The sequence below is a fragment of the Lepisma saccharinum genome, chromosome 8 (assembly GCF_977018435.1).
Source record: "Lepisma saccharinum chromosome 8, izLepSacc3.1, whole genome shotgun sequence".
Lineage (NCBI taxonomy): Eukaryota > Metazoa > Arthropoda > Insecta > Zygentoma > Lepismatidae > Lepisma > Lepisma saccharinum.
The window spans coordinates 31,059,437-31,203,615 of record NC_139236.1 but is presented as its reverse complement, the minus strand read 5'-3'; the positions used below and the strand labels follow the sequence as shown (position 1 = coordinate 31,203,615).

General features: G+C 39.0%; 2 protein-coding genes across 6 annotated transcripts in view; one reads left to right on the top strand and one right to left on the bottom strand.

Annotated features, from left to right (window-relative positions):
- The first annotated feature begins 40,790 nt into the window (after positions 1–40,790).
- LOC145991401 (uncharacterized) lies at positions 40,791–100,786 on the top strand. The gene is made up of 5 exons (XM_083127389.1): positions 40,791–40,834; positions 78,191–78,787; positions 94,135–94,360; positions 94,676–94,733; positions 100,386–100,786. Exons 2-5 carry the CDS (start codon positions 78,195–78,197, stop codon positions 100,397–100,399), a joined length of 891 nt encoding a protein of 296 aa, XP_082983515.1. The 5' UTR covers positions 40,791–40,834; positions 78,191–78,194; the 3' UTR covers positions 100,400–100,786.
- Positions 100,787–109,672: 8,886 nt separating this feature from the next.
- Positions 109,673–144,179, bottom strand: part of Klp67A (Kinesin-like protein at 67A) — a 92,840-nt gene continuing 58,333 nt past the window's right edge. For 4 of the 5 annotated variants that reach the window (XM_083126398.1, XM_083126396.1, XM_083126397.1 and 1 more), the window contains 5 exons: positions 142,896–143,805; positions 136,860–137,039; positions 121,727–121,862; positions 113,950–114,092; positions 109,673–110,516 (listed from right to left, as the gene is read on the bottom strand). In XM_083126398.1, coding sequence (XP_082982524.1) covers positions 110,506–110,516; positions 113,950–114,092; positions 121,727–121,862; positions 136,860–137,039; positions 142,896–143,805 — 1,380 coding nt within the window. In that variant the 3' untranslated portion in view covers positions 109,673–110,505. The remainder of the gene's footprint in view (positions 110,517–113,949; positions 114,093–121,726; positions 121,863–136,859; positions 137,040–142,895; positions 143,806–144,179) is intronic. The other variant, XM_083126402.1, reaches the window with a different exon arrangement.

Below are 144,179 nucleotides of genomic sequence, written 5' to 3'. Positions count from 1 at the left end.
ATGCTCCTGACGCTGAACAAACACCAGGTAAGCCTATTGACATATCAGTAGATCCTTGTGACCCTGTGAATGCAATATCACATAACAGAACAGAATGTGATGTAAGGGTGAAATTAGGACTGTATCAACCAAACCTGGTGGTTTTCCCTAGAAGTAGAATAGGTGGGAAAGAAAGGGCTTTTCAATCTAGCTGGTTTCACAGTTACTAATGGTTGGAATATAGTATAGCTGTTGACTCTGCATTTTGTTTTTACTGCAGAGTTTTTCCTTCAAACAATGCATCAGTGAGAGGGCACCTTGATCAAGCATTCATTATACGAGGTTTTAAAAACTGGCATAGAGCAAACGAATGTTTTCGAAGTCTTGAAAAATCTAAAGGACACCAGCAAAGCTTAAGTTCCTGGTCAAATTACAATAAAAATAAACCAATTGACGTTCAATTAGATGAGTGTAAGAAGGCTTTCTTTCAAAGGAAGAACAAAGAAGACTGCAAAATCGACAAACCATGGAGAGGCTAATAAACATAATTCTTTGTCTTACAAAAGGAGGCCGCCCATTGAGAGGTCATACAGAGAATAAAGAAGCATATGACAGGGGGTTATTTCTAGATGTAGTTGATTTAATTTCCAAATATGACCCCATTTTGAAAGAACACTTAGTGAACGGGCCAAAAAATTGCACTTACTTAAGTCCACAAATTCAGAATGATCTAATCCGCAGTTTGAAAAATGTTCTTATAAGGAAGTTGAAAATGTCATTACTTGGTACAAACGTGTGCATTATCGCCGATGAAATGAGTGATTGTGGTCATCATGAACAGATGTCTATAGTTTTTCGTTTTTTTAATGTCATTAAACAGTTAACTGTTGAGCATTTAGTGGCTCTTCGTAAGTTATCTTCTGTAGATGCACAGACAATTTATAATACGTTAGCACTAGAAGTGTCCGAGTTTGGTGTTGATTGGCAAAATGTACTTTCAGTTTGCTTCGATGGAGCCTCAACAATGTCTGGGACACTATCTGCGGTGCAAATGAAGTGCAAATAAAAGAACAGTTCAATAATGTATGTTCACTGCTATGCTCATTGTTTGAATCTTGTACTTGTGGACTCACGTAACTCGCGACCCGAAAATAGACTAGTTTCAGATTTTTTCGGAACAATTCAATTCCTTCACTCTTTCGTTGAAGGTAGTTCGTCAAGGCATGCAGTTTTTGAAAGTGTATTCCAGGAAATTGGTCTAAGTTTAAGAGCACTGAAGTCTTTGTCAACAACAAGATGGGCGTGCCGTGCTGAAGCTGTTTCTGCAGTGAAAAGGAACTACTCTGCAATTATTTTGGCTTTGGAAGAAATTACTCAAAACAGTCATCAGGGTGATGTGAGAGCTAAAGGGAATGGACTAAAACAACAAGTCAGATCGTTTCAGTTCGTCCTTTGTCTCATAATGCTGCATCCAGTCCTACAAATGATCGTGAAGGTTAGTTAGCAAGTTACTCCAAAGTCCAGATGTAAATCTACTTTCGGCTGTATCTAATGTCAGATTGCTTCGCAATGCTGTGCAATCCATCTCAATTCATGGAACTCTTCAACGAAGCTATTAAGGTCTGTGATAGTCTGGAGATTTCAATTCCTCCAGTGAAGAGGCGCGAAATTGCAAAGACTCTTGATGAATCAGTCAGCTCGCAGTATTTGTACGAAACAAAGGAAGAGGAGAATCTGGTTGACTTGAATGTAAAGGATGAAGAAATAGTCGTCTTACCTAGAACATTCAAATTGTCAGGCGACGAGTTGGCAGCAGAAGTAAGACTTCTGAAAGGAAAATCATCTGTACCTAAGGGAAGTTCTTCTGTTACGCTACAGGAGTGGTTTGAGTGGTTGGAGAAAGAAGAGAGAAATAATATATTTACTGCATTCTACTCTGTACTACAGCGCTTTTCTTCTATACCTGTCACAAGCTGCACGTGTGAGAGAGCTTTCTCCAAGCTTACCCAAGTTAAAACTAAATTAAGAGCAACTCAGAAGCAGGATAGATTGGAAGCTCTGTTCTTGCTATTTGTGGAACAGGAAAAAGCTTAGTCTATTGATGTAAATGAAGTTATTGATGAGTTTAAGAACATTGTACATTTTGACAGACATCTCTTGTTATAGATGATGTGTATTTTGATGTATTTTTTGTAACATTTATGAACATTTTGTGTGTGTGTAATTTCTATGCAATTTGATTTTTTCTACTACATATATTCAGAAATTTTCAACACTGTCATTTAGTGAATTTATATTCCTTTACAAACATCAGTGCAGTTAAAGAGCCATGTGATTGTATTGCAAAATATGCTATTAAAAAGGTACAAGACCTCATTTTTTTCTTTGTGCACACCCAAATGTAAAGTTCTAGCTACGCCTAGCCTATGCTTAAACCAATTGAATCTCAAACTCAAAATCTTTACTGAAGTTACTTATAATGGAGTACTGTATTGTGTACAAATTTCAGATTTTTAAACAACTGCCCACGAGAGATATATAACCCTGAACTTGGAATTTTTTAACAAAAAGTACATGTTTATGACCCTGTAGAAAAAAATATTAAATTCTCAAGCTTCAAATAAGTTTGACATACTCTATTGGTACACAGGTACTTGCACAAAAAAATTCAAGTGTCAAACAAACTGCCTTCCCGTCCAAAAAAAATGTTCCAAAATGTAATTTTGACCTTAAAAATTATTATGAAGGAATAAAATTTAGAAAATTACACAGAAATATAATTGTAGCCTATAATGTGCTTAACATCACAGATTTTGTCTCATTGTCGTAGGACTTACCAGAGCTGAGATAAAAAGGTTGCCGCTGATGCTTATGAATGGAGAAAATGACGCGCGCCATGATAAAAAATGCCGGCCATCTTGAAATCGGTGATAGTAAAAATAAAATAACAGTGGTTCTGAACTGCGAACATATGAGGCTCACACCACACAATTTTTTTTTTTAAAAAAAAATGGTCAAGCAACCATGTTGTATGACTTCATATGGATTGACCCATAAGTGTGTAATTGGTTTGGTAATGTTTTGTTAGGATAGGTTATATTGTGTGTCGTGTGCGTTAATGTTAGTGTTAGTGTCAGAAGGAAGTCATGAGCTAAAAAGGCGTCCGTTAAAAGTGTAAAGTTAGAGAGGCCCTATCACGGGTAAATATATGTTGTTTAGTTATTTTTCCCACTTATTACTCCTTGATTCAACCTCGATAGCGAGAAAAGATTAAGATTCAGTTGAAGTGAATAAACTTCTTTTGGTACTTAATTACTGCGATGTGTATGGAGTAAAACCACAGACTAAAAAACGAGGGAAGATCAACGTTAATACCTATTTTGCTCTTTGTCTCTTGACTGTAAACTTACTGCTCTCTAGGACACAGCCTATATACTATGCAAGTTCTGTCCCAAAAGTAATTAGACAAATTCTGAAAAAATCGTTTTGTTGAAGGTACTGGTGTGTTTAAGGGAGCTTTCGAATTTGAAACTTCTCAGAACATTCTCTGCACATAAATACTATCAATTAAATTCAATACCAATTTATGTGATGTAAAAATGTGAATAGAATTTATATTTTTTCACATATGCCTTTTTGAATGTAACAATGCCATGGTACGTTTAATATTGTTGCCAAGTTGCTCGATGACTTAGAGACAGTCAAAGACGACAGTTGCTACCACTAAGTTATCCAGATACCTGTACCCTACACCGTCCCGTTTCAATTTATTCATCATTGTTGCGGCCTACCATGAAGGAATCCTTGATTCTTCAAACTGTTATGGGTTTTCAGCGACGCATTTATGCGTAGTAACCATAGGCGTAACTTAGCAGGGGCAAAGGAGACACTTGCTCCCAATTGTTTTAGGTTTATGGAGATTCACGAGATAATGGTACTTTTGTTAACCTCCTGAAACCCGAGGCCTAAAGTAGTCAGTAATTTTATGATTTTGCAAATGTAACACCTATTTATCAAAATAGTCCTGGATGATATTTCTATGAGTTACAAAAAAGAAAATATTCTGCTCCCTCCCCCATGAGTTAAGCTCCAAGTTTTTATAATATATTCTGAGCATACGAAACAAACGTCGAATATTTCATTCTGTAAAATAACGTAAAGTTTTATGGTTGACGTATAAGTGTGGAACAAATCAAAGGAAAATTAAATTTAGATAAATAACATCATAAAATCGGATCGTCTTAATGTGAACGAAAGTAAATAACGTCTATTTCTGCCATGAATTCAACGGCACTTCCAGAAAATTAGTAAGAAGCTTAATGCTGCTTTTTCACACTTGCAGATGTATTGTCTCAGTATTTCATATTATTTTTGACCGAATCCAGCGGAAGTTTACGTCCACCTTATTAACAATTCAAAGTGCGACAAGGACAACTTGAAACGTGATCCCATAAGAAATCAAATCTTGGACCCTATATTTACAAGATCAACGTGCTATCGGCGAAGACCCTACGTAAATTCCTCAGTGTATGTGTAAATAAAATAGAGTTAGTTAGTTAGTTAGTTAGTTAGTAAGTTAGTTAGCATATATTTTTAACCGTGTTTGGAATTACAGTTTAATGTGGAATCGGTCCCGGGAACCCTTGATTGCAGCTTCAACCACTCGCTATCAGTTGTATTAAGTTTTTCATTTTTCTCGGTAAAGGATATACTTATATTTATATTTGGGTGGTTACTGCTTCACATCTCACGACAGCCTAAAGAGTTCTCGTTGTCTTGTTGAGCCTATTCAGGCGACTGCCGAGATAGTGCCACTTACGCTTTATTCCCTGCCCTTCATTTTCACTTTTTATACACCGTTATCCTCTCGTCGCTGTTCAGTTAATTGTGAGGCCTCCTCGATGGCGAACTGGCAGAGTCGTCGCCTTGTCATCAAGGGGTCCCGGGTTCGATACCCGGTGGTGGCGCATAGTGGTTCGGATTCCACTTTAAACTGTAGATCCAGTCACAATTAGCCTTACTGTACATAAAGTGGACTTAAATAAAACACCAGCTCAATCAATCAATCAATGCTCTGGCGTCTGGACCCATGGGACTTGAGTTGTGTGCTGCCCATTTGTGTTTGTGACTGTCCTTTCATCTATTTCATCTTATAAGTCATTCTCATCTTTGAAATTAGCCAAAAGTAGCAGAAACGAGAAGTAAAATAAATCAATTCATTCTTTCATTCTGTCACCTTGTTCATCGAATCCAGGAGAACCAAGATTTGCAAGATATTCAAGCACATCATCTTCTGCGCCATCAAATGCGTTCAACAACCACTTTTTTGCCTTCGTTGCAAGTACAAACACAAACTGGGATACCATTGATAGATAGTGTGAACGCTGCCGCCAAAGTGACCCTCGCACCTTTCACCAGGAGGAGTTACTTCCAAGTATTGGAGTGAAATAAGCAGAAAAGAAACATCCAAATCTACCCAGCAAAATAGGCTGTTCAATGGAGAACGAAGAAAATGAGGATGACAAAAAGATCATTCTTGTCATATTCACACTACCTAGAGCTTCAGAGAAGATTGCACCTGACATGTGGTTGCGGAAAGAGGAAATGTTCATGCATATGCCGGGATCAGTCCCTGCGAGATACTGAACTGTGTCTTTGCAGTGCAGATTAAGATAAGTGTGAAAACAATGACTTACAGGACAGAGACTCAGATCAGAGTGACGGGGAATTTGAATAAAGTGACTATATTGATGACATGATATTTCCCAAATGATTACAACCACTCTCAATCTTTATGACAGGTGAGCTGCTTAAATTTCAAAAGACAATGCGGAATTCACAGACGATGTTATTACTCCGTTACTGTAATATTTATAATAATAGTAATTATAATTATAATAATAATAATTAATATTTTTCACTTGTTATTTACGTATTAACAGAAAGTGCCTCTGTAAATATCTGATAAACGAACTCTAAATCATGTTATGGACAGTATTTCATGTGCAGAACCTCCAAGGCGGCCATCTTGGATTTGGGAAGTCATGCATGGTCTCTGATTATTATCCAGAAAAAAAACACCTGTAGTAATACATGATTGCATGCCTCCAAATGATAGCATCCTCTATACACATGTCTTCCCTTCGTGTAAAAACCCAACAATCTTACAAACGGTCAAAATGACTCCTGAAGGAGTTAAGGAGATATGGTCGGCTTTGTTTGTTAATGTCTGCAGAGGCAGCCATCTTGGATGTATGATGTCACACAGACAATACGCCACAATAGTAGGCATCAACAAAATATCGCAGGCAGTAATTTCCCCCCTTTATATGCCAGAATGTCAAGTAAAATGTAAAATATACATAGAATCTTTGCAGAAAAGGGCACGAAATAGTTTCACTAGATATATCTCAATAACAGTGCGAGATATGAAAATAACTGTAAGAATCAATGTTGTTCTTCCTTTTTCAATTCTAAACAAAACACGTATCTATAAAAAAAATTCCAAAACCACTATTAAAGGAGTTAGGATGGATTTTCTTAGTTAGTGCATGAAGCGGTAGCCATCTTGGATTTATGACTTCACACAGGCCTTCTGCCACAATTGCGGGCAAAACACCTGGTAGTACGTTATTTTGTACCACACTAGCAACGTATTACCGGTAGTCATATATTCCCTTCATTCAAAAACCCACGGGATTACAAATGCCCCTGGACTACTACGTCAGGCACCTTCATCCTTGTCCACTCTTGAGAGGCTTTAGCTCTTACACGTCTGCTGGACGGTTGTTGATTTGCTTCAAGTGAAAAACTGCTAACACCCTGTAATGACATCTATACTTTTGGTACAGGTAGATGCTGGTGGAAAGCCTCACAACTGCGTCAAAGTCTCTACCATCTGTGAGGGCCTCTTTTTTTCAGTTGGAAGAGGGACGCAAGGCCGATTGTACCTTACAGCCCTGCGCCGGAGAACCAACTGCAACCGACTCACAACAGTCGATTGCATCATTGTAGTACAAGATCCATGCTTTCTTTTCACAGCAACGGATCTTGTATATAACATGAATCAATTATTCGTTTTGAGTCTGCAAAGACTAAAATATATTGCTCTAGGTCATATGTACTACAGAAAGTACTTGGAATAACACTTGGTTTGCCTCGTAGACCCAAAAGGAAGAATTGTGCGTGCACTTACATTACATACCAGTATTTGCGTGAAGTGAGAAGGTACAACCTCAGCGAAGTCGACTGCAACATTGAAAGCATTTTTTTCCATTAACAGTTAAGAAAGAATGAAAACTGTTTGAAACGTTTAGCCTTTATGTTTCACTAATAATATCAAATGCACGTTCTGAATTTTAATTTTAGAGAGCAAACTGACTGCAATGAAACTGCGGCAATTTCGTCAGCATAACAAGAGTGGATGCTGAGTAAAATGCAAAACCTTCCCGATTGGGGAGGATTCCCGAGCCGATGGACTCATACCAGTTCGGAGCACCTTCGCGTACTATCACACCACGGGGCACGGGGAGCCTCTCGATGGTGGAACTTCCGACAAGGCCTCCGATCCAAGCAGGAAGGGTCAAGTGGTCGAGTCCCCCATCTCGCCTGAACGGGGGAGTGCTCCTCTCCCATCCCGTTTGCACTGGCAAGAGCCCCATAGCTCCTGGACAGACGGCGATTGAAGAGGGCGAAAGTATATGCCGTGAAAGTTTGTCCACTTTCACTGACATATGCTTTTCGGGAAAGGTCCTACAGTTTTACTTGCATATGAGACAAGGGGACTATGGGAAATCCTGTCCGTAACCTCTAGGCTATCGTGAAATCACCGTCAACTAAACGGTAATACCATATGGAGTGATGTGTTGTCAGGCCAAGAAATGTATTTTCCAAATAACTTCAGGCAAATTCTGGATGCAAAATGCACTTATATTCTACTACTGCGTGGGTTTCCTTTCTATCTGCACTGCACAGCTCCCTGTCAAGAATGAAAATTGCGAGTAAATTAATTAACTATTCTTTAACCTGGAATGTTCTGTTGACGCACATATATTATCCTGTATAAAAACCATTAAAAAATGGGACTCTGTGCGTTGACTAGGCGTCATCCAGCCTAAAGCTGCTTGGCTTCCTCAGTGCCTGTTGTCTAAACGGTTTGACTGCTTTTGAGATATGTTATGTTTACCATTAACACTTCGTATGTGGCCTATATATCCTACATGTCGAGCGTCGACACTTATTACACCTAATTCTGAATAGACGTTAAAAATCGAGCTAATATATGAACAGGAAAACACGTTAACTCTAAAGTTATTTCACTCTTAAAAACAATTTTTAGTGCAAGGAAATCTAAGTTATTACGAGTGTCGATAGAAATATCAACTTTCATCAAAAATAAAAACACGATGTTAAGTACTATCCTGTAGATTCCAGCCTTCCCATTTTATCCCTGTCGTTCTTGGAGACCAGCTATTTCCCTGGAATTAAAGCTTCTACATCAGTAACTAAGTACATAAGTATGGTTACCTTAAATAAAGTAGAAATGAGATCCTCTGTGTTCTGTGAACTCGCTAGTTTTGGATGTCGTTTCATGGCTACCGTAATAAGCTTCAACAATGCACGATTACTATTGAATGCTTGCATGAAACAATAAATGGATTCGGAAAAAATGTAATGAACTATCTGTCTACTACCAGAATGTTAGAGGGTTAAATACAAAATTACACAAACTATACTCTAGTATATCACTCGAAAATTATGATGTAATCATACTAACGGAAACTTGGTTAAATGTAGGTGCATATGATGGAGAGTTCATAGATAAACGGTACAATGTTTATCGTCAAGATTAGGGATGGCCAAACGGATCCGGATCCGAAAAATCCGGATCCATTCGGATCCGGATCCGGATCCAAAAGTAACGGATCTGGATCCGGATCCGAAAGTTCCGGATCTGGATCCGGATAAGAGAGTTCCTGATCTGAAAATTTCGGATCTGGATCCGGATCCGAAAGTTCCGGATCCGGGTCCGAAAATTCCGGATCCGGGTCCGAAAATTCCGGATCCGGGTCCGAATGTTTCGGATCTGGATCCGGATCAGAGAGTTTCGTATGTCAATCCCATTATAATATTACCACATCTTAAAAGGTATTATCATCGTCGATTACAAAGAAATTTTTTATTAGTTAGTCCTACAAGAATTTTTTTCAAGTGTTGTTCCTAAAATACTTTGCTGCGCATCGGCTAACACATTCGTGCAGAAAAATAATCTTGCTTGTTTAACATAAAATGTCAGAGGTGATTTTGTAAATGCCATTGAAACGAATATGTATTCATTCGAATGTATTGGAAATGAAAACACACATAAATGTGAGACTTTCCATTCCAGGATGAAACCTTTAACACATATAACAAGATAGAAATGTTATACAAAAATTATACAATTGTTCTACAGTTACAGTTTTACAAATTAAAATAAAACATTATAATATATGCAGTTATATAATTACAAAGTGTAAGACTAACAAGGGAGGTTATCTAAGTGTCCCCCTCCGATTTCCATGAAATTTGGCAGGCGTATAGTGGGGCCCAAAGGAAGAAATACGTGTTTTATGTTTCAGCTAAAAAACGGTTTTATGGGGCAAACCCCCTCAAATGTCAAGATGAGAACAAATTGAAGTGAGGAGCTGACCCTGTGTCCCCCTCCGATTTCCATGAAACTTGGCAGGTACACGGGCCCAAATGAAGAAATACGTGTTTTTTTTGTTTCGGCTAAAAATCTGTTCTAGTGGGCAACCCTCCCTCAAATGTCAAGATGAGGACAAATTGAAGTGGGGTCTGACCCCTGTGTTCCCCTCCGATTTCCATGAAACGTGGTAGGTGTATATAGGAGCCCAAATGAAGAAATACGTGTTTTTTTTTTGTTTAAGCTAAAAACTGTTTTAGGGGGCAAAATCCCCTCAAATGTCAAGATGAGGACAAATTGAAGTAAGGATCTGACCCCTGTGTCACCCTCCGATTTTCATGCAACTTCGCAGGTGTAGGAGCCCAAAGGAAGAAATGCGTGTTTTTTTGTTTCGGCTAAAAAACTGTTTTAGGGGGCAAAACCCGTCTCAAATGTCAAGATGAGGACAAATTGACGAGGGGATCATCTGACCCCTGTGTCCCCCTCCGATTTACATGAAATTTGACAGGTGTATAGAGAGGCCCTATGCCTCCTGCTTCTTCCTATGCCATATTTACGTGGTTTCGGGGTCAGATCCCCACTTCAATTTCTCCTCATCTTGACATTTGAGGGGGGGGCTCTATACATCTGCCAAGTTTCATGGAAATCGGAGGGGGAGACTTAGACCTCCCTTGTAAGTGTATTAATTAATTACAAATCGCCAACGCGCACACACACACTATATATATGTATGTATGTATTGGTATATATATATATATATATATATATATATGTATATTAGCAGGTAACAATATGTTTGTTATAAGCACATTCTTACTTTCCAAAGAAGCGCATGTGGGATGGCAAAACGGATCCGGATCCGAAAATTCTGGATCCGGATCCGAAAGTTCTGGATCCGGATCCGAAAAGTTCTGGATCCGGATCCGAAAGTACCGGATCCGGATCCGAAAACTTTTAGGATCCGGATCCTTAGGATCCGGAACCAACCGGATCCGGATTTCGGATCCGCCAGGATCCGGATCTGGCCATCCCTAGTCAAGATCGGGTCCAAAAGGGAAGGGGAGGTGTCTTGGTTGCTGTAGCAAACAAATATTCTGTTGAGGAATTTAAAATCACTATAGAACATGTAGAAATAGTATGTATCAAATTTATATTTGAATATACAAGTTATTTTTTTTATATCAGTATATTTTCCACCAAAATCACCAATTAAGAAGTATCAGGATTTTTTTGAATTTGGTGAGGAGATTGCTAACCGGCATAGCTTTAAAGTGATTATTGTTGGTGATTTCAATATTACAACAATAATAGATGATCAATTTAATTTATTGGAAGGTGGACCTATTAGTACCTCTCTTGCTAATTTTCTATCAATGGGAAATCTTAAATCTGTCAATCATGTTAAAAATAAAAATGGGAAAACCCTTGATTTATTATTGACAAATATAAGTGATAGCATGACTCTTATTAGAAATTTACACCCGTTGCTTGAGGAAGACCACCACCACCCGTCACTACATATTCAGGTCTTTGTAAACAAAAAGATTACTTGTGTTAAATCAAATCCAGTTACTGTATACAATTATGCAAGGGCAGACTTCTACAATATGTACAGTACAAACACTTGGAAAATGAAAAATGGGACAATTTAGCTACTTTCAAGAATCCCAATGAAGCCTTGAACTATTTTTACAAGGTAATTAATGGTGTGATAGACATATATGTGTCGAAAAGATCAATATGTAAAAAAAACGTTCTTATCCATGTTGGTTTACATCAGATATAATAAGAAACTTAAAAGAAAAAGAAACATACAGAAGAAAGTTGAAATATTCAGATTATTATCAAACTATATTTGTTGAAAACTAAAAAGAATGATAAATATAGCATATAAAACATATGTATCAGAAATAGAGAACAATTTAATAAGCAACATCAAACCATTTTGGAATTTTATAAGAAACAAGAAAAAAACAAATAGGACACTAGCTCATATGATGTATAAGGGTAATAGATTGGAAACGAACATATTAATTACTAATGGTTTTGCTGAATATTTTCAAACAGTGTATGCTTCAAATCCTTCAACGTATAACATCATTGAATCCTCTGACATGATAGTATCTCAGTCGTTGGTGGTAGATTCTATCACCAACGCAGAATGCAATGAAGCCATAAAAAAACTGAAATCAACCAAATCAAGTGGTCCCGACCAATTGCCAACATACATATTCAAAGGTTGTGCCGAATTATTATGCACCTCTCTGTGTTACAACCTTAGTGACAATGAAGTTCGACCAGTCACAAATATAGGAGTGCGTTGTGAAAGAAGGAGAACACATGCATATGCTGAACATATTTTATTCAGCAGACTACATGGAACAAAGGAAAACATAAATTTCCGCTACAACGCAGCAGTGTATGGTGTCCACACAAAATAAAACATTTTCGTCCATCTACACGTGACATTGAAGTTCGACCACTGTTAGAGGGGATCCTCTTTACCATGGTGTGACGCCGCCCCGTCGGCGAATAACTGTGGCAATGCGTCGGGGCATGCTGCGGACGAGTCGTTCAAGGTATTCCACATCGATGCGGTGCCATTCCTCCTGCAGGCAGGCGATAAGAGCAGCCACTGTCGTTGGTCCCCTCTGTTGCACACGTCGCTTAAGAACACGCCACACATTCTCAATGGGCGAGAGGTCGGGACTCGATGGTGGCCATGGCAGAGTTCGCACGTGATGGCGAGTCAACCATTCTCTTGTCAGCCGCGCTGTATGAGGCCTGGCATTGTCGTGTTGAAAGATGAGACGCCGCCTGTGGAACAGGTGCCTTCGCACTGTGGGAAGATGCCGCTCCAGTATACGTGTATAGGCGTGTGCATTCACAATGTCCTCACAGACGTGTAGTGCGCCAACCCCAGATGCCGTCATGCATCCCCCTACCATCACTGACGCAGGTTTCTGTACCCGACGTGCATAACATTTTGCTTCATTCTGTTCCTCCTTCCGACAAATGACTGTTTTCCGTATTTTCCCGTACACAACATTGAAAATGGATTCGTCCGTCCACAAAACCCTGTTCCACTGCAGAAATGTCCATCCCCGGTACATTCGTGCCCACCGTAGTCGATTGCCTTTGTTCAACATGGAAAGGAAGGGTTTACGTTTCGCCTTGTACACTCGGTAACCGCATCGCTGTAGGTAATGGCGAATGGTTCTGGTTGACACTTCACTGTGAAAGCGTTCTCGAGTCCACAGTCGTAATTCGGCCACAGAAACATGATTGTTGGTCTGGATATAGCGCCTAAATATCCGTAGGTCACGCACGCTCAGCAGGCGTTTTCGACAGGGGGCCTTACCTGGCTCTGTAGTACCCGTATTTTGGTGGTGTTTGATGATGCAGTGGACGGTTGACTTGGGTAAGTTCAGTTGGCGCCCTATTTCCCGTTCACTGAGTCCATCCCGTTGCAACTCCACCACTCTTCTCCTCACGGTGTTGTCAATAGGTTTGCCCCTGGCCATGGTGATGATGCACTGCGGTTCCTCGGTGCACAGCACGCGCTTATATACGGCGGACTCCCTTATCGTGTCCGTGACGTCATGGTTCCGTCGAATGCGCCACTATCTGGAATTTCCGTATGAGTCTGGTGCCTGGTCGAAGTTCAATGTCACGCGTATAGTTTCCCGTTTTCGTTCTTTACGTGACCTTGGGTGCAACATGCTGGGATCACGATTATTGCCTGCTCACACGCCTCCTCTTACACACATGCGTCACTTCTGCGGGTCACCCATTCCACCGCCCATGGGCGTCCGGAAGGGGGGGGGGGGCAAGGGGGGGCCACGGCCCCCCCCCCCTGGAAAATGAATGTGTATCTAAAAATTATATAATTCACACATAATTTCATTTCAATCACAGTAATTTATGTTAATTCTTATAAATTCGTTGAAGGAACATGATAATTTCAGACTGAAACAGTGTTTTTTGAGGGGGCATCACTATTTTGGAGGAATATATATGTCCTTTGCCCCCCCTGGAAAAAAATTACCTTGCTCGCCCCTCCCTGGAAAAAATCCTGCGGACCTCCATGCCACCGCCTATGCCTCTGTGCATTTAATCACGTATTCCTTTCTGGTCGAACTTCATTGTCACCTGTTGAGTTTCGGGTTCTTTCAGTTCTTCGATTACACAAGAAATGGAGTCAGGAATAAAACAGTATTAGCAACACGAACGTAAATGTATAATTCAGGAACACAGTAACATAATCAGCACAATAACTTACATTGTGGTATGAAGATACAAAGTTGCGTCGCACAGGACGGCTATATCATATTGGACATGTTTGACAAGGAGAACGCACAGACTAAACACCAACAACATTTAATAATCAGGTCTGGCCTTCGAGTTCAATCAGCATACGACACTCTCCCTCCCCCCCTTAGGTTGAAGAGACTCCCGTTTCATGTAGTTTGCCCATATCGGTCAGGCGGTCGTCTTGGTCTTTGTGATCTCCTAACCGGTTGATTGTCGCAGGCCGCATTCGGAGGTACCACTGGATCCTGATAAGCAGGCACTGGGAGATAATCTTCCTCTCCAACAAGCACTGGGTTTTTTCGGACAAGGATGTCTTTTCCGACCTTGTCGGGATACTTCTTGATCTTCGAGAGATGAACAACAATCGTGTCATTGTCCACAATCACCTTCGCCATCTTTCGGCCCATCAATTTAACAATTTCTCCGATTTTTGTATTTGGATCCATGGCTGAATTGTTTCTTGCGTTGTTCAACAAGCACCTTTCCCCCCGACATAAACCGAACGGGACTAATAGGCTGATTGTCGAAACCATTTGGTGCGTCAAAAGCGGAAATGTCCGTTCTTGGCCGAAACTTGAGCAAACGTTCTGCTGGACTACATCCGTGCACTGGAGTATTCCTTAATCTGCCTAAAAGCTCAAGAACGAACTTGTCCATCTCTCTCAACGTGATGTATGAACGATTCGAAAAGTTCTTTTGTAGTAAGTTCTTCACCACCCCAACATTCCTTTCAGCTAGACCATTTGATTGAGGGGTGTACGGAGCTGAGTGAAGAAGCTTGATGTTCTTCTTTGAGCAATAGGAATTGAACTCTGAAGATGCAAATGGTTGGCCATTGTCTGTAACATAGGTTTTCGGATATCCAAAGCATGAGGAAAATTCCTCTAAGTAACCAATCATGGTGTCAAATTGCATATTCTTCACTCTCCATACCGATATCCAATGAGAATAAGCGTCAACCAGCAACAGGAAATTCATGTCTGAATAATGGAAGAAATCAAGATGAACACGCTCAAAAGGCTGCGATGCAATAGGCCACGTTTCGAATGCGGTACCTGGTACATTGGGCCTGTTATTGTATCGCAAACATGAGTCACACGAAGATGTAACCCTTTCATTATCTTCATTCATCGTGTTCCAGAAGAACGATGAACGAGCTATTTCCTTCATTTTGCATGTTCCCTGGTGGAATTTGTGTAACAGAGACAGGACACTTTGTATACAAGATTCAGGCACAACTAGTCTTTCGCCCACGAAAATACATCCCTTCTGTATGTGGACATCATATCGCCTGTCGAATATTTTCCTGATAGGATGACTTTTTGTTCTCCCTATGGATTGTGGCCATCTCCTTTGAACATATTCGAAGACTTTAGAAAGCTCAGGATCACGTTGTGATTCCAGCGAAATGCGCGCCAACACCGAAGATTCAATAAGATTAAGGACAACTGGCTCAGCTGTCAACTGACACGCGAAATCATCATGATAATCATGAACTGGATCATCTGCAACACAAATTCTAGATAGAGCATCAGCCAACTCAACATGCGGCGTGTAAACAGTTCTGAAGTCATATTCTTCCAATACTAACTTCCATCTGTTGATTCTGCTGATGGCTAAAGCAGGCAAGTTACTTCTAGGATCCAACAGGTGAGATAAAGGTTTCGAGTCGGTGAACGCGACAAAATGTCGTCCAATAAGATACTTGTGAAAGTATTTGACTCCACGGACTAATGCAAGTGATTCCCTTTCCAATTGAGTGTAGTTCCTTTCCGCAGCGGATAAAGTACCGGCCATACACATGATAGGCTTTAGGACTCCGTTTATCTTGTGCATTATGGCTGCTCCCGTAGCGGTAGGAGATGCATCCGACATGAGGTATGAGTCTTTATCAGGATCATATACTGTGCGTACTAAGTCCTTAGATAGCAGATCCTTGACATCCTGGAATTCCTTCTGATGAACATCTGTCCATGACCAGCGCACCCCATTCTTCAACAAATCATATAAACTGGCAACACAGTCAGCTACGTTTGGCAGGTACGAAGCGTAATACGTGACCATACCGAGAAATGACTTCAATTCGCCGACATTAGTGGGTGGCTTACATTGAATTATTTTATCAATGTTTTCTTTCAGAGGACGAATTCCCTCCTGTGAAATAGAATGTCCCAGATACTTCACATTTTGTACAAAGAACACAGACTTTTGTTCATTTATGCGGACGCCATAATCGGAGAAAAGATTTAGCACCTTTCGTGCGTTATCATAGCACTCCTCAAGAGTAACTCCTCCCACTAAAATGTCGTCTTGGAAAATGGAAACCTTGTCCACACCCATCAATATCTGCTCCATCGTGGCTTGAAAAATTGCACTGGCAGAGTTTACTCCGAAGGGAAGCTTCAACTGTCTGAATAACCCGAATTCCGTGTTGAAGACAAGAACCTTCTGAGCCTGAAGAGATAGGCGTAACTGAAGGTAAGCCCTTCGAAGGTCAAATGAAACGAACCAACAGCAACCAACCATCTTGTTGAAAAGATCCTCTATTCTAGGTAACGGATGTCCCATCATCCTGAGTTGCGGATTAACAGTGTTCTTGTAGGATACACATAATCTTAATTCACCGTTTTTCTTACGAACAACAACAAGAGGAGAAGCCCACGATGATGATTTGATCGGTTCAATGACTCCGTCACTAACCAACTTCTGTAATTCATCCTTGACTGGCTCCTTAAGTGAGTACGGGACGTCGTAATATCTCTTGAACACTGGTGTAGCATCGTCTTTCAATGGCAAATCTATCTCGAAGCGCTTGATCGACTTGGACATGTCACCATCAAAAGGTATAGGAAAATCTTTCCTTAGATTCGGAACCAGTTCCTTTATTGCTGATGATTCAACAGTAGTTGCAACCATCTGAGGAACATGTGAAACAAAAATGTTTCGCCATTCAGGCATGAAAATATCAATCCAAGATAAACCCATAATCGAACGATTCAATTTAGTCTTTACAACAATCATATCTAAGTTATGTTTCATTCCTTGAAATACAACTTCAACGTTAACTTTTCCTAAAACACCAAGATTATTACCATTTGCTGCTTTCAAGATGATAGGAAAATTGTGTATAGTGCAACCTCGCAATGAAGACTCAAATTGTCTGCTATCAATTAAAGTATAAACAGAACCTGTATCCACTAGGAATGGAATCTTAGAATTGTTGACTTGTAAGTCGACAAACAACGATCCCTGTGTTTGCCAAACAGATTCACTCTCTTTAGTAATGAAGGTAGTGAAAATTTTTGGACACAGAGCATTACATTGGACACTAGCGGCGCTGTAATCAACAAATTCGCTCTTAGATTTTTCTTCTTGATCATCTGCAAATTTGTGATCTATGGGAATGCACGGCACATTAAAATCTGAAAAATCAATGGATGATTCTCGGACCATATGTTTGAAATTGCTGTGATTGTTAGGTACAATGGAAGGTTTCGAATTATCTTGCATATCAATAGATCTTTCATTGATACCCGTGTTAAGCACAATGTTAGTGCCAGAAACCAATTTGCTTTTACTAGAATTGTTAAATTCTCTCTTCTTGCAGGCAGTCAAGAAATGATTTTTCTTTTTACAATATCTGCAAGTAGCCCCAAAAGCTGGGCATTTTCCGTTAGGATGAAAAGAATTACAATTACCACACGGTTTACCAGAATCATTGTTTGATTTGTTACCAATATCCCTTGAATCAGTTCTATTTTGTCTGATGTTCATTCGGAATTTGTCCTTGTACCTGTTTTGTATTTGCGAAGTGACTTCAGTTGGAGTTTCAGAATATTCCACAGCATTCTTTGAGCGACTTTGATTAATAATTCCCTCATTTAATTCTAGCTCATCGAGATACATGGCCGTATCTATTGCTTTTTTCAAGGTCAAATCAGGATCTGATAACAGTCTGTTTCTAACGCGCACACTTCTCATACCAAGAATAAATACGTCGCGACACATTGAGTCGATGAGATCACCAAAATCACATTTTGAAGCTTGTTCTTTGATTTGCACAATGAAATCCGGAATGTTCTGATTTTCTTTCTGTTTAATAAGAAAGAACTTATGCCTTTCAAGCACGAGATTTTTCTTGGGCTCATAATGGCGGATCAACATTTGTTGAATTTGGGCAAGACTGAGTTCTGATATAGATTTTGGTTGTATGAGATTATATAAATCAGCATACGTTCTGTGCCCTATTGCTGCTAATAGAATATGCTTAGCCTTTTTATCTGGAATGTCTGAACCTTTGCAGAAATGCTCGAATCTATCAAAATATTGCTTAATACTTTCCTGCTCCCTGCAGAATTCGGAAAATTGAGACAACCTCTGCATTGTATATAGAGATTCTTACCTCCAACAGACAACTTGAAGAACAATAACGAGAAATGTGTAGAATTACGAGAAGTAAGTATGTTCCAAGATCCTCGTCGCCATTGTTGAGTTTCGGGTTCTTTCAGTTCTTCAATTACACAAGAAATGGAGTCAGGAATAAAACAGTATTAGCAACACGAACGTAAATGAATAATTCAGGAACACAGTAACATAATCAGCACAATAACTTACATTGTGGTATGAAGATACAAAGTTGCGTCGCACAGGACGGCTATATCATATTGGACATGTTTGACAAGGAGAACGCACAGACTAAACACCAACAACATTTAATAATCAGGTCTGGCCTTCGAGTTCAATCACCTGCTCACACGCCTCCTCTTACACACATGCGTCACTTCTGCGGGTCACCCATTCCTCCGCCTATGCCTCTGTGCATTTAATCACGTATTCCTTTCTGGTCGAACTTCATTGTCACCAAGGTTGTATATTTACAATATTATTCTAAAAACGCAAATTTTTCCTGATCTTTGGAAAATCAGTAAAATTTGTCCTGCGAAATTACAAATTACCGACCCATTTCACTAATCTCAGCTCCTTCAAAAATATTTGAATATATATTATATAACAGGATATACAACCATATTAAACCTTATATATCAATAGATCAACATGGTTTTTGTCCTGGAAAGTCTACTTCAACTAATCTGGTCAATTTCACACAGAGTATATCCGATTCCCTCGATGATAGGAATTCTGTTGATGCAATATATATGGACTTCGCCAAAGCCTTTGATACTCTTGATCACGATGTATTCTTGAGTAAATGGTCTAAGTTTTAGTCTCTCTCATAACTTTCTTACGTTAATATCCTCTTACCTATGCAATCGAATGCAATTTGTAACATACAATCAAGTTAAGTCATACACTTACAAAGTCTGTTCCGGTGAACCACAAGGCTCCAATCTTGAACCATTATTCTTTCTATTATACATCCATCAATGATCTACCCACAATTTTTAAATACTCAAAATGCTTATTTTTGCTGATGACTTAAAATTGTATAAAGTAATGAAAGATCCAAACGATGCACATAAGTTGCAAAAAGACTTGGAAAATGCACAAAGATGGAGCATCGAAAATAAATTAAACTCTAATGTCACAAAATGTTTTGCAATAACGTTTTCCAGGCAAATCAAACCCAATATTTATCAGTATACAATGAATAATCGTGCATTACAAAGAGTAAATCAGATAAACGACTTAGGAGTTATATTAAATAATAAATTATCTTTGGAACACATATTGATCAGATTTGTAATGATGCTTACAGAACGTTGGGGTTCCTAATTAGAAGTTCACAAGTCATGCATAATCAGTGGCGCAGGAACGTTTTTCATTTGGGGGGGTACAAATTCAGCCTCCCATATATATACTACTACTATACCTAGCAGGCACGTATGTAGAAATGCATTTCGGGACGCCCAACAAAGTGTCGCAATAATAATAATAATACATAATTATAATTAGAATAATTATATTTAATTAAATTAAAATATTAATTAAATATGTAAATTAATTAATGTTGCATTTTTATTATTACACAAATAGGTAAAAGATAGTAAAAGAATTGATATACAGAACAGCACGTACTCATTATCTAGCTTTCGTGTAGTTAAGATCGCCATAAAAACAACTGCCCTGGCAAGGATTTAATGTCAAATTTTAGGCTTATTTGGATTTAACGGAACGGAAAATCAGGAGTTTGAAATGTGAAAATTACGAACAAAGATACATCTATTCATTTTAATGCAGGTTGAGATTAAAGAGGGTGAGGAGGATCTTGAACCACCCCCAACCAGGAATAATCATCTCCCACCCACTGAATATAGAAACCACATTATTGAATATACGAGTATCATACTTATGGAGTTTCACTTCAGTTCTTTTCATTCTAATTTTAAAGTCTCATAGCTACGCATAAAAATATCTTTAAACAATTTATGGCAGATGTGTACCACATCCAATGCCTTTTAGAAGCCATGTATTTGGTATTTTCTCAGACATCTATAGGGCGTTGTATTAAAAAAGAAAAAAATGAGTTGAGATGGTTCTCGATCAACTCGTAAGAAGTCTAACTTTAAAATATTTGTGAAAAATTTGCCAAAGCATTTATTTGTTATATCGTAGCGTTCCTCTGAACGCGGGGATCTCAAATAGGGATGTACTATTAGAACTAGTTGATGGTAGAGACAGCCCTGAACGGGCAGGTACAAATATCTAACTATTCATTAAAATAGACTCATGATTCGTTTCTAGACTGAAGTGAGCAATGCAAATGGCAGAATGGGTGTAGACTAGCTTACCCTGTTCGGTTTAGAAATAAGACCAGTAGCTCCTGCTTCTCCGATGATTCCAGATTAAAAGACCTCGTGTCGCTCTCATGCGCACGTATATAAACCCTCCCTTGGCCTCTCGTCACCTCTTGCCAAAGGCCAGTGTTCTTACCATTTCCTGTAGAAAGCTTATTCTACACATTCTGAGCAGGAGCTGACAAGGCCTGCCAGGGTCAATATTTCTTAACCGAACGGGGTATGGTACGACACCCCCTCTTGCGAAACAATTTCCAAAATTGAAATTGTAATAATGAAAGGTTTAAATTGAACCTTCTGCCATTCACCAAAATTTAAAAGGTTTTTGTTTATTACATGAAAAAAAAAAAAAAGGTTACATAAAATAAAATAATAAAAAAAATGTCGGATACCCTTCACCGAAAATTAACAGAATTAAGCTCAAGCTTGAAAGCTGAAAGAAAGTCTTTTGTTTTCATTAGCCACACGCTGGAAGAGTCTTTCGTAATCAACAATGCTGACGGTGGTCAACATGCGATATAAAGTGTTGTTCGCAGGTCCGTGGAGTCAGCGGAAAGTTCAACACACTGCAGCGTAATGCGATACATGCGACTGGCCCCTAAACAAATGCTAACCAAGCACCACACGTAATCCATGAGAACTTTAATGCCGCATGCTCGCAATCTTCCGCCTCATCAGGATGACAGTTCGAGGCGAGAGCAAAAGACCGTGGTAAACACCAAACTCCACTGGACTGCGCACAACCACACGAAGATTAAAAAATAGATGAAGGTTATGTTTGCACTTGCCACTGACGTTCTTAGCACACTATGTGTGCACACTATGACCTGAGAAATGAGACGGCAGAGCAATCCAAATACATTCCAACCCCGGAGTCCTGGGGTACGAAGCACTGTTCTGTGACATACACGGTCCTTGACCGATCATTTTCACTGGGGGACCGGAGTCGAATCCCGGTGTGGAAAGTTCCGGAATACTGGGCAGCAAAGGTCAGATGAAAAGACGTGGCCGTGGGGCGGGCGAACACAGGGTAGTCCATTGGAAGCCACTCCAAGTAGCGGTTCCAAGCCCCAAAAATATGCCTTGTCCAATGGCGAACACTGGGAGGATGTGAGGATAGGCCCCCGAAAGTTCACAGCAGACGCCATTGCATACAGTAATTATGGCCACTGGTAGGATGAAACGTCACAGGTGTCCTGGCAGGTTGCTGATCCACAGGGCTGGGTCCCAACACATTTGGGTCGTTGATTGTACCCGGAAAGTTCCAATATGTGGTGAAGGACATTGCCTGGCCTTACAGAGCAAAAGGGGACGATGTACATGAAAGATGTTCATGCTTCTTCTTAAGGGGGTTAGATTCGTGGGGGGGGTTTGCTCTGTAAGATGACATTTCTTCTGATGTTTCTGACGCTGTTCCAGTCCTGGGATGTCACTTGGAATAGGATTTTGGGTGCTGCTACGTGACATACACCGCTGAAAACCAAAGGAGGCTGGTGAGCTCCAAAGCCTTCAGTAATGCGTTCTTCTTCCGGCCTCAAAAAATCACTGGACTTTTCGAAATTCCTTGAACTCTTGGAATTCCCGAACAGGGGAGGAAACAGGTTGGACATAGGAATAAACTACATTGCTCACAGTCATTCAATATTGAAAATATATAAAAAATGTGTAAAGGAATCGTCTTCTATAGGCAAGTGAAAATCATGAGTAAAGATAGGTAAACTAAAATAAAATAAACTGTCCAATAAGTGATATAGATTATAAAACAAAGTTTGAATGAAGGCTAAATAAAATAAAAGGCGGAAAATGTCATTTGACGCCTTAACACTGGAACCCCATTAAAATGAAAATCTGACTGCATCAAAAGTAATATATGTATATATTGACTAAATTATATATAGCCCCTGGCTTCTCCCAAATATAAAATAATGTGCAATATAAAACTAAAGTTATGACATGGCACTATAAAATAAACGAAAATATGTAGGATTAAATATTGATAAATATATAAAAGTAATATGTAGATGGTATCAAATATATCCCCTGGTATCAGAAAAATAACCCGACGAAATCCATTAATATCATGTCAGAAGTGTCAAAGCATTGTAAAAATGAGGAACTGACGGAAAAAAAATAATTAACCCAAAATTTAGTAACGTCACAGCTGTTAAAACGGACCTAGCCACAAGTAAAATAAAAGAGTAAATAACATGGCTCCAATGACGTTAAAATCATTAAATACGAAAGATACATAAAAAATGGATGAATATATCAAGGCGACATAGTGACGCATTGTTAACGGTCACTAGTCGAGGTTGGTTTACGCTTGCATACGCCTGACGTATAGCATAAATAAACAGTTAAAATGAAGTTCCAAATTAGTAATAGGATAATAGTAACGGGAAAATGGGACAAAAATATTTCATGAAATTTGGGTTCGTTCGCGATTGACTGATTTAATTTCTCCATGGCCAGTCGAAAGTCAGTCCAATCAGGAAGAATTACATTTGAAAAATTTACAGAGGTATTAAAAAGTGGAGAAATTGCTCGAATAGCTATTTCTGTATCTAAAACTCTACGAGTGTGGATGATTTCATCATCAAAAATCAATTGATCAAAATTCTTATAATTACAGAAAAAGGATGTTCCTTCAGACACTGTTATTGTTTTGTGTGTATTTAAATTGCCGTTTAAAGTTTGTGATTGGAGGAATTTGCCTGTGCCGGAAACTATCACTCCTGTTCGAGTGCGAACTTTCGTGAGGTGGCCCCCGACGTTAGATTTTATTTCCGTGGAGCAGGAAATAGTGGAATTATGAAATAGAATATTTGTTAAACATTTTATATTATCGTGAATTGAAAGTTCCGTATGAATACAAACGTAAATGAAGGAATTAAATTTACAATGACTATCAAGAATTTCCACGATTTGGGTTTGACCATTATGTTCCATTTTATATGATAATTGGGGAACCTTAACCCGGAACCATTTATTATCAACAAAAGTGCCAACATTTATAGTCCGATAAACGGGAGAAATGGCGTTACGTAGTAAATTGGGAGTTTCTAACAAAATATGAAAAGAATGAGTGGATAAGTCATAATTGACAAGGTAAACATTGGTTAAAGCGTAAAAGAGACCAAGATCCGTCATATACAGGGTATCCTTAAAGTCAGAATGAAGACTGAGAAAAACACGGAGCCAATCGGGAGAAATCATATGATAAGACAGTTTATTCATCGATAGATCGGTTACCATAAAATCAATACGGGTAAATAATTCTGAAGCGTGCAAAAGTGCCATTAGGTGCCTTTCTTCCGTATAGATGTCACAAAATTTCGAAACTAAATCCGCTTTAAGAGCAATAAGAGAACGTTTGAAGATTACCAAGATGTTATTAACAACTCGGAAAGTCTGGATTTCGTCTTTCTTCATTTCCTGTAATTCTGCCTGAATCTGATCTTGATTATGTTTTAGAGCTTGAACAGAAGAGCTAAGGTGATGAATTGAAAAGGAGTTATAAATTGAAAGACCCGCCGAAAATAAATTCATTAAATTAAAGAAAATCGATCTTTTCCCTCGAGTGCTCCCAGATACATTTTTCCACACCCCATGGCAATTCGGCCGGCTATCGCTGGTTTTAAAACGACAAGGGAGGTAAAGTGAAATTTCGCGTAAGTATTGTTAAATACGATCATGGGTATCATTTTGAATAGCTGACCACTTAACACAGCCTGAGTGGTTATCAGTCCGAATGTTAATATCAATGTGAATATTGGCAGTTGTATATATGTAATCGGAACTGTGAACCATAAGACCTTGTTGTTCGTAAAATAAGCCCAACCCACTTACAAAAATATCCTCATTTTCATTTGCAACTGTATATTGAAAAGTGGGAAGGGTTGTCAGGAATAGAAAAAGACACTTCCAATAAAATTGCGCGATGTCAGCCATGCTTGGTATCTGGAAGGGAGAGAAAAAAAAATGTTTGTGACGTGAACAAAGTGATCTAAATAAACTAAAAAAAATGGAAAAAAAACGGTATAGAATACTAACAAAAAAATCAAATTAAAATTGCTCAAAGCAAACCATAAACATCCCGGGTGTGATCCTAGGAGGTTGCCTGGGTTGGTCTTAAAACCGTTGGCAAAATAGGGGGGGGCATTTGTCTCTCTGAGGTAAAAAATGTAAATTTAAAACTGAAACTAATCTGGGTTATTGATTTAGAAAACATTTCTTGGCTATCTGTGAAGTAAATTTACGGTTCTGAGAATAAAGGAAAAAATATATAAGGCATTGCGTTAAACAGAAAAGAGGAAAAACTACTCTACGTCATGCTATAGCCCGCCGTGTATTTTCTTGTCACTTAGCATAAATGCTCGCCGCGTAAGAGATTACACTTGACCCATGACAACTGTAAGCGTCTAAATCCACTCTTTTGAGGTTTTAGCCTAATAAGGTAAACAAAAACTACTTTTTATGGTCGCCTTAGGAAAAAAATTGAAACGGAACCGTAAATGAACATCATGACGCCGGGCCGGGAGAAAATTATAGGATTTCGTATGATATTACTTCAACTAAAGTCTATGACGTGTGGGAAATTAAAATATAAGCACAATTACTCGCTATTACCTACTTTACGAAGATTAACATGAAATTAATCTGTAAGAGGTAATTAAAGTTCATTTGGGAAACTTTTGAAAATTCTGAAGGGACGAGAAAAAATCGCATAAATAAGCGCCCTTGAAGAGGCTACTATTCACACCTCGGTTGGAGGCTACTAAGCCACCTGAGTGTAAAGTTCATCTACAACAAATTCCGCATCCATCCCGACACTAGACGAAAGGAAAGGTGTCATCAAATTCTCTCTCTCCGAGACTGAAATAAGATATGTGTCTTCCGCTAACTCGAATGTGGAGTAGAAACTGCGCACCGAAGTGGTAACTGCGAGGGAAATGCAATTCAGCATAAAGCAGGAACTCGAAGAGTCTAGCTAAAGACATCGTTCATCTCTGCTGGATGTGTGATCTGAGGGGGAGGGGGGGGAAGGGGAAAAAGTATATGGCGGCCGTTCTGGATGGGCGGAGCCCCCCGTGAGTGATGACCAATAACAAGAACGTGTTCTTTCTCTGCGAGGAACACGACGATAGAAACTTAGGACTGGTAACGAGGGAGGCGGTGCCAAAGAGCAAATAGGAAGAGGAAGAGAGTACCTTTCATGAACTTTTGGTTCTTGATGTACCTAGATTTCATCGAGACAGAGCCGGAGGAAAATAAAAAAAAGGAGATGTTTGCTCGGCGCCCCAGGCTAGTACGAACTCGGTTGCATAACGGCTAGGGGAGTGCGTGGAAAGGCAGCTTGATTATATGTCGTCGTAAAACATGTTTTGAATGAAAGGGACAATTGGTTCAGAGTGGGGCTGGGGGTCGTCGGTTCGAGACACATCTACGTTTTGTGTTTTCACCGTAACTCCTTTAACTCTTTTTACTTTAACAGGATTAGTTTGAACAGAGCGAGATGAGGTGTTAACATCATCTAACTTTAATGGATTAAGAGTTTGACATGCAACATTAAATGTATCTAGACGGACGGGAGGAATTTCAAGTGGGATAATTACGTTTGAAGTATCTGCTTGGTCATAAAAGGGGTCTGGAAAGGTAAAAACTGACTCAAGATTTCGACATGTAACGGGTTGGGTGGGACCACTGTGCCAAGAGTCGCTATCCGACTGGGATATATTTAAAAATTGTACACTTGAAGACATATTTACTCGTTCCATTTCCCTTGGGCAATTATTTTCCAAAACTTTTAACTTTTTACATCTTTGCTGACAACAAATGAAGGCAAGAATAAACATACAAATAAAAACTAATGTTAACGTAATTACTGAACAAATAATGTACGGGTATTGGAAAGATCTTATGACCACTTCCTTGAAGGATAGGGAATTGACATGAGATATAAATGCAATTAAAATTAATAAATATAGGAAAAACTGCATCTTGTTGAAATATGTAGCAATTATTGAACCTAAACTTGCTAAAATGACCACAACTGCTGATTTTTAGTTATTATTGAGAATAAATGAATTACTTTTCGGCCAATAAATATCAAATCAATAAATTTGATAAATCACATATTTTTACACAAAATAAATTTAACTTAAAATTTTCTCGGGTATTTTAGTTAGTTTTTAGAAACAATGCAATTAGTGCAATGTAAATAGGAATTATTCAAGGAGGGGTCAAGAAGATAAAGTCAAACTGTCGGCCAGGAATAATTTTAACTGAAAATAGAGAAAAAAAATATCTCGTCAAACGTATGAAACTTCACACCTTGCTTATTATTAGCACAAATTACATGGTCTAAATGAGAACTTGGTTCTCTGCTTCATTTTAGTCGGCTTACGCAGACTTCTTTCTTTATTTAAGGCTAAATGTCACGGGGACATTAACATTTCTTACGTTATTAACTATAATAACGGGTCTTTTCACATACTACCGGTAGGTTTAATATACACAATAGAAAAGACAAATATACACTAGATAACGCTCGTGCCGCACTTTCGTTGCTTTAATTAACTAAGTGAGCTCACTGACAACATATTTAATTCTTTTTATAACTCATGCATGGATGGAAAAATGCACATATATTTCAGAGCGTGTTTATAAATAACTTCATACATAAAACATGCAACTGCCTAACAAAATAGTTTTACTTCTACGAGAAAACAACAATGGTGCGCACATTAGGTTTTATACGTTTGGCGAGAAAACGAATTGACGTATTGATACTTTTAGGGAAATGGAACGAAAAATAAAATTAAACTAAAATATAAAAATTATAAAAATAAGGTCCACACAGAAGGTAAACAATTACGACATGTGCTTTGGGCTACGTATAGGCGGTTACTGGTTCGAAATCTTCTTCTTGAAGAGATACGATATTCGTTTCTTCCTCACCCCCTGAAGGGCGGTGATAGCGTTTTAACCTCTGTACAGCCACTAAATCGGACACAATCTTGCCGCGTTTGTTTTCATATTCCACTAAATAGGCATTATTATTTTCCTTTCTTACTATTACCGCGGGCCCAAAATAAACACCTGAAAAGCACTTAGCCGTTTTTGCCTTCTGAGTGGGGTTATATAATAATACCAATTCACCAGGAGCGTAACTTGTTGCTTGATGACGTCTGTCATAATACTTCTTTTGGGACTCAAATCGTTTACGTAAATTTTCTTGAGCTGCGTCTCGTGCCTTGTTTAGTCTTTCAAGTTTGTCTGTGTTCGCACTATTTTCGCAGGGATCTGCGTGAAGCATACTTTCCCAGGGCAGACGGGCTTCGAACCCATGCATGAGGTAAAACGGACTAAAACGAGTGGAATCGCCGCGCGTAACATTATACGTAAACACCGCTGGTTGTAGATAGGTAATCCAGTCATCATGTTTCGGGGTTACAAAATGCTTAATTATACTTTGCAAAATACCGATACCTCGTTCCTCTAAACCGGAAGTATTATGGTGATACGCAGTAACAAATTTTAACTGAATACCGAGTTTAGCACTAAGCTCTTTAAATACAGAGGAATTAAATGAGCCACCCCTATCACTGTTGATAATTTTCGGACAGCCAAATCTTAATATTATGTGCTCGTAGAGAAAGTTAGCAGCCGTTTGAGCAGTAGTATCGACCACAGGAGCAGCAATCATATATCGGGTACCAAAATCCATGCATGATAAAATGTATTTACATTTATTTGGGCCACTGGGAGGGAACGGTCCCGCGAAATCTATAGCTAGGCGTTCAAAAGGGCGACAGCTTGGAAAGGTCTGGAGTTCACCTTGTGGCAACCCTGTAGGGCGCTTGTTTGTTTGACAAGATAGGCACTGGCGACATTTGTCCTGTATAAAACGTTTCATATAGGGAAAATATATGCGATTGAGCGCATTGTAATATGTTTTAGTAAACCCTAAATGACCACCACCACACGGGTGAGAATGTAATTGTTCAACTACAGTATGACGTAAGGACTTAGGTATACAAAGTAATTTCTTACTTCCCCCACCCATCTTATGGTTCCTGTATAAAAGACCATTTTCCAGCACATAATAAAAAGCCTGTCTTTCGAAGGGGGATTGGGCGTCATCTGCCCCCTCCAAAACTTTTATGATTTCTGAAAAAAATGAGTCGTCGCGCTGGTGTTTTCCCACATCTATTGATTCATCCTGGAGGAGAAATATACGAGGTTCGCCCAATTCTGGCGATTCGTCGTCCGGGGGGTTGGTTGATTCCCTGCTAATAGCGTCGGAAATATTTTGTGTGGATTTACAATGAACGACCGTGAAGTCGTATGAATCAAGCTCTGCACTCCACCGCGAGAGCTTCGAACTCAAATTACGGGTGGTACGCAAATAACTGACTGCTTTATTATCTGTTACAATTTCGAAATGTTTCCCAATTAAATAAAACCTAAAGGTTTTGAGGGCATAGAGAACCGCTGATAGTTCTAGTTCCATGATGGATAATTTTTCTTCCCCTTTTTTGAGTGTTCGACTTGCATATGCTACAGGAAGGAAATCATTATTTGCATTTGGCTGTGTTAAAATAGCACCAAGGCCTTTCAGACTTGCATCACAGTAGACGCGTGTTTCTTTAGAAGGGTCATAGGGTAGCAAAACTGGTGCAGTTATTAAAGCGTGTTTTAAGTTTGTAAAAGCTGTTTCTTGGTCCTCCCCCCATACAAATTTTTTGCCTTTGCCCAAAAGGGACTGGAGAGGTTGGGCCTTCTCTGAAAAGGATGGGACGTATCTACGGACATATGAACATAAACCTAAAAATCGTTTAACTTGTTTTGTGGTGGAGGGGGTGCGGTAAGTCTTAATGGAAGAAATAATACGGTCACTCAAGCGTAGGCCATAACGACCCACCAAATGTCCAAGGGCGAGTATCTCAAAATAACCAAATTTACATGTGTGTGGAGAAATTTTCAAGCCAGCGTTTTGGAGACACTGAAACAATTTTTCCAGTGTTGTCAACATTTCATTAAAGGTATGGCCCCAGGTAAATAAATCATCCATATAGAAGGCGAAGTTATCACTTTGCATTCCGCTACAAGCCAATTGAAGGGTGCGATTCATCGCTGCTGGCGAGGTGATATGGCCTTGACTTAAAACATTAAATTCAAAATGACCTAGGTTGGGAATAGAGAAAGCTGTGTACTGTTTACTGTCTTCTGTGAGTGGTATTTGAAAAAATCCTGAACGTAAATCGCAACTAGAATAGTACTGCTTTCCCCCCATATCGTGCAAGATAGACTGAATGGAAGGCATGGCCATCGCATCGAACACAGAGCGTTTATTCAAAAAGCGACCGTCTTGAATAAAACGGTAACTTCCGTCACGCTTTTTCACAAGAATAACTGGTGAGTTATAAGGACTTGTACTATCCCGGATTATTCCCTGTTTTTTCAAATTCTCAATCTGTTTCTTTATCTCTGTTCGCAAATGTACCGGGATCGGATATTGCTGCTTATGGAACGGAGTAGGATCAGAAAGCTTTATCCTGTGTTTGTAATTGGTGGCAAGGCCCATGTCATTTTCGGACCAACTGAAAACATTTTTGTATTTTAACAAAAGCTCTAAAAGTTGATTTTTCTCATGTTCCTCCAATTGAGGATTAATGTCAAATTTGGATATATCCACTTGTGGGATATCGTCGTTTTCTGATTCTTCCTTTGTTAAATTAACTGTTACAGAACTATTTTCCTGATCCACCGTTGCCAACTCACAAGATTCTGCGCCACCGATCCGAGTACCTTTGCGAATTACAATTCTATAATTCAAAGGGTTGGATACCCAAACAAGTTGTGTAGCAGGGTTGAGTATCGACCTTGGTACCATTATGCCAGATTTAGCCTGAAAATTTGCATCCGGCTCAAGTAAAGTTAAATTTTGATTTGCTGTATTGACTAATTTTAAAGGGATGCACAAATGTGATCTTGGTTTCACAACAATTCGTTTAGAAGCCACATATTCAGGTTCAACAGTATGTACCAGCAAACCTGCCAATTTAACGGAAACATCAAAAGCTTTCCTCGATTCAAACCGAATGCGGTTGCGTGGGGGAGTGCCGAATCTGCTCAAAGCCAATTTATTGTTTTCAAAATCTAAAGTTGCACTTTGGGCTTTTAGAAAATCATTACCAAGGATGGTATTATGACCAAAATCTTGTATCACCCTGAAGGGGTGCCTAAATGTAAATCCATTTAGAGAAAAATCTAAAAGTACAATTTCTTTAATTGTTAAACAATTATTCGTGACACCTTTAACTAGAGTGTTGATTTTAAACCTCTTAGCATGGGCCGGAATACCCTTATCACTTGTTACACTTATTTGGCTCCCACAATCGACAATAAACCTTTGACGTTCCCCATTTACATTGGCATGTACATAAATGAGGTCTTCAGACGGGAAAGTAGAGACTAAAATCTTTTTACTGCCCGCAGGTATGTCTCCATTACTTGCGGTTAATTGGCGTTTAAATCTTCTGGATTTTGAAGACAAAATTCTTGGTGGTGATTAGGAAAACCACATTTATAACAAAGTTGTTGGCCACGCCGGTCACCTTGATCGGGACGACCGCGGGGGGCTGGTGAACCTCGCCCCCGGCCACGCTGAAAATTGGAACGATTCTGAAACCGGCCGTTGTTTGAACGGTAGCCTCTACTTCCCCTGCCCTGAAAGCCTCGTCTGTTGTTTGAACCACGATTGTGATTAAAATTACCCCTTTGATAATTTTGGCCTACAGTTTGAAAATTTTCGTGATCGTGTGACTGTATAACTTCCTCGACTTTTAACGCTAGGTTGCTAACCTGCTTAGCCAAAGCTTCTACAGCGGACGGTTCTGAAGTTGGGAGAGACGTTTGTTGTCTTTTGACAAGGTCCAATTCAGCTTACAAGGCTTGCAGCTGATTAGTCATTTCTTGATTTGCCCGAGGTGCTGATTCCGGAGCAACCGCCGTAGTGCTAACTACGGGGTTCTGGTGAGGAATGCGTAACTCAGCAGGAGACGGAAAAAGAGTTTCCTTTTGAGCCGAATGCAAGAGCTCTTGCACCGTTCTACGGCGCATAAGGAACTTTGCTTTTTCATATTCCTTGAGGTCTTTCAAAAGCTCCGGAACTGAATTATATTGTTTTTTGTATATCTCCCTGATAAATTCCGGTTGAAGACCTGCGTTTATGTATTTAAGCTGCTTATTAACAGCCATGTTAGGGTCCATCTTAAACAAGAGGGTCTGCTTGTCCCTAACATAAGATGATACCGGTTCATCGTCCCTGTGGAACCGATATCTGATCTGCTCCTCGATCTGCAGCTGATCAAGGGAGCCTGTGAATTCTTCAATAAGTTTTTCTTGACGTCCTCATAGCTGACTAAATTGACGCCTGGTTGCTGGCTAATTGCATTAAACCAGCGGAGGGCTGGGCCACATAACAACGCCGGGAAAAGTTGCCGTTTTTTCGTCTCGTCCCAATTGTTCAGAATCGCCGCACTTTCGAAACGATCTATGAATTTAGAAACATCCTCCCCCGAGGCACCCTGAAACTGAATGCTCTCGAACATGAAGGGATGAACAAAAGGCAGTTGAGCCATGGTGGGTGGGTCCACAAGAACTGTGGGACGATTATCAATTTGAAAGTGAGCCTGCGCGCGTGCGCGGCTTCTAGTTAATGGAGGACTTCTGATTGGGGTGGATGAGGCACAAGGTAGGCCCTCCACATCAAAAGACGGACCAACAGCATTATTGGCAAGAATGATGAGCCTATCCAATGTGGTATCAAGCTCGTCCTCCAACTCTATAAATGACATAAGGCATTACTAACAATGGTGACGTACCTTATTTTAAAAAAAAATAACCCCCCGTTAGTAAAAAATTCCGCGAAGAAACAAGTCTAACATGATATTAATGCATTTCGATTTGCATTTATTTCAGAGTGAAATAAATGAAAAATTCCGCAGCCTACCCTTTCAATTGTCATGTCTGTTTAGGAAAACAAGGCATGACGCTTTTCATTTCCGAAAGAAAATGAAAATGACCGCATCAATCCACCACGTTGCTCTAATTTTTCATCACATTTCCGTAAAAATGGATGAAAAGCCCACGCATCTCAAACCACGTAGCGTTCCTCTGAACGCGGGGATCTTAAATAGGGATGTACTATTAGAACTAGTTGATGGTAGAGACAGCCCTGAACGGGCAGGTACAAATATCTAACTATTCATTAAAATAGACTCATGATTCGTTTCTAGACTGAAGTGAGCAATGCAAATGGCAGAATGGGTGTAGACTAGCTTACCCTGTTCGGTTTAGAAATAAGACCAGTAGCTCCTGCTTCTCCGATGATTCCAGATTAAAAGACCTCGTGTCGCTCTCATGCGCACGTATATAAACCCTCCCTTGGCCTCTCGTCACCTCTTGCCAAAGGCCAGTGTTCTTACCATTTCCTGTAGAAAGCTTATTCTACACATTCTGAGCAGGAGCTGACAAGGCCTGCCAGGGTCAATATTTCTTAACCGAACGGGGTATGGTACGATATATTTAGCTGTACCTAATGACACTCTTCAAGCACTGAAAGTACCATCATTACATATACAAAACCTAAATCCTTCAGTTCTGAGAAAGCAAGGAAATCCATACTGTCAAAAGTTTTTTTTTCAATCAATCAATTTTTGGTGGACAATATGAAGAGCCGATCAAGGCTTCTTTTCGTATGGAGTGGTATTAAATACAGATACATGCGGGTGTTTTAGGGTGACATGTCAATTTCTAGTTTATGTGAAAAGGTAAACTTTAATGTAAACAAAAGTATGCACGTCACAGTTAAAGATTTTTGAATCTACAAAGAAAATCCAAAACACATTCCCGCCTCGCCGGCCTCCGTGGCGGAGGGGTTAGCATAGCGCGCTATGACGCCAGGGGTCCCGGGTTCGAATCCCAGCCTGGGCATGGATGTTATTTGTGAGTGTCCACCAATTCCATCATATCATCACTCATCCTCATCTTCGCGATTAGCTAAAAGTGGCAGAAATGCGAAGTAAAATAAACATAATATATCAATCAAACATTCCCATCTCACTCAATGACTTTGTGAATCCAATCCAAAATATACCAATAGAACCTGCAGTGTCTCATTTATCTTGTGCATTCATCTGACTAATGAAATTTTCTTACAGTTTGACTTTAGGGTTTAACTTAAAATGGCGTTGTGTTTGTGTTGCATTCGATACCAAAATCAAATTTTAAGCAATTAATGTCCAATTATATTATTAGTATACCTAATATATAGGTAAAAATAAGTACCCCTCTCTGATAAAATCGCAGATTGCACCCTGTTTAAATGTCTAGGAAAAAATCATTTCACCTAGGAATGATATCCCGATGCAATGAGTCTAGAATTGTCACAGCCTCATCTAGTCTCATGTGTGGTGAGGTCCTTCTCGTTCTTGTTTGTGTTTGTTTTTCTTTAGGTTCCCACTCTGAAGTTATTAAAAACACATTCTTGATCCATTTTATGCTCAGATAGCCTAGGGACTCTATTTTATAAAAAAAAATCTTAATACAGTATATAGGTTTTAAGTATAGTTTTCCGAACATCCTCTTGCAAAGTTATGAAAAATATGGGTGAGGTACAGTAGTAGTACATTGTAACCCCCAAGTTGGTCTCTCGTGTCTCGTCTCGTTTCGGAAAATTCCATTTTAAATATTTAAAAGAAAATGGGGTCAGTCATACACTCTTCAGATGAAGATTTGTATCTTATCTTCGAATCGACGCGACCACCTTTTTAGAAAAGTGTACCCCCCTTACGCAAAGGAGCATTCATCTGCATCGTGATTTTCTGAGATCAAATCTGATTCCATCGTTCCACACACATTTTAAACCATTTTCATCCCCTTAAAGATGGTTTCCAAGAACATAGGTCAATGAACTAACTAGTAGCAAGCACAATATAGTAGAATCAGTTTACAATGGTTTGAATTTCTGTGGTAAGGAAGATAATACTTATAAGTTATAAAAATATTCACTTTTTTATTGGGCGAATTTAAAATAGGTTCCTTTAACAGTAGCACCTTGCGTCTGCTGTCAATTTACCAAGGGGGGGTACAGGGGGTACATGGGGGTACAACTCAATTTACGGATTTAGGGGGTGCAGTACCCCCTTTCAAATATTTGAGGGGGTACAATGTACCCCTGTACCCCCTGTTCCTGCGCCACTGTGCATAATGAAAGAGCTCTGACAAGCCTGTTTAATTGCCTTGTTCGAACCAAATTAGAATATGCAAGTGTAGTCTGGTCACTTTACACACAATGTAATAGCAAAAAGATAGAAATAATTCAGAAGAAATTTGTTCGTTACTTATATTACAAAAAGCACAAAAGATCGCCTTTTCAGGATCAGGTATCATGTAAACAACTACTCAAAGAATTCAATGTTACACCACTGTACGAAAGGAGAGTAGTATCACATCAATTATTTTTATATAAGTTAGTCAACGGGCTGGTCGACAGTCCAAGGCTCCTCCAGACATTAAACTTTGATGCTAAGAAGGACATGTTACGGTTCAGGCAGCCTTTTTATTACAGTAAATCCAATTCAACAGAACACCAGAATTCGCCCATTCTAAGACTATGTATTAAACATAATGAAATAGTTAGAAACGGTGGAGACTTGGATTTCGCTATGCCATTCATGCAGTTCCTGTCCGTCCTTCGAAGAATAAATAATAAATAATTATAGATGGTTTCTGTGTACATGGGTATGTTTCTGAATACAATTATGCCTGTATGCGTGTATATTTGTTTATATATGAGTATTTACATGTGTATAGTTATAAATGTCTCAGTCTGTATATAGATATGTATCTTGTTCTACCACAGTGAATATCATTTTTGGATTTATGTTCTCTAGAATACGTGTGTAGTTTTTTTTTTGTAGTTTTGCTCTCATACTTCTTCTTTTGTTTTGTATTGTTAGAATTATATTTTTTAATTGTTTAAAATATATATGTAAGCCTATTGTAATTGGAGCGAAAGCTCTGTTATAGGTGAAATAAATAAATAAATATTGTTGTGCTCCAAAGATGAAAATTCTAATGAAGGTGGATTCATTTAAATTATGTTGATTATTTTATATAAATAATTTATAGAATAATGTACATAAGGATTTTATAGATATTAGAATCACTTTAGGTGAAAGTACATTACTCTCGTAATCATTTAATGGTATTTATTAAACTCTAAGATAAGAAAATAAAAGAAATAAAATATATGTACTGATGGTGTGAAGCTCATACGAGAGGAAATGTAAACAAACATTGCTCTTGATTTAAAATTCAATAATTTTTACAGACAAAAATAGCAAACATTTTGTGAAGAAATATATACAAAATACTAATCATATTAAACCATAAATAGTGTTATTATCATAAAACTGTAAATAAACATGCCAGCTGATATTTTTCAAACTATCATTAAAAATATCCTAAATTTAGCTACAAAGACTATAAAAATATTTAAATTAATATTTTAAGTTGCAATTGTAGAGAAGATCCAGAATGTTTTATTTTGACTGGAAGATAAGTTACTGAAATCATTTTTAGTTTCATTAACACACTCAACAAACATTTCCACAGTACTGTTTCGGATACTGTAAGTATCAGAAACAGAAAAATGTATGTTTACGAATATCCTTTATTTTCTTTAATCAAACTGTTTGATTAAATTGATTAATTGAACTGTTCAAATATTTTACAGGGCCCTTTACTAGAAAAAAGCCTTTCTATATATGTATGGTTCCAAATATCATACAAGCAATTTCAAGCGTGTCTTTTCTATTCAAACAAATCGATTTAAATAAATAAAATCCGATTCAAGTAAAAAAAATTAACAAAAAATATTTTTTAAATAAAAATCATGATTATTATCCACCCTGATTCTAAGATGTGCTGTGGTTTCGACATTTGCTCATACAGTCAATTCTCGGTAAGAAATGGATTATTTCAAACATATACACACAAACTCGGTGCTTTCAATAGCCGGCCCCGTGGCGGATTGGTTAGCACATCGCACTATGACGCCAGGCAGGGACGTCGGAACTTATTTCAGAGTGGGGGAGGGAGGGGGGCAAGTTCTTGAATCCACCTACCAATTCTTACAATTCTTACAATCTATTTTCCTACACATATTATATATATATATATATATATATATATATATATATATATATATTATATATGTGTGTGTGTGTGTGTGTGAACAATGAAAATTAACAAAATAAAGTTCTTGGTTCGTTGTAAGAGGCTAATGCATAGACAAAGGCTAGGCGGACAAGAATACAGTCACCAGTCTGCCTTTCCATTGTATTGTTTACCGCAGCACGTTTGAATGTCTCTCTTTAAAATGGCTCACCTTGTTGACTAGACAGACAATTATTCAAACGACGATAAGCTTAACTATTGTAAAATATTTTGTTGGTAAGAACAGCGAGACATTCCAGATGTGAATTATCGAGGACATTTATGCGGGGAAGAAGCCGGAAAAATTCCAACCAATTTCGGGAATCGAATCCGGATCTCCCGCGTGATTGTCAGACGCTCTACCGACCAGACCACCGCAGCTCCTTGGATGAGTTCCATACTTTGATTATTTTCTTCACCTTTAAGATGTCTCATCCCGTTGACCAGACAATTATTTCGTAACAAAGAAGCAAAAAAATTGCTCCCAGGATTTGATAAAAATCGAATGACTAGAAAGTAATTTCGTTCTATTGTTTTCAAAAATACTACATTTATGTAGATCTCTACTACTTAATAGTAGTAGTGGTATTAGTAGTATTATTAGTAGTAATTCAGCTAATTAATTAATTATAAGTATTATTAATTAATTGTGATTATTATTATTTAATTAAAGTATAATAAAACAATGGTAATGTGAATTTGGAGAAAGTTTTAGAAATAACCCCCCCACCCCTGAATGAAATCCTGAGTACGCTACTGCACATAGTGGTTCGGATCCCACTTTAGACTGTAGGTTCAGTCCCGATTAGCCTTACTATGCATAAAGTGGACTTAAAACACCAACTCAAACCAAACCAATTTCCAAATATGCAGCATATTTTCTCTTAACAGAACTCGCACATTGTTATTTCATATAATTTTAAGCAGATTAAAATGATAATGCATTTTATGACGTTAAATATGTTAAGAGTTATCTTTATATCCATACCATGTAGTTTGATGTGGCAATTCATCTCTTATCCCATGATTAATGGTAGCTAAACCTTGCTCATACTAGACACAAAACAGATTGTGGAGTCTCCACTTTACACTACACAGTATTTGATGTAATAGTGACATGTTAGATGAAGAAATGGAATAACTCAGGACGGGGAGTATCAAGTGAAGTGTTCATTAAAACTAAAAAAACAAAATCAACCGATAACACTGTCCTAATTAAATACTTTATGGGGATTATGACATGAACTTTGGGGGGGGGGCTTCATTGGCTTTTGGGGGGATGCGCTATTGGCCTTGGAGCACCTCTGCTGATTAGTCAATGACGGTTCAAGAAAACACTACATGTGATGTATTGAAAACTGAAGCAAGCCTTAGAGGAAATTTCGTGGAACTCTTGAGGTTAATTTCAAAATATACGGCGATATTGCTCGGAAACGTCTTGAACTTGGACCTTAAAATGCAAAGTATACTCACAGTTCTATTCGAAACGAATTGATCTAAGTACTGCCAGCACTTAAGATAAGCCACGATGCGGAAGAAACACAAGTACTCGCATTGTTGGCAGAACAAACAGGTTCCAGTGCCAGTTTTCGTCAGGTAAAAGAAAGCTTTCTAGTATTCGCCACTCTTCAATCATTAGATGCATGTTCACTCTTTGCATATATCGAAGAACTCTCCAAGAACTCCATATATGTCTGTGTTTGTGTAGCACAGACATAAGGTGGAGCTAGTGGTAGAGTGAGAGGTTGACAGAATCAGAATATTTCCTACATTATGAGATAACTGAACCTTTTTTTGTTCCTGTGATATCGTTGCCCTGCTGAAAACTAAAATCCAGATTTTGTACAATATTCTTCAGCGTTACGAAGAAATTGCAACAAGAGTAGTGCACTTATTGGATTTCGTCAATTGCCTAGTAAAGTACGTATAAGTTAGCATGTCATGAGGTTCACAAACAATCTCTATGACAATCCCAGTTTCCAGTGCAGCTTGCGAAATAATCCTTTGAAACGTTTGAAAAATCTTTCTCGCAACGGCATGCTAGATGTCAGGCTGTCGCTGTCGCATTATGTGGCTGTCCTTGCCATTGAGAACGAGGAATGTCAAGTCTTTGACGTACCGCAGGTGGTCAATACCTTCTCCAAAGCACATGCGAATAGGATAATTACATTTGCTAAATGACTGTTGCTGTTTCCAACATTTAAGAAAATTATTTTCTTCCAATGTCATATTTATTTTGCAAGAAAATTAAACTCCTCTAAACATTTGATTTTCCTCATTTATATTATTATTTCATAACTTGAATATTTATATCACTAGTTCCATCTCAAGAAAGACGACAAATTATGAAATGATAAATGCGAAAACTATTTTATACCATTTTCCACCTGCCTTTTAATACTGAAAGAGGCTAATAAAAACAAGGCAGCATACAACAGTTGTCACAAATAAAAAAACAACAACTAATAACCTTATTAAATCAAATCCACCATGGTTCCCCTACTTACACCCCCAATAAAAACTTTGACCATATTACATATTTACGGTTTTTAATACGAAAAATAATAGCTGTAGTCTGTAAATACTTTAAGTGTTTCTGACAAGGAATGCATTTATTTCATACATACATAAGTCAGTTTTAAGATTTGGTATGTCCATGACTTTGAAAACACCTGATGAAGAGAATCAAAGGAAGTAAATACGAAGATGGATGGACGGTGCTGAGATAGGCCTGAAGGAAATTAGCGAAGATGTTCTACTTCGAATAAATTTTGCACAGGATAGGGACAGATGAGCCTTCTGGTTTAGGAATGCAAGTATTGATTTGTTCAATTCGATTAGCCACAACTGCATATTTTGATTTTTCTTTGCTATATTTTACTTCGCTTTTCTGCCACTTTTGGCTAGTCGCGAAGATGAGGATGAGTGATGATATGATGAAACTGATGAAGGGACACTCTCAAATAGCACCCATGCCCGGGCCGGAATTCGAACCCGGGATCTCTGCCACAGAGGCTGGCTAGTTTTTGTTTGCTTTAAGTCTTACATGCAATATTTCTTTTACAAAGTGAAATTATGAGTCAATTTAGTATTTATAAGCCAATTATCAGTAACCGTGTGATCTTCCAAGATCACTGTGGCAACACTAAAATAAATCTATTTGGAGAATTTTGGTCTGCTATTCCAGGGGATTGAAACCGAAAATAATCGAAAATTAAGTTCCACCTTAACACACAATACATTGGGGTACTAGAAAAAAAAGAGTGGGGCATGTAAAAAATTCATGAAAATGTGAACTTTTGGATTTTTAAATGCTTGAAAAAAATATTGATGAGTCATCGTGCCGAATTGTCGTTGTACAAACAGAAGCGACCGCACAGCAGCAGTGCAAAAGATCTCTTTCTTCCTTTGTCGAACCTGAGAGCAGATTTCTGCGCTTTCAGACGGAATGGAGTGCCGCCGGGGGCTCCCGTTATTTTCGCCCGTGAATGATCCATTTCCTTCCGCAGGTTCCGCATCAGCAAAAAGCAGAGAGAAAAGGCCAAAACAGAAGAGAAACGTTACTTTGGATCTCAGCTAAGGTCATGCTTCGGATGCTACCCCCCCCACTCCTTTCCGAGTGTGTCCCGTCCCTTCCTCCCTCGCCATTTGACTACGGAGAGCATTCGGCAAACTGGTGGGGAGAGAGAGAATGGGACTTGACAGCTTATATGAGATCATGCAATGGTGATTTCGGCGGCAGTCGTCGAGCAGTGACGATACGGCGAAGTCAGATCTTTCCTCTGGGACATTTTGCGGGAATTTATGCACGGTGAGTATTCTTGTTGCTGGACACTGGATTTTTAACAGTACACAATTATCCAATTTATTGAATTGAAACGAATCTTGCAATTATATATATGTTATATATATATAATGTATTGTATGTGTATGTAATTTACTAGATGACCAAGCATGACAATTATTGCAGGATAAACCTGTGTGCCTTATCCGTGATAATACAAACTTTCCAAAAATTATGAAATATATTTTCTCTTTAGAAATCTCCTTTTTAAAAGGTGACCATTCATTTTCCCGGGTTCGAGTGTCGGCTTGGACATGGATACTCTTGGTCCCTTCATCAATTTAATCTAATCATCAATCATTCTTACCGTCGCTATTAGCCAAAAGTGGGAGAAAACGACATAAAATAACAAAAAATACAAATAAGCCTTTTAAAAGTCTGCAAAATAACTGGAAGAACAGTTGTTAGACTGACTGCAGAGTGACTTCCTAAAAACTATTATCCCTTTTGCCTTTATTGTTTAAGCCAATGGGTGTAGCCAGTGGATGGCAAGGCGATCTGGAAAACGACTGTTGAAGAATTTCATCCTTTTCATTGTGCTTTTTCTTACGTGGAAAGTAAAATAAATTCCATTCCCTTTTCAAATAATTCAAATTAAAGCATTGCGCTTCCTGAGAAAACGTTGTTTGCCTCTCCCGGAAAAAGCGTTGTTGTCTTCCCCAGGAAAGAAGGTGTGTTTGCCCCTCTCTGGATAAATGTTTGCACTTCCATGTTTCAACCATTGACTGTTCAAACATTTTAATCCACAACTTACACCATGCTATCTTAAGAACACCTTTAGCTATGCTTACCTACAATGATAAAATTTTGCCGTATAAGACTGGATTTGATATTAGACTCTCACCAATGCAATTAGATATTGTTCCAAAACTTTGATATGATATTTGTAGTATTTTCTAGAGAGTTTTTATTGTAAATTTATTCTCTCAATTCCCAACGTGAAATAAAATGAACAACACGATTGTCCTTTGTTTGGCGATTGTAGTTATTAAATCTTTTAAAATGCTTTTTGACTTTTCATGCTCATGCTGAAAAATGCTTACGTATTCAAAGACATGAGATATAACTACTATAAGTACTCCTATTGTATGTGGTTTGGTTTTCACACACACACGCACACAAACACACATACATACAAACACACATGAAAACTTCTAAAGCCGCCACGAGAGTGCAAAGTCTAACAGCCAATGCAACCTTACGACAATTTCCTCAACCAAACACAAGCGCCATGCGAGTATGAGATAAACCACTTGCATTCTAACCTCAGTCACTTGTGTGAGCTGCTTAGCAATAGTAACGGTCTTAGGTTCTTACTTTTGTTATTAACAAACAAAAATTTTGAATAATAGTGGAGTCAAAGCAGTTGATTCCCAAAATATGAATTATTTATTTTACTTTGCTACAGAATGACAAATTTATAATGAAATTGTCTCATCTCCATCTCGTTTCCAGAATGCAATGTTCTGGTAGATAGAACACTGACACTCTCAAACCAAACCTAGCGTTGTGCGCAATTGTTCTATCCGAAATTTCAATAATTAATTACAGCATAAGTACCTAACGAAACAACTACTCCTTTTTAGAGAGATTTCAACATATCAGCCTTTGCAATCACACAAACTTTCAGCCCAATGGTGACAAAGGTTCAATAAATATATCATGTCAAACTTTGAAGTGTTCTCCTGAAAAAATAAAAAATTGGGCATAGAACATTTACATTCTCAGTGGACAATATACTATGTATTTAATTGATACGACTTGTTTTTATACTGCTGAAATCCTGAAAGCGTACAAGTCTCTGTAGACATATAATTATGTTTCTAGCCAGTGGCGAAAACTATATATACACCGAGTGCTATAGTGTGCTGCTCTTGTCTAAGGGGTGGGTGCTCAGCTGGTATTGAACAATTTTGTCAAAATAGTGAGAGTGAATAGAAAGATGTGTAATCCATATGCGCATACATTCGTTCCTACATACCTAGGTATATACTTCAAACATGAAGGAGTAGTTGGCAGTGCTGTAATCCCAAAATTTTCAAAACCATATCTTGATATATTTCTGATGCCTAAAATGATCAAGATCTGCGTCTGAGCTATCGACTCATTCAAGAATATTATTCGCCTCAAAATATTCCCACTATAAAATATTTGTTAATGAAAATTGCTGTGCAAACTAAAATGACAGATTTGAGGAGACATTTTTGCGGTCCAGTATAACTGATGCCAGGGTCCGGTAAACAAATGTTTTATGTGATTTCTACTTTTATGCGTCTTGTATAGTACAGTCACTGACACTTCTGGGTTGTAGCGGTACCATGGAAAGTCAATTGGACTGTTACAACCCGACTGTACACGGACTGGGAATCAAAAGAAGTTAGTACCTAAAAAGGCAATCACTCCTTTCACTTCAGTGACGACATGGCATTGAAGTTAACTTGTCGACAACATATGATAGTTAAACAATTACTTAATAACAAATCAATATTTTGAAAGGCTACTGTTCTTGAGCGACACTTCTTGCCCCTTGATTACAAGGCGACGACACTACCACCGCGCCATTGGCGAGCCCCCCTCCCCCCCGTGCACTGAGGAGTAGCGAGTCTATTAGTGATAGATCAATCGATCTCACATCTTTTATTTTTTCAAATCACAAATATTTATTGTCTTGCCGATGCCACAGAACTCATAAAGATCCCCCATGCCTCGGTCGTAATTCGAACCCGGGACATTTGACGTCGTAACGCGTTGTACTAACCACTCCGCCACGGAGATCGGCCTCCAATGTTGAGTTCTGACTACCCTAAGCCTCCCTCCTTCGGTATGGCTATGATGCTTGCGTGTGTGTTTGTGCGCAAGTGTAGGAAATGTGTGAAGAAAATCAAAAGATAGTTAAGTGTAATCCAACAAGGTTTTCAATCACCCGAAATATACGCCTAAAGTTTGGTTATTAGCCTAAATACGCCTAAAATTGGGTTATTTAGCATTTATTTTCTATCTAATTGCGACGGTGAGGACTAATCTTTTATACTATCTGGCATAATGTTAGATGCAAATCACGTTTTAGTCTTGAAGTAAAACTTCGTAGATGATTCAGGTATTCGCAAACGCGGAAATCTAAGGTTTAGTGCTAAATTATCACTTCCATTGAAATAAATTAATCGTTTCGTTTGTATTGAAACAACACTTCAATATGTGTGTGTAGTGGGTGGGGTGCGCGATGTATCAAAGGATGTACTTATAATTAGTTGTTAGCCTAAGTGCCGTGGTCACAACACGTTACTGCAAAAATATGGATAAAATTTTGGTATTTTCACTGTACGTATATAATTAAAAATTTTCCAAGACCTATATTTTTACTATGTACTACCAAACTTGTAACTCAAAACCCATAGATTTAAAAATTTGTTATTTGCAACTTTTGGCCCGTCATAAATTGTAACGCATGTAACCATTGGTGGAGCCAAGCATGGGATCACTGAACCCGGGCCTAATTTTGTCTAATAATCCAGAAATATTGTTCAATACAAGTTGCAAAAGACTTTGTGACGCACAGTACTCATCTTGAAAATCATACTTTCATTATTCAGGCTGAAATTTTAGTTCGGAAGTTACCAGTGGGAAACTACGATAGCGAGAATAATGTGAGACAAGGACTTGTTCAGTGCAACAAACAAATTCGTTTCTGAATGAATACGGTCTTCTGTAACTCTTCCAGAAAAACCGAAATCGGCTAATCGTCCATGAAAACTGCTGTGAATAACTGCTATAGACAAACGATAAGAACAGTGTATAGAACGCTCCAGAACAAGCGTCAAATTTGTTTGCAAGTAGGTCCACACGCTTTCCAAAGTACATGATTTTGAACTGCGAAAATATTAATAAAATACACATACAACAAATTGCGTTAATGGATCAGAAGTACTATTTGTGAATATTGTTCAATTGTGTTCAATTGCTAACTAGTGACAGAGTTGTCATATCACTACCATATAACCTTAATTTCCAACACACCCTTTATTTTTAAATATCAATTTGGGTCCCACTAGAAAGAAAGCCCAAATGTTGCTACGAGTTATCGCTGCTTTGGAGTATTGATCCAGGTTTAAATTTGAGAGCAATCAATCGACGTTTATCAGTGTTTATCAATTGCAACTTTTGGCTAATCGCGAAGAAAACCCAGTCGGGATTCGAACCCGAGACCTTTGGAGTCATATCGCGCTTAGATAGCAATTCCGCCGCGGAGATCGGCCTGTGGTTTACGACGCGATACATTTTTTTTAAAAAAAATACACAATACTTTCTTATTCTTATCGTGTTCCACAAATTTGTATTTTACACAAGCTCCACTTGGAAGTATCGTAATTCGTTTCTTTATACAACATTTTTGCCCAACGAGCAGTTTGACCACCATCATTAAATTGTTTTTAATTATAATTTTCTATTGCTTTATGTAAATTAGGCTTTCATTCTTCTGCAATTAATTTTAGAAAACGTTAAAATTGCGTTGTATACATTACACATTACTACTAAATTCGTTGACTGTACACCAGTGGCGGCTGGTGCTCTGGCTCTATGGGTGTGCACTTTAGCCTTGGCTATATATTTGTTTGAGTTTATTTTTTAGATCCACCTTATGCATAGAAAAGCTTTCTTGCTCGGAACAACAGTGTGAGCGAAGATATCATATAAATGTCCCTCGATTTACGATGATGTGTGGGCTGTTTCCACTCCGCCACACGATCGCGAATGGAATGAGATTGCAACACTGCGTGAACACAGCACTGGTGGTGCTCGTTAAGCCCATAATACTGCAAGCTACAGGCGCCAATCATTCTCTTTCCTTGCGTACTGCAAACAGCGGCATCAGAGAGCACTGCCAGTTGTGCGAAACGAACGAACTTCAATCTGCAGGCGCTCGTAACACGAAGATATGGTCGCCGCTTGGGCGTGGGAACGTTTGATGTTTTGTTTGAAGGAGATAGTATTCAGTGAATAAGTATAATAAAAATCAATTGCATTACAGATTTATTTGGGTGTACACGTGGAAACTTTTAAATCAACCTAGCTCTGTATGTAGTTTCACGTCAACATCTTGTGTGAATTTGGTTGCCGGATGAAATGTCGTTCTCCAGAGACTGTTGATGGATACTGTAAGATGCAATGAATGCATATACAGTATATAGTGCAACTGCTCCCACACGTCCCCCAGTAAACGCCGCGATACTGAGGGTACCCGTTAAAAATGAGACTTTCAAATAGCAAAAATAATATCGACAAGTCACCTGCGTTTGAGTTATCGATGAAATTTACCGATAAGTTGCTGTTATCGTGAGGTTCCAAGTTATTGCACTGCCACTTTGTCCCACTGCAACTATGAAACAGTTACGGCAACCATTGCAGACAGAACACAGTGTTGTTGCATCCGTCCTTTGAGCATGAGAGCGGAACAGGCGAATCAAACCACGTGGCAGCCGATGTCTTCTGTTCTCCTATGCAAGACTTGTCAGATAAAATGCAATCCATGCTAAATGCAGAATGATAAAAGTGTCTTCGCAAGAGCGAAGGGGGAGGGGAGGAGAATCCGTAACGTATGTGTATCTCGTTCATTGTAAACATCGTACCTAGTGTGGAAGATATCCCGGAGCGATTTTACAATACCGGGAATTTATCCATTTTGTTTGAAATTCGGCATACTCACTAATTTTAGCCCCCTAATCACGAATCTGCAGTTAAAATTTGGCGCTCACACGTGGAAATAGCAAAATAATCTAAATTAAGTTCTTATTTCTACACCCTCGATTTCCAAATTTCCCACCGATTCCGGGCTCCGCCCCTGGGGTAATTGACCTACCGCCCCCAGCCGCTAACGCGGCCACGCCTCCGCTCCGGCTCCCCGGCTATCTCTATAGAGTCCCTGTTAAAGGCATGTTAGAAATTGGCCGGATTCACCTGCCCCCAAATAAGCGCCAAATGTTAAGTGCAGATTCGTGATCACAAGGCCCAAATTAGTAAGTATCCCAAATTTCAAACAAATTGGATAAATTCCCCGTATTGTTAAATTATACCGATATCCCTATGATCAGAGCATGGCCCCACACATGCTTCTGCATTGTGTTCAATTTCAACACTCGCCCTCCGTAATATGTCCATTAAAGGGACGAGGTCACTCTCCTTCGGTTGTGCGGACTAGGGATGGCCAGATCCGGATCCTGGCGGATCCGAAATCCGGATCCGGTTGGTAAAATTTTTCGGATCCGGATCCGCGGATCCGGAATTTTCAGATCCGGATCCGGTACTTTCGGATCCGGATCCAGAACTTTCGGATCCGGATCCAGAATTTTCGGATCCGAATCCAAAACTTTCGGATCCGGATCCGGTACTTTTGGATCTGGAATTTTCAGATCCGGATCCGGATCCAGAACTTTCGGATCCGGATCCAGAAACAAAAAAACACGTATTTCTTCCTTTGGGCCCCTCTATACACCTACCACGTTTCATGGAAATCGGAAGGGAACACAGGGGTCAGATCCCCACTTCAATTTGTCCTCATCTTGACATTTGAGGGGAGGTTGCCCAATAGAACAGATTTTTAGCCCAAACAAAAAAAACACGTATTTCTTCATTTGGGTCCGTTTATACACACACCTGCCAAGTTTCATGGAAATCGGAGGGGGACACAGGGGTCAGATCCCCAGTTCAATTTGTCCTCATCTTGACAATTGAGTGGGTTTTGCCCTGTAAAACCGTTTTTTAGCTGAAACAAAAAAACACGTATTTCTTCCATTGAGTCCCATTATACACCTGCCAAGTTTCATGGAAATCGGAGGGGGACACAGGTCAAATGCACACTTAAATTTGTCCTCATATTGACATTTGAGGGAGTGGTTGCCCCCTAAAACAGTTTTTTTAGCCGAAACAAAAAATACACGTATTTCTTCATTTGGGCCCGTTTATACACACACCTGCCAAGTATCATGGAAATCGGAGGGGGACACAGGGGTCAGATCCCCAGTTCAATTTGTCCTCATCGTGTCAATTGAGTGGGTTTTGCCCTGTAAAACCGTTTTTTAGCTGAAACAAAAAAACACGTATTTCTTCCATTGGGTCCCATTATACACCTGCCAAGTTTCATGGAAATCGGAGGGGGACACAGGTCAAATGCACACTTAAATTTGTCCTCATATTGACATTTGAGGGGGTTTTGCCCCCTAAAACAGTTTTTTAGCTGAAGAAAAAAAAACACGTATTTCTTTCTTTGGGCCCGTTTATACACACACCTGCCAAGTATCATGGAAATCGGAGGGGGACACAGGGGTCAGATCCTCACTTCAATTTGTCCTCATCTTGACATTTGAGGGGGTTTTGCCCCCTAAAACAGTTTTTTAGCTGAAACAAAAACACACGTATTTCTTCCTTTGGGTCCCACTATTCGCCTGCCAAGTTTCATGGAAATCGGATGTAATTATATAACACTGCATATATTATAATGTTTTATTTTAATTTGTAAAACTGTAACTGTAGAACAATTGTATAATTTTTGTATAACATTTCTATCTTGTTATATGTGTTAAAGGTTTCATCCTGGATTTGAATGTCTCACATTTATGTATGTTTTCATTTCCAATACATGAATACATATTCGTTTCAATGGCATTTAGAAAATCACCTCTGACATTTTATGTTAAACAAGTAAGATTATTTTTGTGCACGAGTGTGTTAGCCGATGCGTAGCAAAGTATTTTAGGAACAACACTTGAAAAAAATTCTTGTAGGACTAACTAATGGAAAATTTCTTTGTAATCGAAGATCTTGATACCTTTTAAGGTGTGGTAATATTATAATGGGATTGAGATACGAAACTCTCGGATCCGGATTCAAAAAATCCGGAATTTTCGGACCCGGATCCAGATCCGAACTTTCAGACCCGGATCCGGATCCGGAATTTTCGGATCCGGATCCAGATCCGTAACTTTTGGATCCGGATCCGTTTGGCCATCCCTAGTGCGGACCTGTGTCCTCTTGGGTTTGAGTTTTGTTTTAAGTCCACTTTATGCACAGATATGTTAATCGGGACAGTACCTACAGTTTAAAGTGGTGTCCGAATCCGGGTATGGAACCCGGGACCCTTTGATTACAAAGCGACGATGTTAGTGCTGCAATCGGGGAAGTTCCCCCGTGTCCTCGTGAATACAAGCAAAGTCAAAGGAACTGATTCCGTGATACGGGATTAGCCTGCGATATCACTGTGTTCTTGTTCTTCAGTTGTATATTAATACAAGTACTATCGAAATCTTGTTATGAGCATACATTTTATATTATTCCTACCGGTGTGTGATAATAAAAATGTCTTCGAATTTGAATCAATTTTAAGTTAAGTTTGCAGACGTGTGAAATAGAATGTAAGAAGCATGGAAAAAGTGGAATAAAACTTAGGATCATAGCTGTAGACTGCGGATGCTCACCCTAAGGCAGCAGTCTGTCAACCCTGAAGTTTACAAATCGATGCACACCAGTGTATATATATACAGTCCGACTGCTCCACCCTGAAAGAAATAGTCGTCCGCCCAACTCTAGAATCCTGACTATGGCACTGCTAAAAATATACACCTATAACCCATGCAACTAGTACAGTATTAAAGCACATTTAATCGCGTTGCACTCTCGAATTCCTGTACTTTATGTGCATGAAACGCGCCTACAAGGAGGATGGGGAGAATGAATCCTCCCAAAACAGAGTCTCACCCCCCTGTAGCCCCCCTCATATGTTCTAGCACGATAGACGCATTTCGAACGAAAATATGGAAAACGACGTTTTCTTACATAATAATTTCCATTGTAAAACTTTGGCAAGGTCATTACACAATGTTCAAGTGTATTTCCTACTTAGTAAGCTCCCAAGATACTGTGTTCCAAAATCGTAGGGAGGAGGGGCTGCAATGGCCACTAACAATTTGGTACTAATTATTTGGTCAATCATGAGTTCAAACTTGGGGTGTACTAAGGGGTACCTTCCATGTAGGCGCCCAAAAGTCAACCTCACTTCCACGCAGTACACCCTGGACTGCATTTTGCAGACGAACGAGGCTCTGGCGACTTCAGAGTTTGTCCAGTATAATTTTGTGTGTGTTGTCCTGTCTTTTGTCCTTGTGTGTGCTGAGTGCCCGTTTACAGCCTCAGCTTTTAACAGAAGTCAGAATATTTTAAGATTTTTAGTTATGCAACGTTAGAGTTGTTATTTGTAATGGTAAGGGGCTGGCCCCCGTATAATGTGACGGGTGCAAAATAGCCTTAGTGTTGACGCACCCAAAATTTTAAATTCAAATTCAAAATTCAATGAGTTCAAACTTGCTACGAATTTCCTCAATATGTTAACATGCATTGCTACAATCGATAGACTCAATTTGGTTATAGTTGATGTATGCCGTGGTGTTGAAGATGTTCATATATTTTTCTCATTACTTGAACAATTTATGCCAGGTTATCTAGAATTGTTTTTAAAAGTGTAGGAAGAGAACACATTACAAAAAAAATGAACTGAAACCTACTTGTGAAACAAGGAGGATTTGCCAAATTGCTTCCTGTGTGGCAGTCAGAGCTATATAATGTTCCGGTAATTCTTTTGACTTTAAATCAGATTATAACGACTGAAAACTACTCAGAGAAAACGAATGAAGCGAGAGACAGACATTCTGGATCGGATACACTTTAACTTTGTAACATTCTGTCTTCATCTCTTTCGTAATTTTCTGAAAGACCTGAAAGTTGTTTTTGATAATCTGCAGAAATCTGAGTGTGATCTTGCAGTTGCTGGTTCTCTCTCTTTGGAAAAACACATTATCTTCGAATAGATAATAATACTGCCTTTCAGGGTAGAAATGAAGACGTTTGCAGATGAAAATAATACTTCATGCACCGTAGTAAATTAACGAAACCGAAAACTTCCAAAAGGAAACTTACAGTATGTGAAAGCAAAAGATTTATATATATTAAAGTTGGTATCTATTTCCCAGTTCTTGGTCGCCTAATTTCTGAACAGAAAAGTGATGTGTTAATTGAAGCTCACTGCTGTTGCGATTTGAGCAGTTTACAGTCAGAGTTAAAACTGATGCTAAAAGTTATGGTACGCTATGAGGCAGAAAGGAAACTCAAAGTAATGACTCTTCAGAAGCTTCAGAAGTTGTCTTTCACGAACTTCATAAGCTTTGTGCTATTGTAATGTGCATATCCCATCAGCAGTTGGATGTGAAAGAATATTTTATAGCTTGCGACAAATTAATTGAAAACCTTTGTAATCGACCTGGTAACGAGAGGATGACTGCTCTATTTATTCTGTCTTTTGAGGAAAAAAACCCAAAATCTTTGGATTTAAACAAAGTTGTAGATAATTTTGCAGCTGCCATAAAAACAGACGTAAGGTAGGGGGCCTAAATATCGTCCCCTAATCACTTTTGCTTACCTGGAGACCATATTAAATTACGTAAGAGCTCCAAAATTCTATATTACCTTCGTCAACTATCTCTTTACCTGGAAACCAAGTCAAAGCGCCTGTATAATCAATTGCTAGTACCAAAAAACAATAATTTCGAAAGTAATCACATATCGCAAAACCCCAAAAAAGAGTGCCTAATTCCGTCCCCCCAAAACAATGTCGGAAAAAGAGAGTAATAATGATTTGCCAATATATTCATGTTACTTACAAAAGGTCATTACAAAAGTGAACATAATGAACATAATTAGTTGGATGTGGCGAACTGAAAACAAATTTAGAACTACTCAGAAACAATATTATCTTTACTTGAAAAAAAAAAACAATAAATGTAAGTTATTTCTTGTTTGTAAGATAAGCCTTTAGCCTTCGAAGCAAGTATCACAAAAAAAATGCATTGTTTTTGGCGCCGGAGCATGTTTCGTGAAACTATATGAAAGATTTGTGCAGAGGATCCTGTGGACGAAATTAGGAAAATGACGGGGACGAAATTAGGAACAAACCTCAAACTAACATTTCGGTTCCTACCTTTTCAACAAGTGACCTTGACGGAACACAACGCACACACCCTTCTATATTGACAACGTACCAATGCCAACGACATGCAGCGAATATAAAACCTACTCTTATACTGGCGTAAATGACTGCTAACAATGATATTGCAAGAACTCACCGTATCACGAAACTGAAACTTCTTTATTACACCGGACCATAAAGTGTCTTGAGCCCAAAATTTTCACAGCTGGCTCTGTTTGCCTTCCCCAATCCTGAAATGCTGGCGCCGATTGCGCTCCTAGCTATAGGGCCGAGATACCGAGGGGGACGGAATTGGGTGCGGGGACAATATTCGGGCCCCTACCTTATCTTATTGTAGTTTCTTCTTGTGGTACATTTTCTCATTTCAGCAAAAAAGTATTCACACTCTTTATATAGGAATAGTGTTACGTGTAGTATGTATAGGCCCTACATGTAATATTTATACCTTTGTATCTGACTGTAAAATGTGTCACTGATAAAATTATATCGTAGTAAAGTATTAAATAAATACCTTTATGGTCGGTATTAGTTAGCCCCAAGGTCAAGGTCTTATGTCGAGTTCTGTCTATTAGTGAATGGCAATCCTTTTATTGGGACTGAGTCAAGAGTTGTCTAATATTTTTAAATGGCATGTTGGTTTAAATTACTCGCATCTCTACATGTCCTTCCCACACTGTCTCAGTAATGGATTGTGCATCCACACCACGCATGCGTAGGTCAGGAGGGTCCAGATCAGAACTTGAAAAATGTTGATCCTGCTAGCCACCGACAGCATTTGGTTGCGAAAGATTGAATATAGTTGTCCTACCCGACGATTACCCCGATCTGCTAATGGCCGCGTGCACCAACGCCGATTATTTCGAAGTTCAGATGAACGAGATCAATTGTAATCCACTCTAAATGAACTTGGTTTAAAGATTTGCATTGCACCAACGAAAACGACGTTCAGGAGATTCCGTTCAACTGATCCGAGATTAATTTGTAAGGCTATACCTGATTGGTTGGCTAAAACAAATGACAATCAAGAACCCAATAGAGTAATGTGATGTGTTAAAGTATCAACATGTAGGAGAAGAAGATAATTCGGGCTGCAAACTTCTATGAATTTGAGAGATGTACTAATCAACCTTCTCAATATGTACAAGGATGTAGTGGAGTGTAAAAAAGAATAATATTAAAAAAAGAACTGACGGTACAACACAAAAGAGAAGGAGAAAGCATGGAACCTTCTTCTACGGGACTTTAATGCCATACCAAATGCATTCGATTTTGAGAGAACAGCGTATGCTGAACCTCGCGCGCTAAATAAAGATATGTTATTATTATTTCTATTATTACTGTACTGTGGTAAGTATTTGAATTTTTAATTCCTTAATTCTTATGTATTTATATTGTCGTGTCGTGTAAACTGGTGTAAATAGCCAGTAACATGTATTTTCGTAAATTTATACAATCATATTTCCAACACCATGTAGCAATATCGTAAACATTGCTGTGTTATAATTTACCTTGCACGTAATATATGACATTTATATATGTGTTGTGTTCTGGGATAGAAAGTACAGTATTTATAAACATTACGACTTTGCACCACAGAACCACAAATTATTATTATTATTTTGGCAGTTTTTAGTTTACATAGTTCTCGAATTATCAGCATTGTACATCCAACATCTCTAACGTTTGCACGCCCTCGATATCACTTTCCGCTCTTTTTATATTAAAAAACAACTGCCTGCAGTCGAAGCGTCAGTATCGTGAACCAGGATCAGACACCAAAACGGTCGCGAATGGCCGATCAGAAGATAATCTCGTTTTGATGTTCCTAGATCGCGATCAAGTGTTGAACCGTCTTCATGCAATGGAATTTTCCAGTGATCCTTTCCCGATCCGAGATTAAAATTTGATCTTCGTTCGTGCACACGGCCATGAGTCCATGATGTGATCTTTGAATGTGAGGCTCTTGTCCATTAGCAGGCCAAGATACCGCACCCTATTTGCGTCTGGAATCTGGTTACCATGGGGTTCTAGGGCTGGTTGGAACCGAGGCCTTCTTCGTGTGAAGAGTACTGCCGAACTTTTAACCGCGTCCACTCGCATTCTCCACCTTGTTGTCCATTCCTCGTAGGATCGAAGGTATCTTTGCATTAAGTTTCCCAGTACTGAAGGTTCGTTCACTTGAGGTGAACGCTGCAATGTCACCCGCATATACTGCCAAAGTTGTTTGTCTGTCGGTACGCATATCTGCTACGTACAATGCGTATAACATCACGTTGTCTCGTTGAAACGGAGGATGAATTTCGGGCCAGTCAGGAAAGAGTGAAGCATATGGAATTTCCTCGGTGCGAAACCAGACATCCCCCCCTCCCCGCGCTTGTTTCGGGCTGACGCCGTCACTGTTTATATGAGCAAAGAGTAGTTTTAAAAACAGCATCATCAACAACAAAAAAAAACAACTTGTACGTAGAACGTGGATGAATGAGTTAAAACTATTGGGTGTGACGGCACATAATGCAATTTTGCACCCTTCCAAATATACGAGGCTCTCACAAATCCATTCACTGCTATATGGGACATCATTTTATGAGCGGTGCAGGGTAGCAGGTACATAAATTATGCTTCTGGCTGGTCGAGATCTAGAATGAATGGAGCATCGTTATACAGGGTGTTTCCGTGCTGATGATACAAACTTTCAGGGATGATGGAGAAGAGCACATGTATCAATTTGAGATAAGGAACCCTGATCCGGAAACGACTTAGTAGAAAGCTATAAGCGAAAATCGGTGTACGAAGATGTAATACTTTTATTACCTGCACAAGTTTCACAAGCTGCTACATTCACAACAGTTGTTCAAAGTGGCGTCCCCCGCTTTGCTGCAGGCATGACATCGTTGCACAAAGTTCTGGCGTAGGTACGTGTTGGAACAACCCCGGGGTCGTTCGAACAATGTCACAGGCAGCGAGAATTCTTGCCAGGAGATCCTCTTCAGGCTACTCCAAAGGGAACGCCAGAACTTTGTGCGACGATGTCATGCCTGCAGCAAAGCTGGGGGACGCCACTTTGAACAACTGTTATGAATGTAGCAGCTTGTGAAACTTGTGCAGGTAATAAAAGTATTACATTTTCATACACCGATTTTCGCTTATAGCTTTCTACTAAGTCGTTTCCGGACCAGGTTCCCTTATCTCAAATTGATGCATCTGCCCTTCTCCATCATCCCTGAAAGTTTGTATCATCAGCCCGGAAACACCCTGTATGTATAGCCAAAGGCAAATCGTCCATCACCATGTTCAGTCATTCTCTTTTCCAAGAATGAACATTGGGGGCGTGCAATCAGACGCAAAGGTAACAGTAGGCAAATTGTCCATAGCTATTTTCCTTCTTTATCATTCTATGTGTTTTTAGGGAAAGCAATTATACTTGTGCTGGATCAGAGGTTATCCTCTGCTTATTTGCGCTTTTTTGTTCAGTTCTTGAAGTTCACGTTGCGAGGCTGCGGAAGACAACTTTACCTTTCGCAGACTTTGCAGAATGTCGGCCCGTTTCGAGTTGTAAAATGTAAACATTGTCTGTCTTGTTCTTCGTCTCGAGTTCTAAATACCTATCTCGTTCTTGTTTCGGAACACAGAGCGATGCATTGAAGTGTAGACCGCCGCGTCGATGTTTGCGCTATCGGTAACGAGGCACTCGCGGCCGTTTGTCGGCATCGTAGAGTGTCGTTGAAACAAGCGCACAACAGTTTTCGTAATTATTTATTTATTTTAAAAAGTGATTTACTTACCAGATTTATAAAAGAAGGTGTTCAAACTAGCCAGTTTCAGCACATTATTTCATAAATTGGTAAGTAAATAAATCACTCTTTAAACACGTTTCGGAAACTTGCGAGCTTGATTCACGGACAGTCTACAGTGCCGACATACGGCCGCGAGAGCCTCGCTTGCCGATATCGCAAACACCGATTCGGCGGTCTACACTTCAATGGATCGTTTTATATATAGTTTAAACAACACATACAGCATGTTACCGCGCAAACTTTCACAGCCTACAGAAGTAAATTTCTTAATAACGTTCTTCTGTTTAACGCCTCGTACAGACGCACGTTTCCCACTTATGAATTGGCTATCTAATGACTATCAGCTGAATATGCCTAAATAAGTTGCATCGTAAAGAGAAAGAAAATTCAGTTTCGGTAAAATTTTAAAATACCATACCAAAGTCTCGAAAGAGTCTCGATATTACAGAGGTCTGTCTGGTTCTCGGTCTCGCCTCGAAAATTCTCGAAGAATCTGGTCTAGGTTCTCTTCTCGGTCTTTGCATGTCCGTTCATAGTCTTGAGGAAAACGCCTTCAACAATGCAACTGTTGCCCCATCATACACCGATTCAATTAGACTTGGCTGCCGCATTTAGTTCTGGTCTGTACGGTGCATTACCGTCACAATCCGAGATGACTTCATTTATAACTTTTTGCAGCCATCAATCAAAAGCGTCACCACTTCAACACGCCTCTTTCAGGCACAGGCACTTGATTCCTTTCCACGACAAGACGAGGATGTACCAGCTACAGGATGTTCAAAAAATTATGCGTATTTTTGGAAATATTGTCATTATGTTAGGCAAGGCCGCCCGCAGGTTTTTTCCTCAAGGGGGCAGCAGTGCTTAAAGTGGGGAAATGCTCATAAAGCATCCTCAGCACAAGGATAATTTGCATAGGCAGTTAATCAGCTGTCTTCCACGGCACCACTCGTGCATGTTTTTACTCTACTATTTCAACATTTGAATTATATGTTGTATTTCCAGATATCTCAGCAGGGGGGGCGACTACCCCCCATAGTCGCCCTCTGCGAGCGCTCTTGATGTTAGGAGACTCCCAGCATTTATTCCCGAGATCGGTGGCACTGTTAAAAAAGAAAGAAAGAAGAAAACCTAACCACTCGCTAATAGAAATTCGCATGAACGACAACGCTTTCAATTTGCTTTAACAAAAGACGGTCTATTTACAGATTTTCATCTGTTTATCCTATTCGATACTTCTTGGTACTTCTTGCCGCACATGCTCCTTATTTGGTTTGAAGGTCAACATGTTTCCCACACAAACCCAATATCACGATCACTCGCACTCGGTTGCACATCCACGGCGTTTTGACAGGTACTGTCCTGGCAACACACTGACGTAACAGTTGAGACTGTGCACCAACACTTGCTTCCAGCGCCATCCAGCGACGAAATTAAGAATTATTAACCGGCACACCTGGTATTCATGATGTTTTAACAGTAATTATCTAGCTTAATGATCAGCATAAAGATTCATTGACTTGGTTTATTTTACCTCGAATTTCTTCCACATTTGGCTAATCGCGAAGATGAGGATGAGGATGATTGATGATATAATGAAATTGATGAAGAAGAGGCACTCATAAAGATCACCCATGCCCAGGTAGGGATTCGAAGCCGGGACCCCTAGCGTCGTAGCGCGCTGTGGTAACCACTCCGCTACGGAAGTCTGCTCAGCATAAAGAGCTGCTTGCATCTGCCACATGAGAAATACTAGCCTCCCAGATGGCATAGTGGTAACGTCATTGCCTTGTAATCAAGGTGCCCCGGATTCGACATCCGGTGGAGGAACATTGCACAGTGATTCGGATCCCACTTTAAAATGTAGGTTCAGTCCCGATTAGCCTAACTATACATAAAGTGGGCCTGAAACAACAATTCCATTTATTTCAGTAAGAAGAAATACATGCTATAGAATACATTGGCAGCAATTTTTCAACATCCAAGTTCATGTTGACAAGATTTCAGTAAATGCGCAACTTGTGCGAAATTGTACCTAGCGTCCTTGAACATAAAGCACTGCCAAAGGGTATATTGGTTCGCTACGACCAATGAAAACCCTATTTGCCGTTCCAATCGAGATGAAGCAATACCATGTTTAGCGTGGAATTTCCCGCCGTAATGGATACCTAGCAGCCTGTGAAAAACAGTTTAGTTTCCCATGGCCCGAACGAAGTGGATCGCATTGGCTTCTCCATAGACAATGGCTACGGAAAGCCATTTCGATAAGGTACCGATCGGGGATCACGTCCTACCAAACAATCCGGGCGACGGAGCATGTCAATCCCCCATTTGACTCCCTCCCGCCGAGCTCCACGTCCACAAAGACACGATGTCCTGACGGCAGGCTTCTTTGTTTCGCTTGCGTTAACTCGCAGAATTAGTGGTGCATGGAAGTTTTCGATTGGGATGGGTGCCTGTACGAATCTCACCCCACAAAATCCTTGAAACTTAGGCTTGTAGAAATGGGTCTTCCATGTCGCACAACAGTTTTGCTACCTTGTGTTCTGACGTCAGACGAGGAATGCCTACGAGGTTAGGTTAGGCCTGTTAGGTTAAGTTCCATTAGCATAAATACAATGAAAAATTATTATTTAGGCTAAGAGAACTAAGCATAGCTAGCCTAACCTAACAACATAGGCATCTAGCCTAAAATTAAAAAGCTTTCTTCCGTGGCGTCAGAACACTAGGTTGCTAAAGTGTTGTGCGATAAGTGAGACCCTGTAGAAATAGTACCGAGATAGCCAAGTGAAAGATTGATATGAGAACGAGACGAGACCCTTCAAGACTTATAGAGACGAGACAGAACTCTGTAAAATCGTGACGAGACCGAGACTTAGTGTCCGAATTTCGCGGCCTCCTTCAAGACTGGGAAATTTTCCTATGCCAAACAGTGGCGTGCCCAGGATTTTCGATATTCGGTGATTACGTTTACATTTTTAGTAGTCAGCGCTTATTTTTCCATCTTTTCCTGCCTTTGACGTTCTTCTTCTTTAGGAATTATGGTCCAAAGTGGAGGGTTGTGATGACCCACACGAACCCATCCCCCTTGGGCACTTGGGTACTCTCCTGCTGACTTCTTCAGGATCCAGTAGCGGCGATTGGGTGCTAAAACTGAGGGGCAAGGCCAGTTTAGTTTCTTTTGATAGACAAGACTTAGTATTAAGGACATGACGGACAGTTTCCAGGTCCAGCCAGTCGCGAGGACCCGAAACTGCTCCTCCCCCACTGACAAGCTGAGAAAAGAGAGGTCTGTGTGCTGGATGGATGCAGGAAGGAGAGAAAACTTAGCATTGCGCATATGGGAGTATCTTTTTACTTGTTCTCTTTGGAATATCAAACTTCCGATGTTGTAAAAAACACATCAGCGGAAACAGAACGGGTTGAAGATTTTGTTTGTGTTACAAAAAATCGAAACTTTCAATTGATCATCCGTAACTTGAAGTTGAAATTGTCCATAAAGAATACATGGGAGTCTAGAAATAATTATTAATCACATTCTTTTACAGATAGTTTCTAGCTTAATAATCAACTTTTTTAAAAACGCTTCCACCTGCGACGTGGGGAGAAATTCAGTCTAGTACTATCCCTTTCCGAAGATATTGAAATACAAAATGCATACCTGGTGAGAAACTATCACTCTTCGCCTTAAGAGACCATAGTGAGAGGCTAGAAGTGGCAAAATGTGGAGGTAAATGTCCCCCACCCTCTCCAAATCTTATCTTTAGTCTCTACACTTAATAGATTTGTTTAATTATAAGTAAGCCATATGCTTAGCTCAGTGGCGTCTCGTCCCTTGGGACTTCCGGGGCTTAGCCCCTAACGAAAAACGGACGTATTCACGTAATTATCAATCACCATAACGCATAACTATCACACAGTCTTTTAAAAGGCGATTTTTACCCACGTTAATTCATCGTCTGTTGCAATGGATACGACAGCGCTCCTAGCGGCATTGATGTCAATTATCGCTTTCCGGGGCACGTCGCAAAGGAAGGCGTGGCCCACACCCACCTAAGCCAAGCGTCAGGTTAACCTTGCAGCAGGTTTTATGTATCAATCCGCGCGAGAACTGAGCTCAGAATCTTCCGTGCCAGTCTTTCCTCAACCGCCGAGCTGCTTACATCGGAGACACTGAGAAAATCTACAGTATTGCCAACCGCACAACACATCAAAACCCGCATGCATGTCAAGTGGATTGTATTTTTGCTTCTCTTTGTCTCCTGAAACATAACATTTTAAAAGTACTTTCTGCGCATATATTATTTAATAAATGTGTCATTAATATAAGAGCGAAACAACTTCTAAACATGAGAGCATGTGTGTATATTTCGAGCACGCAAAAATAAAAATAAACAAAGATAAAAGTAAACAACGATAGGCCCCTCTTGAATTTAATGACAAATTATTGTTTTTGGTTTAGAAAGAAATAGATTTATGAAAAACTTGGTTGCTTCGTTCGCAATACATCCGTTACTGTAAGACACACGCACTTCAAGTTGTACCACCAAAAAAGCATGATTTGTTATTGGTGATATATACAATCAGGTGCATTGTCTGTCGCTATTACTCTGGTTTCAATTTATGAATCACTTCACTAAACCAGGATTCAAATCTTGGTCTGTCTATTTGTTGCTGATAATCACCCTTCCCTTTCTTTGCGCGGAACAGTAAATATGCGCCTTCAACAAAGCTTTCATTGCCGCCAGTGGGTGAAACAATAAGCCTCCCCCTTCCCCTCATCGTCGGTTTCTTCAGCCCTGGCGGTGGTTTTGCATGGTGGTATCCTTCCATGGTTTATTCCCCCTTCCCCCACTCACCGAGTTGAAGGACGTCTCGTCCAAATAATAAACATGTTTCTTCTCACTGCGATATATTTTAATACCGCGGAGATTCTTTTGTCGTCAAACAACAAACAATCGTTTCCTCTTGCTAAACTCAAACCGCAAATCATTCAACACCCGTGATACAATTCGTGTGCACATTGACGGCAAATCACCTCACGCCCTGTTTTACTTTGATCTTGTTGCCGCAAGGAGGATTATGCATTTAAAACAACTTGCTTGACTTTGAAGAACATTTCCTTTCGGATGAAGCCCAAAATAACATTCGGGTAAAACCGCGCGCTGAACAGGAGATTCAGCCATTCTCGCCGCTCTACAATAAACATAGGGTTAAAATAGTGGGAGGTGCAACACTGGTATCAGCGATTTCACGCGCTCTGCAACGCATTCAGTCTCGCTCGACTCGCTCTAAAGTTTCAATGTCTCTTCAACGCATTACAGATTCGAGTTGGCGAATCTGCGGTTCTAAGTTCGTCTGCACAGTGATTGCAACCAATTAAGTCCATACCTGCTAATCAATGTATTATTTTGTCTGTATATTACAAATTAAATAACTGTTTTCTTGCAAGTATGCAGTTGTGTCGGAATAGAACCCGTCTCAGTGGAACTATATTCTTGCGCGCACGTTTGGATCTACATATGCTAAAACCTGCTGCAAGGTTGACCTGACGCAGGGCTTACGCTACAGTGAAGGTCACATGCTAGCAGAGAGAGGAGGGGAGAGTGCAATGGATTTGAGTGCTGATTCGGGGCTAGCTCCGTTGAATCGCGTTCGATCTCGCGTGTTGTTCTGTAGTGTTTTGGTGGTTTTCATTCGCTATGTTTGAGTGAGTTTGGCAGAGTTGATGTTCGAACACAAATTGATGAAGGACATACGCTGTCAATTACAAAACACAATGAATTTGTCCGTTTAAATAGGCATATATTAAATAGAATTATCGATTGCTTAAAATTCTGTGGTCGACATGAACTTGCTCTACGAGGACATAATGAAAGAGAACAATCTTTAAACAGAGGCATCTTCCCAGATTTATTATCCTTTCATAGAAGAGGTAAGTAACTTCGTGTTCTTTATTGTAGTGAAGAGTTGAAAAACATAAACTCTATCAGTAGATTGCATTCATTTTTTATTTAAAAGTATTTAGAGGGTACCTTTTCAAAAACAGTAAAAATGACAAACATAGTTTTGATAACTCCAGTGGCAACAGCTGAATCTCAAAGATGTTTCAGCACATTGAAGCGTATTAAAACCTGCTTAAGAAATGCAATGGGACAAGACAGACCAAATGCCTTGGCACTTGCTTACAATAGAGATAGAATACATTTCAAACATAGAGGGCTTCAACGAAAAAGTAATAACAAATTTTCTGAGCAGAAGAACAGGAGTCAACGTTCTTTTGTAATCATGTGAATTGTCATTATATTTTAAATTCTTTAAAAAAATAAGTCCAGTTTTGTAGTTTAGAAGATAAATACCCGTTTTTTCTGTAATTCATGTAAGTCATTACATTTTAAATTCTTTCAAAAAAGTAATCCAGTTTTGTAGTCTAGAAGAAAAAATACCTATTTTTTGTAATTCATGTGAATTGCCATTATATTTTAAATTCTTTAAAAAATAAGCCCCGGCCAAATTTGAGGCCACGAGACGCCACTGGTTTAGAGGTAATATATTCAAAATAAAATTCTGTTTTTCGAGGGTTCGTCGTTGTGTCGAAACTAGACGTCTTACAGAAAAACTTTATTCACCAGAGTTGTTTGCATTAATAATTGTAATAATGTTGTACATATTAATTACACTGTATATTTCGAGATTCGAGGCGAGACCGAGATTTGCCCTTGGAGACCGAATCGAGAACAAGACGAATGTGCGTATATCGAGACGAGACCGAGAACGAGAAATACATTTACAACTCGAGACGAGACCGAGATTCTGCAAAGTCTCGTCTCATCTCGATACCATCCTTATGGGTTCGGATAAAATGTAACAAATCTTCATATAGTCCTCCCTAGATTATTTTGCAAAGTTGTTAAAACGTTGTGTATGGGCCAGGATTTATATCAGATTGAACAGTTCAATAGAGATGCATTTTTCACGATTGCTTAATTTTAGATGTTCAAGTTTGTGTTGGTTGCGGGGGTGATAGTCCTTTACTGTTATTAATTAAAGAATACTCGCCACTGCGATTCTATATGAATATGCATCCATGCTCGTATCCCACCTTGTATGCCATGTCCTCATATGACTAAAAGAAAACTCACACATCAAGAATTGAACTTAATATGAATATTACAAAATTACATGTTACTACACTTGTATATACGTAACAAACTTCATCTGTTCATGGTTCGGTCCCATGCATACTATCTTGCCTCTTGGCCATTATGTATCAATTCACCATTCACAAGTTACGTGATAACAGTACCTCTTTGTCAACAAATCAATTATAACCTTTGTAGAATCAATTACAACGTAAGCAAGGAAATCATTCAACTAAAGACAATTAAATGTAATTCGTTCCGGTGAACGAAAAGAAGTCGTTTGAGACAAATCTTTTGTCCCATCGTTCCGTTACACAGCTCATCAGGCAAGCAATGAACGGAAAAAACAATCAACCGTGGCAAGCGCCGGACAAGTGACACGCGCCTTCTAAAAATCTCATCATTCAGCTCCACGGAAGGTTTGTACTTCTTTTGTGCGTGCCAAATCTTCTCCAGAAATTACCAACCGATCTTCTGCAAGTTCATTGGTTCAGAAGAATGAAGAGACTGAATGAGAGGGAGCCGTTGCACAGATTACTAATTTATCGGTAGGGGTAGTGGCTGATGACGATGAGGTATTAGCAGGGACGTAGCTAGGTTGATCAGTTCGGGGGGGCCAAATCTGAAATTTGTTCCTATGTAAATATTTCCAGACAGTAAAGGTAAATAACTCTGTGTGTGTAATGTACACACACATACACACACAGATATATATATATATATATATATATATATATATAAAATATTATATTACATTATAATATTGCTACATATATAGTGCATTGGTATATTAAACTACTAAGAAGTGTATATAATATACGTATATGTGAATACTGGAGGTCAAATAAAAATTATAATTCAACAATTTTCAGGAAGCAAATCAATTTATGTAATTACTATTAAACTATTACTTTACAGTTTTCCTTAATGTATTTTACTTTCTGCTTGTCTCAATGACAACCTCTTCTTTTTTATCGAAACTATATCCTCTGTGGAAGTGCTAAACTGATAAATTATTCTGTGTAGGATCTTTCCTATTCATTCTGGAGGATACCGGGATTTTTTTTTTCACCTGTTCGAGAGGCTCCGGTGCCCACCCAGCGTCGTACGTATAAAGTGGGTACATGGAGGAAACTCTGGCAGGTAAACGAGGCCAGGGACGTGGTGCTGATTGATCACATCACCTCCACCTTCGGCCGTGATCAAGAAAGTGTGGAGCCCTAACTACACACCCCTATACGCTTTCATGGCATAGCGAAAAGCACAGGGGAGCACATTACTTTACTTTTTTCATTATTTGGTATCCAGTACGTCATCATTAACAAATCATATTACATACACGCACACATATACACATTTTTTTGGGGTAACAATTATAACTTGTTTTATTAGAAACGCTTATATTGAAAGCGAAGCGAACAAGAAAAATATTACTAATTTCATACCTTTCATTCTTTCAAACAGGCAATAACAAATACTTTCACGAGTCATCATGTAAGTAAACTGCTACATTTTCTTCGTCCTCTTTCATCTGCCCCTCCTCCCTCCCCAAGCCCTCCTACCTCCTCACTAAAGTTATTGCTTGCTCGAAGGCAGCGAGGTCATTGGACTGTTCTGGTACTTGGCACCCTGGATAGAAGCAAAATCTAGCAGAATGAACAAAATGAATCGAAAAGAAAGGTTTACTGGGAAAGGGACTGAAACAGCAGGGGTACAATAACTCAACCCAGGGATAAGTCTTCCCTGCCATTTGAATGACCGCTGCCTGCAATTTGTCAGGTTCGACACAAAGGGGTCTAGTCATACAGTGACGACCACAGATTAGAAATAGGTCTCGCAGGAACATTTTATGACGGGCAGTTCAGATAGTATTTGGGACGCAGTGCCGCCTTTGGTTGTCCGCAACCATCTCGCCAACATTTGTTGAACAAGCTTGTTGTATTGTCTCCATTCAAGCTTTGTGCTGGTCTTAGGGCCGCCTGTCAAGATGTTGCTTTCCTGAAGAAAGAAGATCGCATTTTATTCTAATTTCTGGGCCTTCCCGATGGCGCGGTGGCACCGTCGTTCCCTTGTAATTAAGGGGTCCTGGGTTCGATACCCGGTGGAGGCACATAGTGGTTCGGATCCCACTTGAAACTGTAGGTCCAGTCCCGATTAACCTTACTGTGCACAAAATGGACTTAAAACAACTCAATCAATCAATCAATCTTATTTCTGGCTGTGAATTTAGGCAGGGACGTAATTATAACAATAATAGGACGTTATAAAAACATTAATAATAATAATAATAATGACGCTTTTAACATTGACCTATGCACACTAACAGAGCGTTACAAGTGTTAGATAGAGCCTCCCCGGTGGCGTAGTGTTAGAGTCGCCACCTTGTAATAAAGGGGTCACGGGTTCGTTACCCGGTGCAGGTACATAGTGGTTCCGGTCCCACTTTAAACTGTATGTCCAGTACCGATTAGCCTTATTGTGCATGAAATGGACTTAAAACATCAATTCAATCAATCAATCAATCAAAGCAAGTATTAGATAGGCCTACATTCTGATTTGGACTCCGTGAAAAAATCTTGAAACACTAATGGCGCGGCGAAACGAAAAAGTTTGGAAATTCCTGCTCTAGACCATAAAGATTAGCTTTGTTCCTTCGTTTGTTAGTGCTATATATATATTTTTTAAAACAATGCAAATATAGGTAAAGATTATTTCTCCGTTGTGTGAGGTATCGGTAGACCGTTAACATCTGCTAGCAATGCCAACAATGCATTAGTGTACATTGTTATTAGCTAGGCTTCCACTCTCCCCGACATCCATTCTAAACAATGGCATTACTTATTTCATTTATTCCAGTGTTCGTGGCGGAGTGGTAAGCGTAAAGGGCTACGGAATCAGAGATCCCATGTTCAAACCTCCACCAGCCATTGGTGACTCATTCTGTTTGTCTATGCTCCCATCACCTTTCCATCCGTCCATCATTCATCCATCCACATCGACTTGTAAAAATTAACCTAGAAGGTAGGAAAAAAAGTAAAATAGCCAAAATGTAAACCTATTGAATTCTTGGTGCCTCAGTGGCTGAGCACGTTAGCTGCCGAATTACGATTTTGTCCCAAAATGTTCTAAGTTCGAGTCCGTGAGTTTTTGTATTAAGTCCTCTTCATGCACAGATAGGCCAATCGGGACTGGACGTAGAGTTTAAAGTTGGATTCAAACCACTATGTGCGTCCACTAGATATCGAACCCAGGCCAGGACCTCTTAATTATATGGTGACGACATTACCGCTACGCGATGTCCTCGCCTGGAGAGGCAGGCGCTTTTTTTGTTACTGTCCATGCATTAATTTCTTGTATCACCGTTGCATATCTTTGACATTAGCCAGAAGTGCCAGTAAAGTAATGTAAAATCAGGAAACGAAAATCAAAGTACATCCAGTGTTCAAATTGAAATTTTTAATTTAACTCCTGACCAGGTAAAGAATTTTCCTCTTAAATAATCTCGATCATATTTTGCTATTGCTAAGAATTTGACGTAATCATTTCTTTCAACTTCAAGTAAATATTACATTAATATCAGCATATAAATTGTCAGTTTCTGTACTGAATTTTACATTAAAATTAATACTGTTGTTGGTTTGCAAATTACAATATGTATTTGATGAGAAAATATTTCCTGATTAATTTGCCTTCCTCTAAGAAAAATAATTCTGATATGAAATAAAAGTCCACTGAGACGAGATCAGTGATTACTGAACTCTTGTACATTAATTGGAAAATTTGTGTTATTTACTTTGAACCATCAGTCCGTATGTTTTAGGTACAAATCTCAAAATTTGAAAAGGGAAGCTGATATGACTTTTCTCCTCAGCATTTTTTCAATTTGAACACTCCATATACAGACATATACATATTTCATTATTTGAGTTAAACTACGAACACACACACACACACACACACACACACACATATAATTGTTTTACAAAACTGATTGGTACTCACTTTGTAATTCGCCCACAGTTCCATGCATTTTAGATTAGGACGTTCCTCCGTTTTCCTTAATTTTTTCACATGGTTTCTTCCAGTTGCAAATCCCTATTTTCCTGAAACTTGATTCTGCATATCCTGAATCTGTGCCTAATTTACGGCATGGAAAACAAAGGCATGCGTCAAGTTCCACACTATATTCTAGCCACGGCGCATATGCAAACCAGTATTTTTTAAATAATCGCTTTCGCTTTCCGAACGTAGTATTTGGATAGTTTTGCAAAAGTGGTTGCCTAGGATTATCTACCCCAAGATCAGTAATTATTTTCACATTAGTACATTCACTTGTTTTCCCTAACTTTGGAACGTCAGAACTTGGATCAACATCATCTTCATTGTCGTCATGTTCCACATGTTTTGAGATAGTTTTAAAATATCCAGTTTTGATAAATTTATCCATTCAAAATGGAAATGCACAACAACGCTAGAACTCTTCTCACACACGAATAAAAACACAGTGACCGTAGCAACCCGATAGCAGACCTTGCTCGCAAGCAAGAACACAAAGCTAATCTGTGGCTCTTAAGCTGAAGCAAGGAGCAATTTTTCTTCTCAGAACAATGTCGGTACTGGAGAACTCTCTCCATATGTCGCTCGACCCCCTACTGTTGACCGCTCGGCCTCGGCGGAGTCTTTGATTCCATCTGTAACGGAAGGGTCATTTTGCAACAAAAGGCAAAAGGTTTTCACAAACTTAGGGTAGGGCAAGGGTAATAACCTCAAAGTAGGCAGATTTTATGCCTTTGGTTATAAACTGGTAAGCAACGAAAGGGTGGAATTTTGCTGTCCTACATTTGCTTCCGAAGATTTTCTTCGGAATAGCAGGTTTGTTCCCACTCAGTGTTTCCAACTCTGCTACAAATTTACCAGAAAATAATACGTAGTATTAATTTATGATAATTTTTAAGAGATCAAAATTTTGTTTGCGGGGGCCAGAGTTACAACTGCCGGGGCCAGTGCTCCCCAGCCCCCCCCCTAACGACGTCCCTGGGTATTAGTAGCACATCAGGGATTTCGTGTAGGAGTCAAGTGGCCTGCAGTTAAAAGGGTTGAATCCTATTTTCGAACAGTCCTATTTACAAACAGTGCCTAATGGTTATAATTGCGAACAGTGTGTAAATGGTCCTAATTGCGGAAAATGCCTAAATTGTACTAATTGCGAACAATGCCTAAATGGTACTAATTGCGAACACGGTCTAAATGGTACTAATTGCGAACAGTGCCTAAATTGTACTAATTGCGAACAATGCCTAAATGGTACTAATTGCGAACAATGCCTAAATGGACCTAATTGCGAACAATGCCTAAATTGCCTTAATTGCGAACACATGAAAGGGAAAAATAATTCCATGTCCTAATTGCGAACACATGGAACTAAAACACGTATTGTCAAAAACGAATAAGGGCAGTGACCCAGAGAGAGAGGTAGTCTAACTAGCAACAACCGTAGTTAACCTGATTATCAAATCACGATCTATCTATTTTTTAATCCCTCCAAGGTCATTTCACCCTTTTGTTTGTCGACGTAATCTAACTTTCAATTGTGTGTTGACGTCTTGCAAGTGCAGTTGTTTTAATAATGTAAATAATCGAAACATATAAAGGGAAGTCTTGTTCTTTGTTCGAAAGTTCGATACTGCCAAAAGAGATGTGCAATTGCTTCAACAGGAAGCATCGGACCTAATCAACAGTGAGCTAGGTAGGTCACATCCAAGAGTGGCAGACGTCATAAAAAAATTAGGCTGAGGCCGACAAGTCTAATGTCCTAATTCTTAGGATGCAAACGAATCTAGAAGGTATAAAGCAGAAGAAGGAATAACTTTTATTGGACGAGAAGATAACGAGAAGCACGAACAAGTATGAAGAGAGTGGTGACATTCGATTCCTAAATTTTTAAAGAACATTGGCATGCGTCTTGAAATTTTACTAAGTAAAGTTAATAATTATTGTTAATTTAAGAACTTTGTAGCTGTATAAAAGAGCAGGTCAGACTTGTATTATTAAATTGTATAGAGGAAGGTCGTGAAATATAGACTACCGTAAGTTCTGTTAGCATAAATCTGGCTAGTGTGAACAAAACAAAACGTGGCACACGAATAATCCCTACCAACAGTGTGAAATACGTATCTGGGCGTCTTGTTCGACACAAAACTATCATGGATGCCACACTTGCAGAAAAAAAAAGACTGCAACTGATGAAACGACTCGTTGGCACTAATTGGGGACTTCGAGCAAACATTCTTCTAATGGCTTTTCTTCGGCCCGTACTCACTTATGGACATACATGTCTTTCAGCAGGAGATTCGCTTTATGAACACCTAGAAATCTTTGAAAGACATGCATGCCCATTGGCTTACAGAATAACCAAACTGCCAAGTCTAACGCGACTCTTATACGCTAGACTTACCTTTCCCCGTATATCCCTGCATCTGGAAACATACAGTAATAGCAGGATTGATTAATTGATTTATTTGGTGTTTTAAGTTCACTTTATGCACAGTAAGGCTAATGAGGACTGGACCTACAGTTTAAAGTTGAATCCGAACCACTATGTGCCTCCACCGGGTATCGAACCCGGGATCCCTTGATTACAAGGCGACGACGCTACCCCTGCGCCATAGGAGAGGCCCTATAAATATTGGGATGAACAGAGAACATCCACTCCTAATTCACACCATCCGAGAAGATGCAATACACGACAGCTACCCGTACAGATTATACACCCCCTTACAGCACCCTAAATGTCGATGTTATTTTTTTTACTGCAATTCGGTGTTATTTTTCGAGGTTTAGGGCAAAATTCGGTGTTATTAATTTAAAATCGGTGTTATTTTTGCATGCATGTTTACTGTTCCTTCTATGCTTAATGTTTTTACATTGTTTTAGTTCTGGAAAATTGAGACAAATTTTAGTTTCAATGACAATAAGAATAATTTTATGACTTGCCCTTGTGGGAAATGGCCAAATTTCTTCCATTTTGAAAACTGTTTCAGATCATTAGCCACTAAATATGAAATGTTTATTGAATGATATCACCCAAATCTTTGAACACAGTCATGCACGTCACATTTCCCTAACAATGTCAAAAAATCCCTCTGCGACCTCAAAATACATTTTTAAGACCAGCCTTAAGTAACCACTTAACAATAGCCCAAATATAGAAGACAACACTTAGACTATCCATTAATATCATGGACAAATAGAGAAATCAGCACTTACCAAAGAGAGGGACATAATCCTAGAGATGAACCAGGGAAAAGATCTTCCTACTTGTACATAAACACTCTTTGGAGAAGTAAAGGTCCATTGCGCACCTGGCTTTAAATTGGCAAATTGCTAATCAAATTAGAAGTATCTCATATCCATAAGTTTGTTTTTAGAGATGTCCGTAGTCTTTTTACTATTTGCCCCTCCTGTTCTAATTTTGAAAGATGTATAATACTTTTATATATGCTGTTTTGCTTTTTATTATTTTAATATCACCACTTAGATATATATTAAAGTCGAAAACCCTGTTGAATTGTGTACTTCAATAAGATTCTGTATGAGAAGCTATCTGGTTCCCTAGAATGTAATTTCATCTATCACTAGATGCCGGATTTCTAAGTTCTAAAAGGTGTTCTTGTAGGTTCCTGAAACAGGCTCTAAAAATCCTAAAATAGGTTCTAGAAATCTTAAATTAGGCTCAAAAAATCGTGAAGTATGTTGTAAAAGAATTAAATGGTTCAAAATTCCTGAAAAATACTAATTATGTACAATAGTTGAAAACAAGATTTCAAAAGAACCGTAAGAAATTTTGATAGGCATACGATACAACAACAACCAAATATTAATTTTCTAACCAAATGTTCATTTGTATACATAATTTTCAAAGTTATCCACATATTATTGTACTGTTAGCAAATGTTACCTGTTGATGTGAAGAATTAATTGCGTATGTATAATTAGCTGCACACTACCACTGTGACTACTCAATGGGAATATCTTGAATACCAGAAATTCTTCGTGAATTATTGGCTCCGGGATTTATGAGTGATTTTTCTCCGTAGACGTGAAGAATTGCAACTTTTATTAATTGAAATTAAGCATATTTATAAATTTATTTAATAACCAGTCGCCTATAACAGAGCGAATGCTCCAATTACAATAGGCATTACAATTTGCTATATACAATATAATTTACATAAATATATAAGACATGAAACCTTAGATAAATACGAATACAAAAAGTTATACAAATACAAAAGTTACACAAATACAAAATATTACATACATATATTACAAATTTTGAACAGAGGAGAAAAGTAAAGGACAGAAGAAACAAAACATAAACAAGTAACAAACTATGAAAGCTTGAGAATAATAATAATAATTGTCCTGAGGCAAGTTTTTTACAGCTTAGCTTCTATTTTTATCGAGGAAAGAAAAGAAAGGTGCGTAGAAAATAGAACAGAATGCTAAGAGCATTCTCATTCGATTAGTTTTTAATTTGCCAATTTAAAGCAAGGGTCTCAACAAACCATTACTATAATATATTATGTAAGAATTAACATTATGCTTCTAATATGTGTGTGTGTAGGGCAAAAAAAAGTTTCACTTTAAGATTATAAAATATGGAAAATCATACACGCAAGCACAAGTGCAACCTTGCTGCAAGAAGTAAACAATATTTACGAGGGAATTTTGTTAAGTTTCCGGCCTCGGAAAGAAATACTGCCGTCAGTGGCAAATGATGTCATTTTATTCAACATAGTTCCCTTTCTGGTTGACACACCTGGCACAACGTTCTTGCAGCTATTCTAATCCATGGTAATAGAAGGTTAAATCTTGGCCTGCAAACCATGCCTCTTCTGATGAAATTACGTCACTGGTGTCCTTAAATTCGTACCTTTGAGGTGCATTTTGAGTTTGGGAAAAATGGGGCCAGATCGGGGAAACAAGGGGGATGGTCAATGAGTTCTGCAATATTTTACAAAGATGTGAGGTTACTCTCTAGATACGTACGCCTATAGTTTACGAATTGAATCCTCTTTAACCTTGCTTTCTAACGCATGTGTTGTAGCACATACACCCTGAAATTTTGTGGGTTGACCTCCTCGTACACACTTAGATCACTAAGTTCTGTCTTTCAATGCGCCACATAATAATGTGAGAACATCATATCATAAAACATCGTTATATAACCCAAAACTGTAGAAACTATAACAAATGCATTATTGAATCACATTACTTATTATACAGAGTATCCATTGGACAATTACAACTACTCACATATCTCAATACAATGATACTTCAGTACTGTTAAATATACAACCTTGTTTCATTACCACTTCATGTCATTGGACTTTTAATTGTTCGGTTTGGATAAAGTTTGGATTGCTCAAGGCTTTGGTTTTGAAAACTTTCTAACTTCTGTCAGTCTACGCCTAATATTATCTTCATTTTCTCGAAATAATTTATAAATACCATATGATGATATGGTATTCATGGCCCACTCATCATTTTCGTGAATCTAAGTTTAAGCAGTAGTCTCTCCAAGACAACCAACGATCGTTAGTTCCTTCGTTCTTTCATTATACCACCTATTCTTTAGTGCTTAAACGAGTTGAGCCAGTGCTAGTCTTACGTGCAGTTTTAAATCATAGATTGGTTCGGAAAAATCGAAACAAACTGTTGTTTGCAAAACTGCATGTTTTACCACTCATTGCACAATGATTTGGAAACAGGTGTGATTCGCAAAATACTTTTAAAGAAAGTATTTCAGTGATTTAAAAGTACACATCAACAAAAATTGGGAAAAAAACAACAAAAAACACACTTATGTGATGATCCTGTAGCATGTCTGCGCCTCTATCCCTCCGTCCTTGTCAACTATTGGCATCTCAAAAGTTACAAGAGCTACGAAAAGGTTGGTGAACTAATAGACATACTAAGTAATAGCTCAAGGCACCATAAATTAGTTCGATCAATCCATCTGGCTGACCGTGAGGCACATCAATTGACCTGTCAATATTTGAACAAGCAATAAACGTAAAGATCCAAAATTTTCTGAAATTTCAGCGTAAAAGGGTGCTTAAACAAGGCATTAAATATTTCCATGGCTGCTGCCTTTCTCTCTGTGACAGTAAAATAAAAGAATGTCAAAAAGCCATACATTTGTTATGTTGCAATATCTTTGAAACTACTCAAGCTTCAAATACAAGTGGACCCTGAGTAAGACGCGCGCATCATTATGTCTGTGTTAACCATTTCATCAGTTCCGGACTACATAGACCCTCCTTTTGAATACGTCATTAGTTTCGAGTGATTTATTTTAGTAGTCGGTGTCTTCCTCGATGCAGACATCGCGGAATTGCCAGGAGAAATACGTATTTAAAACGACTGAACAAACATTCGCAATGTGTAGTAAAATGTGTGTTGAATGAACCTACGTTGGCCTTGCAAGGTATGGTTGGAGAGCATTAGTCATGCTCTAACCAAACGTGAAGTCCACCAGACAGTCCGGTGAAGCAGAACAAAAGCTTACGCAATTGGCTCCTCTTCTTTGGGTGAAAGGGGAATGGGACAAGGAAGGGCGGTGGCGAGTTCCAGTGCCTGCCTAAAGCGTTTTGTTGCTGTTACTTTCGTGGTTCTTTACTTCTGCCTTATATACCGTGCGTCCAATTCCTTGGGAGGCCGAGAGATCGGGGAAAGTGTGGCGGGCGGCACTAGCGCAAATGCCGACATTTTCGACCAGTAACGTCCCGCTTATTTTTATGGACATATCTTTAGCATGCAGATATTTACATTAAAATTGCAAAACGAGCACTAACCTTCGTTATAAGTGATGTCCACCTACATGCACACATTCCTGGCATCGATTTGTAGACTTCCAAGGGAATTGTAACGGGTAATATGTATTATCGAAGGGGGTGGGGTCAATATCACAACTCTTACATATTAGGCCTTAAATTGACAGCTAGATTCTGGGGTGGATTGAGAATTAAATGTTGTGGGGGGGGGGGCAATATTCAACTCTTGAATATCAGTGTTAAGTCTTAGATTATGACGGATATTTTAGCATTAAATTTGGGAGGGGATATCAAACTTGTGTATTACTATTGTCTTAGACGGTTGAGCAAATTCTAGTGAGGGGACTATGAATTATTTTTTTGGAGGAGGCAATATCCACTCTTCGATTTCAAGAGTAAGTCTAAAATTGGCATGGAAATTTTGGTGGGAGGATTGCGCATTAAATTTAAAGAGGGAGATATGAAGATCTTGATAAAAGTGTTAAAATCTTAGATTGTCAAGGGATTTCTGTAGTGCGGGAGAGCTCGAACATTATATTTTGTGAACTATATTTAGCAATATGATATCTACACGTTTTCGGCACCGAAAGTGCGAAAAGCAAAGCTGAAAAAAGAGTAAATATCACTCACGGGATCCTAAGACAGTATTGACACCCTACTAAATTAATATTCTCGAAAGCCTGCAAAGAAATGCATGTAAAAATTTCCTTGCTCGCTTTGCTCGCAATTATGTGTTATAAAAATGTGCGTTTGGCGTTTTATTGAGGTGTATTTGAAGTTTTATACTGGAGCTGCATTACAAGACATGAACGACATTCTCGATATTGATTAATAACACCAGTTCTTAAAATATAATACTTAGTGTTGGTATACTGCTTAATTAAAGCAGGTGCATCATTTGGAAAAAAATATATATATCAAATTCCCATTTCTAACTTCATGTCACATGAAAATTTTACTTTAACAAGCGAAATTTGCCCTGAAGATAAAATCCACGTAATTATTGCTATGGATAAAAAAAAAAAAAAGTGTTCCCCTGTGCATAGCACCACGCCATGAAGGCGTATAGGGGGTGTGGGGGTAACGCCCCACACTTTCTTGATCCGGTCGTGTGTGGGGGTGATGTGATCAGCATCACGCCCCTAACCACCTTTACCCCCCAGGGTTTCCCCCAGGTACCCATGTTATTCGACGCTGGGTGGGCGCCGGGGCCGCTTCCACCGTTAGAAAAGTTCCCGGATTTGAACCGCCCGGGGATCGAACCCGGGACCTTTAGCATGGTAGTCAGACGCGTTACCGACAGAGCCACCGCGACCACTTAATAAAATAATTATATTTGCCCAGAGCAGAGGGAGGAGGTGAGTTCTTTGAACCGTATTATATTCTCGCTTCTCGCCCTGAGCTTAGGAATTTCTAGCTAGGGTTCTGTAATGTATCGTGATACAATAATTGAATCGGTTACATGGCTGCAAATCAAATTTCGATCCTATGGTAATTTATTTTTTCCCCCGAAATTGACATTTTTGACAAATCTATCCTATATTTTCCCATTAATTAATTTCTAGGGATTACGTCTCAAATACAAGTATTACAAATATGTAGAAACGTAAAAATCCAGGTGTGAGTATATTTTACGGCTTTCGAATTTGAAGCGATCAAAGTTAGAATTGCCTGACGTTTGAAACACTGCATATTAGGTTTCTCACTTGAGTGTAAAAAGAACGCTTTGTGGAGACTTTTCACATCGCCGTAGAGTTAGGCAACACACATAACGCCATGCGGGCTAGCGAGCATTTCAGGATCTAGGTGTCCTTTTTTTTTGCGGGTGGCTGTACAATTTCAGATATTTTTCAAAGATTGTGTGACGTCTCACATAAGACTAATTTTAGGATTTTTGAAAACGGCGAAATTGTTTCTTCTTTGGTTTAAACGGTAGAATATGACAATATAAACTGTCTCCTGTAATTTACACTATCTTTCTTCGATCTAACTTGGTTATTCTGTTAGAATAATAACTAGCTGAACTTTATTTCAGTTATTAACAATAAAAATCTGATTTTATTGTAACTTGAAAAGAACGATGTAAAATGCCAGTGGGACCCCCCTCCTCCCGACGGCCAGGGAGTATGGAATAACAAATAAAAGTATGTTTGCACGTGGCAAAAGATAGTGTGGTTTTCCAGGCACCACTTTGTTTTGGTTTCCTCTGCAATCTGCATAGGCCAAGTGTCCTGCGATTCCAAGTAACGGTCGGTTCTTAAGATTCACTTCCTTCGAGATTCGCCACGCCTGGAGAGACTTGTGACCTCCAATTTTCCTTTCCTCGAAGCAGTCGCCATAACAGGCACGATTGGGCTGAAATTGAAAGGATTCTCTTGCTTGCATCTTCCACTATCACTGTTAGCCTAAGATTCAACAGTTCAAAAAGAGTGGACCATGCGAAGTGCTATTTAAGGCGACGAAGACAAAACTAAAATATAACACTTCTTTTTTTCTAGGAGATGGAAACAAATTCATTGGTAATCAGAAGCAAAGCAAGACCACATTCGATTAAGACCAGCCGTTAATTTCGCGAGTCTATATCTGTCTCATATGTTTCTGTAAAACTGGGTCAAATTCTGCAGTCATGTTTAGACCAAACCAAGAGAATTGCTATTTTTGGGGCCACAGGAGAAAACAATCTTGCATCCAACATATAGCCTACTTGTATACACGCGCGCGTGCATGCATACATAGCCTACATATATTGGCCTATATCAGGAGCGTATATTCTAGGCTAGCTAGGCTATCTGCGAAGCCTGAAGTCTAGAGAATAAAATACAGGAGAAAAATCTATCAGAAATTGTAAATAAAATTATTCATATCAGTGAGATGATGATGGTGATTCTGGAGTTGGCAACCTGATTTCTTGTGAGTTGGTAACCTGATTTCCTATGAGTTGGCAACCTGACATCCTATGAGTTGGCAACCTAGTTTCTCATCAGTTGACAACCTGATTTCTTAGGAGTTGGTAAACTTATCTCTATGCATAGCCTAGGACCTTGTGACATAGTGAGATAGCCCAGACCTTTGAATCAGTATACGCCAATGGACTATATGATATTTAAATAACTTGTTATTTTTTAATGATTTGATACAAAAGAAAACAGCCCCAACTGATCAACCCAGCTCTTCTGTCACTTTGGCCAATTGCGACGACGAGGACGAATGGATAATCTAATATTTCTCTTATCTATAGACACGTATCACACAATATCACTTTTCAGCCACTTTTGGCTAATCGGGACAACGAGGATGCATGACGAAGTGGGGGTTCGGGATTCCAGCCTCCCCCTAGGAAAAGTTTACGTAAAGCATCAACCCCACCTGTTTCTCATTCCAACCATCCATGGAAAAATCCCACCAGCTACCCTCAAGGGTCGAGCAAATACCCCCCACCTAATCAACGAAAGGACACTCACTAAGGAACAGCCATGGACAGGTCAAGAGTCAAATCTGGAACATTTCTTTGATAGTGAGTAGGCATGCCGAGGGTACTGGGATGGGCTTGTAAGAATCTAGACGGGAACAAGACAGATTGTTAATTTTTAAATAGAGACGGGACCTATTGTCCCAGGCTCTCTATCCTGGTCAAGACTTATAGATAGGGAACGGAAGTTGATGACCAAAAAAATATAGGTATATGACCTATAGAATGTCCTAAAAAATGGGGTAAATGACGTAGAAAATGGGAAAAAATACCATTAAATTTGTTACTTTCGGGTTAAAAATTGAAATGAAAAGGAAATTAAACAAAATGCAATCTCCTCATCTCATCTTACATTTGAGTTTGTCCCAGACGGACACCTGGTGGTTTCCCCGGACACAACAAAGACTGTCACCAGTTCAGCATTTATATTGCTCGTAAAATGCAATCCTGCGAGAGATATATATTTCACCTTGGTGAATAGACTCAAGAATATTACCAAAATGAAAGAAGTGACAAAATATGACGAAACAATGCACCGAATATTGCAAAAAATAACGGGAAAATGCCGAAAATCGGGGAAAATGACCTAAAACCTGAAAATTGGCAACAAATGCAAAAAAATGCACTTTAAAATTTCCTCTTTTTGGGTTCTAGACGAAGTGTAATATTGTGTATATTTAATGGGCATCGTGTCCGAGATGTCAGAAAAAAGATGACATTTCATCAACTTCCGCTCCCTACTTATAAGATATAGATAAATCGTGTATTTTGTAGTACTGGCAAAGTCAATCCATTGTTGGCAATTGAGAATCTGAAGCATGGTTAGCATTTATAATCAGGATAAAAATCTGCCACACACGTTGCCTTTCCCATTTCTGCAGATTCATCGTTTTGCACATTGAGACTTAAATGTCTCTAGAAATAGTCTTAGTCGTTACTAATGATGCTGATTTGACTCCCTAAATAAATGAAAACGTACATTTCCATTTCTTTATGCAAAAATGGTAGAACATTCTTATTTCTTAGGAGTAAAAATTATAATTTTATTTTGCAGAAACATGAGGATGTCTCTCGTGCTGCCTGTCCTACTTCTGATCCTCTGTGGAGGCTTAGCTGCAGACTCTAAAGGATCAAGAAACCCACCTCGCCACAGCAAATGGAGATTGTCAAAGACTCCCACAACTACAAATGAAGCTGAGGACACCATTATAGACTTAACGGTGAACCCATTTACAAGACTTGTCTATGGAGGATTGAACATGATATATAGATTTGGAAGCACCATAGGGGAGTCCCTCGGCATGAGAGCCTTATTACAGAGAGGACTTGAAGGATTTTTGGAGAAAAGTTTTGGACCTATCTGGTTAAATTCTCTCAAGAAACTGGTAAAAATAGGGGAAAAATTAGCAGACTTGTCAGAGGGGCGATCAAGGAACGTAAGAAAGTCCCTCGACCTGCTTCGATATGGAATGAAACAGTTGAAAGCATTTAAGGATGGCCAGATTGAGGCTCCCGAGTATGATAATTGTACTGTCACTGATATAGTTATGCGTGGAGCTCGAAGCCTAACTCGTCTCTTCAGCATGTCCAAGAGTGATGTTACTGAAAGAGGTTACCATGGGGGAGGTGGAGGATACCATGCAACGTATGGGTAAGTTGATATCTTGAGTTCTTATAAAATGAAATGTATGCTAAAGGGCACCTTTTACTGTGAGGTAAACTTGTTTCTGCTGTAACAGCCAACATATTTGTGAATGCATATAACAGTTTTTGGAACAATTTCCCACATCTGACGAACAAAGATCATTTTGGACAAGAAGAACCGATTTTTCTTGCAGCTGAAATTGTACCTCTACATAAATGCAATAGAAAACATCAGAGATAGTGATAAAGAAGTTGTCTGGAACTGGACTGCTGAAATGTGTCTTAATATCCAGTTCCTCATTGTTAGAAATGGTTATCTCACTTTGAACTCTTGTCCTTTTCCTACTACTCAGAGCCAAAACACCAGGGCTGTAGTCAAGAGTTTAGGGTGGTATATGCCGAATACCCTTTGGTTAAACTTCTGATACAATGCGTATTCCTTCAACTTTCGTTTCGTTTATATTTCTTTATGTAATTTGGCCATTACTCCAGTGAACTTATATTACTGTCAAATACTTCTGGTTCCATGTGATCAGGAACATAATGTCGATTAGACCCAATAATGCCTTCTCTATTGTAATATGCCTCATTTATACCAATTTTGGGTGTATCATCATCATCATCATCATCATTAATATTCTACCATCAATGATTATTTTTGATGTTGTTGTTGTTGTTGTAGAAGTTAAATGATTTGAAGCATATATTTAATGAAAATATAATCTAAAGTTAATGGAAATGTGGTCTCTTAATGTTTCACGAAACGTAATGTATATCCTCTGAAAATTTTGTGACTGCAGCACTGCAAAAGATTATTGAAGAGAAGTAAAATGTGAATCAGCAGTGAACATAGAACCATGCATAGAAAAGAATGACATAAAAAGGAGCAATATGAATACTTGGACTGCACATAAGCAATTCACACAAACCTCTTGTTTCTGAACAATTTTCCAGGCAATTTACGAACCAGGGATTCATTTTAGCCTTATCAAAATACTGTGATCTTCTGTTTTCATAATGTGAACTGAAAATATAATTCCTATAATAATAATAATAATAAATAAACTTATATTTGAGGCATGTGCAACTTACGTTATGAATATTAGAAGTACAATATAAAAATATATACAGGATGAAATACTTACATTTCATGAGTATCTGTTTTGCGAAAAAACAACATTTCAGGATCCTATTGTTCTCATCTTCAGGTTTTCGTCTAGGAAAGTATGATCATTACATAGCTGTGTCAATTAAGGCAAGGATTGAGGTGGCAGGTAAAACAGGTTAAAAAGGATGAAAAATTAACTCAATATCAACTGACCCCATACACGTAAAACCTTCATGTTCTAATCCTAACTTTAAAAAATCCAAATCTAAAAAAGTCAATAAAAAACCCTTTACACACAAAACATGTTAAAAAACCCTTTATTGTATTGTTGGTTTAATACCCACTGGGATGTTCCTTGTTTTGTTTTACAGCAGATAATGTGGCTGGTAGTAGCTATGTCGTTTTTTAAAGAATATATGTGTTCCTTTCAACCCTGATACATATCGATTCATGATGTCACAGATGCGATCAAATGTTGTGTTGAGTTGCCAGAATACAGGTGGCAAAATGGTATTTTTTGAACAGCTGTAGTGCCTAAATAATGCACCAATGACAAAACGTTACTGAGAAAAGTTGTGTTTTGATGTCCACTGTAAGTTTCTGTGGTCCATGGGTGCTATTAAAATGACACCCTGTTTAAGCGTAAATTCATGACTGGTAGCAGGCATATGCAAAACAGGTTACTAATAGTAAACACTGCCACAAAATATTAATTCCTACATTAGAATAAGTCTATTGAAATCACCTGATAAAACTTTTAAGCTTGTGATAGTACTGTGCGTCCATTTCGATCTTCAGCCGAGAGATCGGAAGAAGCGTGGCGGGTGGCGCTGACGGAGATGCCGACATTTGTGGCCTGTAATGCCCGCTTATTTTTATGGACGTATGCAGACATTTATATAAATATTGCAAAACGAGCACTAACCTGTGTTATAAGATTACGGTTTTCATTTTAGTAGCTTAGTGGCTGTATGTGCCGATGATTTTGACACGGCCAGCTCTTGTGAAACACAGCGTAGAGGTTTGTTTGGAGAACATTCTAACGCTGCACCAATATCATCGAGTTTTGCTTCGGTTAGAATCCGTTGTTTTTGCTTAGGTGTTTTAACATTTAACGATCCAGTTTCTCGTAATATAAGGACAAGATGTCTAACCGTATCTTTATGTGGAGTTGAAACGCATGGGAATTTCTGTACAAATTGCCTACACACGTCTCGACACAAGTCTGTTGTCATGTACGTGTCATACATAATACATCTTTGTTCTAACGTGAACCTTGCGACTGGCATTCCAATCGTCTAACTGACACAACACACACACACACTGCAATAACACAAACAAGTAACTGCAAGTAACCAAGAATAACACTCTTGCGCACAGTACGAAATTAACACGCCCTTGGTTTTCATTGCTCGCCACTATATTCACAGCTCTGTCTTCATCTAGTCAGGAAGGAACAAAAAAATTTCGAGCTCGAAGATATCGGATTGCAAGGAAGCTTACGAAAACCATTCACTTTTAAAGGTTTCGTCTGCAGCGTAATCTTCATACAGTGTTGCACATTCGAAACCTCCAAACGATTCCCATCGCCACAAAACTCTTTCAAGGATATAAACTTAAGCAGGACGTTACTGGTCAAAATTATGATTAAAATGTTCTATTATCTGTGGCTCTTAACATCGTTTCTAAAGCGTATTTTTTTGTGTATATAAGGGCAGAACTTGGATGAATTGCAGATGATAAATTATAACACAGGTTAGTGCTCGTTTTGCAATATTTATATAAATGTCTGCATATGTCCATAAAAATAAGCGGGCATTACAGCAGGGGTTTATCCAGGATTTTTCACTTGGGGGGGTGTTGAAAAATTTTGGGGGGGTGTAAGTTTGGGGATGTTAAGTGTATATTTTCGGCCGTTTTGAAAGTAATCGCCCTGATTCAACCCGTGCAGAGATGCTTCCGGAGTTTGGCAGAAACCCTACCCCCCCCCCCCCTTACACTGGTTGGACAAAACACACGAGAGAATATTCAGGAACAAAAGCTAGTTAGATATAAATTAGGAACTTGTTATTTAATGATTAGGTTATTTTGTTTCACTTTTCCGCCACTTTTGTTTAATTGTGACGATGTGATGGAATTGATGAAGGGACACTCACGAAAAGGACCCATACCCGGGATTTGAACCTGGGACACCTGGCATCGTAACGCAATGTGGTAAACTCCTTTTTCTCCTCTTTTTTAATCAAAGGACAACTGCTCTACGGTAGTTATCCCTCTCTTTTTCGTATGCATCAGTTTTACTCTATTCTCCGTTTTCATATTGAAGACAAACACAAACATACATGTCTTACCCAGGATTCGAACCCGGGACCCCTGGCGTCGTAGTACGCTGTGTTAACCACTTCGCCACGTGAGTCGACGGACCACTACACCATGGAGGTCGATTACGAATTAGGAATACTTGCGCAATATTCTTTATTTGTGTTTGTATGTTTCTTGTGTTACGTTGACGCGATTTGGATAGATGGCATTGATAAAGTGACACTCATGTCCACAACAGAATGTGAATTCGGAGCGTAAGGTAACAAGATGTAGGGTTGCTCATTCAACACAAACAACAACCCAGGCAGTAATATTCCTTACACGGCACGCTAAGACGCCAGGGGTCCCGGGTTCGAATTCCGACCTGGGCATGGGTGTTTCTTGTGAGTGTGCCTTCATCAACTTCATCAATTTCATCACATCATCACTCGTCCTCATCGTCGAGTTTGGCCAAAAGTGAAAGAAATGCGACGCTAAATTACAAAAATCAAAAGAAAGCAATATTCTTTACTATCTCATGAATATATTGAAATTTTATTCTTAAGAACAATCACTTTTTGTGTAATCAAGAACTCCCAAAACTCAACCCTGCTGGATCTTTGAAATACGCAGAGACATGACTTAGAACATACTCATTGATGTATGCATTTTTGTCTTACGCAAATAATTGTAAAATTCAGTAAATGCAAATATGTAATCTATAAATGATACTACTGATGTAATTGGTGAAGTTAAACATTATTCTAACACACGATAAACTTGAAACATTTCTATTTTTAAAAATACATCAAATTCAGGGTTCAAAAGTTTTAACAATAACTGAAATTGAAACATTATATAGTACATTGCATACTTGTATAAACATAATTTAAACATTACTGTCATTCTATTTTAATATTCATTTCATTATATTGCTACACTGTACAGAAAGAGCTTTCATGTTATCTCATCTATTCTAATTCTCTTAAGACCACATATTTTGCACAATATATTTTATTCCATCAAACTGACTCAAAGTACTAAGAATATAAACACTTGGTTTCTTTCATCACTACAAAAGTGATTAACCTAGTAACAAAATTCATGTACAATTGGAAAATTTGGCAACTTCCAAGGCTAAATTATGCTCATAAGTTCTTCCTTTTAATTTAATAATGTGTGTTTGCATTAATACCAATAACAAGATAATAAATCAAAATTTATGTGCATATTGAAAGCTATAGGAAAAATATACATATAACGATAAAATAGAATGATCACAACAAACGTCTAAGATTTGTTACAAAAAAATGAAGTCTCTTGTACAGTGGGATGAATAAGTATTACCAGGAAAGTGCCCGCCACCATGCTTCAGAATTGAGACAAAACGTCAAAAAAGCTGTTGACAGGTTTCTTGCCAACATACGCAAAAATCCAGGTCTTTAAAACACGCAGGGTGCAAGAGAAAAATTTAATGAAAATACTCATGTGCAGTTTGCCGAACAATACTTGTGCATCCCACTGTACATGACTATTTCTTACAAGATCCTTGAAAGTGACAATTGAAATTCTTAGAAAAGACTTCCAATCATAATTGTTGGTAAAATAAATATTTATATTCACTGATTTTTTTCATTGACATTGAAAAAGTTCAAAATAAAGTTTTTCACGTCTGAGAAGAAAATTTAAGCAGAATTACATTCTCATAATAATTCGCAAACAATTCTCAGAATTAAAAGAAAAAAAAGTACTATCATTTTCAATTTCTCACTGAAACACTTTTCCGTCCGGAAACCTATCGCCTTGGCTTCTCCATCCACTTACAATAAGCTCTGTCAATTAAATTTCTATATGCTGTATTTTCTGCATCAGAAGCGTTTCTAATGTCTGGAATCTTCGGACCTTCAATAGAAATTTTCATTAGGGCATTCACATGCGCAGGAAGCAATCGGGATCTCTCTGAACAGAGAATTCTGTTCATTGTGGAAAAGGTCCTTTCTACACTTGCAGTTCCTACAGGAAGGAGAAGAATTCTCGTTGCTGCTGCAGAAAGAGCAGGGAACATACATTTTCTTTCCTCTCTACATGAAAGGTTGAGCAGGTTTGATTGGGATGCCAGGTCTCCATTATATCTTCGATAAATATTGAATTCATCTTTCATGTCTTTTTCATTGGTACCACACAATTTTGAAATCTTCGTGAAATTTGGGTTATCTGGCTTTTCAAGAAAAATTTTATGGAAGTTTGCCATTTCTTCAAAATCGTCGGAAAACCTGATTTTCATGTTTTGTACAATATTATCTCTGTACTTCATGCCTAGATTCATTATCTCTTTCTCGCCCATATTGTCATTTTCCATGTAGATGTTATTCTCCATTGCTTTTGAAATGATTTCATCGGATTCTGCCTTAATGTCCTTCATATGAATTTGAGCAATAGATTCTTGTACTGCTTTTACTAACGCCATGGCTTCTGTTATATTGCCCGTTGAAGACTGAAGGCTCTTACTCAAACGAGCCAGAGAACTCAAAAGGACTGACAAGAGTGTTAAGAAAAACACAGTTGATTTTTTCCGAAATATCAACAGGAGCCCACCAGCATCCGATGAATAATTTCCGGCTTCCATGTATATGTGCTCCAAAGCAACACATATCGATACATAATGCTGCACAACAACTTTCACGCTGCCTTCATACGACAACCACCTTGTTTCTCCGGGTTGAACGAGTTTGTGAGAGGTGCCATCTAAAATTTTCTCCGTTTCTTGAAGAACAGTCAGTCTTTTGTGGCTTCCTCTAAACATGCTGTACAATTTGTTAAGGGCACTCAGGACTCTCTTTATTTCAGCCATCTGTCGACAGCTGTGGACAAGAGATAACTGCAAAAGATGGCTTCTGCAGTGCACAAAGAGTAAGTTAGGAGAATACTCCCTTAATTTTGCCTGCACGCCATTTACTTTTCCTGAAAAATTAGCCCCACCATCGAATGATACAGCAGTTATGTTTTTAGGATCGAATCCAGCTTGTGTAAGTTCACCTATTAATGTTTTTGTAATATTTTCAGCCTTGGTGGATTCCAAAGGCACTGCGGACAAGAATGTCTCTTCAACCTGGTGCAGATCATCTCTAGACGATATGTGGCGAACACAAATGCTAAGCATTTCACGTCCGTTCACGTCTGTGCTTTCGTCTGCCATTACGGAATAACGCTGTATATCTCTTAAGCGTTCGGAAGTTAAATCTGTAACAGCTCCTCCGATTGCTTCGAGGAAGTCTGTTGTCGTGGTTGACGACAACCGGTGAGCATTCTGTGCACTGGCTTGAATTTTCCTTGCAAGCTCACCACTACCATCAACAAACGCAGCTGTGGACACTAAATTCGGCCAGTTACTTGTTGTGTGTGGAATTTCTGATCTAAAGAGATAATAACTTAATTTTAAAAGATCTTTTACTATGTTGGTTTCCTTTTGACTTTGTTCATTTCCAAAACGTACTATTTGAGACCGAACGTTCACACCAGCTGATCTAGATGTCGATGCGGCACAAGAAAGCATATGTAACCTACTTTTCTCGTGCTTCAATGCTTTGTCCCCTAATTTTTTTGATGCAGATAATGGTACCAGCTTCGATACCCACGGTCCAGTTTTCATTGAACTACATTCTGAACATACGGTGCACTTATATCCTTCTGGGGTACGTTCAATCCACGGATAGACACTATACCAAGAACCCTTCCTGCGGTTTTCAGATGCACTAGTAACAGAGTGTCCTGCAATAACCGTTGGCAGTACAGTTTCTTCAGAATCTTCGCTAGACGAATGTCCATTATTTTCTGGAATTCCATTGGGGGGATTCTTCATTGAATCTACTTGGACTTCATCTTCCTGAGAACGAGAAAGGGATGGGACCATTGTAATCAACTGTTACCAAAATATTAATTAATTGAATAACCATTTTCCTTCTTTGTTGTATCAGATGTTAACTTTACATGGGTCTTAAGGTAATTGCCACCAGGATTTTTTCGTCATTTTACATTTACAATTTGTTAACGCCCTTTAATATCGTACATTCGGCTGTTCCATTGTACTTCTTTCATCTATATCATATAATTGTTATTCTTCGTTCATGATTCTTCATTTATAATTACATGAAATTAGATGAAAGAGAAATCAAAGCAACATCTGAATCTACACATTTGCGACCATGAGCAGTCCCAGGTTCGATACCCGGTGGAGGCACATGGCAGAGTGGTTCGGATCCCACTTTAAACTGTAGGTCCAGTCCCGATTAGCCTTACTGTGAATAAAAACACCAATTCAATCAAAATTGCGACCATGAGCAAATGTAATCAATCGGGAAAATGAGCAAATGCGATCAATGGGGGGAAATGCAGATAATTGCCATCACTTGCCTCTTTAGAAGTTGCAGGACGGACAATTCTGAACTAGATGAGCTTACTTTGAGCGCAAACACAAAGACATATGTTTTGTGAAAAGGTAAAATGAAGAAAATGTTCCTGGGGCCAGGTACAATTACAACGCATATGCATGAATCACAATTCACAACGGAGTAGTCAGCCTTCTTGATGGAGTAATTGTGCATTCACCACCTCATTTGAAACCATGGCATGAGAGCAGTAAGTCACGGGGAAACGAGAGGCTGGCGACAGCCTTACCAATTTGGAAATAAATGCTAACAACGCCAAACCTGGCCTGACTAATCTATCCACGTAGGCATATAATAGCTTAAATAAACAACATTTAAACGGCCACACCCATTTACATGGTTATTTCTGCTACTATATGCCTACGTGGATAGGTTAGGCAGGTCAGGTTTGGTGCTCATAGTACATATATATCTTCCAAGTTTCTTACGCTGTCGCTGGTCGAAGCCTGCACTTCGCATATTTTCCGAAATTTCAGAAATCTTGGTGCTAGTATAGCATACCGCATACGTAGCGCGACGCCAGTGGTTCCGGGTTCGATTCCCGATCTGGGCATGGGTGTTCTTTGCGAGTGCCCTTTCATCACATCATTACTCATCACCACCGTCGCGATTAGCCAAAAGTGGAGGAAAACGCGACGTTATATAATACAAATAAGAGGGGGAGTAGTAGATATGTTAATTTTTCCATTTCCTTGTGCCTTCTTTGGGGCGGAGGAGTTACGTAGCGACTATTCCTAAAAAAAATAAATGGGAATAGGGGGTAAGATACGTTAGACGAGATTGATCCTTTAATTGCAAGAAAAAATGTACGAATCTTTATGTGAACAGTTTTTCTTATCTCCACTTCATCTACCGTTCTTTAACAGACTTACATTGTAGAATTAATATAGAGATTGATATTTTGATCCTCTACGTGAGATGATATTGTTGTCCTTACACCAGTTTGCATTATATGCATATTGGCCTAAGAAGATAGCACACGCTGAATCAGGCAAACTGTTTTCGAGAATCCAATCGGAAACTACGATCCACATGAAAATATGTTTACTAGAAGATTTGTTTTAAATTAAAGGACTCTTGGATTCGATTGGATTGATTTATTGTTTTAAGTCCACTTTATGCACAGTAAGGCTAATCGGGACTGGACCTACAGTTTAAAGTGGGGTCCGAACCACTATGTGCCTCCACCGGATATCGAACCCGGGACCCCTTGATTACAAGGCGACGACGCTACCACTGCGCCATCGGGGAGGCCCAAAATGACTCTTGAATGAGGTGAAAATGGACCCCCTTCCCCTTTCAGTAGTTTCTAAGGGTGGACAAATGACCCCTGCCTTATCTCGTTTATCCACTAACTTCAAGATTTTCCATATTTTCAGTTTGAACAATACATATTATCCTGTGACAAAGTTATACTCTCACTCTATATATCAAAACATAGTATATCTACATACTTATGGGCGTCCGCAGGATTTTTTCCAGGGAGGAGCAAGCAAGGTATTATTTTCCAGAGGGGCAAAAAAGGCACATTTTCTACCATAATAGTGTTGTCCCCTCTAAAAACATTGCTTTATGTTCCAGCAATAATTAACACATATTTTTGTGTCCGAAATGAAAATATATGTGTGAAATATATAATTTTTGTTGACTTTCATTCTCCAAGGGGGCCATCCCTTTCCGGACGATTACATACTTGGGCATTTAGCGTAACAATGAGAGCTTTCTGCTGTGACGTCAGAACGCAAGGTTTCTGTCACATTGTGCGATAAAGGAGACCCAGAATTTCCCGTCAGCATGGCAATTGAACCAAGCTGATTGGTTCAACTAATGTTCATGGGATTCTCCCTGTCTGTCGTCGTGTCACTCGTGTGGCTTGGGGACGGTATTGCCACCCTCCCGATAAGAAAATGTGTTACAATTTATTATTAATAATAATTTATTATTTTCGGATAACTGTATTTTTGAGTTCAATTATACATCAACTTTTTGAACACTGAACTTCCGTTACTTATTATTCAAGTTATGTTATATCGATCATTTTTCCCCCATGTAGTTGTTTACAATAGCTCAACAAACAAAATGCTTTTTTTTTTCACAGAACTTAAATCGTTTGAGAAAATTCGACTACTAAGATCAACGGCTTGCTTGTCTTATTTGTGACCCCTTAGGCCCTTACCATCAACTTTCTACCAATTTCCAGCTAGTGGCGGATCCAGAATTTGCAGTTGGGATTGGCGAATTTCGGTCGGGTGTCTTACTTCACCGAGAATAAATTCTAGCCTTTACTTGCACTGTTTTATGTAAAACAATATACAGTAGCCTACTATGAACAGGAAATAAGCTGACTTCCATGTTCGAGAGATTAGCGTACTGTTTTATAAAAAATTAGGTCCAGGGCTGGAATACATGTTATCACAATTGCTCCCACTTCCACGGTAAATTCAGCCAATAGATATAAGAAGTAGATTGAATAAACAAAGCACAAGGGGTCCTTGGTTCGATCCCCTTTTGAGACACATAGCACAGTGGTTCTGATCCAAATTTAAAGTGTAGATCCCATTCCGATTAACATGAGCATAAAGTGGGCTTAAATGAAACTTTAAACTTCTGATAAATGACAGAACCAGTAGCGGCGATTAGGGAGGGCGTGGGGGAAGTTCCCCCCACTTTTTACCACTTTTGCCCCAGAACTATGCTAAACCTTATCTACCAATGGAAAGTAAACTGTCCTTGCCCTTTTATTAAGGTAATAACAAAATATTCCTGTGAGGATAATAACATCTGCTTTGAAACAGATGAATGAATATTGTCTCAAGTTTGTGAGCACCACTTACAACAAAGTTTTGTCTACGAGGAGAAGTGAGATATGCGTATTTGCTGGTCTTATTTGTTTCTGTTCTATTTTGGAATTCAGTGTTTTCGCTCAGCCGAAGGATTAGCCGCATCAGTGGTAGACTGAATTCGAAGTTCTCATGTTCGAGTCCTGGTGTGGGCTAGGGATGGCCAAACGGATCCGGATCTGGATCCGGATCCGAAAATCCGGATCCGAGAGTTTGGTATCTCAATCCCATTATAATATTACCACACCTAAAAAGGTATTATGATCTTAAATTACAAAGAAATTTTTCATTAGTTAGTCCTACAAGATTTTTATTCAAGTGTTGTTCCTAAAATACTTTGCTACGCATCGGCTAACACACTCGTGCACAAAATAACCCTACTTGTTTAACATAAAATGTCAGAGGTGATTTTGTAAATGCCATTGAAATGAATATGTATTCATTCGAATGTATTGGAAATGGAAACACACAAATTTGAGACATTCCATTCCAGGATGAAACCTTTAACACATTTAACAAGATAGAAATGTTATACAAAAATTATACAATTGTTCTACAGTTACAGTTTTAAAAATTAAAGTAAAACATTAAAATATATGCAGTGTTATATAATTACAAAGTTTAAGACTAACAAGGGAGGTTATCCAAGTCTCTCTCCGATTTCCATGAAACTTGGCAGGTGTATAGAGGGGCCCAAAGAAAGAAATACGTGTTTTTTTTGTTTCAGCCAAAAAATGGTTTTAGGGGGCAAAAACTCCCTCAAATATCAAAATGAGGACAAATTGAAGTAAGGATCTGACCCCTGTGTTCCCCTCCAATTTCCATGAAACTTGGCAGGTGTATAAAGGGACCGAAAGGAAGAAATGCGTATTTTTTGTTTCGGCTAAAAAACTGTTTTAGGGGGCAAAACCCCCTCAAATGTCAAAATGAGGACAAATTTAAGTGGGCATTTGACCCGTGTCCCCCTCCGATTTTCATGAAAATTCGCAGGTGTATAGAGAGGCCCAAAGAAAGAAATACGTGTTTGTTTGTTTCAGCTAAAAGAACTGTTTTAGGGGGCAAAACCCGCCTCAAATGTCAAGATGAAGACAAATTGACGTGGGGATCTGACCCCTGTGTCCCCCTCCGATTTCCATAAAATTTGGCAGGTGTGTAGAGGCGCCCTATGCCCCCTGTTTCTTCCTATGCCATATTTACGTGGTTTCGGGGTCAGATCTCCACTTCAATTTCTCCTCATCTTGACATTTGAGGGGAGAGGGTTGCCCCCTAAAACCGTTTCTTAGCTGAAACACAAAAACACATACTTCTTCCTTTGGGCCCCTCCATACACCTGCTAAATTTCATGGAAATCGGAGTGGCACACAGTGGTCAGATCCCCGCGTCAATTTGTCTTCATCTTGACATTTGAGGGTTTCTTTGCCCCCAAAACAGTTTTTTTTTTAGCTGAAACACAAAAACACGTATTTCTTTCTTTGGGCCCCTCTATACACCTGCCAAGTTTCATGGAAATCGGAGGGGAGACTTAGACCTCCCTTGTAAGTGTATTAATTACAAATCGCGCACGCGCGCATACACACACTATCTACCTATCTATCTATATCTATCTATCTATCTATCTATCTATCTATCTATATATATGTACCATATGTATGCATCCCTACCACGTAGTTGCTTGGAGCTTTCATTGTGTTGAAAATACTTTCTTTTTCCTTAAAATTATATATATATATATATATATATACACTATCTGGCCATTCGTCACCGGACACCCCACCAAAGGCATGTGGAAGCGCCTGGGCACGTGACCACGAGCTATAAAAGGCATGGCAGGTGGAGAACAGCCGCACAGTAGGTAGAGCAGCCACTATGGACAGACGACGCGAACTTGGCGATGCGGAACGAGGAATTATTATCGGAGCCCACAGGTTTGGGCATTCAACACGGAGATTGCCAACAAATTTGCGATACCCCGATCGACTGTGAGTGATGTTATCGGGAAGTGGAAGCAGGAGGGGGTTGTCAAATGCCCACCCAGACCACCTAAACCGAAAATATTAACAGATCGGGACCGTCGAAGCTTGAAACATGTGGTGAAGTCAAATCGGATGGCCTCGCTCCAGACGGTGGCACAAGAGTTTCATGCGGCTACCAGTAGTGTAGCAAGTGATCGTACTGTCCGCCGGGAAATCAGTGCACTTGGTTTCCATGGTCGTGCAGCTGTTCACAAGCCGTTTATCACATCCCGCAATGCGAGCCGGTGTGTCAAGTGGTGCAACCAACGCCGTAATTGGACCCCTGAGCAATGGAAATCCATCCTATGGAGTGATGAATCGCGCTACCAGCTGTGGCGGTCCGATGGATGTGTGTGGGTGTGGCGTATGCCCGGAGAAAGATTTCTAGCAGAGTGTCTCGTACCCACGGTGAAATTTGGCGGAGGTGGCATCATGGTGTGGTCGTGCTTCTCCTGGTATGGTCTTGGTCCTCTTGTGTTAGTGCATGGAAACATGAATGCAGATGCATACCTAACGATCCTGGACAATTCTGCACTACCGACATTGTGGGCACAATTCGGTAGTGGTCCTTATCTGTTTCAGCACGACAATGCCCCATGTCATACGGCAGGTGTGATCAACACGTGGTTCGAGGATATGGGTGTGCAAAAACTTGATTGGCCTGCCCAAAGTCCTGATCTCAACCCGATTGAGCATCTTTGGGACGAGTTGGAGCGCCGGTTGAGAGCCAGGCCACACCGCCCAAAAAACACTAAAGAGTTGTTCGCCGCTTTGCAAGAGGATTGGAGCAGGATTCCCATCGAAACCTATCGCAATTTGGTGGACAGTCTTCCTCAGAGGGTTGCGGCTGTACTTGCTGCAAAAGGTGGCCCCACACGATACTGACGGATGCCTGAAACCGGATTAAAGTACTCGTTCCAGGTGTCCGGTGACGAATGGCCAGATAGTGTATATATATATATATATATATATATATATATATATATATATATGTGTGTGTGTGTGTGTGTGTGTGTGTGTGTGTGTGTGTATGTGTGTGTGTGTGTGTGTGTGTGTGTATTAGCAGGTAACAATATGTTATAAACACATTCTTACTTTCCAAAGAAGCGCTCATGTGGGATGGCAAAACGGATCCCAATCTGGCCATCCCTTGTGTGGGCATGGGTGTTTTTAAGAAAATCGACCTCCGTGGCCGAACACTTTTCTATTTTATCTGATTGCTTGTTCAGCAACCATTTGGCCTTAGAGCAAGGGCAACTACTCAAACCCCCTCCCCCACCTTAGCTAAAACGTTCATTCTTTTACGAAGATAGAAACTCATAGAGACGTACACATAGTCACATACGTACAGCAATTATGGACATGAATGAATTACTTAGGTTCATCATTAAATATTTGACATTTTATATCGAATATTCAGTCGGTAAATTTTATATTGGTTACACTCAGTGGCGGCGATTGGGTTCTAAAACCGATGGGGGGGGGAAGGTGGCAAAACTGGGGGGAAGAGACAGTACATTTCCCTTTGTATATAAGATTTAGCATAGTGCGGCGGAAAAAGTGGCGAAAAGTGGGGATGGGGGGCAACTGCCCCCTAGCTTCCCCTACTCGCCATCACTGGTTACACTTATATATGTATATATATTACACTGTTTTCCTACTTACCACTTTCTGTTTCTTTCTGTCTTTAGTTTCATTCTCGCCCTGAGAATCTCTTTTCTTCTTCAGCCACTTCTGCATGAAAGTTTCAGCCATGGTCACCACAACACACGAACTAAGATCGTACACTGAGGCTGACCCAACCAAGACACTTGACTCCCTTTTCTGTCACTTCAAAATCGTCCACCTCCCACAAGTTACAAAAAAACGAAAATTAGTGTTGCTAACCATATAACAGTGGAAGTGCGAGGAGAAGTCACAATAAGGAGTCAAACCTTAAACCTACATCTTTGAATGTCTTCCTTTATTTTTTTATCGTGTGTTTTTCATGAGAAAGAAACAAAAGAAAATGCAACAAAATATAAATTTCACTGACTCGGGGATTGATTTCACAAAATTTGTCATGTTTTATTTTAGGTGTTGAAACGCTGAACTGCCAACACTGTGTGCGGTACGATATGCTCTCTGGAAGGAGAGCAAGAGGTCAGTTTAACATTTACCAGATGGTAGTGTCCCTCAGGCGACCGCAGCTTTGTCAAAGGGGGTGACGTTTTCCAGGAAATGACCATGGAGAACATTCCACTTATTCCAACCTCCTTCCTTGACACTCTAGTTCCAGTTCAACGAAACTTCGAAAGGACCATTGGATTACGATCCTTGCAGAGCTGTTCATATTGGAGAATTGCTATTGCTAATCTTGATACTGAAATTCATAATTACACACCCCCTGCAGGGGGGTGTGCCATTTTCTGCTTGGGGGGTGTTGGTCAAAATTTGGGGGGGTGTTGGGGGGGTGTTAGGGGGGTGTGGATAAATCACTGCATTACAGGCCGCAAATGTCGGCATCTCAGTCAGTGCCACCCGCCACGCTTCTCCCGATCTCTCGGCTGAAGATCGAAATGGACGCACGGTACATTTCCATTTACCCATATTTCATAAAGAATATTTTAACAAAAATAAATCAGTACCCATTACTTTCTATCTTTTAGCACAACTTTTGCAGGATTGGATCCATTGGCCTTATTGTCAGGCTTGGCTTTTCTTGCGTTCCTGCTTCAAGCTCTTCTGGCATTGCTAATGCGAAACAATATGAACAACACTAACACAAATACCACCAGATCCCTGGACGTTATGGGTCTCCATCTACCTCTGCAGAAGACGCAGCTGGATTCACAGGAATTGGTGAAGAATGTTCTTGTTGGAGTTGAAAACTACGTAAGTGGTAATCCTTAGAAAATTTACTAATAATATATTATGGCATAATCTTTAGTATGTTTATTTATTTAATAATTTTGAAAAATGGAAATAAATTTTTGGTCTTTGCATTACGAAACAGAAAAAGTCATACCTTTCATTACAGTAACAGATCCAATTTGACTTGTTATTTTGTAATATTTTATTGACACTTGAAGACAACAAACATTGAAAGATCATTATAGTATCGTCTAAAAATAATACTAAGTTCTGGCTCGATTTTAGCTTTCCAATCTCCTGAATAGGAATTATTTGTTCTTATTCTCTACTTCCCAGCATGCACTAAACCAGAGGCAGTCAAGGAGATTGAAGAAAAGAAGCCTGGAACAAGATGGTTTGTATGGATTAGAGCAGTAACTAAGTTTAAATGCCAAAATAGTTCTTTATGAATAGTGGTTCAGGTTGTTGTGTTTGGGTTAAAATGTACTTTAATTTGAACTGTGTTATTTTAAGTGTTACTTACATTAATTTATTTATGTATTTGTAAATGGTTTGCTTCCATTCCTGAACAAATCTAAATTCATTTTGTATTCATTATGCATGTCACAGAAACTTATATAAAAAATAATAGCCTATGAGGGCCAGGACCTACTGACTCCCGACCTCACTCCCACATGTCTCAACAGAGGTGGCTGATCATCCAACCAGTGTGGTCAGTACGACAAACCTGCAGTCGTTGTTGTAGTTATCGATGGCCGGGTTATGCTACTCATCTGTACCCAATTTCCTCACGATGGTGGATGGCCACTGGTTACATACACTAGCCTCAATCCCAGGAGTAAAGTTGTTATGCCCACTCCCAGGAGAATTGAACCAGCATACATCCTGTAGCCCTAGCCCGAAGCCTGACACCTTAGACCTCACAGCCAGGGTACAGGACCCAAGTAACTTATGCTCAGTCTATGTATGCTATATATTAGGGTGTCCCATAAATAGGTGCAGTGAAGTATCTTGAGAAAAATATGGTTACAATTCGCGAGTAAAAGGCCAAAAATTGTGAATACAAGGTTAAAATTAATGGGTAGTAGAAATAAAATAAATTACGTATGTTTATATGTTGGGTTGCATTCTTGCATGCTTCTTCAATAGGTACACATTTTAACCCGGCATTGGTCGACTATATCGGAGTAACGCCAATGGTCCACATGTTAACACGTTGCTAACACCTCCAGTATTTTCCAATTTCGTTGATCTTTTCTGGATCTTAATATCATTTTTTGCTCATTATGTGAATATACCACATTCTTGTTTCGTTACGTCCAGTGTACTGTGGCCCATGAACATTTCTTAAAGAGTTTGATGGTCATTTTTGACTGCTGATACTTCACTGTTGCTGTCATGATCACTTATGCCAGGCTGCTTCACATCACTATCTTCTGAATAAAGAATATCACACTGCTCCTCACGTACACTTTCATAGTCTGAATTGTCCATTAACCATTACAATATATGAGTAAAAAGGTAAAGGTAAAGTGTTCCCCTGTGCATAGCACCACGCCATGAAGGCGTATAGGGGGTGTGGGGGTAACGCCCCACACTTCCTTGATCCGGTCGTGAGTGGGGGTGATGTGATCAGCATCACGCCCCTGACCGCCTTTACCCCCCAGGGTTTCCCCCAGGTACCCATGTTATTCGACGCTGGGTAGGCGCCGGGGCCGCTTCCACCGTTAGAAAAGTTCCCGGAATTGAACCGGCCGGGGATCGAACCCGAGACCTTGAGCATGGTAGTCAGACGCGTTACCGACTGAGCCACCGCGGCCACATTGTCATAAAATTCACCATGGTTGGTCGACAAGTGAGTGTTACACTAACATTTTCACAATTTGTAGACAGGATCACGGCACAGCTCCTAATAATGGAAGGGAACCCACCACCCTATTATATTTTCCCAACCGTAGCAAAATAAAAGGCAGCTAGACTGCATGTCAAAGAGCTTTCATATTTTACAATACATATATAATCAAATGAATTTCAATGTTAGTGCAACGCTAACATGTCGACCAATGCCAGGTTAATGATATGATATGATATGATTTATTTCCATCCACTTGATCATATAAGTACAAATAGCACTATAATATGGGATAGGTCAATTACATGTATAATTTTGAGTACAAAGGAATTAACACATACTTATGCATATTAAAGAGCATAAAAGAGTATAGAATAACATAAAAATAGAAGAAAAATCAAAGGTTATGCCTATTAATGAAAAATATGATCTAAGTACTCCTCTGTGCTATAAAGCAAGTTTTTTACTGTTATTTTAAATTTGGTTGGATTATGATTCTTGAGTTCCTCTGGCAGCTTGTTATAGCGTCAATGTTGGCTCTTTTATAAAAAGAAGCTGAAGATTGTCTTTTGTCACCTGTTGCAGTAACGCATTTATTCTTTCAAACATTTTTGATACAGATTCAAAAAACTTTCCTGCAGCATCATTCAATATCAAGATACTTAGATAAGGCGTAACTTACATCATATGATATCATTTCACTAAGTAGCTGAAGTCTAGTTTAGGTATGTGCTTACATCTTTTAATTACTCAAGCTTTTGCTACATCATGTGGCTTCTTCAGAAGTTAAGGCAAGACTAGTCAAAGTTTAAACATATGAAGGTAAGTTAAGATGAAGGTAAAAGACAATGTCACTGCTTCCTATTCCATCTCAGGCTGGCAATTAAGTAACATGGCCGAAAGAGAGCATTTCCATTGATTGTTTATAAATGTTTGATTTATTTTACCTTGCATTTTTGACACTTTTGGTGGCTAATTGTGAAGATGAGGATGAAAGGTGATAAGATGAAATATACTGGGTCTTTCATAAATAATTTAGGGGTTACAAAAATTTATTGCAAGTATTGAACTTACGTTAATGAAACCAGTCCAGAATGATAGAGGAACGCAAACAGTTTATGCGTATATGTTTTGTTAAGCTGAGAGTTCACATCCCTGCCGCTAGGAGACACTCAAATCACCCACATCACTCGGAGTGTTTCGTGCAATGTTTTGGTCCTCAAGATCACCGGACCATATACCATGTGACTTCCTTTTGTGGGGTTTCATCAAAGACAGGGTATTCGTCTCACCGATGCCACATGATATCGCAGCCTTAAGGGAGCGTATCATTGCAGTGATAGACACTATCCACATGCCCATGTTGATGCGAGTGTTGCAAGAAGTAGACTATTGTGTCAATGTGTGCCGTGTCACCCGTGGTGCACCCATTGAACATTTGTAGGTGTACGAAGAAACTATTTGAGTTCCTCGTTCGTTCCAGACTGGTTTCATTAAGGTGAAGAGGGACAATTACGCACCAGTTCTGCATTTATTTCAATATCGTCGGATTGGGCACTGCTATTGAAAAAAGGGATTAGTATGCAAGCGAGTATGAATTTCTCTCCACGTTGAAAGTGGAAACTGTTTTTCAAGTTGATATGTAAGCTAGACACGATGTTTGAAAAATATGATTAATAAATATTTACAGAATTCCATGTATTCCTTATGGAAAATCAATTTCAACTTCAAGTTACAGCTAATCAAATGGGAGTTTCGACTTTTCCTACTACTATGACAAAGTTCAACGTGTACTTTTCGGTCTATGTACTTTTCTACATCATTGGATGTTTGATATTCCCGAGAGAACGAATAAAATAATGGTCCCATAAGCCTAATGCATTTCTCCTTGCCTACTATGACCATCCTGGCAATGTTGCCAAACCTGATGTAATTAAAAGAGCTAAATTTCACCATTAATAGAGATAAAGATGACTTTCAAGGAGCTAGATTAACGAAGGCTGCATAAAGTGCCTCCTAGGTTAATTTTGGGGTCAGAGGGGTGGGGGCGCTGCTATTACTGTTAGCTTTAAAATTATTCTTAATTTTCACCACCTAGATCTGGTGGCATCACCCATCTCAATAATCCACTTCCTGGTGGAGGCACATAGTGGTTTGGATCCCACTTTAAACTGTAGGTCCAGTCCCGATTAGCCTTACTGTGCATAAAGTGGACTTAAAACACCAAATAAATCAATAATAATAAAAAAATAATCCACTGATGCTCATATGAAATCGAAAATAAAGGATTCCCCGATAACAATATTGTCATCTTGACCTTAGCCACGGTGCTATATAAAAGTAGCTGAGAAGGTAAGAGGGGGTGGGACGACGCAGCCAATATAACAACATCACGTCACGTGCAAAATGTACACTCATGGCAAAAGTTGGTCTTTGTGGGCCGGAGCCAGTGGTGGCATCATAGTGGGGCAGGGGCGGGTGCCACAGTTCACAGCCAAACGAGTGCACGAAAGAGCCAGATCTGGCTCCAGAAGAGCGAAGTTGGCAACAGTGATTGGCAGCTGCGGCAGTGGGAAAGGCCTAGGGGAAATTGTTCCTCTCCTCCTTAACGTAAGTTCAATACGTTACTTACAATAAATTTTTGTAACCCCCTCAATTATTTATGAAAGACCCGGTATAAGACAATCACAAACACATTTGGACAGCACACAACACAAGTCCCAAAGAGGATTACACTGGTTGTGGGTCTAGACACCAGAGCCTGCAAAACTGCAGTTACCGAGGTGTATTACGTGGAAGTGAGGTTGACTCTTGAGTGTCCTCCCAGAGGGCATTTAAAACACAAGGTCATGTTGTGTGTTTGGAGGAACTATGCGAGTCTGGTGCTTCTGATGTTAGTTCCAGATGGTAGAGGCATCACTACAGAGCTCTCCTCTCGGCAAGATGTGTGAATGTACAAAGCTTTGCCCAAAAGTTTCTGAGTTTGGCCAACAGAGGGCAAGTTCTGCTGAGCAGAGGATTCGTATCACCAGAGAATCCACCATTTGGCAGAAAGATATCTTAAAGATCATATAGCGTAATGAATTATGATTTAAAGACTAAAGGTTTCTTCTCTTGCACTTACATGAATATTATATTTCTTCTACTCAAACATGACATTGCTGATGGTACACTGCAATACATGAAGGTGTGTGCATAAATTGTGCACTAGGAAATATCTGTGATTTATACAGTATTTGAATACGATAAAGGAAAGCCTTTACAAACATAATTTTATAAAATGATGTTGATAGCAATTATGATTGGAGCGTTCACAATAAATTACATATACAGGGTGGCACAAAAGTCAGTTTACCCAAAAAGCACACTGATAATAGTATTACGATAGTGTATGTGCTTCTTGTGCTAAGTAAAAATTTTTAGGTATACGTTGGTAACATCGTCGTGTGACACTGGCAACAGTGCACTCGTTACTCTTTTGTCGACAGTTGAGTCTCTGGCTTGTTGTAGTGTGGTTTTTAGATGACACATTTGAAAAGTGGATAGGATGCCATGGTATCATTGATTGGCTTGCACGTTCTTGTGATTTGAAGCCATGCGATTTTGCTTTGTGGGGAATTGTTAAGGATATGGTATACTCATCATCACCGGCAGATTTGGATGCAATGAAAGACTAAATTATCAATTTCTTTCATGTCATCAACAATGATACAAGTTTACTGCATTGTATTTGCAATTCTGTGTTCATCACAATGTATTGCAAACAATGGAGGACACTTTGAACAAAACCACTGAAACTGGAATTTTGTGTATCTACTTGTATTTTGTATGTATACTTGAATTTTGTGTATAACCTTGAATTTGTGTATGAGTAAACTGACTTTTGTGCCACCTGGCACACTCAAACCTATCCAGAAAGAAACAGGTTTATGTCAAGTTACATGTTATGATAGTTCACATCTTTTTTTACATAGAGACATTTAATAAACATGCTCTTCTGGCAAAGTAATTTAATAAGATCATAAGTACTTGAGTGCTAGATTTTTGAATGGAAGTATTTTGAGTAAAATATATATCTCTCCATGAGAAACTTTTCCTTTCATTACAAGTAATTAAATAGAAAATGCTAATCTTCCAAACGTCTGAAGTTCTACTATTAACATATTTTCAGTTCTGATTTTATTTCCTTTCCAGCCATTTGGAAGTGAAGAGAATCTACAACATTTTGCATCCCTCAAGAAATTACAAATCATCATCATCAAAGTTCTCATCAATTTTCAGCAACTTCATACCTGAAAATTTGTGGACCTTCTTGATATAACTGGTAGAATAATGTAGTGTTGAGGATATATTTTTGGGCAGGTGGTGATTTCTGAAAGGTAACTTTCATAGACTCACTTTGGCTACGTGGGACCTGGCATTCCAATGTATCAAGATAATAAGTAGAGCATGTAGTTTAATTTGAAATTATGTGATACACTGTTGACTTCAAAAGGAAACTATTTCAAGATCAGTCACAGGTAAAGGTTACAGTTTAAGTTTGTGTCAATACCTTCTATTCTTTATGAACAAAAGAAAGTGTTTAAGTAAGCATTTTCCTGTTTTTGTGCAATGACATTTCACCTCTTCAAACGAGTGCCTTCCTCAGGTTTTTGTTTCATTAATCAATGTCAAAATTATTAAAATGTTCACACATATGCACTAAAAACCTGACTACACTCACATCATATGATGGTCATCATGTAGAATTTTAATTTTAACAGCAAAATTGAAACGTTGTTATACAAAAACAGGCAATCACAGTAGCATAACAATTATTACATATGCAATGATTGTGTTACTATAGTCAATCAGTAAGACCTTCTATTCTACTCTACACCACTGTATTAGTTCCGGGAAGTGACATTTCAAATGCATCACCTATACTATAGTGGGAGCCCATATTTTATAAGATATACAATATGCAAAATGGACTTCTATATGTGGAAGAGATTGATTAATTGGCAAAGTTTAAGACCACCAAGCCGTCATTATTGGAACCTGGAATACTCTTAATGTACAACTATTATGAAAATGAATGCAGTAGTATTTTAACGCAAAGCTTTAATGAATTGGCACAGCAAAGAACTGACACAATATATATATATTTATTACAATATTGTTCAAACCTTGCCATGAGCAAATAATATTAGAAGGTAGAATAAAAACAGTATTAAACATTTATAAACTAAAGGAAAAGGTTCTTTGACACCGTGAAGATTAGCTATAAAACACAAATTCTGATTAAATTTCATTTACATTTTACATAGTAAGCTGGGGAAGGGAACTGTCACATTGTGTGCTTGAATGTACATTTTCTCACACATAATGAAACTGCTAAAGTCATACACAACAAAAAAATAATTAAACTGCCACATTTCCCAGATATGGTGAATGTCTCCTCATGCATTGGAGGTTGACAGAAATTGCAACTTTCTAAGTTGCAAAAACAGTATCAAGTAAGCAGTAAAATCCCAAGTTACATGAGACTCCAATATGCACCAAACCCAACAAGCTTCAGAAACCAATGCAGTACCGAATTTGTTGCAATTTCTGGTCTTCAACTGTTAGCAAGGTGAATAAGTTCATCTGACTCGCTTCTAGAAGCACCTGTTGCCACGTGAAGTACACACACATACACAAAACACCACCACCTATCTAAAACATAAATTAATATTGTAACAACTCCATCAAGTGTTGTGAAGCTGGATACCGGATTGGCTCGAATGTAGCAACAGCATTCAACTCGCAATGTTCAACCAAACTAGAGTTAGTTAGAAATCCCCTTCCACTTAATCTTCTTGTTCTTACACCGCACCTTCATTCTACATGTCGCAGCATACATCAGATTTCTTTGATTTTTCATTCTTATTCTCCATTGTAATTTACAGCACTATATATTAGTTATTTTTTCTTTCCCATTTTTGCAAAGGTTATTTGCATATGCACTCAAGAGTAAATGTCTCTGCATCAAATATTAACACTGCTTTTGTCAGATTTTTACTTAGACTACACGATTTGAACATTCACAGTGCAAAACAGCCTTGGTTACCCATTACTATTCTTGCTATTACACCCTTATCCCTCTCACTTTGTCCTGGGGTTCGCAGCTAGTTGCCAAAAATAATGCCATTCTCTGGGTTGTCATATCCCGTGACATCTCACCTTAAATGTGTATAACACAGGATATAAATTTCACTACACATAGTATACCAGGGATTGTTAGGATTTTTTAAATTTTGTGGACGAATGTCACATTTCTGTGACCTGGGGTCAACACGGACCCCATAGTTATAAACTAGAATTCGCACTGCACGAGTTTCCCACCTCACTGTAAATTGTTCCTGTATGAATTTGCAAGAGCCATCTATGATTCCTGACAGAGGGCAGTGTACGTTTCTCGAGAGGTGGCACTCAATGTACACATCATTACAACTGTCATTTGATTGCGATTTTAAATTGTGAAGACCTATAGTCTTCTGGTCCAACATGCTGGACTGTGTAGATATTGCTGGGTGCATAATTTGGATTTTGAGGTACTCAGATTGCGAATCTTGAAAGTGCCATCGACGTCGCTTGTTCTTCCAAAGACTTTGGGAGAGAGCTGGACAATGATCTCGTACAGAGAAGACTTCAGAACTCCCAAGCGCTCCAGTCTGTAGTTCGCCCTTCACTTGCATCATTGATATTCAGAAAAAAACATGCTGTAGCAACTGAAACACGTATTCAAGAGCTGCATAAAAAGGTATGCTCTTTGAACAGAAAGGTGAAGACCCGATGCACAAATTGCCATATCCCATGTTGCCAGAAACACCATCAGTGATGTACGCACAGTGAACATTTAGAAATGTCAAAACGAATGTTTTTTTATGATAATATTCTTGTGTTTATGAATGAGTGTAAAAAAATACCTGGATCGACTTTCATTACTAAGAGAATACTTAGATTAACGCAAAAGTCATGTAAACAACAGTAAATGCATGTTTTCAAGTGCGAGGTCCATGTGGACTCCAGGTCATAAAAGGGCACATTACAGAAGGACTGATAAGGTTAAATAAATAAGTTTCCATTTTGGGCTACATACATTACACCTGCTTTAGACAACAGTATTTTCCTTAACCTTTTTTTAACCTGTATGCCATGACCAAAATACTATTGTGTAAAGTGAAAAATCTTATGACATTTCTCAAGAATAGAATCTGTCCTATTCCCATAGTATTTCTTGTAGCATAACCAATCAGAAGCGACCTCTTGGTAATGAGTGTAGATGTAATGGCGATAACTATTCAACCGAGAGGAATAAAGTTTCCTATTAAACTGTGTTAGGTACAAATCAATGGCACTGCTTAAATACATACTTTATAGTGCACCGTACACGTATGGAAGAATAATTAGTTGTTTAAATTCTAAACAACAGACACTGGCTCATCTCGTATGCCTTTAGTGCTGTATACAATATCTAACATTATCTGCATGCTTCACATCACAATAGCAAATGCTAACTGAAATGCTTCCGTGAAAATGCTGCATTATTTTTGGAAGCATTTGTACTAGCAAAAATTCTAGGGTAAATGTTTTCATCTAAAGTGGGCCTTACAGACTTTTTATGTAAAAATGTTCATTTGTGCAAAACAGGAATAATATCGGCAGCATCCACAGATATCGTTGTTTTATTCAATTAACAGCAAATATTAATAGACTCTGGAACTGTTGTAGAAGTTATGATAGATAAATTAATGTGTCAAACTGTAGTTAGTTCTGTGCTGCTTTAAAAAAGGATGGGAACAACTTGGCACCCCAACAGAAGTAAAAATTCCACCTACACACTAATGTTGTTACATTTACAACAAAGCTGACCAACAAATTAATCTATTCACAACTGCTCAGTTTGAGTTGAAAAGGCCATCACTGTGCATTTACCTGAATGAGATTCCTGTACCTAATTGTCAGTTGCTAAAACCTTCTAGTACAATCAACTGTAAAGATAATAGATGATTTATACAGTCTAATAAACATTCATGTAAATATGATCTAAATTCTATCCTGTGCAAATATGCACTCACTCTCTCTCTTCCTGATAGGTGCCCTCATATGGGCTCGACTGTCTGAAATAACACACACACAATATCCCATAGTCTGTCAATTGCACATGGGAGAAAATCAATACTGTAGTTTACTCATATACAGGTACACAATCATCAGTTTTCCTTCCTACCCCACTTCTAATAATACCATGAAATATTGCAGTTATCCATTTTTTTTGCGTGTTATGATGATTAGCAGCTTTATTACTTGTTGATTCAGGTCATTTTCTCAAAAATTCCACCTCAATTGCTTCACTTTCTTATTTGGGTACTGAGGCAGTACTCTGGTAGATTACATTGACTGCAAAAATTTCATGTTCACGTAAGTTCTTCATCTGTTATTTAGCACACTGGTCCACATTTTCAAGAATTTTGTAAACTATTAAGACTTAAAAAGACATATATATGCAAGGTAAGAGGTTCCTATATAATTTATAATATGCGATTGTATTCTATTGTAATACATTTCCAAGTTATTTATTTTATCCGATATTTGTAAAAAATCTGTATTTATTTATTTATTTATTATTTCTGTGTATATAGAGAAGTATTAAAGAATTTAATTGAATATTATAAGCATTTTTTTTTTTTTGCTATGCCTAGTTTCTGTCAACATGGAGGCACTGTCGACATCATGGGTGTAACTTGGGGCCAAAATCGAAAAGTTCCACCAAAAAAGTGTTATGAATGTATGCAGCAAGTCAAAACAGTGTCACACTGTGGGTTGCTTACATGGTAGTACTACAGTAAGTTGCTGGAATAGTTTAAAAATATTGTACGAGGTGTATTCAACATGAGAGGCAATGTAGAAACGTAAGCATGAAGGTTGTGTGAGATAGTTGGCAGCATTGTCCGACTTATAGAAGGTTCATGGTGCTGACTGATGCTGGAAACATTTCAGACGTATGTTTCAAGAGTAGTGTTTCATTCGCTGTCTTCACATGCATGGGATGAGACAAATTGATTGTCAGTTGAGTGAAACATGCAGGGATGTCATTGTGGACCTGAAGAAAAGTGTTCATTCCTTGGTGATGAAGTTTGTGAAAGGAGATAATTTTCTGCATTTTCTCATTGTGTATGCAGATCCACAGTTGGAGGCAATATCCTCCAAAGTCAATTGGAGGTCCCCCATCCATAACCACTTTTTGCACTCATACGATCATGTTGTTGGAGCATGTGTGGCTGTGGCTGCTTCGGTTCATTTTTTCTTCTTCGAACTTCTGCACATTTTTTTCCTTCACATCCATGACTTTCTTTCTCCACATGTTTCACTCAACTGACAATGAATGCCAATGGATATCATCGCACATAAGTGACGACGAAAGGTGCTGTTTTTGGAGTGTGAATGTCCTCAACTTTAGTATCAAAATCTCTTCCAATGTCAGTCAGCACCACAAGCCTTCTATAAGCTATTGATGCTGAAAACTGCCTCACAAAACCTTCATCAATGTCACCGTCTTTGAAAACAACCTGTATGTTTCCACCTTTATCCATTCCTGAAAATAAAATTAGGAGATCTTACAACTTGAATGCACTTTGTAAATGAAGGAGAAGCCAATAAATTGAACATGGAAATGCAAGTGTCAAGTTAGTATTCGTTTTTTTGAATCGATGGTTGAAGATCACATTCTTCAACATCAGCTTCAAACCCCCTAAGCATAACAACTTCTAGCACTAGCACTCTTTTGCCTCTGCTCAGGGTTGCCAGTGTTATGTTTCCTTACCAACTGTGTCGGTGGGAATTTTAATATTTTTGAAAGTTTATGGACGAGTTTCATAATTTTTTTAGGAAAATGGTAATATTCACAAAACCAACTTCCACTATTAGGGAGATATGTCTCAAGGTCTTTAAAACAACTCTACACACCTTATACAATTGTCTTTGCTTCCTAGCTTATGAGCTGGACATTCTGACAAAATCACGTTGCAAATAATATATCTGTCGTTCATAATATTCAGTTTGAACTAATCTGGAGCTGCAATGTGTGGTTAAAGTGGAGATGTCAAGGTAAAGGTAGAACAGATGTTTGTTTCCAAAATTAAATCTCGGGTGGAAACATTTTTTTTTACCAGCAGCTGTTATATTTCAGTGCAATATAATGCTAATTGTTTACTTATCAAAATGATTGGTCAAATTATGCACAGATAAAACCAGTGTTAGTCATTGCTAGGCAAATGACAACTCAGGAGGAGAGAAGTAGCCAGGGATCGGGGGGAGGGGGGGAGTGGTGAGTCTATTCTAGCATAATGCCTGACTGGTACCGCTACAAAGGGGGAGAAAGCAGCATTCAGGAGCTGTCTACTTTCATCTTCAATCCTTGAAGATGAGTGACGTTATCTCTCGAAAGTTTTGAACAGTGTCAGAAACTAACGTGGCTGATATCCTGAGACAATATCTTAATCATTAATTTAATTCTTTAATTGCTTGTTCTCAGTATATTGTTTTCCTCCGGAGGCTCGCTGATTCTGGCATTATAATCATCCTACAACGTGCAGGGAGTTCAGTAATATGAAATGAATGATATGCCAGAGTCTTCGAGGAAATGATCCAAAGCCTCAGAGATGCAGCAGACGTATAATCACGAATGCTCCTGGGTTGTAGCAAGCAATGATTTTAAATGGAACCATTACAACCACAAGTTTCTGTGACTGTTCAACAATTGGCGCATGTAGCTATGGTAGGTTTGGGACAGTATGTGGGGAGCAATTATTATTTAAAATTAGTTTTTGGGATTGTTGTAGGAACATTACCGGTCTTTTCATCAGTGACGTGCGGTGACGTCGACACTTGGGGTAGCAATGAGTGGCATGCCCAACGGGTCATAATCCCCCCCCTTTTTTTAGGGCCCAGTATTCCTAAAAGAAGAATGTCAAATACAGGAAAAATTGCAAAGTTAGGAATGACTACAACAAATTGTACACAACTTCCACCCACTTTCGAAAATAAAAAATGATTTGATTTGACTACTGAGCCAAAGATGCCGGGTTTGAATCTCGGCTTGGCAATGGGTGACCTTTGTGTGTCCCTTCATCAATTTTATCGTATCCTCTTCGCGATTAGCCAAATATGGTGGAAAGCGAAGTAAAATAAACCAAATCAAACAATCAACCAATGAATGATTTGATTTGATTCCCTTCTTTGATACATTTGGTTAATTGCGAAGATGATATGACAAAATTAATGAAGGGACAAACACAAAGAACACCCATGTCCAGGTAGGGGTTCGAACCCGGAACTCCTGGTGTCGTAGCGTGCTGTGGTAACCGTTCCCCCACGGTTGGTTGATTTGATGTTTTAAGTCCATTTTATACACAGAAAGGCTAATCGGGACTAGACCTATAATTTAATGTGGGATCCGAACCACTATATACCTCCATCGGGTACAGATCCGGGACCACTTGCACTCCCCACGGAGGTCGGCCGACAACAAACATGAGAGGAAGGCGCTAACCATTCAGATACGTGGGTATCGGCAAAGCAAACTGCATTTGTCCTGAGTAGTAATTTTCAATTGAATTTTTGAAATACCATCTTTATATATGATTAACGTTTTTCCAAAAAATTTGCATTGCTTGATTTCCCTAATTTCCCCATCTCACGATATCGTTACTGAAGGATCTGGGCTCGAGCCCTGGCCTTTGCATGAGTGTTTCTTTGCAACCACTCTTCACCCGTTTAATTTAATCAACGTTCATCGTCATGGCAGAAATTAGGTAAAGCGATGGAAGAGAGAAGAAAATACAAATAATTTCCTCCCAGTGCATCTGCAGGGCACTGTGAAATCAGGAGCCTACAATTCTCTGTTTATGATTGTCCCTCACGACTTTCCAAGCTCTTAGCTACTTTTTCCGATTAAATCTATAGAGCTAGAAAAAGCGATGGGTAACAAAACAAACCTTTTTTCTACTTTCTTCAATGATATTCATTTGGCTTTTTGAGTTCTGGGATACATTTTTCATTTCTAATTTTTTCATTATTCACTGCAGGCAGAGTACAACACACAGGAACAAGAATGCACGCTCGGCACGAATTACGGCCTGAATTGTTCTTTGTGAGGTCCCTTCATTAGTTTCATCATATCATCACTCATCCTCATTTTCACGACAACGAAATGTGGCAGAAAAGCGAAGTAAAATAAACCAAACCAACAACAAGAATTAGAACGCGCGTTCACTTGCCCAAATAAATACATCCGTATTTATGGTTGTTTAGCTTATCCATTTTTTTTTATTGGAGGCCAAGAGATTAGTATATTTAAATAAAACACTAGTAAAACGAGAGTGAGAGAGAGCGTGAGCAAATATTTGTTATTTAATCATTACATAGCCTATTCCATATTTTAAAAAAGCATAATATTTTTGTCTGCACATAAGACGTTTCAATTGCATAAATAATAAAAGAACATCCCATAATATACATACATATTGTACAAGTAAAATGTTGTGTAAATACAGAGATCGTAAGTACTGCAGAAAATTTTCGCTAGAGAATTTACAAAGGAATCGAATGGAAACCAATCCCCTATCTGTCCTATAGGAGATAGACCGGGGGACCTGAAAGCACGGGCTTTCAACCATTGCAGCGGGGGCGAGGGGGAAAGGGAGGTAAAAGCAGAAATCTTCCCTTTCCCTTCGGAAACCTGTTTCTACCTGGAACTGTGAGGTGGAGAAAGAGCGAGCTAGGCCGCTGATCGCACCGAGGGACAAGAAGGGCGTGAAAGAAGTGTTGCATATGAACTGTGGCTTCAACAAAACAATAAATATTGTGATTTGAATATAATTCGAGATGCGAGATTGATTATCTATCTCTGCTAGACTAGCTACTCCTCAGTGCACGTCACTGCTTTTCATGTTGTAGCCGTGACAGAAAAAAATATTTAATAAGGAAACTTGTTTGCTTTTTCCCCTACCCAGACAGCATTTTCAGCAATGTTTTTCTGAACATCCCTATACATTTAATTAAACGAAGAATGGAATGGTAAAAATATCTCTGTTGGCCTACAACGTGTTATTTCGTTGAGCATGGTTGTTTTGCAGTATGGAACATACTCGTGTATTTTTGGCTTTATCACAGTTTCACAATGCATTAGTGGATGTTTTTTCTGCATTTGTCCCAAAAAGCCGCAGATGCCACTCAACTGGGATGTGTGCTTCAAAACATGGGCGCATTATTGATGTACACATGGAACATGTATATGGGATTCGAAACCTGCTTCTGGTGAATTCCAAGCCTCTGTGGTCTAATTTAACTAAACTAATTTAGTGTAATTCATAAGATTTCATATTCTACTTAACAATAAGCAGAAATTATTGTTCATGAGGAATGACCCGAAAATAAAAGTAAATTCTGGATTTATTTTACAAATTTCTATACTTTTTCCAAATTAGTTCATTTTGGTTTTGGGTTTATAAAAATCTTACAAAACGAATACAAAACAGTAACTGATTTCCAAACACATTTAAAACCTTACATAAAAGTAAATCTGACTTCAACCAGAGTCAGCTACCACAGTTTTAAAATACAAAGAATTGTACATTTTCTCAGTTCACAAAGCAAATCTCTAAATATTCACATTTTAAATACAGATATTTCTACAATTTTTATTTAGGCAACGAACACTCAGTTTATAAATGACACATAAAAAATCTTTAGAAAATATAACAAGATTTATATAGGCATAAGGCACAAATGGTTCTATGACAATATTTCAAAACACAATTGGCACTTTGTAATCATTTTCAAATACACAAATTCTGAAGAACAGTAAGGAGAGCAAATATTGCATATTGCTTGTAATACATACATATATAGAAGTTATCATTCACATTGAGATCTATTTCCATCATCTTTCATCACCCTTCATCAGTACACCATACAATTTTGTAAAGGTATATTCATGATAAATCACACAGACATCAATAAAAAATCAATATACATTTTAAAAAAGTGGGCCAAAGTTAAATACACTTTTCTACCCAACATGCCTCCTGTGGCTTGTTTCATGGTTTTGGACCATAAAAACAATATATTGCATTTATCAGCAGATATTTAATGTATAATGAGTCTTGTAAATAACAAAGATATGCACCACTATTTAACATCTACAAAGAAAAACTACATACCTAGTACAGATGCCAGTTTACAATGCAAGTACTCCTCTAATACTGAATCATTTTTGTGTTAATCTATGTCACTGATTTTCTGAAAAGAGATGAAAAAACAAAATATAATATGAAAAACTGGCAAAGTTACAATCACACAAAAAGCTCTATACATGTGTTGCTTAGTTTAACTTACTTGGAACCCATTGATTACAAAAGCCTTCATTGTCTGCACAATTAAGGAAATGAGCCTTTAAAATCAATAAGTTCCAAGAAAGTTAAATAAGCAACACAGGTAAAGAGTTTTTCATATGGTTTTTAATGGATTTCCCTACACATCATGAATGTTGCAATACATTACTATGGTGGCACCTCAAGCAAAATAACCTGCACAGAACCGTGTGTCCTATGCATCGTACTCGCTTCTGTAGCCTGAGCTGAACAGATGAAGGCACAGATGCCGATGTACTCACCAATAATTTTTGGAACCGATACCGATGCCGATATTTAACCGATTCCGATACATAAGATAATTAAACAGAAATGGGATGTTATTTTCAGCATGACAAAAATAAATTTGCTATGTACATTTCTATTGCATATCATATGTATATACGAGGTGTGGCTAGAAAAAAACCGGACTGTTGCTACAAAATCTTTTCTTGGTTATTTTGTACAATACGAACATTACCCCCTTCAAAGTACTCCCCTGCACTATCGATACACCGCTCCATACAAATCTTCTATTGCTGGAAATAGTGCTGGTAATCATTTTCTGAAACCATGTTCATGACCTCCGTCGCTTTTGTTTTCACAGATTCTACGGTTGTAAATCTGGTTCCTTTCAGTGCTGATCTGACCTTTGGGAATAAGAAAAGTCACATGGAGCAAGATCTGGCCAACAGGATGGATGCTTTAACATTGGGATTCCATACTTGGCCAAAAAAGCCTTGACTGACAATGCCGTGTGGACAGGAGCATTGTCCTGATGAAGAATCTATGACTTGCTTTTCCACAAATCAGGTCGTCATCTTCTTACTCGCTTATGGAGGCTCGTCAGCACCATAATGAAATAATGTTGGTTCACAGTTTGACCTTCGGGTACCCAATTCGAATCAATTCACCAACATTTGCAATGTTTGATTCAGTTTTTGACGTGCAAGGCCGTCCAGGATGAGAGTCATCCGCGATCACTTCTTGTCCCTCTTTAAACCTTTGAAACCACTCAAACAATTGAGAGCATGATAAACACTCATCTCCGTACACTTCCTTCAACAAAACATAGGTTTCTGTGGCAGATTTTCCCAGTTTCATAAGAAAATTCACATTGATACGCTGTTACACTTTCACAATTAACATTTTTCCGACAGATCACAGATGTACGGTTCACTTCGTCCACAAGCTACAGCGGAACTGAGCACCGTGCACCCTGAGCAATCATACAGTCGATAGGCAGGGTATCACGATATACACTCATGCACCGTTTGACCTTGACGTGCTTGCCGTTTGTCGACAGCAACATCAATCCGGTTTCTTTCTAGCCACACCTCGTATTCTCAAGAGATGAGAATGTACATTTGCATCTACAAATGGTGGTTATGTGAACCTTTAAGAACATGGATTCTCAAGAGATTTAACATTAGTACACAAGCAGTTCTTTGAAATGCAAAATGAATTCCTGTTCTTAATGTTGGCAATTTACTGCTGCCAGATTCAACTTCAGTAACACGAATATTGGAAGCACTTCAGGAAGTAACCTACTTCTTCTCTTATCGCAAATCTGTTCAGCAACACTGAACACTCAATCACTGAATACTGATGCAGCAGGTATACCCAAGTATTTTCTCAGCACTTGCTTCAGGTTTGAATACTCATTTTTGAATTTCCAATACAACAGCAGATCCTGGTTCAGCAATGTACTGTTTTATTTCCGATTTTGAGTTAGGCTGATCCTCTGAATGAGAGTTTGCAATAATTTTATTACAAAAACTCTAGAATAATGATGAATCATAACCAAATTTTCAATAAATCTTACAAAACTAGAATATAAAACTTATTGGAAGGTAAAACTCTAGTATAATCTGTACCGGTTTAAATATCGGATATTTGCCAATGCCGATATGTCAATTTCTGCCAATTTTCATACATCTGTAATTGGCTTTGGCACATCCCTAAAGTATTCTTACAATTGCTCACTGAAATAAAATTATCTAAATCGAGTATTTTCCCAACTTTAAATTAGGTGTCAACAACACAGCAACCACTACGAAGTCTGATCAAAAAGTATCTGACACTTTATCATCATTAAATTAAGCAGTTTAACCACAGGACTCTGAAATATTATTTTTGGTTTACCAGCCTTGGTAGATCAGTTTATATTAGGGATGGGCCAATGTGAAATTTTCGTTGATACCGATAAAATACAGATATAAAATTTACTGATACCGATAACTGATACAAAATCCAAAATGATGCAGGAAGAACCTGAATGGTTCATTGACCTTCTTAATAAATGTGCATTTCCAGGTGAATGCAATGCAGAAGTTGTACGTGACCTGTAAATTTAAAAGTGGCAACACTGTCAGGAAGAGGTGATAATGACGTGTCAATTGGGGCATATGTCAATGTGTGGAGTACCAAAAGTGGTATGTGCAGCAAGTGCTGTTGTGTATGTACGAGATTGAAATGTACACCATTTTGTGTACTGCCCTAAAACATGTTCACAAAGGTGGAAGCGATTGTGAATCAAAATCCAGGTGGCCCGTGATAAAAATGCACGAGAATGTCATCAAGACTTGCATGAAGCCTGTAGCAACAATACCTAGCCATATCTGATGGTTGCACAATGATGACAATATGGGGAACCCAGCATGATGCATTTTTCCTCATGTTGAGTTTGATCTCACAGACACATCCCAACCTCCTCAAGAAATGCAACAATCCGATACGGCTAGGTACACTGATTACATTTGAAAATCAAAGAAGGTATGTCATATGCAGATTGTATCAGATTCAAGAGCATACTCTTCATAGAGTTCACTGTAATCCCTAGCTGTTTTCCCCAATGAAGATGTCATTAATGATTTGAGACATGAAAACAAGTGATATGAAAGTGATCAAAAAGAGTATGATGAAGCACCTATTAGGGAAAGGTTGTGGGAACAAGTGAATGTGAAATTAGGATATTACTTTGAAGAAGATTAGGGGCAAACTCTAAAGATTCATTCTCTCAGTGACAGATTCTTATTTTATTATGGTAATTGTATATTGTTTTTTCGTGGATACTTAAGTACTTTTCAGTTTCAGGTGTAAAGGGTATATTAATACCTTACCATGTATAAAGTCCCATAATATGAATTCTTTTATGTTATTGGTAGTGGTCAGAATGAATAATTAATTGATCATCTCTTCCAGCACTTGATAAATCTGATACTTTTTGATGAGATATAAATAATATAAAAATCTACATAGCACAATGCTTGGGTTACAAATAAAAGAATAAAGCTTTATTGGGGACTATTTTAATAACTCACCCCTGCCACTAAGTGATGAACTTTTACTTGTAACTTTCATGGAAAGGTGTCGATGATGTTGAAATCCGAAACAATAACATGCCATACATGTGCAGAACTTGTAGTAATAACAAGTAGAGTCATCTATTGACTGCCACAAGAAGCTAAATAAAGAAATTGCTGGCAGTAGTGTTAAATGGCACATATATATCTAGTTTTCTGTACAAGGTTTATGTCATTGTCAATAATAAATATGTAAAATATTTTACAGTTATTTTAAAAACAATCTCATATTTACAATGAGGTAAAAAAAAAATCAGATTGAAGTGCTAAAAATTATTATACAGGGTGCAGCATAAATCATGGCCACAATATTAAGAATGATTATGAAAAAAGGTCTGATGCACATGGGAGTGGAAATTCATTATTGTGGGCATTGAGATAATAAATTTTTGAGTCAGTTGTAGTGCATAATTTAATCTTTGGTTGTCAACTACATTGTTGTGAGCATCAGATAAATTGTGACATTGTTGTTGAATTTTCATTATTTTACATCACTTCTAATCACAACGATAAGAATGATGCATAATTTAACGGAACCATCAATTTTTCTGAAATGCTTTTAAATGTACATAATTTTACATATTCCAGGCAAAATGGAAAATTTGTCCATTTTCTCTTAGTGACAGATATTGTATTGCATTAAGTGGACCCTGTGACCGTGTATGGGTTCCAGCATTATGTAAAAGGAAGATAATCAATGTGAGACAACTGCCCTACAGTTTTATAGTATAATAATAATAATCGCAGTAGCAGGAATGATTAGAAACGAGAAATATATGGTAGGAAGGAGGTGGGAGGAGTGGAATGGAGCTGCAGTGCTGTAACATAGGTAAGTACAGGAATCTTGTACTAGGATTTCAGCTTATTACAGACTTTAACCATGGTAGAAAGATGACAAGGTGGATGCAAGGTGATCCTGAAAACTCTCCTTTCTGGTGCATGACATCATCTGAGTTGCGTCCATCCCCAAGTACAGCATTTTTTTTTTGTTCAACTAGACTCGATATAACTTCGAACAGGTGGAATAACCATACAAGGGTGTAATGAAGGGAGGGCATGATGGGTTGCAACCCCTCTCCAAACGCATGAGCCAAAAATTAAGGGAATAGTTAAGAATGTAGTTACCTTGTAAATACAAAATAAACTGCTGTGAAAAAGTGTCGTTTAGTAATAATCCTCTTTTCAGTCCTACTGGTTTGCATGAACCTAGTGCATAGCTTTCTCTTAGTTTTACACAGGAACCTTAGTGGCAGCGGCAGACTGATTATGTAGTTACTGCATGCTTGGACTCGAATCTTGACTTGGCATTTCTTTGTGAGTGCTCTTTCATGGATTTCATATAATCATAATTAACACTCATCATCATGATAGTCATAAGAGGAGGAAAAATTACCTACTTTTTTTGTAAAATGCAAATTCCAATTTTAACCATACACTGTCATAATTCTGACCACTTCTCTTACATTTCAAAAGCAGTTTTTATATTAGCATGTTGAATCCCATCACAGCTGTGATCTGTTTTCTAGGAGTTAGTTGCAGTGGTCTAGTTGGTAGGGCATCTGACTGTCATGTGGGAGACCCTGGTTCGATTGGCAGGTGGGTGATTTAAGGTCGGAATTTTTCAGACCTTGTCCCTGCATAAAGCAGCTCTGGAGCTCACCCAGACCCATATCAATAGGTACCTGGAGGCAAGCCTAGGGGGTAAAGGCAGCCGGAGCATGGTGCTGATCACATCACCTCCAAAATGGCCTGGATCGAGAATGTGTGAGGCCCTACCCACGCATTCCCTATATGTGCCTTCCAGAGCACACACACGCATGCATGCACACATTACGCAGATGGAGTAAAAGAGGAAGAGTGAAATTTGTTTGTACTTGATAATGTTACAAACGTTTCCTACAGGTAAAACAGTCTCCAGTTTCAGCTTCCACCAAAATAAAATACTCCGTACACTACTGCAACCATACAAGTAGAACCAAAAGTAAAAAGTATTAGAAAGTACCAATGAAAAAGCAATACGTAAATGGAAAAGTTTTCGATTATGTTTTCTAATTAAGTTACTGTCATATTTACTGTTTGTTCGACCAAATAAAGTTACATACATTGTATGGAAAATTGACTGGAGGAAAAGAGGAATAAGCTATTACAAATCTTTAATAGCACAAACCAACATTAGAGTCTTTTAACATTATTTACATAGCAAGAAAATATGTACAGTATCATACAAGGTTTTTTCTTTTCAATATCTTCAAATTTCTTAATTTCCTTTTCTCTGCAGTGTCTACACTTCACAATTTTTATTAATTTCCTTTCTAATGATGTAAGTTCTCGTTTTGATGAAAAATTTAATAACTTCATGTGGAACAGACTGTTCCATTTCTTTGTAAATAATGTGGGCCAAATTTTGATCCCCCAGAGTTTCCTCCAGGTACCCACTTTATAGGACACTGGGTGGGTGTCCACTTGAACAGGTGGAAAAAAAACCTGATTGTCCCCCACCGGGGATTGAACCCAGGTCTCTCACATGGTAGTCAGACACCCTAACAACTGAGCTACCCTGGCTACTCAACCATGCAAAGCTTCTTTGAAAATAGGCTGATACATCTTGGAGAAAAATAATAATAGTGTATAAGAACGGCAGTATTGCCAGCTTAAGAAAACAATTTCTGCAATTTAACTCTAATGTCGGCCCTGCGGATGATGAAATGGAGCAAATTTGGAGGCAAGCACAACAAAATATCACTCTTTTAGGATATGTAATGCCTGTGTGCCAACTTTGGAGAAAAAAAAAGAAAAAAAATTGCAACATTTCCAAATGCTGGAAAATTTTGAAAATTGGGCCTTTGCCCCCAGGTCCTCAATGGACCACTAATTGTTGCATGTTGTTGAAGTGTTCTTTTGTTCTCATTACTACATGTATTTTTTTTTTTATTATTATAACTCCGCTTGTTAATAATATTAGGTATGTGCAAAAGTTATACCCGCTTTTGACAGGTCACCATTTAGCGGAGTACTGACCTCACAGATGGCATTGCCAGTGCGTGAATCTGTTACCACGTAAGGGAGGGGGGGGGGGGGCTTAGAGCAGAAACAGGCAGTGAGCGTGGATGAGGAGCTCTTAGTGGACAGAGTAGCATGTGGGTGAAATGGAGACCGATAAGGAAGACATCAGACACTGTTTACTTTTTGAGTTCGATAAAGGTAGTACTGCAGCGTCAGCCTGCTGCAACATTCGGCAAGTGTATGGATCAGATGCAGTTGACGATAGCACATGTTCAAGCTGGTTTCGAAATTTCAGGGAAGGAGACAGAAGCTGGACATCCAGCAGTGTTTTCCGAAGAGGATCTTAACCAAGTTCTTCGACTCCAAACCACAGGGCCTTTATCGGTGCTGGATTCAGCTCCTATCGGTAAGATGGCAAGAGGTCATCGATTGCGATTATACACAGTCCTAAGCCGCTAAGTTTGCAGCAGGTTTTATGTATCAATCCGCGCGAGAACTGAGCTCAGAATCTTCCGTGCCAGTCTTGCCTCAACCGCCGAGCTGCTTACATCGCAGACACTGAGAAAATCCACAGTATTGCCAACCGCAGAACACATCAAAACCCGCATGCATGTCAAGCGAAATGTATTTTTGTTTCTTTTTGTCTCCTGAAGCAACATTTTAGAAGTACTTTCGGTGCATAAATTATTTAAAAAATGTGTCATTACTTAATATAAATGCGAAATATCTTCGAAACATGAGAGCATGTGCATGGATTTTTTTCAGGGAGGGGCAAGGAAGATATTTTTTTTCCAGGGGGGGCAAACAAGTCACATTTTCCCCCAAAAGAGTGTAGTTCCCTAAAAAAAACATTGCTTAAATTTGAATTTATTGTGTTAATGCAATAATTAACACACATTATTGTGGCTAAAATGAAATTATGTGTGTGAAATACATAATTTTTGGTTGACTTTCATTTTCCAGGGGGGCCACGGCCCCCTTGCCCATTGCCGCCCATGAGCATGTGTGTATATTAAGACACGCGCACTTCAAGTTATACCAGAAAAAAAAAAGCATGATTTGTTATTGGTGATATATACAATCACGTGCGTTGTCTGCTGCTATTACTCTGGTTTCAATTTATGAATCACATCACTAAACCAGGATTCAAATCTTGTTCTGTCCATTTCTTGCTAATCATCCTTCCCTTTCTTTGCACGGAACAGTAAATATGCGACTTCAACAAAGACTTCATTGCTGCCAGTGGGTGAAACAATAAGTCTCCCCCTTCCCCTCTCCCTTTCTCCTCGGTTTCTTCAGCCCTGGTGGTGGTTTTGCACGGTGGTATATATAAAAAAAATTCCATGTACGCCCCCGCCCCTCCCCTCACTGAGTTAAAGCACGTCTGGTCCAAATAATAAACATGTTTCTTCTCATGGGGTTATCTTTTAATACGGTGGACATTCTTTTGTCGTCAAACAGCAAACAATCATTTCCCCTTCCTAAACTCAAACCGCAAATCATTCAACACCCGGGATACAGTTCGTGCGCACATTGACGGCAAATCACCTCACGCCCTGTTTTACTTTGATCATGTTGTCGTGAGGAGGATTATGTATTTTAAACAACTTGCTTGATTTGAAGAGCTTTTCCCTTCAGATGAAGCCCACAATAACACTCGCTGAAGAGGAGACCTCCATTCAGCCATTCTCGCCTCTGTATAGCACGATTATTAATCACAATAAACATCGGGTTAAAATAGTGGGATGTGCAACACTGGTATCACGGATTCCACGCACTCTGCAACGTATTCAGTCTTACTCGACTCGCACTTAGGCTTCAGAGATTCCTCAGCGCAATACAAACTCCAGTTGTCGAATCTGTGGATCCAAGTTCGTCTGCACAGTGACTGCAACCGATCAAGTCCACACCTGCTAATGGATGTATTATTTTGTCTGTATTTTACAAATTAAATAACTGCTTTCTTGCAAGTATGAAGTTGTGTCGGAATATAACCCGTCTCTCAGTGGAACTATATTCTGCGTGCACGTTTTGGATCTACATATGCAAAAACCTGCTGCAAGGTTAACCTGATGCTTGGCTTAGGTGAGTTACAGTTTGTATCGTCATCAAAAACGGGTAGAACTTTTGCACATACCTAATAGTAACAATGGATATATTATTTTGTAATTTGCGTAAGTCATACCTTTATATGTTCACATACTAATGAAGAAAAAAGACAGAACTGAAATACCTTGTGTAGTTTTCAAGAACTGGAATGTTAATTGCTGCCACGTGGTGCTCAGTATCCCATCCTTCCGCTAAACGTTAAAAATGAAGCAATGCAGCAAAATACCTCACTTTTATTGTTGTCTTGTCAATATTTTCATATTAAGCCACCTGGCCATCTTTTTATTTTTATTGTGTGTTTCATATCAACCCATAAATTGGGAATCAACAAGCAATGCAAAAAATTCACAAGCATTAAGCAGTAAATTATTAGTAGATATCAGATTTTAAAGGAAAAAATACTACTTAAGGACGAAAAAAGGGAAAATTATTGCCAAAAAAGGAAATGAAAAAGGACTATAGTTTATTTTTGCACTCCACTAAAAATATTATTCTAAATGAAAGCACAATAGACATACCATTCATATATAAATAGATACACATTATATTTCGTATGAAGTAAAGTAAAAAATGCAAGAAATTTAATGTATTCCTTTCTACGTGAATGGTATATATTGCACTTTCAATAATATTTTTAGTAGAGTGCAAAAATAAGCTACAGTCTTTTTTCATTTCCTTTTTTTGAAGGTAAAGTACAGCAGATAATCTTACCATCCATTTTGATGAAATCAGCATTCCATAGCTTGCTGCCACTTGGGCATGGCTTCGCCATTTCACTGACACTCAATACTGTCATCACTGTACACAGTAAAATTAAAACTATTCTAAAAAAACTTCACAATAAAAGTCTAAATCTAGCAGATAAGTACACTTTCATTATTCAACTCTGCTTAAGCCCAGATCGCATTGTTGCAACAATTGCTGCGACATACTCCCAAAACTCATGGAGGGAAGGTAAGGTAGGAGCTCGTTCTTTCTTTCCTCTAAGCTGTACCAAATAAGACAATTGTTGAATGTTTTGTTTAGGGAAAATACAGTCATACAAAATATTTGATATCTTATTAATAAAGGGACCTATGAAGATATTTTTTAAAAAGGTAAAAAAAAGGGAATGTATATTGAAAGACTAGTCAATAAAGAGACCAGAAATGAAAATGTTTTTAAAAAAGAGAAAAAAGGAAGGGGGGAGTCAAAACCACGGAATCTTGTTGGTGGAAGATAATTATCAACAATATTGTTATTTATTCCATGATCCATGTTGAAAAATAAAAAAAAGGAATTTCCCTTAAAATCCAACCTAGTAACAGAAGGCTGATCGGGCTATATCCGACTGATTTGGCAACGCTGCTGCCACGTGTGTAGTTGCGCCAGAAACTTGTAACCGGCCATGAAACCAGTGTTGTGTCTGAGATTGCAATTGCCGGAGCGTCGTGTTCGTGCTAGTGAAATGCCCCTGAAAATTAACAGTTAATGGGAAGGGTACATCATGGCTCTTTTCCATGCATGTTTTTCGTACAACCGAATAGTGAAACAGTGTCTAGAAAATGGATTAACCATCGGAGTGACCACAGCTAAATATATCGTGGCCAGGCAAACACAAATGGTGCTCATGCATAAACATTCGCCAACAAAAGGGGCCCGTTCAAAGTTTCCAGCGAAAATGTTCCCAGCAGGATATAATGAATGAACAGGCTGTCGCACAGACACATCGCTCACCATTACACATCGTGGAATTCGTGGAAGAATCCACCACCCCAACGTGACATGGCCCAGAGGTTCAATGTGATGCAGTCCACTTTCAGCGAGATCATTCGTCGTCGTCTTGGCCTGCGGTGTGTACACAAGAGCTGGGTTCACAACCTCCTCCTGTGCCACATTGCAGAACTAAAGACCAACTGCCGCAAACTGTACGAAAGACATTTGGCAGGGTCAAAATGGAAGACAGTTGTCACGTTGGATGAGACCTACATCTATCTTATGCATAATGGTAACTTTAGGGCAATTACGTACCATGACACCTCTGGCAAGGGACGTACCGAGTTTTACCGCCAGTACCAAGAAAGTTTCCCGCAGGGAATCATGATTGTCACTGGATACAGTTACAAGGGGAAGTGGAAGATACTTAAGGTGGAGAAAAACATAAAGGTGAATGCTGCCTACTTCTAGGAATCCATTATGGCTGCAATCTATCTGACAGATATCCTTCGTTTGTACGGAACCAACGAGAACCAGGTGCGGATCCACATGGAGGACGAAACAGGAATCTGTGTTATTCCCTTTCATGACATTCCTGTCAAAAGCCCCGATGCCAGGCTAATGGATTTATGTGCATTTGGGCTGTTAAAACGACATCTACAACATCGCCGCCACCGCACGCTTAAGGGTCAATGGAAAACCTGTGAGGAGGAATGGGATGGAATTCCTATGCCTGTGCTCCAAAGTAGATTGTTGCAGTGGAAATTATGATGAGGGGCACAACTGGTGGTGGCAGCATGGCTTTTCATAGGGTACATCCACTGTACATTTCAGTAGGATATAACCCGATCAACCTCTATATACCCTTAAAACTGAACGTAAATCCGAAAATTCATTTTCGTACAACAATAAATAAATTAATACTCACATTGGTGTTGGTATTTGGGGTTTCTTCAAAGAACCTGGTTTATCTGCTGCTTGATACTTCTTGTAGTATGGACTAACTCTTGGATATGTGTTGTGGATTCCTCTAATTTTGCCACTGGACGATGACCCATATTGTCCTGTATAAAGGAAGTAAAACTCAAGTAAACTCTATCTTAAGATTTACACATCTGGATGGACTGAAATATTCTGGAGAACTGAACAAAAATTTAGGATGTATTTGATTGTGGTTAGGCAAAGATAGTATTTTATTGAGTAATCAGTACCTGAAGAACATGGTCAGTTGACTAAGGGTAAGAACACGGTGAAGCACAAGGACCCTTACTCATCGACAAGGAGCCAGGACAGGCCATAATAATGTCAGGATATAATGAATGAACAGGCTGTCGCACAGACACCTCGCTCACCATCGCACAAGCTTCTCCCACTCAAACTGTTCACCAATTCTTTCAGTTGAGCAGTAATAGTGGTCGTGATACATTATTATTGCAATTTTCATTTAGACAAAATGTCCAGTGATATTGGTAGTGAAGATTGACTTGTCATTAGTTTCGAATATTTGTGTAATTTCGTGTGAATACACTTTTAAGAAAACATTTAAATATGCAGAAAGAAAGTCTTGGGAGCCTCCTTCCTCCTCCTCTGCATTTGCATGAATTTGACACTGTTTCTCAGGATGCCTATAACTAAAAATAAATTATTAATTAGCATAAGAGTAAATATATGATCGCCCATGAGGACACTCACAAAAAGAACATCCATGCCCTTGCTGGCATTCGAACCCGGGATCTCTGGTGTTGTGGTGCGCTGCGCTAACCACTCCACCATGGTGGTTGAAACAACACATAAAAAATCTAACAAATAAAATAATTACAAGAGGGAATTAACAATGGGTCTACAAATACATACAGAGTGTTTCCGGGCTGATGATACAAACTTTCAGGATGATGGAGAACGGCACATGCATCAATTTGAGATAAGGAACCCTGGTCCGGAAACGACTTAGTCGAAAGTTATAAGTGAAAATCGGTGTATGAAGATGTAATACTTTTATTACCTGCACAAGTTTCACAACATTTGTTCAAAGTGGTGTCCCCAGTTTCACTGCAGGCATGACATCATTGCACAATGTTCTGGCGAGACACCTGTTGAGACTGAAGAGGATCACCTGGCAAGAATTCTCGCTGCCTGTGACATTGTTCGAACGACCCCAGGGTTGTTCCAATGGGTAGGGCTATGCCAGAACTTTGTGCGACGATGTCATGCCTGCAGCGAAGTTGGGAGACGCTACTTTGAACAACTGTTGTGAATGTAGCAGCTTGTGAAACTTGTGCAGGTAATAAAAGTATTACATCTTCATATACCGATTTTTGCTTATAACTTTCGACTAAGTCGTTTCCGGACCAGGGTTCCTTGTCTCAAATTGATACATGTGCCCTTCTCCATCATCCCTGAAAGTTTGTATCATCAGCCCAGAAACACCCTGTAGAGTGTTGCTAATACGAGTAGCATTGGAATTATATTTATTATTAATATTTTTACTCTTAATTTAAATATTTTATTTCGTTTTGATTGATTTGGTGTTTTAGGCCCACTTTATGCACAGTAAGGTTAATCGGGACTGGACCAACAGTTTAAAGTGGGATCCGAACCACTATGTGCCTCCACCGGAAATTGAATCCGAGACCCCTTGATTACAAGGCAACGAAGCAACCACTGCACCATCGAGGAGGCCACACATTTAATTTGGTTTAAGACTTGTAGTGTAAATAAATAAAACTAGTATTCCACATGAGAATACTACAAGTTGATTTAAAGGCATTAGTTCAACATTCTTTTGTGGCACATACTATGGGTCTTGTATTAATGGTGCCATTATGGTGGTGATTACGAGAGTAATGTAGACTTCCGTGGCAGAGTTGTTAGCATGCACTACGATGTCAAGGGTTCCGGGTTCGAATCATAGGCATTCTTTGTGATTGTCCCTTCATCAATTGCATCTAATCATCGCTCAACCTCTTCGTCGCAATTAGCCAAAGTGGCAAAAACGGGACGTCGAATATAGAAATACAGTTAAAATGATTAATTAGGAATATTGTTGGGATATATCGGTCTGTATGAATCTTTTCACACTCATAAAAAAATGGCACAAACATTTTCTTTGCCGATCTATGGAGATACGTGCTTCAATTTTTTTGCCAAGATGGTATTTAATTTAATGCAATTTATTACATATCGCAGGTTTACCTCTATTTACAGTGGCCAATTGAGCTTTCATTTCATTCATATTAAAACATTTTCAGTCCCTAATTATGCCACAGTAGCACGTGAAAAGGAAAGGAAAGAGGGTTGCTTTGAGGGAGAGGGAAGGGGGGTAACCTTGGGTTGGTCAATCACAGTCTTTTCCACTTTGAACAAGCGACCCAAGATCAAACCACATTTGTTCTTGGGAACCTCTCACCAGGAGCGGGGTTCCACTATGTTTCCCCCCATTTAACTCCATGGGTTTGAATTACATGAAACTTGTCCCCGCAAGTTTCTGGTGATGTGCAACTTGTTCTGTGCTTCACTGTGTTTTTATCCAAAGGTGTGGAAAACATCTCAACAGAATCACTAAGAATTACTGAAGGGACAGCTGGTCAACAGATGGTGGAGGCATAAATCGTAATTTTGTGGAATTTCAATTTGTAAAATTATTTTTCTTGTAGTCTACGGTTGTTACAAGTACAAAACCACATTTTATTTTGTAACATTTCAGGAGAATGCATGCTCCCTTCATAAGATATTTATAAAATAAAAATAAATAAATGTCTGATGAAGGGAGTGTGTGTTCTCCTGAAACTTCACAACAAAACAAACTGTGTTTTTATGCTTGTAACAACCACAGACTACAAGAGAAATAATTCTGTAATGCGTATTGTACCTTCAGTTACCCGGAAACTGTAAAGACTGGCTCACCTCCTTGGGTAACATACTCTTGGTATTGGGATCGATTTCCTGGGGTGTGTAAGCTCGATCCTACTTATACACTAATAATAAATAATGGTGAGCATCCATAGCCTCAGCTGCGAGAGGTGAAAACACAACTTTAAATGAACTTTAAAGAACTCGCACATTCAAATGCATTTTACATCGTCAAGATTGAACTCGCCACATATTTGGATACGAAATTCATACTAAGGGAATGAGAGACACAGTAATAGATAATTAAGGTACTCACGTTTTCCGCAAAGCTGAAGGCCTTGTCATGAGAAACCCACTATCGGCTCCCATAGCAAACATAGTAATGCATTTGGCTGAAAAAAGCATACTTCAAACTCCGGAACTCAAATTCATCAGATATGGACGATACGCTGATGAAACCATAGTCATATACAAAAAACTAGAAGAGATCAACCTGTTGTTGGAAAAACTAGATAGCATCCACCCCAAACTAAAACTCACCATAGAACATGAAAAGCAGGGCAAAATCAATTTCTTGGACCTCACCATCAGCCGCGCGGGCAACAAATTCACAACCACAGTTTTCAGAAAACGAGATGCAGGCAACCAATATATCCATGCACTATGCAACCATCCACCCAAGCAAAAGGCCAAGGTATGGCTAAACTTCTTCCGAAGAGTCTTCTCCTACTGTTTCAGAGAAGAAGACCTGAGGGACGAGATAGCAACCATCACGGAACTGGCACTAAAATATGGATATACTGAATGTCAACTCTCCACATGGTGCAGCAAAGCAAAGAAATTCAAGTCAGACAACCTGCACCATCAACACAACCCGCTCCACCATCGCAACCAGATCCCAGTAGCAAAACCAAATGGTTTGCCTTTCCCTACCATCCTACCACATCCAACCACCTTACCAAAGCCCTCCGCCCCTACAACATCCAAATAGCACAGAAACCAACCTCCAAAATATCTGACCAACTGAACAAACATAAACAGTACTTCATCTCCCCCCTCAACAATCCAGGCTCCTATGATGCTGAATGCGAGTGCAAGGCTCATTACATCGGCAGATCCATCAGGACCATCAGTGAGAGAATTCAGCAGCACCTACCAAATGCAAAAACTGCCCAACCCACCACCGGATTTGCCAAGCATATCAAATTCCACAACCATAACATTGAGAAAGTACATGTCAAATACAGAGCACACACTCTCATAGACAAAAAAATCAAAGAAACACACACCACCATGCACTACAACCATGAACTGAACATAGATAGTGGTCAGGCACAGCACGCCTGGCTTCCGTTACTGCAGCAATTAACACCGGTGAACAGCAGACGACATATACGCACACATGCAGGTGACAGCAGCACACCTAGCGGTGATTTAGGAAAAAACAACAGAAACGAACCAAGCAATAACACAACGAATTCCAACGAGGATGGTGGCAGTGGCTACCAAAATTAATAGAAAATAATATAAAACAGCTTCGCGGAAAATGTGAGTACCTTAATTATCTATTACCGCATCTCTCATTCCCTTAGTATGAATTCAGAACCTTCGTATGTAAAGGAATTACGGGAATATGAACGGAACGAACGTAAATTACTTGCGCGTCAGTTGGACATAAAATTCCTAAAAGCTTGCAAACAGTATGATGTTTCTCTAATTGCGTGTGAACAACTATAAAATTAAAAACGTGATCCATAATGCACAAAAACGTGCTCTATCAGCCGTTATATCTGACAAACATACAGAAATTCGCTGACTATCACACATCTTTGAACAACAAAGGAACAGGCTAAAATCTGTACTACCACCCGCAAGGTGGGAACATGCAAACAGAAACATTAAGTACATGCTACAAACTGTGCAAAAACAAAAAATCAGTGCTCTCAGCAAGAAACTCCACTTCCTAGGAGGAAAGTGGCCAAGTGAAAGTTCGACCGACCCAGATTGCAGACAAAGCAAAAACATCATTAATCTAACCAATCTCAACATCCCAACAGTTTCAGCATAAAAAAAAAAACACCCTCGACCTTATATGTGCAGCAGAAAAAGCAGCATGTTTCCCTCCCAAACCTCAGGATTCTGACAGCATTAGAACAACAGCTGGTATCTTGCAACAAGTGACCACCACCAATAGCAAAACAAGAAAACCCAGTGCATCAGAAAATTAAGTCTGTTCTATCCGATTTTAGCAAGTGGTTTAACACTAATGATTGCTGGTGCCTAAAATCGGACAAAACAAACTTATTTATAATAATGCAAAAGGGCGACTACACAAAAAAGTGATGGAAAAACATATATGCAGACATACAGGCGACAGCATCACACCTAGCGGCGATTTAGGAAAAAACAACAGAAACGTGCCAAGCAACAACACAACGAATTCCAACGAGGATGGTGGCAGTGGCTACCGAAATTAATATAAAATAATGTAAAACAGCTTCGCGGAAAACGTGAGTACCTTAATTATGGATATGAAAGTAAGTATTCTTATCAGTGTCAGCAATAAATGTGGATCTCCCCAGAACTCTGGAGCTTGTCCCCTTATGCCTCCTTCACCAACGTCTCTCCATTCCCGAATATCCTTGACTCTCCTCTCCCCTCCCTTTATTCTCCCCTCTATCCACATAACAATCCCAATTATGCGGGTGTCATCCTTCCTACTCGTCAATTTCCTCCCAGTAAATCCAACTCGGCAATCTGACATAAGCATTCCATGAATATTTCCTAACTGGACTGCTAGCAACAGGTTGCGAATAATGACATCTTTTATATTGCTAAATTTCCTCTTCCTGCTTTTCAATGATCATTCTTCCTTTCTTTTTACACATTATTATCATCTCTTTACGAATGTAAGCAATGTGTACATACAAGAAAAATTATTCAAGTTGCAATACAGTGTAACTTTCATTATACAAATGATTTCAGGGGCTTATGAAAAATGCACATAAAGTACATAAAAAAGATAATTGACAAATTAGAGAAAACTACAGCACATCCAGGTTTAGAACCTTGACTACAACATTCTGGCATTACTTTCCTTATCCAAATAAAATATTTTTCAATGCTTTCTCCTTAAGGCTTGGCTGGACCTTTGGTTGATGCCAGGGCAGCTGTTTTCTAAAAACCGTTAAGCTTTTCCAAAATCTGAAAAAATTATATATGTGGGGTGTCCAAGCCGAATTTATAAAAAAATCACAAAATAGCATGTGGTCCAAAAATATCTTATTTATTTTTCTTATTTCCTCTATTAACACACTCTTTCCATTTGGATGGCAAGCTCATAATTTCAGTGTTGTAGAAGGATTCATCCAAAGACTAAAAAAAAAAAGGAGTTCACAACACACATGATCTTCCTCAAATCTCTGTTTCGGAAGTTGGCTGTGGCTTAGCACAACATTATTTAAAGGCAAGGCTTTGGCTGTGAATATATTCTAGGAAATGTTATGAAATTAGATAACAACAAGTGTCAATCATATGATATCATTGCACTCCTAGTGACTGTGACAAGCATCCTATATAAATGTACCTAGCAGGACACATCTAATACAGATGTACCTAGCAAGGTCATCGGAAAATAACTTTTGAAACCTGTTTGGAATGCTTTGTATGGTATGTAGTAATAGTTTTCTTTCTTTGTGTACCTAATTTTACTATTTTATTTATCTTTCAATAATACGTTTGCCTGAGTTATGTTTTTACCTATCTGTTCCTCATAAAATGTATGGTTGAGATTTTTACTGTATTAATTAAAATGGTTAATTAATCACTCATGTTCTTCAAGTAGCATTTGTAATTTTATATTGTGTAGGTAGAATATTTGTTATTGGTATTTGAATTTGTATCAGTATTTTATCTAACTGCAAACATTTCATATTGGTCTATCACTACTTAAAGTGCTAGCTTTGGCCTGTGTCATTACAAGCCCTTTTTGAAAATTCCTTTCATTAAAAATAAAAAAATAAAATAAAAAACTATGTGATGATATTTGTGATATTCCAAGTTCTGAAAAAATACATCTGCTTACAATTCCTTCTAAAGCAGTGATGCCCAACCTATGGCCCATGGGCCAGATCCAGCCTGCCACATATGTTGCATTTCTTTACCATAAACATGTCGAAAAAAAGTTTTATTTTATTTCTCCTTCTTAATATATACATGAAATTAACTTTTCTCAACACAGAAACAACAGAATGCAACACATACTCACTCATAACATAAATCACATTGACAGTCATCAAGTCACTTGGAAGGAGATACGTAATTAATCGTTCCTTGCAGGAACGTAGCTGGGCACCCCAGCACCCTTGGTAAAAAGGTAATTTGCCGCTCCTATAAGGAGAAAGCTTTAAAAATATTGTTTCCTATGTCCCTGCTTCCTTACGTTGCTCTTTACTGCTATAAAATCATTGCCAGACTAATATATACCACTCTTGGTTGTGTTCAGAAACATTACATTTTGTACATTACTGTCGTTCAGAAAGAAAACGGGAATGATGTAATTTCGCCATCTGTTTTATGCTTTCTACCCTACATTTTACATTTTTCAGAATCTGGGTAATTATGTGAAATCTGTATTCAATATTCTTACTCACAAACCCAGTGTATTAGTTTCTGAACACAACCCTGATATTGAAGCTCGCACGAAACATATTGCATTGTTGAGCCATGCAAGAAAAACAAAGAAAGAAAGAAAATGAAACAATCAACAAATGGTCAACCTCATGGTTGACCGTTTCTTTCAGGCAGTTACTAGTGTGTTTTCGGGGTGGATAATTGTGAGGAAGATGGCTTCTGAGCAGAAAGTGGATTCCGAGTGCAGAAACTTTCAGGAATTCATACTTTTTGTGTAGCAGCATGAAAAAGCATTGTCTCTTATCTGTAAAGAAACTGTGGCGGTGTCTAAAGAACACAACACCAACAGACACTACGAAACGAAGCATAAAAACAAGTACGATGATTACGTCGGATCATCCCGCGAAGAAAAAAATTCAAAGTTACACAACAAAATTGGAAGACTGAAGAAACTCTTCAACAAGAGAAGGCAAGAGAATGAAGCAACAGTGAGGGCAAGTTTTGGGGTGGCTCACATTTTGAGTAGCTAGGCCAAGCCATTTTCTGATGGTGAGACGGTAAAAAAGAGTGTGCTAGCTATTGTGAAACAAATGTGCCCGGAAAAGAAAAGTGTGGTTGAAACTGTCAGTCTTTCTCGCATGACTGTTAAGAGACTAGTTGAATATTTGGGAAGCAACCTTCTGTCACAACTGCAGAGCGCAGCTAAGACTTTTGAGGTGTTTTCGATTGCCACTGACAAGTCTACAGATATCAGTGACACTGCCCAACTATTAGTGTTTATTCGGGGTACAAACAGTGCATTCCAAATTACTGAAGAACTTGGCGCAATGCAAAGCATGCATGGCACCACCACTGCGGAAGATTTGTTTCAAGACGTATCTGCGGTAATTAACAAACTTGGATTTCCTTGGAATAAATTGGTAGGTGTGACAACAGACGGTGCGCGAAGTATGATGGGACGTCACAACGGACCGGTTGCCAAAATACATCAAAAGGTCCTTGAATGCAACGGTTCACGACCTATCGAGCTGCATTGCATTATTCACCAGCAACATCTATGTGGCAAGGTTCTAAACTTAAAGCACGTTATGCAGGTTGTCATCGAAACTGTGAACTTTTATCAAATCACATGCATTAAATCACAGGACTTTCAAGGAGTTTCTGAGTGACATTGAATCAGAACACGAAGATGTCATGTATCACAGTGAAGTCCGTTGGTTAAGTCGAGGAAAGGTGTTGTAACGCTTTTTCAATCTGAGGCATGAAATTGATATTTTCATGACAGAAAAATCAAAAGAAGTGCCAGAGCTCAGTGATTGTGGTTGTGGGATTTGGCGATTTTGTGCGACATCACGTGCTACTTGAATGAACTTAACGCAAAGCTGCAAGGTAAAAGTAAATTGATCTCGGGCATATATGCAGACATCAAAGCTACAATTATTCGTAAAACAAAGTGAAAAAAAAATCAACTTCTGCACTTTCCGACATGCACAACATTGCTTCAGGAATAGCCTGATGTTGCCTTTTCGAAGACAAGAATAATCAGACTTTTGAAGCTGTTGCAAGAAAACTTGAACGAACGTTTTTCCGATTTTCGTGACCTGGGTGATGAAGTAAGTCTTTTTCAAAATCCGTTTTTGGCAGATCCATCAACTGCACCAGCCACACTGCAACTAGAACTCATTGAACTACAATGTCAGGCATCTCTACCCAAGTTTCGCGAACAACAATTAACAGAGTTTTATGCTCAACTCTCACCTGAAGATTTTCCAAACCTCAGGAAGCAAGCGCTGAAAATTGTTTCAGTGTTTGCTAGCACGTACGTATGTGAACAAACATTTTCTGTGTTAAAACGAGCGAAACCATTACTCGGAAATCGTATTACAGACGAACATCTTGATTCTGTGTTGCGGATTGGTGTCAAGTTTTGAACCAGACATTGAAAAGTTAGTTTCTGCAAAGCAACCACAAACATCGCACTAATAAATTGTTAAGTACCAAAAAACTATTTTAATTCTTTGATTTTGGCTTCTTGCTATTTTTACAAATATTAATTGTCTGTATGTGTGAAGGATTTTCTTACATTTGTGATATTAGCGTTTCAAAGATGCAATTAAATGACACCGTACGATTTGTATGCTATTTATGTCAGAAGAAGTTCCGACCAGCGAAGATCGTGCTAAATCTTAATGTGGCTCATGGGCAAAAAAAGGTTGGGCATCACTGTTCTAAAGCATTCACGTAAATTTTCATGTGGTTCGCTTTTGCTGTTTAGATGGTTTTGTGGCACCGTAAGCCTGATAAGCAAAAGCTTTAACATTCTCTTGAATTCATGGTGGTTGCGGTAAACGCGGTTTAAAATTACTTACGTGAAATTTAAAAGATTTCGTAATTCCGCGTTGCACAATTTAATGGTTCAATCCTATTAATTTCGAAGATCCACTGTCTTCATTCACAAAAGGGTACGGCGTTTGAAGCGGAGATGGTACCGCGTCAGTACATTGTTTGTTCCCGGGCGGCGGTGGTTGCGATTTTTCCCGTTCGGCAGCACTGGCGCGCGCATCTTGGTTTGCGTCGTCTGCTTCCTGTTGTCCGGTGGCGTTGCCAGTTGGGGGTTGGGGGGCTGGGCCGTGTTGCTCGGTAATGTGCCGTTCCTGTTCCCCGCGTGGCTGGAGGGGGGTCGAGTATGTGTATAGCATCTTTTCTTTTTCAGGTCGGGGATCTTTCTGAGGACAGGGTGCCAAGTTGGGTGTGCTTGTCCATTGTCCAGGTTTAGTGCTGGTTTCTGCTGGATGATAGCATGGGTTTCTTTGATGGTGTTTTCTATGACAGAGCCGGTTGGGTGAAGTATGGATATGGAGGAGATGGTGTGGTTGGTGGAGTGGAGGTGTTGGGAGAGGCCTGATTTAGGTGTGTCGTTTTTGGAATCTTTTACATGTTCGTTAATCCGTTCTTGGACGGTGCGGATGGTTCTGCCAATGTAGGTGTTGTGGCATTGGCATGTGGTCTTGTAGACACCGGGGGATGCAAGTTTGGGTAGGTAGTATCTCTTGAAGTTGGGTAGTGCCCTTCCGATTTGGGATATGGGTTTGTGTGCTACTCGGATGTTGAAGGGTTTGAGGGCCTTGGCAAATTTTCCAGATGTGGTGGGGTGGTATGGAAAGGCGATCCATTTGGGTTTAGGATTTTGGTTCGGGTTATCTCTGTTTCTTGGATGTCTGAACTGAGTTTCTGTTTTTGCGCACCACATGGATAGTTGGCGCTCGGTGTAACCGTTGTTTAGGCCTATTTCCGTTACGCACGCTATTTCATCTTGCAGGTCATCTTCTGTGCAGCTGTGTGTGAAGGCTCTTCTGTAAAAGTTCATCCATACTCCAGCTTTCTGTTTCGGTAATATTACCGAGCAACACGGCCCAGCCCCCCAACCCCCAACTGGCAACGCCACCAGACAACAGGAAGCAGACGACGCAAACCAAGATGCGCGCGCCAATGCTGCCGAACGGGAAAAATCGCAACCACCGCCGCCCGGGAACAAACAATGTACTGACGCGGTACCATCTCCGCTTCAAACGCCGTACTCTTTTGTGAATGAAGACAGTGGATCTTCGAAATTAATAGGATTGAACCATTAAATTGTGCAATGCGGAATTACGAAATCTTTTAAATTTCACGTAAGTAATTTTAAACCGAGTTTACCGCAACCACCATGAATTCTACACCTTTCATACGGAAGGAAATGCGGGAATACGAGCGTAACATCAGGAAAATACAAACCCGACAAGCGGATATTGCATTCCTCAAGGCATGCAGGAACAGTGAAGTGACCCCGAAATTCCTCAAGTGGAAAACACCCGCCACCAGCTATAGTGTTAAGAAGGTCGTGTTCAATGCCGAAAAACGGGCAATGAGTGCAGTGATCAGTGATAAATATCGTGAAATAGCATCACTTCAAAAAACATGTGCTTCCCTCCGTGATTACATACAACCGAGAATCAACCCCGACGACTGGAAAAAAGCCCAGCAAAACATCGACTTCATGCTAAAAACGTCACAAAACAAGAAAACAGCGATCCTAACACAGAAACTTCAAACCCTTGGTGCCCAACCTCCGGCCCTCACCCCCACACCAGTGAACCCCAACACCCCCGCCAGCACCATAATCAACCTCACCAACCTCACCGTGCCGACAGAATTCCACTCCCTCCTCCAACACGGCCTCAAATTCAACCTCCTAAATGACTCCCCCCCTCCCTAGACTTAATCTGCTCTGCCGAAAAAACAGCGTTTGCAACGAAAACTAACCAAGATGCCGAGTGTGTACGCCTTACCTGTGCTTCCATCATCCTCCGCCAACACGCCCAACCTACTAGCAAACATAAACCCACAGTGCACAATAAACTAAGGAACACAACACAGGAATTCCGAAAGTGGCTACAGGACAACAAATGTTGGTGCATAAAATCGGACAAGGGTAATCAATACGTCATAATGGGAAAAGGCCAATACAGTGACAAAATGCAAGCAAAACTAAACTCTGACGGGTACAAAAAGCTGAAACGTGACCCCACTAGCAGATACAATACAGCCATCCGCCGAGCCATAGATAACTGTGCCCTCCTTCAAGATAGTGAAAAGAAGAAACTAAGGAACACCCACCCCAGCCTTCCCTGTGCATATGGCATACCATAAACTCACAAACCAGGAACCCCCTTGAGAATCATAGTGGCCGGCTTCAATCAACCAAGTGTCCACCTAACCAAATGGCTCCTCCAGAAACTGACCGCCCACAATGACAAACTCACCTACTGCCTAAAAAACAGCCTCGAGGCAAAAGAATTTGTCACCTCTTTTGTCAAAGCCGACAACTGCAAACTAGCCAGCATAGACGTAGTGGACATGTACTCCTCCATCCCGATCAGCCTTGAACTTGGCTACTCAGCAATAACACGCCTCCATTTGTAACTAATGAAATCTGCAACCTTCTACAAGCCTGCCTCACCCACAACTATTTCCAGTTCGAGGACAGTTTCTTCCACCAGACAGGGAGCCTAGCGATGGGCAACCCCCTTTCTGCACCCCTATCCAACATAGTGCTGCATGTGGCCGAGAAGTCAATTCTCACCCAACCAGAGTTTGCTCATATAAGATACAAAAGATATGCCGATGACACCATAGTCATTTACAAACAGGAAGAGGACCTAACCCTTCTCCTAACTGCCCTCAATAACATACATCCCAACATAAACTTCACCGTTGAAAGGGAACAAAATGGCCGCCTCAACTTTCTCGACCTCAGCATCCGACGACTCCAAGACAAGTTCGTCACATCCGTATACAGGAAACCAGGTTCGGGCACCCAGTATATCCATGCAAAATCCAACCACCCATCAAAACAGAAAGCTGGAGTATGGATGAACTTTTACAGAAGAGCCTTCACACACAGCTGCACAGAAGATGACCTGCAAGATGAAATAGCGTGCATAACGGAAATAGGCCTAAACAACGGTTACACCGAGCGCCAACTATCCATGTGGTGCGCAAAAACAGAAACTCAGTTCAGACATCCAAGAAACAGAGATAACCCGAACCAAAATCCTAAACCCAAATGGATCGCCTTTCCATACCACCCCACCACATCTGGAAAATTTGCCAAGGCCCTCAAACCCTTCAACATCCGAGTAGCACACAAACCCATATCCCAAATCGGAAGGGCACTACCCAACTTCAAGAGATACTACCTACCCAAACTTGCATCCCCCGGTGTCTACAAGACCACATGCCAATGCCACAACACCTACATTGGCAGAACCATCCGCACCGTCCAAGAACGGATTAACGAACATGTAAAAGATTCCAAAAACGACACACCTAAATCAGGCCTCTCCCAACACCTCCACTCCACCAACCACACCATCTCCTCCATATCCATACTTCACCCAACCGGCTCTGTCATAGAAAACACCATCAAAGAAACCCATGCTATCATCCAGCAGAAACCAGCACTAAACCTGGACAATGGACAAGCACACCCAACTTGGCACCCTGTCCTCAGAAAGATCCCCGACCTGAAAAAGAAAAGATGCTATACACATACTCGACCCCCCTCCAGCCACGCGGGGAACAGGAACGGCACATTACCGAGCAACACGGCCCAGCCCCCCAACCCCCAACTGGCAACGCCACCGGACAACAGGAAGCAGACGACGCAAACCAAGATGCGCGCGCCAGTGCTGCCGAACGGGAAAAATCGCAACCACCGCCGCCCGGGAACAAACAATGTACTGACGCGGTACCATCTCCGCTTCAAACGCCGTACCCTTTTGTGAATGAAGACAGTGGATCTTCGAAATTAATAGGATTGAACTATTAAATTGTGCAACGCGGAATTACGAAATCTTTTAAATTTCACGTAAGTAATTCTCTTGAATGATTTTGAAGGATTTCTAAGTGGATGTAACTTTTTTGGAATTTGGATTATCTACTGTTTTTTGAAAGGGAAGGAAATTTCATGAACAACTTTGCTGGGCACAGACGAAAGGTCCAGCATGGCGTTAATAGTATGATACAAATTATATTCAGGACTGTTCCAGTATAAATGTATTGATATCCAGTACCAGTTAAAATTTAACACTAATACTGACTTTTACCAGTGTGGAACCCTGGTTAGATGGCACAACTAAAGTGTTACCATCATGTAAATATGTACTGAAATACTTTGGTGGTTCAACACTGATAAATTAGCAAGTTAAACGTAAAGTGTATTTTTCATATTCTACTATCTATAAACGTGCGGTATTTATACTATGATACAAGATAATATCTTACGTTTCGAGCTAGATTGAACATTTTATTATAGGTGAAGTACAATTTCCAATGAGTCACGTCCATGAGGGTTGATAATTCATAGCACAGTTGCCAGAACTTGTTACCATATTTTGATCTCGTCCACCAGATGTTACTGTCATTCATACAAAATAAAGAACTTCACATTCATTGTTGTTTAGGTTATTTTTGTTCATATAATCTTGCATATTTTAATTTCTGCATTATTAAAATCATAGCAATCAATTTACTTTGATGTATAATGAAGCCACAGCTTGTATTTATTTAAATGTTCAGTCATATGTTACAATGCATTATCCAAGAACTAAGGAAGGGACAGAATAATCGGTACTCTATCGGTATTGCCCGATATAGGCATATATGTTAAATTACCGATTATTCTACTGATCCGATATATCTATAAATACTATCTTATAATTTAGTGCAAAATTCTGCCATTTTGATATAATTTTTATTGATAATCTCCATGCCCTACTTTAAAAAAGTAAATGTCTAAATATGCAACTTCTTTTGCACTGCAGTCACCTGGAAACAAACATTTATTAAGGAAGTTAATGAACCATTTAGATTTGGAATTTTATTTCGGATCGGTAGAATATCAGTTCTCGGTATCGTAAATTTTATGTCGGTATCGGCCAAAATTTTATATTGGCCCATCCCTACCAAGAACTGAATAATGGATCTAATTACATGAGCAAATTACATTTAACTTTAGAAACAGCTAGAACATCCTTTACCTTTAAGACTATTGATATCCTTCAATGGAAGCTGGTTCGGTCTTGTTAATGGTGGTGGCATAAACCTTTGAATGCTGCTTCCTGGCCTCCCTCCAGTTGAGGGAATCGCAGACCAAAGTGCTCTTCCCTGATACTTGTAATCTCGGTGTTCAGCCGCTTTCGACATCAATCTTACTCCTTCTGTATTTACAAAAAGGAAATGATTCAATGTTTACAGTTTCAACTCTCCCCTCCTATTTAGAATACAACTCATTTTCAATTTTAAGTCATTGAAATTACCCAATAAAATACTACGGATATAATAATTATGTACATTTTAACTACCTGCACCATATCAGATCATTGGATTAGAGCCCATCAAATTAAAATGATAAGATAAGGTGTATTATAAGTTTCATATTTTACCGACATATAAAGGAAGTCAGTACCAATAAAATATGAACTAGCAGAAGAGAAGGTGACAAATAGTAAAGGCATGGATCATAGTTAAACAGAAGCAGTCATTGAAAGGGTGGTTGGTATGGATGGCAACAGTAAAGTCCAAGTTTAGGGTGGAGGAACAGTAGAATACAAAAAACCTTTCTGGAAGGGCCTGAAAATACTAAGTTTTACACAGGAGATGTTTTGCTGTGTTTCAAAAAATCATATAAAATATCTTCCTAAGTGTGTTATTATTTAACATTTTTTCCGAAATCTACGATATGTTACTTTTATGTAAATTTTTACAGTTTCTGTATTTTTCCTGTAACAATTTTTAAAGTAAAAAAATTAAATACTATTGTAATAAAATTTACTGAAAACATATTGTCAATGCATAAAATGGAAATAATTGATAAGAAATAACAAAAAACGTCTTCTTGAGAGTGAAATCGTCACTAAATGTAATCTGAAGCAGAATCCTCGTAAAAAATTTCCACATGTGAACGTCACTCAATGGTATTCTGAAGAGAATAAACAAAAGCCGAACATAATTCAACATGATTGATTGAGTTGGTGTTTTAAGTTCACTTTATGCACAGTAAGGCTATCAGGACTACAGTTTAAAGTGGAATCTGAACCACTATGTGCATCCACAGGGAATCAAACACAGGATCCCTTGACTAAAAGGCAACAATTATACTACCACTACAACATCCAAGAGGCCTAAATAATTATACACCTGTCCAAGTAAAATTCGGCAAAAAAGATAATGCAATCGATTTGGAACTTGAAAGAGGTTGTTACAGCACACATGCACAAGAGAATAGGTGCGATTATAGCCCACTGTTTGCTGTGATAATTGACAAAACAAGAATTTTAAAGATATTAAAAAATGAATTACTCCCTGGATTACAACTGACATATAACCAATGCATACTGGAAAGGGTGTTCCCCGAAGAATGGAAACTCACAACCCTGGTGATGTTTCTAAAAGATAGTAAGAGAGATCCAGAAAAACCTAAATCTTATAGACCGATATGCCTGTTAGACAACTTAGGCAAACTTCTGGAACGGTTATTGGTTAAATGCCTAATCGAGCGTTTAATCCTAATAAGCAATTCCAATAGGCAGTATGGATTTTCTAAAGGGAGGTGTACAGAGGATGCCATAAATAGGGTTCAAGAAATGGTCCTAGAAAATCCACAGAAGTATGTACTAGCCATAACAATTGAGTTCACAGGGGCTTTTGATAACCTCTGGTGGCCGTATCTCTTACTACAACTTCAAAATCTGCAGCTACCAGGACCTCTTTACAGGATCATCGAGAATTACCCGAGTCAACGAAAGGTACAATTCATATGGGGTGAAGAGAGTCTAACAAGGGAAGTAAACAAGGGATGTCCTCAGGGCTCAGTCCTAGGACCAATCCTATGGAATGTCGTGCTGGAACCTCTCCTCATTAACTTGAAAGAAAGTACACAAATACTGGATGTCATAGCTTATGTTGACGACCTTCTAATGCTAATCGCGTCCGACTGCCGTAGGGAGCTCGAGTCCAAGGCTAACAGTGCAATGAAGATTCTCACCGACTGGACATTGGAATCTAAGCTTGAAATTGCGAAAGAAAAATACATATCAGATCCTACTGAAAGGGAAATTACAAAGAGCTCCAACTGTCAGGCTTTTACAACACTCAATAAGGTTTGTCAAGGAAATTAAATACCTAGGAGTTACAATGGAAGCACAGCTAAGTTTAAGAACTCTCATAACTAAGGCTCTGTCCAAGGCAAAGACTGCCTTGCATGCCATATTGAGTATGGAAAATTCCGCATATAAAATCCCATTTGCAACTGCGATGAATTATTACAAATCAGTATTCGTACCTACTGTAAGTTATGCCGCGTCGACATGGGCGATGCTCACTATCAACAAGCAAATAAGACAACGACATTGGGCAGCTCAACGGAATGTACTTTTGCATATCTTGGGAGCTTTCAGAACAACAGCCACCTTAGCAGTCATAGTCATAGCTGGAGTTTTACCCCTTGATATGGAAATCCAAAGAATTGCAGACAGGTATTGGTGGAGGAAAAGGGAATATCGAAAGATAGAGCAACTTCTAGGAATCTACATATATTTCCTGCAAGACATTGATCAACACCTCCAAAGTGCCTGGTATGCAGAGTGGAGAGAACATCAGGGATCTCAACACACCAAGGAATACATACCAGAGGCCAAAGTCCGATCATCCTATTCTTATATAAAACCCACAAAGGGACTAACACACTACATTACGGGACACGGTCCTTACAGAACTATGGCCTTGGAACGAACGACCAGTGTCCAACTTGCAAAACATTAGATACACCTGAACATGTACAAAATTCCTGGATACCCGGATTAGGAAATTGAGGGCTAATCTTCGACCGGATGTATTGCATCTAACAATGACTGATCGACACTATATTTTGTATAGTAAATAAGTTGGCTGAAATAATTTCAAGCAATGAAGAGCTTGAATACAGAAACTCAAGAAGGGTGCCCAGAAATGGCCAACCAAATCCTGGGAAACTAGTGAGAGAATAGTAAGATCTACAAGAAGACATGAGAGGACTGACCCTGAATCTTCAGACTCAGAAGAGGAGGCCTGATGGTAATATCAAGTTCTATGAGGATGGACCTACTTCCATAAATAGAAGAAGATACTACGTTAACTACACTCAGAAAGAGACCGACTGGAATGGAATGAATCCAAATTGTCAGAGATTCACACCGACACCTCCAGGCTGAAGAAAGAAGGAGATGCGAAATACGGAACACCAAATTATACTGGGTAGTTCATCATCCCAGTACTCATATAACTTAATATTATATTCCTACATAAATGTATAATATATATATATATATATATATATATATATATATATATATATATATATATATATTGCTTATGTTTGTTTATCATCTAATTGTATTTTATATATACTCTTTCTCTTATTATATTATATATATACTCAACAAACTTATAAAGAACCAACACGAAAGTTCACATGTCTTGGTTTTCATAAAAGTACCAAGACTCAAGTTTCACTTATGCTCGTCTTATTCTATTCTCAATCATATTTCAAGAGGAGACAACAGTGGAATCCTTCTAACCCACTCCTTAAGTAATATTCCTTCTTACCAGGACCCGAACGTCAACACCGCACTTAGTTTTCGAAGAAAGAAGATCTAAGCAAAGAAGAAAGAAGACACTGAGTGAGAGGGTGAATAAAGAGCGAGTGGTGAGTGGAGGCGGAGGATCCCACCTTCGTGTCCCTTCCTGTTCATTTAAAATAGAATTTTATTATGAATGATGTGCCATGACCATCACTGTCCTATTGGACAGTAGCTGTACGACAGGCTATGCCGCTGTTCATCCAGAAAGGGTTAATCCTGAGGTTAAGGACTGTGGATACTTCTTCCACCACAGATGTTGTAGTGAGGATATAGTTTGTGGCCAATCTGGCCTTATTCCCTTTGTCCACACAGAATTATGTAAAATCGAGATTGAGAAAAGAATGTAGGGATGGGCCGATATGAAATTTTGGCCGATACCGATACAGTACCGATATAAAATTTACCGATACCGATATTCTACTGATCCGATATAAAATTATAAATGGTCCTTGAAGACCCTGAAATTTTCATTATCTCCGTAATAAATGTATGTTTCGAGCTGATTGCAATGCAAAAGAAGTTGAATATTTAGACATTTACTTTTTCAGAAAGTAGGGCATAGAGATTATCCATAAAAATTACAACAAAATGGCAGAATTTTGCACTAAATTATAAGATATTTTTTGATATATCGGATTGGCAAAATAATCGGTAATTTTACCGATAAACCGATATGCCTATATCGGCAGATACCGATAGAGTACCGATTAATCGGTCCCATCCCTAAAAGAATGAAATGGGAGAAATATGAGTAGAATTTGAAGCTTAGGCAACATGGAGAAATCAGGTTTTCGTCTACTACGAGAGGAGAGTGAAAAGTTTTGAGCCTCACATGGAAGGAGGTAAGGTTTGAATACTCTGTGCGAACTTTTATGAAATTCACATGTTTTATTCTATTTTTTGTCAGGTTGAAAATGAATGAAGTGTCAGAGAAGAGAGTGGCCAACAGGGCTGTAATTCGGTACCTCTGTCCGCAAGACCTCACTGCACAGGCTGCTTTGGTCGAGTGTGGCTTCACCACACTTCCCAATCCAACTAATTCCCTCAACCTGCCCCATCAGATTTTCATCTTTTCCCTGCTATGAAGAATTCACTTCGAGGACGTCACTACCATAGACAAAGGCGGTCATTCAGTGGTGTGACACTCAGGAAAAATCATTCTACCAGATGACTGTAAACAAATTATAGAACAGAATGCATAAGTGCATTGATCTGGGTGGTGATTATAAAGATTATGTAGAGAAATCATAATGTGAATCTGTACCTCAAACCCCCCTTCCAGGTGAGGCTCAAAACTTTTCACTTCTCCCTCGTATTTTGGAACATGTGGACTGATTGTGTGATTGCAATACCTGACCAAAGGTATTAAAATTTCAACTCCAAAGCTTTAAATTTGTGGCAGTCATTGTACTCGAAATGTTTGTCACTTGGTCTCCAGTTCTCTCGTAAATTACACATTATACAAGAGTTGCTCAACGTTGACAAATACTTTTGTGCATAAAAAAAAGTGGTGAATAGCTAGAGTACAATAAAACTGCTGGAGGATGTACCGTACCTTCATCTGTGTATATTGTGCATTTGCCACAATGTAGTTGGTGTATGTGCAATAGTGTCAGAACAATTGGTGGCAATGGATTGGATTTTTTTTTTTAAATGAAAATTGTGAATTGTGCTAATTTCCAGGCAGTTTAGATTATGTGCAAGTGTCAACGTATTTTGGAAGAGATGGGACAGATTAATTGTACTCTATTGATATTGGCCAATACAGGCATTTCGGTGTATTAGTAAAAATACTGATTATTTTACTGATCTATATCTATAAATATCTTATAATTTAGTGCAAAATTCTGCCATTTTGTTATAATTTTTATGAATAATCTCCATGTCCTACTTTTCAAGTAAGTAAATGTCTAAATATGCAACTTCTTTGGCACTTTGGTCACCTGGAAACATACATCTATTAAGGTAAAACTAAAGTAAAGTGCTCCCCTGTGCTTTGCGCCACGACATAAAGGCATATAGGGGGTGTGGAGTTTGAGCCCCACACCCCTGGCTGCCTTTACTCCAGAGTTTCCTCCAGGTACTCACTTTATACAACACTGGTTGGGCACTGGAGCCGCTTGAACAGGTGGAAAAAAATTCTGGTTCTCCTCTGCAGGGGATCAAACCCGGGTCTCTCGCATGGTAGTCAAATGCCCTGACAACTGAGCTACCATGGCTTTGTACCACATGTTTGAAGTCATACATTCCTACCTCTATTAAGGAGGTCAATGAACTATTCAGGTTCTTCAAGGACCATTTGGAATTTTATATCGGATACCTAATTTATGGAATTTGCAAGATATCCAGACATTGCTAAATTCTAATTACAATGTTATGATCCATGTAGTAACTTACCTCCAAAATAGTTGGGTTTCTTTTTTAATATTCCTGCTATCCTATTTTCTTTGTTGGCGATGGAATCTTCTCTGGCATCCTGAACGTGATGTGGTTGTAAAGCAAAAGAGGTACCAGTGCTTTTATAAGTTCCATCTACAATGAAAGAGAATCTGTTTTCGACTGGTAACGGTTTCACACTGCATTCTCCATTCTGTTTTGTCACTATTGGTTCGGTGGGGATGTTTTTCGTTTCAGGTACTGTGAAAGTGGTTTCGGCAGAGTCTTTATGGTGCTCGAAAAGAGTAAAAGTATCTTCAAGTGTTTTGACATGGAACAATTCAACATTGCAGTCATCTTCGGTATCACTGTCCTGTTTGTCAACAGGATCGAAAGGCTCTGAAGGAGACAGCAGACCTGTTTCTTCAACACGATGCTGGTCTACCTCGTCCACGGTTTCTTTTGAACATTGGAGCTCTTGAGTTGTGTTTTTGACTGTGAAACTAGCACATGTGAAACCACTGATAATTTTTTTATCAAATTCACTATGTCCATTGACAGATGTTTGCTCATTAAATCTGCTGTCTACATTTTGTTCCTCATTCTCACTGTTCAAGCTACTCTTCAGCACATCAAGATTTGCCACAAATTTCGTTTCAGCCTTTTCATCAGGAGACTGCATTTTATTAACTTCTGTACGTTCAACTACTGGAAGTCTTCTAGGCTGCACATTTTCACTGAGAGCATCCAGTTCTTCAAGTTCTTCAAGTTCATTCACCTTTGCATATGTGCAGTTCAGAGGGGAGAGAGGTAGACTACCAAAAAAATTGCTGCCAAACTCCTCATAACTTTTATTCTTATCTCCATCTTTGCTTTGTTCTAGATCGGCCCAAGCTAAGTCTTTCACACCTTCTAACTGACGGACAAGCCTCTGCAACACAGAATACATACAATAATAAAACTATCAAATTATATGAAAAAAACTACATTAAATTAACACATCTAATTACATTACAGCATATGCTTAGGAGAGCTACTGTAGGAATTTAAAGCTTACAAAATCAAGCTTAAGAATAAATAGAGTTTACAATATCTGATTTGCCACATTATGTTAATGTGCTAGGTGATTAATGTTAAAATGTTTTACAATATGCTTGACAAGCAGTACAAATTGTACTATTTATGAACATACTATTTGAAGAAATATATTTTTCCAATAACTGTTGCCTGTCACTTTTGGTTGGTTAAGAGCAGTGCGTAAATACCTGGGAAATCAGTGTATTTGTTAAATTGTTGATAATTTTA

What these genes read in the sequence shown, in the direction of transcription:
- LOC145991401 (XM_083127389.1), top strand. Translation starts at nt 78,195, where the DNA reads ATGAGGATGTCTCTCGTGCTGCCTGTCCTACTTCTGATCCTCTGTGGA. An exon ending in GGATACCATGCAACGTATGG is followed by an intron (nt 78,788 to 94,134) that starts GTAAGTTGATAT and finishes TCTATCTTTTAG; the next exon opens with CACAACTTTTGCAGGATTGG. An exon ending in TTGTTGGAGTTGAAAACTAC is followed by an intron (nt 94,361 to 94,675) that starts GTAAGTGGTAAT and finishes TCTACTTCCCAG; the next exon opens with CATGCACTAAACCAGAGGCA.